Genomic DNA, 113,381 nt, shown 5'->3' on the forward strand with positions numbered 1-113,381 from the left:
GACCCCAAACTTTTGAACGGTAGTGTATATGTACCGCAATTGTACATTTCTCTAAAATAGACTTAGGTATAGGATAGGTACCAACAAAAGACGAAAGGGGATATAAAATGACAAGTCAGTTGAAACTAAAATGTAGGACACGGTTACCCTGGCTTGAGGTGTTGGGTCTTTTCTGCATGGGATCTAGGCTACTACATTTAAATTATTTGTACCATTTCTAACCTGAGATGCAAAATGCTAGGATGTTGGCTTCCCACGCCTACAGAAAAAGCAGAATAGAGGCAAGACCACAATGCTCAAAGCAGAGAATATGTTTACTACTATTACTATAATGCAAATGGTTAGACAAGGAACACACATGGGTCTTATAGTGACACTTAAACAGTGTGTGTATTATGACTTGTCAGAAGCCCAATTCTCAACAGTAGTATAAGGCCACATTCAAGAGTAATGCTTTATTTGGTAAAAACGGGGCCTGCGGCCATTATCTCCAATCGAATTAAGGTAATGAAAAAGGGCACATGATTATCAGCAACTGGCAATGAAGCTGAAAGCCTCCAGAAACCTTCTGATGATAGAGCAATTCCAGGATAGCAATTCCAGGATAGCAATGGCATTGGACAAATTCCCCTCTCGTCAATAGCAACACAAAAATCGAATTTTGACATGTCTACATCAGTAATTAGCTACATTGTCAAAATAATATTTGTGAGGATGATTTACTTTTACTTATGTATCAATAGAATATGAGGTGGGTGATAGATTTTGTTAGGGGTAAATTGGATTAATGCAATGACAAATCATATGAATGAAGTAGTATAATCACTAGTCAACTCGATTTTTTCCCTAATGCATATGGATTGATTGTAGTATAACTACAACCAATGGTCTGTTGTGGCTCAACAGCGATATTACCACTTCATTGTGTGTTCTCCCAATGGGACGAAATAACTAATGACTACCTTCTATTCTGAGCAATATTAAAACTACAGGGAGTATAATAAAGTAGGGATGCACCAATACCTCCACTAGTCGTAGAACATAACGACATTGACATTTCCCACATTTTGACCAGGCCACTCTCAACATCTAAAATGCAATGACAGACACTCGCCTGATAAAGGAGTACTCACTCAAAATAACAAAGACTAGAACAAAAACTAAAAAATTAAAGTAAACATATCCCCTTTATAAATTGCACAAAATTACACTACCATAACAAGTCGTGTTACAAATAAACAACTATTTGCTTAAAATTAAAAAATAACACTGAACATGAACTTTGCACACAACCCCAATGAACTTATCAGTCCCCTCAAAATCGAACAACATGGACGAAACCCAAAAGCAATGTGCAATCTCGCATTCGATGGCAAGTTAGTCTCTCCTCTCATCCTTCTTGTTAAAAGTGTATCCATGCTAGGTTAGCCCATTCCCTGCTATGATACCAAACCATCATAACTAAAAGTGGAAAACCCAATGGTAAACCAAGATGGCTGACAAAGGCAATAGATGAGTGATGTTAACATCACAGTCCAAGTGGTAAACTCTCCATAGACATCCTTCATAGTTTAGGCCACTTCAAGTGACCGTCGATCCTTGAGCAAAATATCCATCACAACCTGTGCATTGGAGAGAAGGGTTGAGTTTTGTGAGGTATTTTTCAATTAGCAAACCTATATAAGAGGAAACCAATGTATGTCTGGATTCATGGAGGGATGGGCAATGTACATTTGAGTACGGATTGATTATAATATAAGTCAAAAGTATACTGCGCCGTACACCACACTATAAACGTGGTGCAGTCGTTAAGGTTCAAAATAACACCTTAAAGCTGTCAGCGAACAACGTCTTATTCTATAGAGTAAGGAGTGCAGTTCCTACCCTAACGTCTGTCTCAATGACAAGAGGAAAGTCAAGCAGAACATACATATTTGTGAAGGCCAGGAGTGTGAACTGAGATTCAAACTGACGTTCGCCTCGCAACATCTGTTGATGATGCGACCCCTCGTATACTTAACTTATAATCTTCATAATGTACACAAAACGGAGAGAGAGTGTTTCCCTCTATTTGGCTATTGTCATAATTAACAGGTTTGGTGTTAATGCTATTAAAACTCTGTCTCCCAATCAAATTCAATTCAACGATCAAAAAAAAATCCTCATAAAAAAATAATGGCCCATTTTCTATCCACTTCCAGAATTGACAAATTTTGAATGCGATTGACCCGAATCCTGGTGTTTAGAGAAGGAGTGCTAGTGAAAGCCTTTTGTCCTAAGCCTTTTCGTCCACCTATCTGTCACTCTGCTGTCTGTTTGTCCGTCAGCACCAGGGCTCTCTCTGGGCACGTCCCCGGGCAATGCTGTCGCTCCTCTGCCAGGCGCTCCTCATCAGAGCCAGGGCATCGCCACAACGCTTCTGCACCAACGACTCTGACACCCTCCTACGAGGCAGACACACCTGGATCATCACAAGAAAATGAAAGAGGGGTGGGAAAAAAAAGTGTGAGAAAGAGATTGAGACAGACACAGGAAATCATGTTATTGATATACTGCTTTTACTGTCACAACAAATCCTTTCCTCTTCCATTCTTCTCTACCTTACCTGGAAAATGTCTCTCCAGGCACTCTCTAGCGCCTCCAGCAGGCGGTCTCTCTCTTCACAGCCACTGAAGTACAGCACCCAGGGAGGCAGGAACTGAGCTCGGTCCAATGCAAACTCCTACACACAAAGAAAGAGATGGGGAGAGAATGTGAGGGAGAGGTCAAGACAAGAGACATACAGAGGGAGCGAGTAGAGAGTGAGAGAAACAGAAAAAGAGAAAGGGAGAATGTCAGAGAAAAACGATATGGGGCAAGATAAACAGTCAACGCCAATACCTGTCAATGCCTTTCTAATTTCCCCTCAGGGATTAATAGTAATATTTAATTGAGAAGAAAAATGGATGGGAAGCGCATCTTTCCAGTTTGAAGGTGCTCTTTGGTTAAGGGGTTAGTTGATAATGAAAACACGAGGACCCAAGGCATTCTTCATATAATTCGATAAACAGGAAAAAGTATCTGCACATTTCCAGTCAGATGCAATGGATTTTAATAGCAGCTGAGCTTTCAGTCAGTCGACCTTCATGATAGCTCATCTACTTTTAAAATACATTTCCATCAGACTGGAAGTATGCAGACTTTCTCCTGTTTCTCCAGTTTAGCATTTTGCCTCCAGCACCTTTACTAATCGTTTTTGGATGTGCGGTAGATTCAGCCTATTATCTACAATATTCTTCATATAAATAAAATGCCTTTATAGTGTTCATGTTCAATAGAACAAATTCAATCTGTTCTGAGAATTTAATTGAGACAGAAAGAAAAGACTAGAGAGCACAGGAAAGTGAGGACAACCTCCATTTGGTCAGAGGTTAGGCAGGCGTGAAGTCACTCACAACAACACAGTACTCCTTGTCGTCCTCCAGGCTGACAGAACTAATGTCAGAGAGCTCAGCTCTGCCCAGCGAGCGGAAGAAGCTGGTCTGGCAGTCCTGGTGGCATGTCAGCAGTTCCCTGTCCGTCACCACCAGGCAACAGGGGATACACGGCGTGGGCGCCACTCCCTGGGGGATCACCTGCAATCACAGATGAGGGTTAAATAATGAAAACATTTATATTGGGTGGGGGGGGGGGGCTCTAGGGAAACCAGTCTAATTGAATTATAAAATACAGACATACAGTTGAAGTCGGAAGTTTACATACACTTAGGTTGGAGTCATTAAAACTCGTTTCTCAACAACTCCACAAATTTCTTGTTAACAACTATAGTTATGGCAAGTCACTTAGGACATCGACTTTTTGCATGACAATTTTTCCAACAATTGTTTACAGACAGATTATTTCACTTATAATTCACTGTATCACAATTCCAGTGGGTCAGAAGTTTACATACACTAAGTTGACTGTGCCTTTAAAACAGCTTTGAAAATTCCAGAAAATGGCTTTAGAAGCTTCTGATAGGCTAATTGACATCATTTGAGTCAATTGGAGGTGTACCTGTGGATGTATTTCAATGCCTACCTTCAAATTCAGTGTCTCTTTGCTTGATATCATGGGAAAATCAAAAGAAATCAGCCAAGACCTCAGAAAATAAATTGTAGACCTCCACAAGTATGGTTCATCCTTGGGAGCAATTTCTAAACGCCTGAAGGTACCACGTACATCTGTACAAACAATAGTACACAAGTATACACACAATGGGACCACGCAGCCGTCATACCACTCAGGAAGGAGACGCGTTCTGTTTCCTAGAGATTAACATACTTTGGTGCGAAAAGTGCAAATCAATCCCAGAACAACAGCAAAGGACCTTGTGAAGATGCTGGAGGAAACAGGTACAAAAGTATCTATATCCACAGTAAAACGAGTCCTATATCGACATAACCTGAAAGGCCGCTCGGCAAGGAAGACTGCTCCAAAACCGCCATAAAAAGAGCCAGACTACGGTTTGCAACTGCACATGGGGACAAAGATCGTACTTTTTGGAGAAATGTCCTCTGGTCTGATGAAACAAAAATAGAACTGTTTGGCCACAATGACCATCGTTATGTTTGGAGGAAAAAGGGGGATGCTTGGAAGCCGAAGAACACCATCCCAACCGTGAAGCACGGACAGCATCATGTTGTGGGGGTGCTTTGCTGCAGGAGGGACTGGTGCACTTCACAAAATAGATGAAATCATGAGGCAGGAACATTATGTGGATATATTGAAGCAACATCTTAAGACATCAGTCAGCAAGTTAAAGCTTGGTCGCAAATGGGTCTTACAAATGGACAATGACCCCAAGCATACTTCAAAAGTTGTGGCAAAATGGCTTAAGGACAACAAAGTCAAGGTATTGGAGTGGCCATCACAAAGCCCTGACCTCAATCCCATAGAAGCTTTGTGGGCAGAACTGAAAAAGCGTGTGCGAGCAAGGAGGCCTACAAACCTGACTCAGTTACACCAGCACTGTCAGGAGGAATGGGCCACAATTCACCCAATTTATTGCGGGAAGCTTGTGGAAAGCTACCCTAAACATTTGACCCAAGTTCAACAATTTAAAGGCAATGCTACCAAATACTAATTGAGTGTATGTAAACTTCTGACCCACTGGGAATGTGATGAAAGAAATAAAAGCTGAAATTAATCACTCTCTACTATTATTCTGACATTTCACATTCTTAAAATAAAGTGGTGATCCTAACTGACCTAAAAGAGGGAATTTTTACTAGGATTAAATGTCAGGAATTGGGAAAAACTGAGTTTAAAAGTATTTGGCTAAGGTGTATGTAAACATCTGACTTTAACTGTATTTAGCCTATGTACTTAAGAGCTACTGATAAACAAAATTGAAATAATCTGAAAATCATGGAAAGATCCCTTTTCTGCAGGGAATCTTCGATTTAATCTGGAGAAACTGTACTCAAAAAGGTGGGAGAGAAGGAACGACATGTTCATGCATACAAAGGTTTTGAATACTACTAGGGTACTCTGCTCCTCATGCCAATAACATGGCAAAATCTGCTTGTACAGCCATGCATGGTCACAAATTCTTGCCCAGGGCTGTGAGCAAAGCCAAGCAGCCATGAGGTGAGTTTTAAACATGTGCTGGGAAGTATGTAGGTGATATGTGAGTGTGTGTGTACACAGTGTGTGTGAGTCAAAGTGCATCTGTGTCAGAGTGCAGCGTGTGCATCTCCTCACCCCTTTGGAGACTGACTGGCAGAGCACCAGCATCCAGTCGGACATGTCTCCCTCACTGTCAGCGCTCAGCACCAGAGGAGGCCGCTCTGTGAGGATCACCTGGAAGGCATGAGGCAACTCTGTGCTGTTGAAGCGCCGGCAACCTCCGCAGTGCTCACCCCTGGATTAAGAAAAAGATAGTACACAGATGGTCAAACAACAATTAAAAGATGAAAAGTCAACCATAGTCTACTATTTCCAATTAAATAAGAGAGGGTGAAATATTTGTTTTTCATAGCAATAGATATAGTACCTATGGGTATTTCTCAAATAATGACTTCTGATGATTCAGCAAAATAAGTGTGATCAACTATACTGCTCAAAAAAATAAAGGGAACACTAAAATAACACATCCTAGATCTGAATGAATGAAATAATCTTATTCAATACTTTTTTCTTTACATAGTTGAATGTGCTGACAACAAAATCACACAACAATAAATCAATGGAAATCCAATTTATCAACCCATGGAGGTCTGGATTTGGAGTCACACTCAAAATTAAAGTGGAAAAACCACACTACAGCTGATCCAACTTTGATGTAATGTCCTTAAAACAAGTCAAAATGAGGCTCAGTAGTGTGTGTGGCCTCCACGTGCCTGTATGACCTCCCTACAACTCCTGGGCATGCTCCTGATGAGGTGGCGGATGGTCTCCTGAGGGATCTCCTCCCAGACCTGGACTAAAGCATCCGCCAACTCCTGGACAGTCTGTGGTGTTGGTGGATGGAGCGAGACATGATGTCCCAGATGTGCTCAATTGGATTCAGATCTGGGGAACGGGCGGGCCAGTCCATAGCATCAATGCCTTCCTCTTGCAGGAACTGCTGACACACTCCAGCCACATGAGGTCTAGCATTGTCTTGCATTTGGAGGAACCCAGGGCCAACCGCACCAGTATATGGTCTCACAAGGGGTCTGAGGATCTCATCTCGGTACCTAATGGCAGTCAGGCTACCTCTGGCGAGCACATAGAGGGCTGTGCGGCCCCCCAAAGAAATGCCACCCCACACCATGACTGACCCACCGCCAAACCGGTCATGCTGGAGGATGTTGCAGGCAGCAGAACGTTCTCCACGGCGTCTCCAGACTCTGTCACGTCTGTCACATGTGCTCAGTGTGAACCTGCTTTCATCTGTGAGGAGCACAGGGCGCCAGTGGCGAATTTGCCAATCTTGGTGTTCTCTGGCAAATCCCAAACGTCCTGCACGGTGTTGGGCTATAAGCACAACCCCCACCTGTGGACGTCGGGCCCTCATACCACCCTCATGGAGTCTGTTTCTGACCGTTTGAGCAGACACATGCACATTTGTGGCCTGCTGGAGGTCATTTTGCAGGGCTCTGGCAGTGCTCCTCCTGCTCCTCCTTGCACAAAGGCGGAGGTAGTGGTCCTGCTGCTGGGTTGTTGCCCTCCTACGGCCTCCTCCACATCTCCTGATGTACTGGCCTGTCTCCTGGTAGCGCCTCCATGCTCTGGACACTACGCTGACAGACACAGCAAACCTTCTTGCCACAGCTCGCATTGATGTGCCATCCTGGATGAGCTGCACTACCTGAGCCACTTGTGTGGGTTGTAGACTCCGTCTCATGCTACCACTAGAGTGAAAGCACCGCCAGCATTCAAAAGTGACCAAAACATCAGCCAGGAAGCATAGGAACTGAGAAGTGGTCTGTGGTCACCACCTGCAGAACCACTCCTTTATTGGGGGTGTCTTGCTAATTGCCTATAATTTCCACCTGTTGTCTATTCCATTTGCACAACAGCATGTGAAATTTATTGTCAATCAGTGTTGCTTCCTAAGTGGACAGTTTGATTTCACAGAAGTGTGATTGACTTGGAGTTACATTGTGTTGTTTAAGTGTTCCCTTTATTTTTTTGAGCAGTGTATGTTCGAACCCAGTCCACTTGTTCTAACCACTTGATCCATAAAAGCTCTAGCCACAAATCCAATCTCTTGTGAAAATTACCCCACCATAAACAAACACAGCACACATGAGTATGAGCAGTATCACAGAATGACTTACCCCATAGTGATGGACATCAGTGGTGTCGCATCACTCTTTTCTGTATACTGGTACAGATTCCCATTGCTGGACAAGAGGATCACATTATTGAAATGTATTATTATATGAAATGTATGAAAGAGCTTTTCATTTGAAATGTATGATTAGCATTATATTATTACATTTAATATTGCAGTTGCATTAAAATAAGAACATGTTAAATGGTTATTGCAGCCATACTTCAACCTGTTGAAGTAAAGTTACACAACATTCTATTACAAATGTAAGAGGCAGATATGTAAAATCGGTAACACTTAAAGCATTCAAGTATAATGGTTTATTACTTGCTATAAGCATGCATGAGCCTTTATAATTTCTAATAACAAGGTGTTGTCTCCATACTGCTGTACTGCTTGTTGATATTTGGCTTTTTACTCTTAATAACTATTTAATCAAACTGTATTTAACAAATTTACCAACACCTTAGCTTTGTCCTCACACATCATTTTCACCCTGGACACTTTATCTGGACTGAGATCTGCAGGACCTCCTCCAGCCGAAAAAAGCTAAGTAACATTATGCCTTCTCATTGCATTCGCTGTACTCATAATATACAGGAGAACTATCACATTATGGTGAGGATAGCAGAGTTGCAAGCTCCGCATCAGACGCAAATCGTTAGGCAAGAGCAATTTAAGTGTAGGAAAGGATGATACAGCGTCTGTGGTACCAATAAATACAGGTAGTTGTGTTAATCCCCTGCACAGTCCCAGCAGCTAGATGATTTTCTCATGGCTTCTGGAAAGCAATGCTGTCAGCATGCTCCACCGGTGCCGCTCACTCAGGCGATATTAACTTTCAACCGGTTTTCCCCACTGAGTCAGAGCCCGAGCCTTCTCAGGTCTCTCCTCTACCCGAGTCTGAGCTGCCAAAGCCTCCCTCCCACAAATTGAAAACCCTAGTCCTTGGAGACTCCATTACCCGCAATATTCGACTCAAAAATAATCATCCAGCGATCATACATTGTTTACCAGGGGGCAGGGCTACCGACGTAAAGGCTAATCTGAAGACGGTGCTGGCTAAGGCTGAAACTGGCACGTGTAGATGGCATAGGGGTATGTTGTCCATGTCGGCACTAACAATGTTAGGATGAAACAGTCAGGTCACCAAGCTCAACATAACTTCAGCTTGCAACTTAGCTAGAAAGATGTGTTGGCATCGAGTAATTGTCTCTGGCCCCCTCCCAGTTAAGGGGAATGATGTGCTCTACAGCAGCTCTCGTCTTCTCTATCAACATAGACAGGGCACTAACTCCACAATGTTAGCCAGCCTGACAGTCTGCCACTAGCACAGTCAGTGTAGTCAGCACAGCTTTACCCATTGAGACACCCGTGTCTGTGCCTTGATCTAGAAAAAAAATGAATGCATTTGTCTTTTGAGCTTCAAGTCATGAAATCTATGAAATCTATGGTGAAATCTATGGAGTTCCCTGAATTTCTAAATCGGACTTCGTAGTCATGGCAGATAACATTTTTGGTGACATCAATATTCACATGGAAAAGTCCACAGACCCACTAAAAGGCTTTCAGAGCCATCATTGACTCAGTGGGTTTTGTCCAACATGCGTTAAGTTTACATTGGAACGGAAATGTCGCTCCACCAAACTGGAAGACTTCCAACAAGCTTGGAAAGACAATACCGTACAATATCGAAGAGCCCTCACTGCTGCTCGATCTGCCTACTTTTCCAAACGGATTGAGGAGAATAAAAACTAAAAATCCCCCCCCAAAAATGTTATACTGTCGCAAAGCCAAAGTGATGGCCTTCACTTCAGCAGTAATGAATTCATTAACCAAGACTGTCGTGAAGAGGGCATGACAAAACCTATTCCCCCTCAGGAGACTGAAAGGATTTGGCATGGGTCCTCAGATGCTCAAAAGGCTTTACAGCTGCACCATCGAGAGCATCCTGACAGGTTGCATCACTGCCTGGTAGGGCAACTGCTTGGCCTACGACCGCAAGGCACTACAGAGGGTAGTGCGTATGGCCCAGTACATCATCAGGGACAAGCTTCCGCCATCCAGGACCTTTATACCAGGCAGTGTCAGAAGAAGGCCCTAAAAATTGTCAGACTCCAGCCACCCGAGTTAGACTGTTCTCTCTGCTACCGCAACAAGCAGTACCTGAGCGCCAAGTCTAGGTCCAAGAGGCTTCTAAACAGCTTCTACCCCCAAGCCATAAAACTCCTGAACAGCTAATCAAATGGCAACCCGGACTATTTGCATTGCCCCCCCTTCTACGCTGTTGCTACTCTATGTTATTATCTATGCATAGTCACTTTAATAACTCTACCTACACATACATATTACCTCAATACCGGTGCCCCCGCACATTGACTCTGTACTGGTACCCCCTGTATATATCCCCGCTATTGTTATTTACTGCTGCTCTTTAATTATTTGTTATTCTTATCTCTTACTTCTTTTTTTAGGTATTTTCCTCAAACTGCATTGTTGGTTAAGGGCTTGTAAGTAAGCATTTCACTGCAAGGCCTACACCTGTTGTATTCGACGCATGTAACAAATATAATTTGATTTGATCATTAGAAAGCAAATTAAGGACTCCTCTTTGAACATGCATATTTCCCTATAACTCATTTGCCCTGAGCCTGCACAGAACTGCCAAGACCTAGGATCAATGGAGATGGAGTTTTAAAAAAATCCTGTATCTCTCGACGCATTTATGAAAAAAGTCATGGCCTCTAAACCTTCCAGCTCCCTACTGGACCCTATTCCAACTAAACTACTACAATAACTAATTCCTGTGTTAATCATAATAAACGTCTCCCTATCCTCCAGATGTGTATCAAACTCACTAAAAGTGGTAGAAATAAAGCCTCTCCTGGAAAATGTTAACTAAAAACCGGCCTATATCAAATCTACTTCCTGCCATCCTGAAGAAAAATTAATACGAAAGGATCCAGTCTCTTTTAGACTCCATCATAGTACTAAGACCACACTCGTGAAGGTGGTAAATTACCTTTCAATGGCGTCAGACCAAGGTTTTGCATCCATCCTTGTGCTCCTAGACCTTAATGCTGCTTGACACCATCGATCCCAACATTCTTTAGGCGAGATTGGAAACTCGAAATTGGTCAACACAGACAAGTTCTTGCCTGGTTTAGATCTTATCAGTTGGAAATATATGGATGGTTTGTCCTCTGACAAATCAATCGCAAGTTTCAGTCTTCCTCAAGGTTCTGTTTTAGGACCACTACTATTTTCACTATATATTCTACCTCTTGATGTCCTACGTAAACACAATGTCAATATTCACTAACATGCGGATGATTCACAGCTTTACAATTCAATGAAACATGGTGAGGCCCCAAAATTGCATACCCTGGAAGCCTATGCTTCAGACATGAACCGAGATGCTAGTTCTAGGTCCAAGAAACAAAGAGATCTGCAGTTTGATCTGACAATTAATCTTGATGGTTGTACAGCAGTCTCCAAAAAAACTGAAGAACCTTGGTGTTACTCTGGACCTTGATCTCTCATTTGATGAACATATCAAGAATATTTCAAGGGCAGCTTTTTTCCCCATCTTCGTAAAATTGCAAAAAATCCTAACGTTTTGCCAAAGAATTATGCAGAAAACCTAATCCATGCTTTTGTCACTTCTAAATTAGACTACTGTAACGCTGTACTCTACGACTACCCGGATAAAGCACTAAATAGACTTGACTAGAACCAAAAAATGTGATCATATTACTCCACAACTAGCCTCTCCACACTGGCGTCCTGTTAAGACTAGGGCTGATTTCAAGGTTTTACTGCTAACCTACATGGACTTGCTCCTACCCATCTCTCCGATTTAGTCCTGCCGTACATACCTACACGTATGCTACAGTCACAAGATGCAGGCCTACTTATTGTACCTAGAAATTCTAAGCAAACAGCCAGAGGCAGAGCTTTCTCCTATGGAGCTACATTTTTATGGAATGGTCTGCCTATCCATGTGAGAGATGCAGATTCTTGACCTTTGTATTTATTAGGGATCCCCATTAGCTGCTGCCAAGGGGTCCAAACACAATAAGGCACTTTTACATCACACATAAAACAAAAGATAACAGTACATAATAACATTATTGCACCACTACATATCTACATTACAAAACAACAATATTACAATGTACTTCTGTGTAGAGTTTGTGTGCTAGCATGTGTGTGCATATGTGAGTACCTGTGTCTGTGTCTTCACATTCCCCACGCTGTTCCATAAGGTGTATTTTTATCTGTTTCTTAAATCTGATTCTAATGCTTGCATCAGTTACCTGATGTGAAATATAGAGTTCCATGTAGTCATGGCTCTATGCAGTACTGTGCGCCTCCTATAGTATTTTCTGGACTTGGGAATTGTGAAGAGACCTCTGGTGGAATGTCTTGTGGGGTATGCATGGGTGTCTGAGCTGTGTGCTAGTCGTTTAAACAGACACCTCTGTGCATTCAGCTTGTCAACACTACTTACAAAAACAAGTAGTGATGAAGTCATCCTCTCCTCTACTTTGAGCCAGGAGAAATTGACAAATATAATATATTAAATGTTAGCTCCCTGTGTACATTTAAGGGCCAGCCATGCTGCCCTGTCCTGACGAATTGTAATATTCCTAAGTCCCTCTTTGCGGCACCTGACCACAAGACCAAACAGTCCAGGTGAGACAAAAGTAGGGCCTGTAAGACCTGCCTTGTTGATAGCGTTGATAAGAAGGCAGAGGAGCGCTTTATTATGGACAGACTTCTCCCCATCTTAGCTCCTGTTGTATCAACATGTTTTGACTATGACAGTTTACAATCCAGGGTTGCTCCAAGCAGTTTAGTCACCGCAACTTGCTCAATTTCCATATTATTAACTACAAGTTTTAGTTGAGATTTAGGTTTTAGTGAATGATATGTTCCAAATACAATGCTTTTAGTTGGTGAAATATAAGAAACTTTTTCCTTTCCACCCATTGTGAAACGAACTGCAGCTCTTTGTTAAGTGTTGCAGTCATTTCAGTTGCTGTAGTAGCTAACGTATATAGTGTTGAGTCATCTGCATACAGACACACTGACTTAACTAATGACATGGCTTTGAGTTAAGATTGAAAAAAAGGCACCTAGACAGCTGCCCTGGGGAATTCCTGATTCTACCTGGATTATGTCTTGCCCATTATGACCATCATTATGTTTGGAGCAAAAAGGGGGATGCTTGCAAGCCGAAGAACACCATCCCAACCGTGAAGCACAGGGGTGGCAGTATCATGTTGTGGGGGTGCTTTACTGCAGGAGGGACTGGTGCACTTCACAAAAGATGGCATCATGAGGTAGGAAAAGTACGTGGATATATTGAAGCAACATCTCAAGACATAAGTCAGGAAGTTAAAGCTTGGTCGCAAATGGGTCTTCCAAAAATGGACAATGAACCTAAGCATACTTCCAAAGTTGTGGCAAAATGGACAAAGTCAAGGTACTGGAGTGGCCATCACAAAGCCCTGACCTCAATCCTATAGAAATTTTGTGGGCAGAATGGAAAAAGTGTGTGTGAGCATGGAGGCCTGCAAACCTGACTCAGTTACACCAGCTCTGTCAGGAGGAATGGGCCAAAATTCACCCAAATAATTGTGGGATGCTTGTGGAAGGCTACCTGACAGGTTTAACCCAAGTTACACAATTTTAAGCCAATGCTACCAAATACTAATTGAGTGTAACGTAAACTTCTGACCCACTGGGAATGTGATGAAAGAAATAAAAGCTGAAATAAATCACTCTACATTATTATTCTGACATTTCACATTCTTAAAATAAAGTGGTGATCCTAACTGACCTCAGACAGGGAATTTTTACTAGGATTAAATGTCAGGAATTGTGAAAAACTGAGTTTAAATGTATTTGGCTAAGGTGTATATACACTTCCGAATTCAACTGTATGTTAATGTGGGCTATTTTTTGCACTTTCCTGGGATGCTTGATTGTTTTTATTGCTTTACTGGGAAACTTAGCAGAAGTAAACATGCTCATGTTAGTTATGTTTGAGCTGATATTGCAGGGTGAGCTACACTCAGTGGACTTCCTACTAGGGCACACCGCCTCAGTGCTGACAGTATAACTCAGGTTCATAGGCAGATGATTACTGCATACAATAGCTTTAGAATCAAGAGGCATTTAGTGTCTGCCAAAGCCCCTGGGATAATGTACATTTGTTGCAGCATTATGACAACTCAGCAACACAATGGTAGGGATTAACAGAGCTGGTCTTGAGTCATTGATAAGTCATTGTCTCAATGCAGCCTTAATGTGTGGAGTCCAGGAGACAAGATGATTTGGATGTACTCAGTCACTCATGAACAGCATTCTCGGTTTCCAGAAGGTGTCAAAGTTATCTATAAAAGTGATTCCAATAGAGCTACAATAATCTTTTAGCCAGGTGTGTAATGCCAGTAGCATGCTAAATCTTTCACATCGCAGCCCAACGATGGTACCGGACCTGAAATAATTGCCCGCTTCTTGGAATCTTTCAGTACTAGAATAAGTTCTTCATAATCCATTTTCAGAAGTTCCGAGCTAGCACTCCTAATGTCGTTTGACCCCACATGGACGACGACAGCATCAGCTCCCGGCATCTGTCATAGAACGGTCAGAAGCAGGCTTGTAATGCCCTGTACTTGTGCTCCAGGATAGCATAGGGTTTTTGCGCCGGGAACCAAGATGTTTCTTACAATAGAACAGCCGATGACAACATCTGGTGCAATGGCTGAGGAGGTCCAGCCGTTCTTTGACCGAGTGGTTTCGCTTTATAAACACATTTGATTGAAATTTGATAGGTTATATTAAAAGGCGTACTGTGTGGCTTTGTGGGCGACCCGACCAAATTCACATAGAAATGTGAGTTATAGATCCGTCATTCTGACTGAAATTCTGATAAGCGGTAGATCCGTTCTGTGTGCGCTATTTCTATGCTCCCCGGCTTCAAATAGCTAAAAATACTATATTTTTGGTCATTGAAAATATATTTCACAGCGGTTTAGATTGCACAATGAATCTACATTAGTTGTTTTGTCACAAACTGAAAAAATGGAAACAGTTTAGCAACCAGGCTATGGTGGAGGGATTTCTGCATATTGCACCACTAAAAGCCTATGGCTGCTCATACATACCTCAGTACGAGGTAACAGCTCTTCCACAGCTCCTTGCCCAGGTAGGTGGTGCCTGCTCTGTAGAGTAAGGGGCCCTCTTTAGTGCTGGAGGAGTCTCCAGCACCCACCAAGGCTGTCTGGGGGGCCAGAGTCACATCCATGGGGTCCTCCCAGTGGACCAAAGAATACAGGCGGATGACCACTTCAGAAACCTACAGAGAGACAGTGTCAATAAACAATTATATCATTTGTCTATTACTCATTGTTATACGTGTTGAGCATATACACTATCATTCAAAAGTTTGGGGTCACTTAGAAATGTCCTTGTTTTTGAAAGAAAAAAATCAGCTTGTCTATTAAAATAACATCAAATTGATCAGAAATACGGTGTAGACATTGTTCATGTTGTAAATGACTATTTTAGCTGTACACGGCAGATTTTTATATGGAATATCTACATAGGCCCATTATCAGCAACCATCACTCCTGTGTTCCAATGGCACATTGTGTTAGCTAATCCAAGTTTATCATTTTAAAAGGCTAATTGATCATTAGAAAACCCTTTTGCAATTATGTTAGCACAGCTGAAAACTGTTCTGATTAAAGAAGCAATAAAACTGGCCTTCTTTAGACTGGAGCATCAGCATTTGTGGGTTCGATTACAGGCTCAAAACTCGTCAGTCTATTCCATACGAGAAATTGCCAAGAAACTGAAGATCACGTACAACGCTGTGTACTACTCCCTTCATAGAACACCGCAAATTGGCTATAACCAGAATAGAAAGAGGAGTGGGAGGCCTCTTTGCACAACTGAGCAAGAGGACAAGTACATTAGTGTGTCTAGTTTGGGAAACAGACGCCTCACAAGTCCTCAACTGGCAGCTTCATTAAATAGCATCCGCAAAACACCAACAGTGAAGAGGCGACTCCGGGATGCTGGCCTTTTAGGCAGAGTTCCTCGGTGTTCTTTTGCCCATCTTAATCTTTTACTTTTATTGTACAGTCTGAGATATGGCTTTTTCTTTGGAACTCTGCTTTGAATGCCAGCATCCTGGCGATGCCTCTTCACTGTTCTGTGAAGGGAGTAGTACACAGCATTGTACAAGATTTTCAGTTTCTTGGCAATTTCTCGCATGGAACAGCCTTCATTTCTCAGAACAAGAATAGACTGGCAAGTTTCAGAAGAAAGTTCTTTGTTTCTGGCCCAATTGAGCCTGTAATCAAACCCTCAAATGCTGATTCTCCAGATAGTCAACTAGTCTAAAGAAGGCCAGTGTTATTGCTTCTTTAATCAGGACAACAGTTTTCAGCTGTGCTAACATAACTGCAAAAGGGTTTTCTAATGATCAATTAGCCTTTTAAAATTATAAACTTGGATTAGCTAACACAACGTGCCATTGGAACAGGAGTGATGTTTGCTGATAACGGGCCTCTGTACGCCTATGTAGATAATCCATTAAATATCTGCCGTTTCCAGCTACAATAGTCATTTACAACATTTACAAATGACTACACTGTATTTCTGATCAATTTGATGTTGTTTTAAATGGACAAAAAAAAGTGCTTTTCTTTCAAAAACAAGGACATTTCTAAGTGACCCCAAACTGTTGAATAGTAGTGTATACTGTAGAACACATATGGTTGAGCTGGTGATGTCTACTGATGCATATTAGCACTCTAATCCATAATTGATGACGGTTAAGTGCCTATTGTAATTTGATTCCAAACAAATTTATACTTCACTTCTTGAGCATAAATTAGTATCCAGGCATTTTTCAACATGACATTTGTCTTTCATTTACATGACAGAGCCTGAGAAATGATGTTAGTGTGCAGGCCTAGCTAGATATCCGTGTTCCTCACCTCACAGTGAGACTCCTGGGAGACAAACTTAGTGAGGGCTAGTTTCTCCATGGTGGCGTCGGTCAGCACCGAGGGGTAAGGAGGCTCCCTGCACCCCTTAATCATGGCCGACTTCAGGGCTGCCAGGAACCAGCTGAAGGATAGAGAGAGAAGGAAAAAGAGCATACTGGATTAGAAAAGAGAGGGAGGGATAAAGAGTGATTTCTTCTACTGGTCTCCTCTCCTTCATCCATACTGATATGAAAACATGATCTAAGTGAGGGCATGCCAACTAGGAACTTGATTTCTCAGTCCAGCCCTTTAGTGTCCATGCATTTGGAGGAAAGGAAATGGGAGAGGAAGCCACCTTAGACTATAAAGATGCCCCCAGGGAGAAGGGGAGAGCAGGGCAGAGGAGAGGAAGCACTCACATAGTCAACGAGGAGTCGGATGTGTCCAGGAGAAACTGGCGTCTTCGGTTTGTGCAGACCAGCGTGACCGTCTGCTGGTCCACGCCCACCTGAGAGACGGACAGGGACAATGTCACAGCACAACTTAGTGGAATGGACATTGACAACTCTTCCTTCTTGCCGTTTTCCCCTCCATCAGCTTTTTAGGTGATGGTCGTGAAGCAAATGTGCTATATAAAACCAACTTTTTAACAATTTTCATAAAAATTAAGGTTTCCTTCATTCACTTCCCTTAAACAGCCCAAAGTGCTTCATAGCCTAAAATGATATGGTGGCATCCACACAATCTGGAAAATCAATTCCATTACATAACTGTAGCCCATGAAATAAGAATTGGGCTTTCTTAAATTCCAGCCGCTGCACATTTGTCCATATAAGACTGACAATTTGCATTTGCACATGTTGAAGCTGAATGACAGACAGTCACAGGGACAATGGCTTTCAAAATGGCTGCGTGAATGTCGGCCATGTTGGAATTCACATACACAACAACTAGAACGACCTGAACCTAGTAAACTCATGAACCATCTGACCTCATGAACCTTGTAATTTAAGGATCCTGCGTGACCCTGAAGTTAAACATTGACCAAGACAACCTTCAAGCTAACCTTGAAGAAAACCTATTGTGCCCTTGCAGAAAAGACAACCATGTGACACTACAAGAAACCAGTCACAGACAATCTTGACAGTAGACAACATATCCCAGCAGTATAGACAACTCACAGAGACATAGTCCAACTCATTGTAAGAGATGGCGTCCTCCACTGTATAGGGCTTTTCTGCTGCACCTGAAAGAGCGAGAGAAAGGGAGCGCGAGAGAGACAGCATGACAAGCAAAGTCAAAAGCCACCACCAAATGTTAATCTAATACATTTAGGTCATTTAGCAGATGCTCTTATTCAGAACAACTTACAGTAAGTAGTGAGTGCATACATGTTTTTATTGTTCCCCCTGTGGGAATTGAACCCACAACCCATGCTCTACCAAGTGAGCCACGTGGGACCCAGCATTAGAAAGCGAGAGAGTGAGACAGAAATAAAGAGTATCTGAGTGTGGTGAGCAGTAAACCCTCACCTTTCCTCAGCAGGTAGATGTAACAGTCAGTCAGTAGCAGGTAGAGAGGCTGCAGGTCTCCCTCCATGTGACCCGTGCTCATCCTCGCCATCTGGGAACAGACAAAAATAACTAAAGTCTCAGGACTGCACCTTTTCATATACACTGCAAAGCATACTAATCCCACTGATTTACTTACCAATACCTTTGAAATCAATTTGTTCTAGATATAGTGTACAAATAAATAACACTTTCCTAATATTGCGTTGCACCCACCCTCTTTTGCCCTCAGAACAGCCTCAATTCATCGGGGCATGGTCTCTACAAGGTGTCGAAACATCTACATGGATGCTGGCTCATGTTGACTCCAATGCTTCAAGTTAGCTGGATGTCCTTTGGGTGGTGGGCCATTCTTGATTCACACGGGAAACTGTTGAGCATGAAAAACCCAGCAGCGTTGCAGTTCTTGACACAAACCGGTGTGTCTGGCACCTGCTATCATATCCCGTTGTCTTACTCATTCACCTTCTAAAATGGCACACATACACAATCCATGTCTCAATAGTCTCAAGCTTAAAAATCCTTCTTTAACCAGTCTCCTCCCCTTCATTAACTGAATTCGATTTAACAAGTGACATCAATAAGGGATCATCATTCACCTGGTCAGTCTATGTCATGGAAAGAGCAAGTGTTCTTAATGTTTTGAACACTCAATGTATGTGTATAAAGATGCATTCGGAGTAGAGATGGTTGGGAGGCCATGGCAGCATCCCGATTATCCATGCTTCTCCTAAAGTGTGTGCTTGCACACGCTCAGTCGTGGATTTAAATGCATTAGATTGAAGGAAAGCATTGGCTGGAGGGAATTTCCACCATTGTAAAATCCATAACGGGGAGTATTTAAATGCACACTACAGAAGAAGACTGTTAGAACTGATAAGGCCCCGGGAATTGATGAGGATTTGAAAAGCTGTATGGTTGGCAAAAGGAGTGGCGAATAAGTCTGTCCCCACATCCAAATGACAAACTTACTGTAAATTGAAAAATTGTGTGACTAACCTGAACAAAAAGAAGAATACATTGTATTAATGAAACAAAGATAAATGACAAAGTATGAGAGAAAAAAGCTTTGGTATAATGTAAATGAAATTTTGGGGCAGAAAGACTAATTCGACGCCATCTTTAATTGAAACAGATGGCTCATTTATCACAAAACCTTTTGATGTTGCCAATTACTTTATTGACTATTTCATTGGCAAAGTAGGAAAACTTAGGCATGAAATGCCAACAACTGTGAGCCATTATATTCATGCATAAAATACCAAACAATGAAGGGAAAGCATTGTAATTCAAAATTGTGTATTGTTAGTGTGGGTGAGGTGGAAAAGGTATTGTTGTCCATCAATAATGAGAAACCACTTGGTATTGACAACTTAGAATGGAAAGTTATTGAGGATGGTAGAGAACTATATCGCCACTCCTATGTCATTTTTTTATTTGAGTCTGGAGAAGAAAAAAAATTGGCTTCCCTCCAGGTTCGAGGAAACAAAGTCATTCCGTTACCAAAGAATGGTAAAGCACCCTTTACTGGTTCTAACAGCCAACCAATCAGCTTGCTGTTGACGCTTATTCAACTTTTGGATACATTTTTTTGTTGACCAGATACAATGCTATTTCTCTGTAAACAAATTAACAAACTTTTAGCATGCTTATAGAGATGGGCACTCAACATGTAATGCACTGACACAAATTACTTATAATTGGTTGAAAGAAATGTATAAGATGATTGTGGGAGCTGTACTGTTAGATTTCAGTGCAGCCTTTGATATTATTGACCATAAACTGATATGGCAGAGGCTTTTCAACCTCTGCCATATCGTAGATTCAGAGCCATCTGTCAAATAAAACAGAGACGGTTTTCTTTAATGGAAGCTTCTCTAATGTTAATAATGTAAAGTGTGGTGTACCGCAGGGCAACTCTTGGCCCCCTACTCTTTTTCTATTTTTATCACTGACCTGACACTGGCATTAAAACAAAGCCTGTGTGTCTATGTATGCTGATGACTCAACCCAATATGAGTCAGCAACCACAGCTAGCGAAATCCCTGCAACCCTAAACAGAGAGTTGCAGTCAGTTTTAGAATAGGTGGCTAGTAATAAACTAGTTCTGAACATCTATAAAACTAAGAGCATTGTATTTGGTAGAAATTATTCCCGAAATTCTAGACATCTGAATCTGATAATGAATAAAGTGACAGTTAAGCAAGTTGAGGAGACTAAATTACTTGGTGTTACCTTGGATTGTAAACTGTCAGTCAAAACATATTGATGTAATGGTTGTGAAGATGGGGAGAGGTCTGTTCATGATAAAGAAATGCTCTGTTTTGACACCACACGCCACAAAGCAAGTCCTGCAGGCTGTAGTTCTCTCTTATCTTGATTACTGCCCAGTCAGGTGCTGAAAAGAAGGACCTAGAAAAACTGCATCTGGCCCAGAACAGAGTGGCACATCTGGCTCTTCAATATAATGTGAGGGCTATTACCAATACTAGGGCTGTCCCAGACAACAACAAAAAATAAAATATTGGTTGACGTGAGTTAAATCGGTCAACATTTGCAATTGTGTACTTTTCCATATAGACACACCCTATGTGTTTGAATAAAATAAACTATATGCAAATGTTTGTCACACGTTCCATGCTGAAGCTGCAACATCATTATAGCCATTTCATTTCTTACTTGTTTCTCTGAGTGAAAAGTTGTTACAAAAATAGCACATTTTTTGTGGAAAAACATTCACTATTCCCTCCATCCTTGCTCTCTTTACGTGAAACATTCATGATCACAGATTCAGTAGGCTATTAATCACTCAAACTGGCAACAGAAGCAGGATCTGTCTTATTTCTGTAGATATTATGGATGATTTCTAAAGCCAGGCACGCTTAACAGTTAGACTATTACTTATAGACCTTCTTAAGCTGGGGTATACTCTCTCTTAAATGTTCTTAGACAATTAAGCCAAGGGTGGTTTCCTCGTTTCCTCACTCTGCTGCTGCCTCAGCCGCATTGTTCTCAACACCAATACGCTGGTTAAGTTCGCTATTATGCACATAGCAACATTTGGGAAAGGCACAAATTTGATGGCGTACTGAAGATTATGTTTCAGAACCGCGAACAGCAACCGATATCCATCACGGGAGAAAGCGTGTTATAAAATAATATTATATTTATTAGTGTTGCAACATTATTCTAACATAATAATAATTTACAATTTCAGTACCACGTCTTAGTGATGGACTGCGCCAACCCCGTGGCTGGAGCAATGGATTAGTCCACTGAGACAGGTGTGAATCAGACAGGTGTCTTGTGTACCACTTAAATCAATTTGTGACTAAAGAAATGTCGACCAACAGCCTATCGACCAAACAATCGACCGCCGACTAAATGGGTTCAGCCCTAATCAATTCAACAGTATGCATATCAGTCTCTTGGCTAAAAGTAGGAGAGACTGACTACATCACTTCTTATTTTTAATTAAAAAAACAGTGTGTTGGAAATTCCAAATTGTTTGCATAGGCAACTTACGCACAGCACTGACACACACACTTACCCACCAGACATGCCACTAGGGGTCATTTCACAGTCCCCAAAACCATAACAAAATCAAGAAAATGTACAGGATGATTGCATGGAACTCCCTTCCATCAAAGATTCCTCAAGTGAACAGCAAGCCTGGTATCAAAAAACAGATAAAGAAACACCTCAACGCCTCTTCCCTATTTGACATAGCTATTGTTTGTATATACTGATATGTAGGCTGTGTGAGACGTTTTAAATGTATGTAGTTCTGTGCTATTTTTTTAAACCAAATCTCTATTTTTTTTTTAAGTAAATGGGTCCAGACACCTTTGTGATTTCACATGTTTTTGAGAAACTATGGGGGCCCTGAAAAATCATGAACAAAGGCAAAAAAAAAAAATTCTAAACAAACAAATGCAGTGCATTCGGAAAGTATTCAGACCCCTTCCCTTTTTACATTACAGCCTTATTTTCTTTATCAATCTACACACAATACCCCATAATGACAAAGTGAAAACAGGTTTTTATAAATGTTTGCACATTTATTTAAAAACACCTTATTTACATAAGTATTCAGACCCTTTGCTATGAGACTCGAAACTGAGCTCAGGTGCATCCTGTTTCCATTGATCATCCCTGAGTTGTTTCTACAACTTGACTGGAGTTCACCTGTGGTAAATTCAATTAATTGGAAATGATTTAGAAACACACCCGTCTATAATAAGCTCCCACAGTTGACGGTGCAGGTCAGAGCAAAAACCAAGCCATGAGGTCGAAGGAATTGTCCGTAGATGTCCGAGACAGGATTGTGTCGAGGCACACACTTGGGGAAGGGTACCAAAAAAGATTCTGCAGCATTTAAGGTTCAAGAACACAGTGGCTTCCATTATTATTAAATGGAAGAAGTTTGGAACCACCAAGACTCTTCCTAGAGCTGGCCGCCCGGCCACATTGCGCAATCGGGAGAGAGGGGCCTTGGTCAGGGAAGTGACCAAGAACCCGATGGTCACTCTGACAGAGCTCAGAGTACCTCTGTGGAGATGGTTGTCCTTCTGGAAGGTTATCCCATCTCTGCAGCACTCCACCAATCAGGCCTTTATGGTAGAAAGGCCAGACGGAAGCCACACCTCAGTAAAAGGCACATGACAGCTCGCTTGCACCTAAAGGACTCTCAGACCATGAGAAACAAGATTCTCTGGTCTGATGAAACCAAGATTAAACTCTTTGGCCTGAATAAAAAGGGTAACGTCTGGAGGAAACCTGGCACCATCCCTACGGTGAAGCATGGTGGTGGCAGCATCATGCTGTGGGGATATTTTTCAGCGGCAGGGACTGGGAGACTAGTCAGGATCGAGGGAAAGAAGAACGGAGCAAAGTACAGAGAGATCCTTGATTAAAACCTGCTCCAGAGTGCTCAGAACAGGGCGAAGGTTGACCTTCCAACAGGACAACAACCCTAAGCACACAGCCTTATTACATCCCCTCCACCCGACATAATATACTAGGCTTACCTTGAAGAGCTGCTCCTCGGTCTCTCTGAAGACGTGGATCATGAGCAGTAGCAGGTGATTGTTGTCCACCCTGAAACAGCCACACAATCAGAATTGCCCCAAAAAAGGCTTAACAGTTAATTATGTAATTTTGTGCACGACCCGACAGATTTCCGATAGAAATGCTAGTAATAGATCTGTCATTCTGATTGCTTCCCTTCAATAAGTTTCATTTGTTTCTTTTTACTTTCAGTTTTGTACATCAGACTCATACAGCTACAAAAACAAGCTAATTCGGCCAAGATAGATTTTTTTGTTATTGAAAAAGATTGTACAATGGTTCTCTACACTATACATTGCTTGTTATGTCACAAACTGAAATCAGGTGGACATTTAAGAAAAAATATTTCCCAGATATTGTGCCTTTAAAAACCGCTAGTCGATGTCCGCCTTGCGGCAATCTAATTTGCATAATAACAAAAATCACCATCAAAATCAGTACATTTTTTTGTTGTTGCATGGGCTGCATCTCAATCCACCAACGGCGGCCTTCCGCATCTGCGGTGGAACGTGGCCGAGCTAGAGCTGTGTTTGTCAGACAGTGAGACATCCCGAAAATCGGTGTTCTCACTAAAGTGTCTGTAGCGTGTGAATGGTTTGGCCTACAAACTAATCATCAGACCCCTCTACGGGAAGATGAGACTCTCACGAACACGATGGTGTTCTCCGTTTCGTTATACGGCCAAAAGCGCCACGGAACTCGACTCAAGTTGGTACCGCTTATCTACCAACTTCTGTCTGTTGCGTCCGAACAGTTTGAGCTACACACTAATATGACCCCTCTATGAAAAGGTTAGACTCTCACTAGCACGTACATGTCGGAAATGAAGGTATAAACCGAGTGTACAAAATATTAGGAACACATTCCTAATATTGAGTTGAACCCCTTTTGCCCTTAGAACTTACTCAATTCGCCAGTGCATGGACTACTGTGGTGGCTAATTTCTGCATTTCCAAATGAGGAGAGTTAAACTTCACACACAAGTCAGAGTTATACTTAAAACTACATCTTTAATAATTAAGATGCTTTTGCAAAAGCACTTGACTTTCAATGAAGCGCTATCTCTAATGAACCATTGAAAAGTGATTACACAAAAGATACAAGGATCTTTTATACCCAAGATCCACCCCTCTCAACATACATGACGAACAACAGATCTTAGGAACAGTTCACAAAGGTTAAGTTTTGTATGAAAGATATCTATAAAACATAGCAGACAGCAACTGCTGTATCAACAGTGTTCATTGTATTGACCAGTATCTAGTCCTCCTACCCCAAACTGGAACCGTCTCTCCCTGGTACGATATAGAACAGAACCATTAGCTCATCCAATGGCATAAATCAATTGACAACTCTAGATACTCCCATCTCAAGTAAACCCCCTCTTGACTCCACTCCTGGACAAGCTCACTGAGGGGAGTGACTTGCGCACAGACATTGTGGAGACAAGTAATTGGTTTGCCATTAATCACGCCATCCCTTCACATGGTTTAACAATACATTCACACATGACAAGTATCTCACATAAGCATATTATGCAACTAAAACATCTTAATTATCTATGTTACCCAACTGATTCTGATTCATCCACCACACTCCACAAGGTGGCGAAAGCATACTACCATACCCTGTTCAAAGAAACAAACTTTTGGTCTTGTCCATTCACCCTCTGAATAGCACACATACTTCCAGTTCCTCTGTGTCCAAATCACTAAAGACTTAAAAATGGTCCAAGCACACACGTACAGAAGGCGCGTCAGCGCCTCCTTCCCGTCAGGAGGCTGAAAAAGTTTGGCATGGGCCCTTAAATCCTCAAAAACTTTTACAGCAGTACCATTGAGAGCATCTTGACTGGCTGCATCGCTGCCTGGTATGGTGCTAGAGGGTGGTGCGGACAGCCCAGTACATCACTGGGGCCGAGCTCCTGCCATCCAGGACATCTAAAATGCATTCGGAAAGTATTCAGACCCCTTCACTTTTTCCACTTTGTTACATTACAGGCTTATTCTAAAAATGATTAAAGAATAAATAATCCCCATCAATCGACACACAATACTCCATAATGATAAAACAAAAACAGGTCTAGACATTTTGCTAATTTATTAAAAATATTAAACTGAAATATCATAATTACATAAGTATTGAGACCCTTTATACAGTACTTTGTTGAAGCACCTTTGGCAGCGATTATAGATCCTCTCAAGCTCTGTCAGGTTGGATGGGAAGCGTCGCCCCACAGCTACTTTCAGGTCTCACCAGAGATGTTCAATCCGGTTCAAGTTTGGGCTATGGCTGGGCCACTCAAGGACATTCAGAGACTCCCAAAGACGCTCCTACATTGTCTTGGCTGTGTGCTTAGGGTCGTTGTCCTGTTGGAAGGTGAACTTTTGCCACAGTCTGAGGTCCTGAGTGCTCTGGAGCAGGTTTTCATGAAGGGTCTCTCTGTACTTTGCTCTGTTCATCTTTCCCTCAATCCTGAATAGTCTCCCAGTCCCTGCTGCTGAAAAACAATCCCCACAAGATGATGCTGCCACCACTAAGCTTCACCAAAGGGATGGTATTGGCCAGGTGATGAGCAGTGCCTGGTTTCCTCCAGACGTGACGCTTGGTATTCAGGCCAAAGAGTTCAATCTTGGTTGTATCAGACCGGAGAATCTTGTTTCTCATGGTCTGAGAGTCCATTAGGTGCCTTTTGGCAAACTCCAAGTGAGCTATCATGTGCCTTTTACGAAGGAGTGTCTTCCGTCTGGCCACTACCATAAAAGGACTGCTTGGTGGAGTGCTGCAGAAATGGTTGTCCTTCTGGAAGGTTCTCCCATCTCCACAGAGGAACTCCGGAGCTCTGTCAGTGACCATCAGGCTCTTGGTCACCTCCCTGACTATCGGGTTCTTGGTAAACTCCCTGACCAAGGCCCTTCTCACCCGATTGCGCCGTTTGGCCAGGCTGTCAGCTCTTGGAAGAGTCTTGGTGGTTCCAAACTTCTTCCATTTAAAAATGATGGAGGCCACTGTGTTCTTGGGGACCTTCAATGCTGCATAAAATGTGTTGGTACCCTTCCCCAGATCTATGTCTTGACACAATCCTGTCTCTGAGCTCTACAGACAATTTCTTTGACCTCAAGGGTTGTTTTTTGCGCTGACATGCACTGTCAACTGTGGGACCTTATATAGACAGGTGTGCCTTTCCAAATCATGTCCAATTAATTTAATTTACCACAGGTGGACTCCAATCAAGTTGTAGAAACATCTCAGGGATGATCAATTGAAAAAGGATGCGCCTGAGCTCAATTTCAAGTCTCATAGCAAAGGGGCTGAATACTTATGTTTTGCAAACATTTCTAAAAACCTGTTTTCACTGTCATTATGGGGTATTGTGTGTAGATTAAATAAATAAATCCTCATCGATAGATTTTAGAATAAGGCTGTAATGTAACAAAATGTGGACAAAGTGAAGGGGTCTGAATACTTTCTGAATGCACTGTATGTCAGACGGTGTAGAAGGAAGGCCTGGAAAATCGTTCAAGACTCCAACCACCCAAGCCATAGACTATTCTCTCTGCTTCCGCACGGCAAGCAGTACCGGCGCATCAAGTCTAACACCAACAGGCTCTTAAAAAGCTTTCTTCCCAAGCAATAAGACTGATAAATAGCTAACAAAACAGCTACACAGACTGAGTTAACCTTGTATCTTTATTGACCTTTTATTTTTTACACTGTCTATATGCACACTGACAGGCCCTACACTCACTCCATCATCTGCTCACTCACACATAATATGTACATACATTTATAATGACTCTACACACACACACACACACACACACACACACACACACACAGGCTGCAGCTACTCTGTATAGGGGTAGTCACCTTACCCCTATACATACTGTATCTACCCTCCATCACTCCAGTATCCGGTGTAGGCCATCATTGTAAATAATAAATTGTTCTTAACTGACTTGCCTAGTTAAAAAAAGGTTAAAGACAGACAGACAGACAGACAGACAGACAGACAGACAGACAGACAGACAGACAGACAGACAAGTCCCTGCACCTTGTAAATATGCTATTGGAACTTTAGCATGTATATAGTATGCTTACTTGGTTATTGTGTTCTTCATATTTCTTATTCATTGTGTGTTTTACTAGTATTACATTATTATTGATTATTGCACTGTTGGGTTTTGAGTTTGCAAGAAAGGCATTTCACTGTACTTGAAACATACACAGTCCATGTCTCAAGTCCTAAAAACGCTTCTTTAACCTGTCTCCTCCCCGTTCATCTACACTGATTGAAGTGGATCATAGCTTTCACATGGATTCCCCAGGTCAAGAGCAATGTTACTCAGTGTATTATGGAAGTAGTTTAGAGCCCAAAACAATTGGTTAAATATGGGTAAAAAATTTAATTATTTCTTTTTTTTTTTAATAATCGCTCAGATATAGGACAGACACTTAAAAGTGTATGGATCTATTATTCAATGCGTTTCTATGGGCTAATAGCATTAAGGCCAAATGCAATGTTTCAAATACATGATTTATATATTTTTTTGATACCCAAATGGGTTCTAAAATTCTAAATAAAATAGCTCAATGATCCTTGGTATGACCATCTTAAAACAATTCTATATGTTAGCAGTGTAGAACGTCCCCCCCAAGTTAGGCAATGATTAAAAAGGTTCCATTCATTGTTCACCCAAACATGTGTAATCAATCTCCCAACTCACTTGAATTCTGCAGAATGGGAGTTTTCTGTTGGACTGAGCCTGTCCTCTTCAGTTTCTCCAGCAGGCAATCCATTCTCAACCACCACTGCCTCCTCTAAGAAGGGGTCCTGTCCTGGTGGTGCCTCTGCCTCTCTCTCATCTTCATGGCCACCAGGAAGAGCCTGCGGCTGGCCATGCCCTGCAGTGTCATGGTGGCCACCACGCGTGGCAGCAGCATCTGGACTGTGGGGGATAAAGCAGTAAAAGTCTGCAGGGGCCGGAGGGGCCTGCAGGAAGCTGGGGCTCGGGGCCAGAACAGGGCGCAGCAAGAGGGGGGCCCCGGCTTCCGGGTCAGGTGGCTCAATAATCGGATCCCCTCGAAAGGGCTGCTGCCCCGGGGGCTGGGAGTTGGCTTCAGGGCTGCCAGAGGAGGACCTTCTGGGGAGGGAACTCTGATGGGACTTCTCCCCCTCCTCCCCCTTATCTTCTTCCTCTCTGTCTGGTCGCCACCAGGCCTGCCCCCCGTCCAGAGCTCCATTGAGTCGGTCCATAACATCACGTAGGGGCTGGCCCACACTGTCCATGGAGGTGTCAGTCATCTCCGGCAGCCGCAGGAGACCCTCTGATTCATCCTCCTCCTGGCCTTCCTCCTCCCCCATCCCTCTCCTGCTCCTTCTCCTCACCGTCTCGGCTCCTGAGCCCTGCGGCGGCCCCGCAGAGGGGCTACAGGAGTCTCCATCCAGCCCCTCTCCCCCTCTCGCCTGGGTTCTGTCCTCTACCTCCGCTTGCTCGGAGTCCGCTGTGTTCTGTTCACTGTTCACCATGGAGTCACTGGAGCCCTTCACGACATGGCGCTTCTTAGCTGGCTTCCTTCGTCTGGCCATCCTGGTGGAAAGGAAAGCAGTATGTCATAATAGTTAGTCCATGTGTACTCCTCCTAGGTCCATATGAATTCCTAACATTTCACTAGCCAAAAAGCTAGGGGACTTGCTGACCTGTATGAGTGTGCCAATAAATGAGGGCTTTGCTTGATCTGATAACCTCGATATCTGTGAGCTAAAATGAAGTTTGAATCCAAATGGCATGTTCCATAACTCCAAGCTCTGTGTGTTGAGGCTGAGAAAAAGTGTGGGCAACATAAACCTGATAACCAGTTAGTGGCTAAGCAGCTAACTAGCCTAAATCTCATGTAGTTTTACCCATAGAGGCTAATGTTAGGAGTGTGTGCTGTACCTGATAACCTCCAGCTCGTTGCTGGTGCTCTCTGTGTCGTCCACGGTGGTGGTGGTGGTGTCGTGGGGGTGGCGGAGGGCAGTGTGGACGGGGGTGATGTCGGCCGAGGTGTTGGTGTCCGAGTCCTCGTTGAAGGGGTTGTGTCTGGTGGGGCTGCGGGGCGGGGAAGTTCCCCTCACTGGGATGATGGCAGCCCGGAGAATCACAGAGTCTTTGAAGACCGTCTGAGGGTCTGAGGCGCTGGAGCGAGGACAGATAACCGGGTCGGTGAGGTCACCCTCTGTGGCAGGATGGGGAGAGGAACACACACAGTAAACAAAATAGCAGAACAATCACACATACAGTATGCTACAGATACTGTACACATTCTGGATCCAAATAATGAGAATGGATACCGGTGGTGCTTTGGCTGGGACAGGGAAGAGGGCACGCAACCACACATTTCCCACAGGATGCACAGGACAAAGACAGGCAGGCAGAAAAAAAAGACAAGCTTGTTGAGTGACACAGGCATTGGTGAAACTATGTCAATGCAGTGACAGTGCTATAGTACATGCTACAGTTGGTGACAAAAGCTTTGAAGGCAGAGTTGAACCTAGAACAAAGCCATGCAATCCAATGGTTCCAATGAGAAAGAGGATATTCCACATATATGCCGGCAGACACCAAACAGAGTGAGTACCAGCTACATCAGGCATTGCAGTTCTCTAGTATTATTCCACATCAATGCTGCGTAAGCTTCAAGATCACGTCTTGTAAAATAAACATGTTGCGTGGTTCATTAAAACATGATAGACAACATTAACAATTCACCAGTGCATAGAAATGTCTGCTTAGAAAATAATTTACCTGGCAATAAAAATCGTATGAAAATGTTGGCAATAGTGCCACATAATTCATTGCATAAAGGTGAGAAAGAAATGACCCTAAAATTATATTTTTACAACTAGGCATCATTATGGAATTCATCCCTTAATACTCTACACATATAATGATATTGAGGACAATTGACGTTTGATTCAGTAGTGTCTTAAGTGTAAAAGCACAGCAACAGTGGATTTTAATATCCTTACGAATCCATCTAGCCTACTTCCCAATAAACTAAAGTGCATAAAACAGAAGCCCCTTCATTGATTTCTCTACCATTTCCCTCTCAGCATTGATATTGCAATTAAGATACTCCAATTAAACCACTGACTACACAGAGGACCAGAATGCATTGAGCACACACTGTGGTATGGAGGACATGCATGATGCTGTGAGCGGGGAGGAAGGGAGGGGTAATCATGTCCCACCTTCCCAGTCTGCAGTTGGCTGCAACACGGGGAAGATGTCACCGAAATCATAATCTAAAAAGGAGGGATAAGACTCAACGTTAGAACGGGAAGGCCCGAGACAGAGGTAGAAAATGTGACATATGAGAGAAATATGATACACTTCATGAGAACAGTTACTGGTATGGATAGGCAGAGAAAACTACAAATAAATGGGGGCTCAATGGTTTACGGAAAGTGACAGGAGATAAAGCATTCACACCCTGGAGTTCATATACTGTGCTATGTGATCAATGAAGAGCACTTCAATGTGAGTGCTAAGATACTATTTCTACATTAAAACCCATGAGCCACAAGTGTCTTCCTGATCCAACTTCAGCATCAATACTTCATTACTTGACAAACCAGCCTATGAATTAGGCTAGTGACACCGCATAAGACAGAGAAGAAAGGGGATGGAGAGAAAAGACAAAGAGGTGGAGGAAAAAAGGAAAAAGATGGATAGGTGGAGCCCGACCTTCGCTGGACGGGGCGATGGCGCTGTCGTCCCACTCCAGGTTGGTAGAGGTGAGGGAGGTGAAGGAGAGCAGAGAAAGGCTGTCCGAGCTGGGAAGGCGCTCCTCAAAATCCAGCAGATTCTGGGGCTTGTAGTACTCCGGCATGTAGGGTGCCACATCCAAGTAAGGGACATCCTAACATCCAGAAAACAATTGGGGTTTGAGAGTATCCTTGATGCTACATTACACATCTCTTTTTGACTGAACTATTTATTAATTTTACACACAAATCATTATTATTTGGTTAAACCTGATGGTACTTTTCTTATTGTCTTACAATAAAGCCTGAACTGTTGGACTTTTGTAAATGAAGTGTACTAATATGAATTACAATGGTTTTAAAGCACTGTCTAATAACTGACCAACTCCAGATCAAAGCGAATGAACTCCAGTCCCGAAACCAACGTGAGGAAGAGTGTGAGGTGATCATGGCTGCACACCAATGCATTTCTGGGAAGAGATTCAAAGCAGATGGTTAATTTACAATAAGGGGACTAGTTATACGCATTAGCCATACAGACACACTTTCACACTCATCATATGCTGCTACTACTCTGTTCATCATTTTACTCTTATTAACTATCCTTATGCCTAGTCACTAAACCCTGTCTTTATGTAAAAAAATAAAAATAAATAAAAAGAATGTCCCTTTTTCAGGACCTTGTTTTTCAAAGATAATTCGTAAAAATCCAAAGAACTTCACAGATCTTCATAGTAAAGGGTTTAAACACTGTTTCCCATGCTTGTTCAATGAACCATAAACAATTAATGAACATGTACCTGTGGAACGGTCGTTAAGACACAAACAGCTTACAGACGGTAGGCAATTAAGGTCACACTTATGAAAACTTAGGACACTAAAGAGGCCTTTCTATTGATTCTGAAAAACACCAGAAGAAAGATGCACAGGGTCCCTGCTCATCTGTGTGAACATGCCTTAGGCATGCTGCAAGGAGGCATGAGGACTGCAGATGTTGTTGTCCTTACACCACACAGTAAAGGTATCTGACCTCACTATAGGCTGTCTCGTTGTTGATCAAGCCAACCACTGTTGTGTCATCGGCAAACTTAATGATGGTGTTGGAGTCGTGCCTGGCCGTGCAGTCATGAATGAACAGGGAGTACAGGAGGGGGCTGAGCACGCACGCCTGAAGGGCCCCCGTGTTGAGGATCAGCGTGGCAGATGTGTTGTTACCTACCCTTACCACCTGGAGGCAGCCTGTCAGAAAGTTCAGGATCCAGTTGCAGTCGGAGGTGTTTAGTCCCAGGGTCCATAGCTTAGTGATCAGCTTTGAGGGCACTATGGTGTTGAACGCTGAGCTGTAGTCAATGAATAGCATTCTCACATCGGTGTTCCTTTTGTCCAGGCGGGAAAGGGCAGTGTGGAGTGCAATAGAGATTGTATCATGTGTGGATCTGTTGGGGCAGTATGCAAACTGAGTGGGTCTAGGGTTTCTGGGATAATGGTGTTGATGTGACCCATGACCAACCTTTCAAAGTACTTCATGGCTACAGACGTGAGTGCTACGGGTCGTTGGTCATTTAGACAGGTTACCTTCGTGTTCTTGGGCACAGGGACTATGGTGGTCTGCTTGAAACATGTTGGTATTACAGACAGGGAAAGGTTGAAAACATCATTGAAGATACTTGCCAGTTGGTCAGCGCATGCTCGCAGTACACGTCCTGGTAATCCATCTGGCCCTGTGAATGTTGACCTGTTTAAAAAGGTCTTACATCGGCTGCGGAGAGCGTGATCACACAGTCATCCGGAAAAGCTGATGCTCTCATGCATGTTTCAGTGTTACTTGTCTTGAAGCGAGCAAAGAAGTAATTTAGCTCGTCTGGTTGGCTCGTGTCACTGGGCAGCTCTCGGCTGTGCTTCCCTCTGTAGTCTAATAGTTAGTTAGCAAGCCACGAAACAACCCGACGAGCGTCGGAGCCGGTGTAGCACGATTCGATCTTAGTCCTGTATTGATGCTTAGCCTGTTTGATGGTTCGTCAAAGGGCATAACAGGATTTCTTATAAGCTTCCGGGTTAGAGTCCCGCTCCTTGAAAGGGGCAGCTCTACCCTTTAGCTTAGTGCGGATGTTGCCTGTAATCCATGACTTCTGGTTGGGGTATGTACGTACAGTCACTGTGGGGACGACGTCAGCAATGCACTTATTGATGAAGCCAGTGACTGATGTGGTGTACTCCACAATGCCAACGGAAGAATCCCAGCACATATTCCAGTCTGTGCTAGCAAAACAGTCCTGTAACTTAGCATCTGAACACTTTTTTTTTTTTTATTGACCAAGTCACTGGTGCGTCTTGCTTGAATTGTTGCTTGTAAGCAGAAATCAGGAGGATAGAGTTATGGTCAGATTTGCCAAATGGGGGGCGAGGGAGAGCTTTGTATGCATCTCTGTGTGTGGAGTAAAGGTGGTCTAGAGTTCTTTTTCCCTCTGATTGCACATTTAACATGCTGGTAGAAATGAGGTAAAACAGATTTAAGTTACCCTGCATTAAAGTCCTCGGCCACTAGGAGTGCCGCCTCTGGATGAGCGTTTTCCTGTTTGCTTTTGGCTGTATACAGCTCATTGAGTGTGGTCTTAGTGCCAGCATCGGTTTGTGGTGGTAAATAGACAGCTACGAAGAATATAGATGAAACTCTTGGTAAATAGTGTGGTCTACAGCTTATCATAAGATACTCTACCTCAGGGGAGCAAAACCTCAGGACTTCCTTAGATATCATGCACCAGCTTTTGTTTACAAATATACATAGACCACCCCTTGTCTTACCAGAGGCTGCTGTTCTATCCTGCCGATACAGTGTATAACCCGCAAGCTGTATGTTACTCATGTCGTCGTTCAGCCACGACTCGGTGAAACATAAGATATTACAGTTTTTAATGTCCCGTTGGTAAGATATACGTGCTTATAGTTCATCCACTTTATTATCCAGCAATTGTATGTTGGCTAATAGTACCGACGACGAAGGAAGATTAGCCACTCTTTGCCGGATCCTCACAAGGCACCCCGATCTCCTGCCGCGAAACCTCCGTCTCTTTCTCCTGTGAATGACAGGGATGAGGGCCTGTTCGCGTGTCTGGAGTAAATCCCTCTCGTCCGACTCATTAAAGAAAAATTATTCATCCAGTTCAATGTGAGTAATCGCTGTTCTGATGTCCAAAAGCTATTTTCAGTCATAAGAGACAGTAGAAGCAACATTATGTACAAAATAAGTTACAAACAATGCGAAAAAAGAAAAAAATTGCACGGTTGGTTAAGAGCCCATAAAAACAGCAGCCATCCCCTCCGGCACCATCATCTTTTGATTCGCTTCCAGAACTTGGTAGGGTTGTTTAGGTTCTCTGTGACTGCATTTAGATAGAAATCGGATTTAGACTTCCTGATCAATCCTGTACATTTGTTTATTAGAGCTCTGAAGGAGGCCCAGTCACAGGAGCATTTGTATGTCTAGCTTGAGCCCAAGAGACATTTATCTTTCTAATGAATTTGCCCAAGTTACCTGAAAACCCTTCCACTGATTCTAAATGTAGTCAAAGGGACATGCTGATCACAGATGGACAGAAATTTCATATAAAAACAGTCCCAGGCAGTGTCGACATCGGGAATCAGACATGTCAATATTAAATGGTACAGATCATGTCAGAACGCTTGCTCATAAAACTGTCTAAAACGTATTTTAAAAATATAACAGGGTTTGGCTTTGGTCATCTATGTATTTCTAACACAAGCAATTGCACAATGATCATTGACATCATTACAGTCGATCCGGTACTGGTACTCCCTGTATATGCATGTACAGTGCATTCGGAAAGTATTCAGACCCCTTCCCTTTTTCCACATTGTTATGTTACAGCCATACTCTAAATGAATTTCAAAATCCTCATCAACCTACACACAATACCCCATAATTACTTATTTACATAAGTATTAAGAAACTGTGACGAAACATTTCATCTTGTGCTTCTCTAATAACTAATTTCTGTGTTCATGCAAGTGACCGATTGAACAAATCCTCACTATCAGTATCTGCAATTTGGCAGTATGCCCGGACCCTTGCTTTGAGAACGAAAGATCTCAATGTCAAGGTGTTAGCTTCGAGAGAAGAAGTGTTGTGAGATATTGGTCTGTCACATGCATGAACCAGTATTGGTCGGTCACATGAATGAAGCAAACGTTAATGATGAGTTAATTATGAATGAAGAACAAGCTAAAATCATGCACCTATAACTTGTTCACAGAATAAAAGAACTAACGGGACTGCCCCGGTAGAGCTCCTGACAGATGTTCACTATGGCGCATCAAGTTTGCTGGAACCTCTCCAGTTAACTGTTAATAAACAATGATTCATTTAACACTGACTTCGAGTGTCCCACGTGTAGAATTTCCACGACAACCCTTGCTCTGAGACTCGAAATTTAACTCTGGTGCATCCTGATCCAATTGATCATCCTTGAAATGTTTCTACAACTTCATTGGAGTTCACCTGTGATAAATTCAATCGATTGGACATGATTTGGGAAGGAACACACCCGTCTATATAAGGTCCCACAGTTGACAGTGCATACCAGAGCAAAAATCAAGCCATGAGGTCAAAGGAATTGTCCGTAGAGCTCCGAGACAGGATTGTGTTGAGGCACACACCTGGGGAAGGGTACCAAAACAATTCTGCAGCATTGAAGGTCCTCAAGAACACAGTGGACTCCATCATTCTTAAATGAAGGAAGTTTAGAACCACCAAGGCTCTTCCTAGAGCTGGCCGCCCAACCAAACTGAGCAATCGGGGGAGAAAGGCCTTGGTCAGGCCGGTGACCAAGAACCTGATGGTCACTCTGATAGAGCTCCAGAGTTCCTCTGTGGAGATGCGAGAACATTCCAGAAGGACAACCATCTCTGCAGCACTACACCAATCAGGCCTTTATGGTAGAGTGGCCAGACGGAAGCCACTCCTCAGTAGAAGGCACATGACAGCCCGCTTGGAGTTTGCCAAAAGGCACCTAAAGACTCTCAGACCATGAGAAACAAGATTCTCTGGTCTGATGAAACCAAGATTGAACTCTTTGGCCTGAATGTCAAGCATCACATCTGGAGGAAACCAGGCACCATCCCTACGGTGAAGCATGGTAGAGGAGGCATCATGCTGTGGGGATGTTTTTCAGCGGCAAGGACTGGGAGACTGGTCAGCATCGCGGCAAAGATGAACGGAGCAAAGTACAGAGAGATCCGTGATGAAAACCTGCTCCAGAGCGCTCAGAACCTCAAACTGGGGCAAAGGTTCACCTTCCAACAGGACAACAACCCTAAGCACACAGCCAAGACAACACAAGTTGCTTCAGGACCAGTCTCTGAATGTCCTTGAGTGACCCAGCCAGAGCCCGGACTTGAACCTGATCGAACATCTCTGGAGACCTGAAAATAACTGTGCTGTAACACTCCCATCCAAACTGACAGTGCTTGAGAGGATATGCAGAGAATGGGAGAAACTCCCCAAATATAGGCATGCCAAGCTTGTAGCGTACCTATACCCAAGAATAATTGAGGCTGTAATCGCAGCCAAAGGTGCTTCACCAAAGTACTGAGTAAAGGGTCTGAATAATTATGTAAATGTGAGGGGGGGGGGGTTGTGTAGATTGATGGGGAAAAAAACAAATTTAATCCATTTTAGAATAAGGTTGTAATGTGTAACAAAATGTAGAAAAGTCAAGGGGTCAGAATACTTTCCGAATGCACTGTATGTATGCATGTATGTATTAAATATTGTATTTTCTTATTCCTTGTGTTACTATTTTTTATTATCTTTTGATTCTGCATAGTTGGGACAGGCTCATAGGCAAGCATTTTATAGTAAAGTCTACACTCGTATTCGGTGCATGTGACAAAATTATATTTGATTTTAGTCAAAATTTATAATTTAGCGCTCTTTGGGTCAGAACACTCACTTGAAGTAATACTTCTGCAGCAATCCTTGGTTCTCTTGGAAGAGACGGAGGTAGCTTTCTAAGGAGCTCTCACTCAGTGCTAGGTATAGCCAGGCACGACCTGCACAGAAAATAAATAGAAACAAGGGACAAACATGGGCATACGCAGATCATATTTACTAGTACCACGTATTATTCATTTCCTGCCTGAACTTGCAAATAAGTAGGCCTGCAAAGAAACCTCTAAAAGGAGAACCATATGTGCAAACACCAATGGTAATTACTGTAATCCTGACCTCAAATAACAACATTATCGTATGCTACATTTCTGGCATGTGGCACAAGAGGAACTTACAATTGGCAAACCACTGGCTAATAAATGTCATTCATTTTATCACAGTAAATGTAGGTGTATGAATTGATTGACAGAAATGGCATGTATGCATACGTGTATTAGGGTTAACTGTTGTGAAACGTTTGTTTCTCAAGTTGCCCACAAGACTGACCATGAATGTGGATGTGTGCGTAAGAAAGCAGTAAAAATTGTGTTCTTACTTCGCCCAAGGTTGGTTGCTATGTGCTGGAGCTCGTCTACCTGCCGGATCGCTTCCCTGCGGGTGAAGTGTAGAACCAGTACCCAGTAACCTGAGGAGATATCCTGCAGCCTGCAATGCACAGACCATGAGAGTTGAACTGAGTTAGGATGTATTATTAAAGTACTGAGCAGATTTGGCTCTCAGTCTTCTTACCCATAGAGTAGAGCATGGTCAAGGTGCTCACACAGTCGCTGTAGGACCCGGTCGTGATTCCTGATGGCTGGAGTTTCATCCTCACAGGCAGCAAAGTAACTCTGCAACTGCAGCCAGAGCACAAAACATGTGAAGCTGACAAGAGTACTAGGCCCACAGCCAAACTAGAAATATAGGGATATCTTCTTCATGAGATGTTGAGAGGAGTCCCTCAGTGACAGATATCTGCAGGCATGGAGCCTGAAATTGGATAATTGCTACTGTACATCTGATCCACTAAATGGTATTACTATGACTGACTTAAAAGCATTAAATCAGACTTTTGTTCGTAACCTCTGAAAAGACTAGTTTAACAGGACTGACTGAATATAAAGGAATGTGGGATCTTAAATTCCAGTCACCTGATGACGATCATGTGACTGGGAACAGGAACAAACGGAATATAAACTGGAGAGGATTTGAAAATCATACCAGGCAAGGTCTATTAAGCACTGTGCGAATACTTTGGAAGGATGGGACTGAACGTTAACACTGTACAGGTGTATGCAAAGGATGAACGTCAACAAACATTCAACCAGGGTTTAGCATAATTGATTAAGTAACCCAGAAGTCAAATTGAATGTGGTCACAGTATGCGTAACTATGCCTATCTTAAGCAAGCGTATTGAAATGCGTTTGGAAAATAAGCAACAAAAGTTATTTTGTTAACCGAGGGTAGTTGAATTGGCCATGACTCAGAATTTTTGAGGCAAGAAATAGTGTTTGTTTACATGACAGTATTGGCAAGTGTCAGCTAACTAGAAAAAACACCCATGACATTACAAACGTAATCCATCTGTTTAACGTTAGTTATACAATCTTCAAAGACCTCACAGATAGTCAGCAACTGTTTTCTACTATGAGTCAGGCCCATTTATCATGGCAAGCAGGGTAATACTGATGTTTACCGTCTTTAAATAAGATAGCTCAAAGTCATGTTAGTAAGATCAGCTAGCTAACGGTATGTGTATAGACTTGATAGTCTTACCTTCTTGACAGACGAAGAAATGTTTTCCAATATTCGGTCCTTGACTTTGAGTTGATCCATCACTGACTGGTCTCCTTGGCTGCCTGCAGCTGTATGTAGGCTGATTTCCAGAGGTCTCAATGTGGTCTGCTGTCGATGTTCTCAAAGCTAGCCAGCCATATATTTTCAACACTGATAATTGGCTAGCGATGCGAACAACATATCAAACAAGCAGCTGGCTAGGTAATGTAACAACTAGCATAAGACAACATGGCCATGGCTACTAACGTTGACGAGCAACGTCGTCCTCCCTCATACTAGTCCTCCTACTATGCTTCGAATGGCTAACGTCGTTAGTCAACAGAACTGGCCAGCACTTTAGTTGGCGTCAGCGCTAGTAAATAAATCTCCTGCTGTCGTAGCCGGTAGCTTTTACTTTTTGTAGTTAGCAAGCACTCAACTTGTTCAACTTTATGATGTAAAATGTAGAAACCATGACCAAGTTATAACAAGCTCAGTGTTTAGTCCGGAGGAATATATTCAAGACAATGCTAACCCACAGTTTCTAAAGCCAGAGGTGCAACATCGCGAGGCTTCCGGGAACGCTTGCGAAACAGAGCAAGCAGAACAGACCGGGGTTTCGGATTTAACAATTGAATTATAGAAGTGAAAGGTATTCTATAGTGAATTTTCTAGAAATGTCAATACACAACCTAGATTCGAGCCCATGTCTTAAGTAATTGAACATGTTATTACTCCAACCTCGTGAAATTGACACGTTTTCCTCTTTGTCAAAAATTACTTTATCGAAGAAGTGCCTTTAAGTTGACGTCTTGCACATGCGCATACCGGCGCGAGACCATCATTAGAGCCGAAGTGTTTCTGCGCATGAGCTAAGCTAGCCAAAGTCGCCATGACATGGCCGAGAAGCGTGATCGGGTATCTCCATTTGGGAAGCAGTTTCTGCCCATCTTCATACTGTACTGTCTATGGTTAAGTTTAGCAGCTAGCCATTTCAAGTTATAGAAATGCCTGTCACGTCACCAAATGCCTGTCAACGAGCTCGTGACCAACTAACATCACCTCCAACAAATGAGGGTAGCTGATTTTTTTGCTGTAGTTTGTCTTTTTTTTTTACTAACGACATGTTCTCTACCCTATCCAGCTCAATGATTTATATATACACACACACACACACACACACACACACACACACAATAGATCCAGCTGCAGGTTACTAAGTTACATTAATGATACTAATAAGACTTCAACAGAGTGGAATGTCAACATTTTATTGTAGTTTAAGGATTTGTGTAACGTTTGTTGCAAACATGTTAGTGTTTCTATTGGCAAGACTATTTGATCAGACAAAACAAAAATATTCAGTGCATGTACCGCATCAAGATGTTTTTATCCTCATACAAGGGGGTGGGAAAAACATACATTCATGGGATTTTTCAAAACAAGTGATCCATCTGTTATTGACATCGTGAAGCAACCATATCCAATTGCTGACTGAATTCAGAGATGTGCACAGATCATTTCAGTGATTATTTTACACAAGTGTATTTTTTCAGAATTACAAAAAATCTCAGCCACAGCTGAATTAGTTTGCCTGCAAAGCCCTCATTAAATTCCCCCACAACCAATAGAGAAGCAACATGTTCAATTCTCACCAACTCTTCTTGCAGGCTCTGCCAGATGATTTAAGCAACCAAGAACCTTCACCCCAATAAGGCAAATTCTTAATCTACCACCCCTCCCTCCTAATTTAATAAGCTTTTCTCTAAATGTTTCATCTCCCTAGTCTGACTTTTCCTTTTCTTTCATGTGAAGGAAGACTATGCTGAAGACAAAGAGTCCTCCCATCATGGAGAAGACACTGGCGTAGTAAGGGAACGCGGAGGGGATGAAGCGCTCATACTGGGTGTGCTGCAGAGGACGCACCGACACCTATGGGAGAGGACATGTATACATTAGCAATTGAGTACTATACTTTGTTTGCTTATAGTGTGACACGTACAATGAATTAGCTGGTGTAGCCCTTGATATACTCAAGAGCCTTCCATTTCAAAACAAATGAAAACATGAAACGGTTCCCTCACCTGAGTAGAGGAGTACAGGTGTGTGTAGCCTAGCCTGTTGTAGTCCACCTTGAACTGGAACACTCCATACACGTCAGGCAACTTGAACTGGACGCTGTATTTATCTCCTATTCAGGTAAATATAATTATTTGATTGACATGGAAAACTGTTCAATCAATTTCCCCAATGTAAATAATCATGAAAAAAGAGTAATCTCTGAAATGTTCATACCATTTTTCTTGAGGTAGGTCCTGACGAAGGGGTCGATTCTCACAAACTCCAACTGGATGTCTTCCCCATCAAAGGGAATCCAGTTGCCCTTGGACAGCATCTCAATAACAACGCTGTACTCCTGTCGGAGGAAAAGGACAGAAACAACATAATGGCCACAGTTCATGGAGGTAAATAAATATATATTCATGCCTTTTTTTAATTCACATTAGTTCAATTGGCATATTTTCACATTTCAATGTTTCGTTAAATAAGAAGAAAAATAGCTAAATACTGTCATAATGGACAGCAAAAATATCTTACCACGAGATGTTGATGGATTAAATAGTGACTCACCACAAGGTCTGTGATGGTGTAAGCTGCAGGAGGGGTGCTCTCCCCCACAGGATGATGGGTAACAGCTCCCACCCGGAGTACACCGGCTTCCTTGAACACCCACCGGGACAGAGCCTCGGCCAATTCCATGTTCCCAGTCTGAGCGTACCTACAAGAGATCCAAGACTGGAATTAAAACACAGTTATTCCGTTTCTTAAAATATAAAGGTGATTATTGGACAATGAAAATCAGAATAAAAGTAGGGCAGGCAACTACAGAGCAGATAATGAAAAGCATTACGAGAGAGAGTTACCTAAGGGAGCCAGGTGTGGCCTTCTGAACAGCGGCGTTGAAGAAGGCGTCGCTGAAAAAGTGCAGTGAGCCACTGAATACCACTCGGGCGTTGTTCCTGGCCTGGAGCCCTGCGATCAAAAGAGTGTTCTTTCCAACAGCATGGGGGTACTGTCCAGAAAGGAGAGTGTAGTGTCAACCAAAATATAAAGTTTCAGTTATAAACACCTTACACACATAAGTTAGTCAAATTTCAAAGGAGAATGTTTGATAAGGAAGGAAACAGTGCTGGTATTACCTGAGAGATGGGTCGGTCAGGGAAGTAGGAGTAGGAGGTGGAGGAGCCAGTCAGAATGTCCAGGACCAGGGGGTTATCTGGGTCTGCCACCATGCTGGGAGAAGGGGAGAGGATGACAACAATCCTTTACCATAGAAAAATGTGTCCATAGGGGTATAACAACGTTATACCAGTGTAGTAACTCCCTTGTTTAGAACTGACAATACTTGTTCTCAACTGTAATGGTAGACTCACCCAACACCCTTGAAGAGGATGGGTTTGTCACTGGGGTTCCCGACAATAGTGGGAGCCTTCAGAAGATTGTCTGGATCAGCAACAATCAGGGTATGCTAGGGGAAGGAATAGGGGGGAAAAAAAGAGAAAGAAGTTTACCTCTTATGATTCACCTCATTCACCCACCTCAAGTGCGCTGCAATTTTAATGGTCACTCAATACCCATTTCACGCCTTTTCTTGAGACTTAACTTGGGAATTCTACATTATTATACAGAAGTGCATTGACACATGCCCCTGTAAGCAATTGCAAAAACGAATGCTAAAAGGTTTACATTAGAATGTTCTTCTGCTTACCTCACCAGGGTCTGACACATCGTAATGGTGATGATCAATGACAGCAGTCTTCTCCTCATCAAACTCAATCCCACATTCACTGCCTATCTCTCTCAGAGGGTCACCTAGGGCAAAGGAGATTACAGGACAATGGCATTAGTTACTGTGTAACATTATGACCAAATCGACTCAGTGCTCGCATGTTTTGTCTATCCCCACCAGACGTGCTCATGACACGCAGGTTTAAATACCAAACCAAATGTTAATGAACTATATTCATTTGGGGACAGGTCGAAACACACATGAAACATTCATGGATATTTAGCAAGCTTGCTGTTGCTAGCTAATTTGTCCTGGGAGATAAACAATGGATTCTTATTTTACTTGAAATGCACATGGTCCTTTTTTTCTTTGTAGAATTTTGACCCATTTTGAGTCACAAAATCATGTGTTCTCTACTGACAATTAATCCACAGATAAAAGGGGAAACCTAGTTAGTTTTTAAGTTAGTTTTATTTGATTAATCTTTCCTCCTTCAGTCTTATTCTTCTGTGGATTCTATATGGTGGTTGGCAACCAACTTTAAGGTGCATTACCACCACCAACTGGACTGGCGTGTGGATCTTGTTCATCTTTCAATCAACCATGTGGGTTAGTATGCTCCTAAAAACCAATGAGTAGATGGGAGAGGCAGGACTTGTAGCGGGTCAAGGGTCTAAAATGGAACCAAGTTTGTTGATGTGTGCAAGCAGTTTGGATGAAATTATTAAATAACCTGTGTACATTTATTTTGCAACATTTTGGTTAGTTTGGTCAGCATGTAAATGTTGTAGAACCATCATCTGTGGTTTTTACACAAGTAAGAATAATCTATTTTTCACTTACCAATATCAGAGCTTGCAGCAACCAGGACATTGCCTCCACCATCGATGAAGGAAGTGATTGTCTCAACATTGATGTTGCCACCAAAGTCTTAAAAGGATAAAAGTTGCATTAAATATTTAGTACTTTGTTGTAACAAAAATGATTGATGCAAGGTAAGAAATGTCAAAAATTAAAACTGCAATGTTGGGTAACTAACCTTCCACAGATGGGGAAAAGATGATGAGGTGGTCGTAGAGAAATTGGCCATATTTGATCAGGGAAAGAGAAGGATCATCTGCAGTCTTGAATGAAAGGTCAAAGCCACGATCTGCAAAGAGGGACATAGAACTACATCAGCCTGGTGGAAATTGATTTGAAAATAAGTCAGCTGAGTTACTTTGTTTTAAACCATTTTGATGCCCAGGATGGGTTAACACAGCATTTCTAGTGCATAAAAACAATAGACACCTATGCATCATTTTTGGATAAACATCATGTAACAGTACATGCGCAGTAGGGTCTGAAAGAATGTGTATGAAGTACAGTAGTACAATCACAGTGCAAAAGCTAACATTCTTAGGTGCCCCGGACAGATACCTTTCTTTGCCTTTAACGTCGACAATGATAGCTAGCTAGTTACTATTTTTTTTATACCAAAATCAATGCCACACGCCCCAGTAGTGACACCTATTCCTATCCTATGCAACGTTGCGTTGGCAACTTAGCTAGCTAAGATTAGCTAACTAGCGAACGTTAGTGGAGTTACGAGCGCTAATTAAGATAACGTTAGCTGAACTGAACAGAAAACAAATCTTCGTTATTGATTAAAAAAAATACGTATAATTGTAGCTAGCTAGCTAACCAATGACTGAGAAAAGAACACGTATTCCTTCCACCTGCCAGACTGCGGAAGAAGATTGCATGGGTATCTCTGATGTTGAGGTTGTCCAACAAAACGAGTGTCTTTCCGTCAGCCAATGCCATGTGCATCATGGACGATATCATCAAGAATAAAATAAAATTGTTTCCCAACAATCTGGATTTTGTCTGAGCCATGCTTACAGTTCGTTTTTTTAACAATAACGTAGAACTGCACCAATTCATTTGCATGTCTGAGGTCCACTTCGCCATTTTGGAGAAGAAGTCGACGTCATCGTTCTTCTTCTTTTTAAAATGTGTACTGGCTGATCGCAACCAACTGAAAGGCGCATACACCGCCATCTACTACACTAGAGTGTGTGATGCCCTATTAATCTATTTGTTGTATCTAGCCCTGTGTTTCCGCGTGATTTCATTACACTTTGTGACTCAAAAGGGAAGGGGAAAATGGCCCTACCATCAAACCCTACACCCATTAAAACCTTTCCTATCTGATCCGACACTATCGCTCAACACACCTTGTAACCCCTCTGCAGTAAAATCTCATACACCCAAGTACTTCTCTGCAGCTGCCACCACAACATCTATTTTCTGTGATTTCTGTTTACATTTCTGCAGTACAGTTGATATCCATGGCTATGAATGCTAAGGAGCCAACCTTACTGAAACACATTTTATTCCTATCACTCTCTATTGGCCTCAGCCTACTCACAGAGAGCTTCTTAGGATCCCTTACACTGGAGCCCTTTTCCTCTACTACTCTCTTCACTGCCTCAGCATATGACACCCTCTGAACTACTCTGATCCTGGCAACCTCAACCTGCCTTTCTCTCACCAGACACTTCTGATCTCCAGGACCATGGGCACCCTTACAGTTAACACACACAGCTTTTCCCACCAATACTACACATTCCTTTGTCTCATGCCCTCCTGCACACTTCTCACATCTAGGAATTTCCCTCCTACACACTGTTGCAACATTACAATAAGCTTGGCACCTAAAGAACCATAATAGCTTCAGGATAAAAACTCTCTCGGGATAAGTGACATCCCAACTTGACTTTGTCGGGTAAAGACTCTGCATCAAAACAGAGCAGGATAGTGTCTTCTCTGCTTCATCACACTCTCCACCAGGTCTGCGTCACACCAAACGGCAGGCGTTACAGACACCACGAATCTTCCAAATTCAGTTGGTCCTCCTCAACACTTAACATCACTCCAATTATCACTCCTTTCAATGGCGCCCGGATAGCAGAGCAAGTCACAGGTCTTGTCCTGGGACACCTGCTCCTTCAGGATGGAAGACACAAACAAAATATTCACGAGTCCACTTCAAGTTACTTTCACCGATTCAACTCTTCTTCACCCATCCCGACACCACATATGGATCAGCCAGAAGGCAAGGATCCATTCTCTCTAATGTTGTTTCAATCCTAAAAAACAATCTCCTACCAAAAGCTATGGTTACCTGCAGATTGACTTGGTCAATGCTTGACCGCCTCGTACTGTCCTTTGTCTTCCTGACTATGTTCCCGATGTCTCTATCTAGGAGGTAAAACCTCCTCTGAACATTTCAAGATACAAAGATGGAGATGTGTCTGACTTCACTCACGTTCCTAGCACCAGCCAATGCACATTTTTCAATATGCATCTCTATCTCTATTACTGGCTCACGGATCTAAGCTGCCTATAAAGCGAGCAATAATGCAATATCTCTTTGATTAGATAATTACATAACAGATCTCTGTAAACAGATCAGATCTCTCAGTCAGTCCTAAAAGTAAATTATGTTGAGCTGATTGCTCCTGATCTCTCCCACCACAAGATGCTTCTTGTGCTACTCGATCTCAGGGAAGTGTGCAACATATTGTTGGCCCCATGTTTCATGAGCTGAAATAAAAGATCCCAGAAATGTTCCATAAGCTCACATTTGTTTACATCCATGTTAGTGAGCATTTCTCCTTTGCCAAGATAATCCATCAAACTGACAGAATCTGATTAAACAGCATGATCATTACATAGGTGCACCTTGTGCTGGGGACAGTAAAGGCCTCTCTAAAATAAGCCATTTTGTCACACAACACAATGCCACAGATGTCTCAAGTTTTGAGGGAGCCTGCAATTGGCATACTGACTGCAACATTGCTTTAGAGAATTTCACAGTATATCCAACCAGCCTCACAACCACAGACCACGTGTAACCATGCCTGCCGAGGACCTCCACATCTGGCTTCTTCACCTGCAGGATTGTCTGAGACCAGCCACCTGGACAGCTGATAAAACTGTGGGTTTGCATAACCAAAGAATTATTACACAAACTGTCCGAAACCATCTCAGGGAAGCTCATCTGCGTGCTCGTCGTCCTCACCAGGGTCTTGACCTGACTGCAGTCTGTCGTCGTAACCAACTTCAGTGGGAAAATGCTCAACTTCGATGGCCACTGGCACGCTGGAAAAGCATGCTCTTCACGGATGAATCTCGGTTTCAACTGTACCGGGCAGATGGCAGACAGTGTATGGCGTCCTGTGAGCGAGCGTTTTGTTGATGTCAACATTGTGAACAGAGTGCCCCATGGTGGCAGTGGGGTTATGGTATGGGCAGGCATAAGCTACTAACAATGAACACAATTGCATTTTATCATAGCAATTTTGATGCACAGAGATACCGTGGCGAGATCCTGAGGCCCATTGTCGTGCCATTCATCCACCGCCATCACCTCATGTTTCAGCATGAAAATGTCCTAGTTCTTCCATGGCCTGCATACCAGACATGTCACCCACGGAGCATGTTTGGGATGCTCTGGATCAACGTGTATGAAAGCGTGCTCCAGTTCCCGCCAATGTCCATTAACTTCGCATAGCCATTGAAGAGGAGTGGGGCAAAATTCCACAGACCACAATCAACAGCCTGATCAACTGTATGCGAAGGAGATGTGGTCAAATGGTGGTCACACCAGATACTGACTGGTTTTCTGATCCACAACCCTACTTTAAAAAAAGGTATCTGTGACCAACAGATGCATATCTGTATTCCCAGTCATGTGAAATCCAAAGATTAGGGGCTCATTTATTACAATTGACTAATTCCCTTATATGAATTGTAACTCAGTAAAATATTTGAAATTGTTGCAAGTTCAGTTTATATTTTTGTTCAGTGTATATTTTGGAATGGCTGATGTTAATTTCGGGAGGCTGCCATCAGCGAAAAGGGAACAAAACACATTTTCACAACCCACCATACAATATCAAATTAGCGCAGCGGTCTAAGGCACTGCGTCTCAGTGCTAGAGGCATCACAACAGACCCTGGTTAGATCCTAGGCTGTATCACAACCGGCCGTGATCGGGAGTCCCATAGGGTGGTGCACAATTGGTTAGGGGAGGGTTTGGCCAGGGTAGGCCATCATTGTAAAATAAGAATGTGTTCTTAACTGACTTGCCTAGTAAATAAAGGTTAAAAAAAATAAAAACAGTGACAATCGTTGGCTGCTATTTAAGCGATAGTGTGACTGTCTTATTGGTGTGTGGCTAGTGACTTTTATAGAGACCACCCGAATTATCCGTGTTATTTGAGAAAGAAAATTATAGCTGCGTTCAGGGCTCTAAATTTAAAACGAAAATATTGGTAGCACTGGTACTTCCTTCTTAAAGAAAGTTAGGAGCCCCCAAATTAAATTTAGGAGCGCCAGAATTTTGGGGGGAGATACGGTCTATATTGGGACTATATGAATTCTAGCTACATTTGAAACACATGTTGTGCCATAGAAACGATTGTGTAACACTGTAAATACATCAGCTTATTATAAAAGCTAAAATGTTGATACCAATACCTGTCATTGAAATTACAAAATAAGTTGTTTCTACATTGTGTAAAGCACTATATTCTTATTGAAACGCATTACATTGTACACAGTCTCTTTAAAAATGTCAGGTTTGTGACGATAACGTGCAAGAAATCTCGCTCATTCACCGCTTTCTGGTGGCGCTTTGAATGCCTTGTTCAAAACAACTGAGAACTCGGAAATCTCCGACTTCCGAATTCAGTGCGTTCAAGACAACTGGGAACTTGGAAAACGACCTCCGCCTGAGAAAAAAATCATTTTGAACGGTCATCCAACTCAGAATTCCCACTCGGGCCTCTTTCTAGAGCTCCGACTTTCCGACCTGAAGATCACCGACTTCATGATTTGACCTCGTATTTTTTATTAGTTCTCCTAAACCCGCTACGAAAAGTATATTTTGACAAAACTCTATCCCTTCTTGACAAAACCACACACACGCTTCCCGTGACGCTAATGTTGAGCAATAGTTGTCCCGGGTTCTCCCAGGCTCTCCTAGGCTGCCGGTTTGGGATAGGATCAGATAGGTCCAAGTAGTGGAATAGTGGTGCGGTTTTTTGGGTGTAGGGTTAGTTGGTAGGGTAATTTTTCTTCCCTATTCCCCGTCCCTTTCCCTTACATTTTTGTCTCAAAGTGTAATGAATTCACATTCCAGAAGTAGGCAGAAACACAGGGCCTAGATAAGAGAAATTGATTAATAGCCTCGATTAATAGGGAAGGCCTCACACTCCAGTACAGAAGGTGGCGCTGTATGCACCTATCAGTTGGTTGTGATCTGCCACACTCATTTGAAGAAGATTTCTTGGGAGAACGCTTTCTCCCTTGAATAACAAAGATCAACTTCATGAAATGTGAGTACAACGTTTATTTATTCAACAAATTACTTTCATTTTAATCTTTAATTCGATCATTCGTTCATGCAACGCCGAGTGTGTTTTTGACATCCGCCCACTAGCCAAGCAAGCAAGCTATCTAGCTAACTACTGTTAGCTTACGTTGTTGGACACTACGGTCCGATTAGTAACGTAGGGACGAAAAACCCGTTTTGGTGATTCTTGGTAAATCATCAAAATAAATAAATCACTGCAAGTTTTTGGACTCAGTAGTACAATACCGTTAAATTAAGTGTTAAGTTCAATTTATATTCCTATAACTTTAGTTGAAAATGATGCAGCCGCTGCTTCCTGTTGACAAGACATTGATAAATAGCCCAATGTCCAACAGTTTTAAAGTGTCAAAATCAATAACCAATATGCAGAAACAGTTCGGGATATATTGAAAACGTAAACATACAATTTACTATCTACACTTACATGTGCAACAATAGTAATCATATTACTTGTATTTTTATAAACTCCACACGCACCAAAACCCAGTTTTGTCAAGTGGTAATAAATCATTAATCGATGGGGGGATATGCGCTGTTCAAACTACCACAACTCAAAAACCACATGGAATGAGGATATTTTTACTTCACTGGTTAGAGGACACCCTTCACAACAGTCAGTTGCATTTGGATATGGGGGTCACCAAAACAAAAAGAGAAACACAACACTGTTTTGTCAATCACTCCAATCTATTATCATGTTGAAATCTATTGCCCGAGAGTGGGGAAGATTAGGTTGTACGTGCTGTTAAATCTCACACACTCAAAAACCACACGGAATCAAGGAATAATGTGTACATCACTGGTTGGAGGACAATTTGTAGAAGACAGCTAGCTACAATTTGAAGTGTTGCATTTTGATTCAAGTAGGTCACCAACGAGGTAAGTGTAACAACACCTTTCTGTTAATCACTTACATCGATATCATACTGAAATCAATAAAACGGGGTAAACGTTTGGGGGTGTAGCGCTGTTTAAACTAACGCTATTCAAAGGCCACACGGAAACTTGGAATAACCTATACATGGTTGGTTAGATGAGAATTTGTATAAGGCTTCTATATTGTATAGGGCTTCTATATATATCTATATTTTGAAATGGCGGATGTTGATTTCGGGAGGCTGCCATCATGGAAAAGGGAATACAACACTTTTTCTGTTGAGTTAATTTACAACGAATCACGACCCGCCATAAGGTATCAACATTGACAACGGTTGGCTGCTATTTAAGTAATCGTTTGACTTTCAATTCGGTCTATTGTTGTGTAGTAATCGACTTTTATATAGACCGCCCGAATTATCTGCGCCATTTGAGAAAGAAAATGTTATTAGCGTTCTAAATCCTGCTACCCTCAGCGAGTATGACAAAATCAACAGTACAACACCAAAGATATTGATCTGTTTTAAGCAATTGATATTTTGTCATCGTGTTGACGATAAACTTTTATACTAACATCACCAATCTGAGGTAAAAAGCATGTGTAACCCTCCCCCCATTCGATGTGGTCAGTTTGTGTAATGTAGTAGTAACACACAGTTTATATACTGTCCACATCATGGAAAGTAGCGTAATATACATTAATTAGATATTAATCCTATATTTTATTTTGGTATGGCAAAAATAATGAAATATCTTAATTTAGGATGATAATAAATTAAGCAAACTCACAGATTTGTGCAATAGTCACATTTCTCACAAGTTTATCCATTTAGAGATGTAAAACATGCTCATAAAATACAATATAACCAGGGCTCTAGACTAGAGCGACCATAGATAGGGTCTCTGCAGCAGGCTGAACGTTTATGTCCCTACTGATCGCCAGCAGGCAGAGTTTAGATAAACAACCAAAGTTAAACTTAATTGTAAATTCAGGAATGTGTCAACTACAAAGAACCGCTTATTTTTAAAATCCTGAATTGGTGATTTGGCTAGCCAGGAAATGTTGCAAATCATCTTTTTCAATCCGTTTTCTTTCAGGGACTAAACAGGCCAATTGACGCTTTAGCAGGACAAAGCACTCTTTCCCGACTGGTGTGGAGGTAAGATATTGTAACATTATCTGATTAAAACCATTCGACATTCAGCCAGTTGTTTTCTGCTTCATGTAGGCTTGCTAGCCAATTAATTTATTGTGCATCCTTGGCTACATGTATTAATGTTGTTTCCTAGTGAATATATGCATTCAGTGTCTAATTACTGCCAGTTCCCTACCTCTCTCTGTATTGGGTTGAGGGGCTGGGCAATGTTGCCAGTTAATTTTATTTAATTTTATCATTATTTTAGCAGGGAGTCACCATTGAGATGAGGTTCTCTTTCACAGGGGAGCCCTCTATATATAATTTCATAAGACAAATCTAAAAATCAAATGCAATATGAAACAAGTAAAATACAGCACTACACAAATATTCAAGGAAAACTATTACATTCCTCAATAAGCAGGTCCCCAATCAATATTTAAAATTGCCAGAGGGGCACCAGAACATGCAATTGTAATGTATTTTATAGTTGGTTCCAGCAATGAGGTGCTTTAAAACTAAAAGCGGATTTACCTAGTTCGGTGGAGACCCGAGTAACCTTAAGATTCAACCAACCTTGTGGACGGGTTTGGTATCTCATGTTTTTATATTTGAACAGTGAAGTTAGATAAGTCAGAAGCTTGTGTAGTAGAACTTTGTAAACAAAAAGGTAATAATTAAGTGATCTACGGGATTTTAATGAGGACCAGCCAACCTTTTGATACAGCATTCAGTGGTGAGTATTGAAACTGTCACCTGTGAAGGGCGCTATGGGAGACATGGCCTCCAAAGGTTTAAGAGTAATGGCTGCTGCAGTCTGGTAAATGGTGTCACCGTAATCAAGAACTGGCATGAAAGTTGAATGTACAATCTGCTTCTTGCTATTTAGGGAGAGGCAAGATATATTTCTATAAAGAAGCCCACATTAAATCGTAGATTTTTAACTAGCTCGTTTATATCTTTTTTTAAACATTAAATCTTGTCAATCCAAATGCCCAGATATTTATTGCCGGGAACCAGATTGATGGGAGAACCATCAAATGAATAAATATGTAGTCAAATGCTTTTTGTTTGCGAGGATTAGAGAAAAACATATATTGAGTCTTGGCCGCATTAAGTACACGTTTTAAACCAAACAGGCTATTTTGTAAGGCAACAAAGTCAAATTGCAGCTATAATATAGCCTTGTCAACAGTTGGGACAATGGCATACATAAGTGTCATCTGAATACAGATTAATGTTACAAGTTTTAACAGAGACCAATATTATTTCTATGAATGGGAAAGAGAACAGGTCCCAATACTGATCCCTGCGGTTCACCTTTTGTAATATTCAGAAAACTAGACTTGACACAATCAGAAATCACGCATTGTGTCCTATTTGACAGATATTTGTCAATAAAAGTCAGAGGTATTCTTCTCAAACTGTAAAGACTTTTATCAGTAAAATTATTAACCTGACAATAATGTAAGGGTTTATTAATTGTTACAATGCACAGGCCATGTTATGATGATGGTTCAAGATAATCTGATAATTGTTATGAACATGTTTTGAAGTATGAAATGATCATGCTTATGAATATGTAAAACTGCATAATGGTGGAACATTAAAGTGCAGAAACATTAATGGTGCTTTCAAGACAACTGGGAACTTGGGGAAAAAACAGGGTCAAATCACAATGTCAGTAATCTTCAGGTTGGAAAGTCGGAGCTGTAGAAAAATGCCAGAGTTTCCGAGTTAGAATTCCAAGTTGGAGGCACTTTTTAAATTGTGAAAGAGCAAAAAATTTGGCACATATGAATTCAGAGCAACCCGCAGTGTTGAAGATGCACATTTGACAGAGAAGAACAGTGTTCGTTTTCATGTGAGAGAAGCTGGATTTATATGTTGTGTATGTTGATCCAAACACCGTTAAAAGAAAAAAACGCCAGTGCTGTCATGTTTGGGAATTACTCTGCAGTAATATGCTCAGTCCAAAACATTGCACAGCCCACAGACGTAGGTGCCTGCCTCAGATAAGATGTTTGCATGTCTACAGCTGGAGGAAACCCTCGTTGAGTGACGTCGGCACCTGTTTAGCTTTCGCATAGAAGTGCCCCCCCCCTTCAGTATCGAACATGTCCCTAACAAAATGCATCACCTCTGTGGGCAGATTAAACTCACCAAATCTCGTTGCAAAGTTGTTTGGGAAAATACAACATTTCGGTAACACTTTACTTGACACCCAGCGTCCTTACACGTTATGAAACAGTCATAACCATGTCATAATATGTAATAACAGATGACATAACCTGGCATATTTACACCTGTTGTGACATATTAGATTATTTTATGGCTGGTTATGACACCTACATAAGTGTCAAAACCCACAACCTACCACACAAAGCAAAACATTTAATTACACCATAGCCTACTTGTCCAGTAGTATGTTTATGTTACCAAACATTTTCTGAAATTGACCATATTAAATCATCATTGTAATTGTGCACACATTGATGACAGACATGCATCTACCCAAATGCTTTGTTTCTGATGACTGGGATGCATGCAGGAGCAGATTTAAGGAACAGGACAAGACACCCTCTTTTTGACTGATGACTGACAAGGGAAAGTACGTGATAGGCATATCTGGCTTATATGATTATGATGGTCATAATGCTTTATGACAGGGTCATAAAGTGTATTTTCTACAAGTTATTTAAAATATGATGGAGAAAAAAAATATGACTGTAAAGAATTCGTTACAACAACAAACGAAAGGAAAGTTATTGGCACGAAAAAAACACATTTGAACATAACCAGCCATAAAATGATGCAATTTGTCACAGCAGGTGTACATATATGGCTCATGAGTGTTATGACTATGTTATGAAAAGTTATGTTAGCTGTTATGACATATTTTGACATGGTTTTGACCGTTTTGACCAATGGGAAAACAGATTCTCTCGTTGGAGAATATTGAACGAGAGCTCATTTTGGCACTAAACATTGGATTTCTGCATGGATTTTTAGCTGCTGATTATTTTTTTTCATGTTTGATCAAATGGCCAATCTAAATTGGTAAACGGCCGCATCTTGCCCGCTGGCCGCCATTTGAATAGCCCTAACCTAGATGTTGTCTTCTAAGATTTCAGCTTGTCTGTGTCACTCTCGCTAGTAAGGAGCTTTGTTTCCTTTTTATTTTGGAAGACTGTCAATTCAACCTCTCATAAGATGCAAGTCACTGATATGAGTGTGGTCATTTCATTACCTGAAATGGTTCTTTTTAGATTTTCTTTTCAGTCAAGCTCAGAAATGGACAATACATCTTCTTCAACCAGAGAAGTGGAGAGTGTATTTGTAAGTATCATTGTATATCACAACACAAAATGGCTGATATTATTGAAGTCCTGCAAAGTTCTAACCACTTGTGTTTGGGGAGAAATGTTTGGGCATACTTGTACAATAGCCATTTTGGAGCTTGTTTCACTTCCATTGTGTGTCAGCAGCAACTATGTCATGTTTTAGGCTGACTGTGAACTGCAATTCTGCAGAGATTTCTGCCATCCTGATTTTCAAAAACCCTTGACATACAGTGCCTTCAGAAAGTATTCATACCTCTTGACTTATTCCACATTTTGTTACGCTGCTGCTACTCGCTGTTATTATCTATGCATAGTCATTTTACATATTACCTCGACTAACCTCTACCCCCACACATTGACTCTGTACCGGTACCTCCTGTACATAGCCTCGGTATTGTTATTTTGTCCCTTTTTTTATAGTTTATTTAGTAAATATTTGCTTAAGTCGTATTTTTCTTAACTACATTGTTGGTTTTAAGGGCTTGTAAGTAAGCATTTCACGGTAATACCTATTGTATTTGGCTCATGTGACAAATAAAATTTTATTTGTTACAGCCTGATTTTTAAAAAATTAATAAATTGGTGAGTATTTATTTTATTTTTTTAAATTTCCCCTAATCTACACACACACACCACCCCATAATGACAGTGAAACATGCTTTTAGAAATGTTAGTGAATGTATTGAACATTAAGTATAAATATCTCATTTGCATAAGTATTCACAACCCTGAGTCAATACTTTGTAGAAGGACCTTTGGCAGCGATTACAGCTTTGAGTCGTCTTGAGTATGTCTGTATCAGTTTTGCACATCTGGATTTGGGGATTTTCTCTTATTCCTTGCAGATTTTTGTAAATAAGATTTAATAAAAAAATGTATAACTCAACAAAAAAGAAACGTCCTCTCACTGTCAACTGCGTTTATTTTTTAGCAAACCTAACGTGTAAATATTTGTATGAACATAAGATTCAACAACTGAGACATAAACTGAACAAGTTTCACAGACATGTGACTAACAGAAATAGAATAATGTGTCCCTGAACAAAGGGGGGGTCAAAATCAAAAGTAACAGTCAGTATCTGGTGTGGCCACCAGGTGCATTAAGTACGGCAGTGCATCTCCTCCTCATGGACTGCACCAAATTTGCCAGTTCTTGCTGTGAGACGTTACCCCACTCTTCCACCAAGGCACCTGCAAGTTCCCAGACATTTCTGGGGGGAATGGCCCTCACCCTCCGATCCAACAGGTCCCAGACGTGCTCAATGGGGATTGAGATCCGGGCTATTCACTGGCCATGGCTGAACACTGACATTCCTGTCTTGCAGGAAATAACGCACAGAACGAGCAGTATGGCTGGTGGCATTGTCATGCTGGAGGGTCATTTCAGGATGAGCCTGCAGGAAGGGTACCACATGAGGGAGGAGGATGTCTTCCCTGTAATGCACAGCGTTGAGATCGCCTGCAATGACAACAAGCTCAGTCCGATGATGCTGTGACACACTGCCCCAGACCATGATGGACCCTCCAAATCGATCCCGCTCCCGAGTACAGGCCTCGGTGTAACGCTCATTCCTTCGATGATAAACGCGAATCCGACCGTCACCCCTGGTGAGACAAAACCACGACTCGTCAGTGAAGAGCCCTTTTTGCCAGTCCTGTCTGGTCCAGCGACGGTGGGTTTGTGCCTATAGGCGAAATTGTTGCCGGTGATGTCTGGTGAGGTCCTGCCTTACAACAGGCCTACAAGCCCTCCGTCCAGCCTCTTTCAGCCTATTGAGGACAGTCTGAGCACTGATGGAGGGATTGTGCATTCCTGGTGTTACTCGGGCAGTTGTTGTTGCCATCCTGTACCTGTCCCACAGATGTGATGTTCTGATGTACCGATCCTGTGCAGGTGTTGTTACACGTGGTCTGCCACTGCGAGGACCATCAGCTGTCCGTCCTGTCTTCCTGTAGCGCTGTCTTAGGCGTCTCACAGTACGGACATTGCAATTTCTTTCCCTGGCCACATTTGCAGTCATCATGCCTCCTTGCCTAAGGCACGTTCACGCAGATGAGCAGGGACCCTGGGCATCTTTCTTCTGGTGTTTTTCAGGGTCAGTAGAAAGGCCTCTTTAGTGTCCGAAGTTTTCATAACTGACCTTACTTGCCTATCGTCTGTAAGCTGTTAGTGTCTTAACGACCGTACCAGAGGTGCATGTTCATTAATTGTTTATGGTTCATTGAACAAGCATGGGAAACAGTGTTGAAACCCTTTACAATGAAGATCTGTGACGTTATTTGGATTTTCACAAATTATCTTTGAAAGACAGGGACCTGTAAAGGGGACTTTTCTTTTTTGGCTGAGCTTTATATATTTATATAGGATCACCACTTTATTTTAAGAATGTGAAATGTCAGAATAATAGTAGAGATTTATTTCAGCTTTTATTTCTTTCATCACATTCCCAGTGGGTCAGAAGTTTACATACACTCCATTAGTATTTGGTAGTATTGCCTTTAAATTGTTGAACTTGGGTCAAATGTTTAGGGTAGCTTTCCACAAGCTTCCCACAATAAGTTGGGTGAATTTTGGCCCATTCCTCCTGACAGAGCTGGTGTAACTGAGTCAGGTTTGTAGGCCTCCTTGCTCGCACACGCTTTTTCAGTTCTGCCCACACATTTTCTATAGGATTGAGGTCAGGGCTTTGTGATGGCCACTCCAATACCTTGACTTTGTTGTCCTTAAGCCATTTTGCAACAACTTTGGAAGTATGCTTGGGGTCATTGTCTGTTTGGAAGACCCATTTGTGACCAAGCTTTAACTTCCTGACTGATGTCTTGAGATGTTGCGTCAATATATCCACATCATTTTCCCCTCTCATGATGCCATCTATTTTGTGAAGTGCACCAGTCCCTCCTGTAGCAAAGCATCCCCACAACATGATGCTGCCACCTCTGTGCTTCACGGTTGGGATGGTGTTCTTCGGCTTGCAGGCCTCCCCCTTTTTCCTCCAAACGCAATGTTGGGCATTATGGCCAAACAGTTCTATTTTTGTTTCATCAGACCAGAGGACATTTCTCCAAAAAGTACGATCTTTGTCCCCATGTGCAGTTGCAAACCGTAGTCTGGCTTTTTTATGGCGGTTTTGGAGCAGTGGCTTCTTCCTTGCTGAGCGGCCTTTCAGGTTATGTCGATATAAGACTCGTTTTACTGTGGTTATAGATACTTTTGTGCCTGTTTCTTCCAGCATCTTCACAAGGTCCTTTGTTGTTCTGGGATTGATTTGCACCAAAGTACGTTAATCTCTAGGAGACCGAACACGTCTCCTTTCTGAGCGGCATGACGGCTGCGTGATCCCATGGTGTTTATACTTGCGTACTATTGTTTGTACAGATGAACGTGGTACCTTCAGGCGTTTGGAAATTGCTCCCAAGGATGAACCAGACTTGTGGAGGTCTACAATTGTTTTTCTGAGGTCTTGGCTGATTTCTTTTAATTTTCTAATGATGTCAAGCAAAGAGGCACTGAGTTTGAAGGTAGGCCTTGAAATACATCCACAGGTACACCTCCAATTGACTCAAATGATGTCAATTAGCCTATCAGAAGCTTCTAAAGCCATGACACAATTTTCTGGAATTTTCCAAGCTGTTTAAAGGCACAGTCAACTTAGTGTATGTAAACTTCTGACCCACTGAAGTTGTGATACAGTGAATTCTAAGTGAAATAATCTGCCTGTTAACAATTGTTGGAAAAATTACTTGTGTCATGCACAAAGTAGATGTCCTAACCGACTTGCCAAAACTATAGTTTGTTAACAAGAAATTTGTGGAGTGGTTAAAAAACGAGTTTTAATGACTCCAACCTAAGTGTATGTAAACTTCCAACTATATATCTACAGTTGAAGTTGGAAGTTTACATACACTTAGGTTGGAGTCATTAAAACTCGTTTTTCAACCACTCCACAAATGTGTTACACCAGCTCTGCCAGGAGGAATGGGCCAAAATTCACCCGACTTTTTGTGGGAAGGTTGTGAAAGGCTACCCTAAACATTTGACCCAAGTTAAACAATTTCAAGGCATTGCTACCAAATACTAATTCAGTTTGGTCGGACTGCCAGCTCTAGGCAGAGTCCTGGGTAGTTCCATATTTTTTTCAATTTTCCAATGATAGACACCACTGTGCTCTTGGAAATTTTCAACACAAATGCCTCATCACAATTCTATCTCGGAGACCTACGGATAGTTCCGTGGACATCATGGTAGAGTTTCTGCTCTGATATGCTCTGTGGACTCCAATTAATTTGCAGTGACCTCTCACGGATGATCAAAGGAAATTGGAAGCACCTGAGCTCTATTTGGAATGTCATAGCAAAGGGGTGTGAATACTTATGTAAATGAGATATTTCTGTATTTCATGTTCATACATTTGCATAAATATCTAAACGTGTTAGGTTCTTATTTTTGAGAGTAAATAACTCACGGACACTAGAGAATCTTTAACCAAGTTTAATTCTGTCCAAAGGTTCTGTACAGCTGTAATTCAGACAACCCAACATTTCTTACATCACAGATATCTATATCCCACTTAAGACACTCCTCCTTCTCTCCAATCCTTTCATCTTATGGTTCTACAGGAAAAGAGTAACCGGATATTAAACCCTTATTACTCCCTTCAGGGGATCTGACCTCACCTTCTGACCTCAACCTAATCCACAGATGTCCATGAGTTTCCCCAATATCAACACGGTGCTCTCCTCCCATCGGTCCAGCACATTCCAAAGCCACTCTGTCTTTCTACAGATCTCACTTCTTAATGTACTACGCATCTGATCTATCATGTCTTTAATATCTCAATGTTCAAAATGTTGAATCCAACACGTTTTCACTTTGTCATTATGGGGTATTGTGTGTAGATGGGTGAGAAAAAATAAATGTAATCCATCTTGAATTCAGGATGTGACACAACCAAATGTGGAATAAGCCAAGGGGTATGAATACTTTCTGAAGCCACTATGTTCAGCTAATCATTTGGTGTGTGTATATACAGTGCATTCCGAAGGTATTCAGACCCCTTGACTTATTTGATGAAATAAAACATTTTTCTCATCAATCTACACATAATACTCCATAAGGACAAAGCGAAATAGGTTTTTAGAAATGTTTGGAAATGTATTAAAAATAAAAAATGACTCCTTATTTACATATGTATTCAGACCCTTTGCTATGAGACTCGAAATTGAGCTTAGGTACGTCCTGTTTCCATTGATCAACCTTGAGATGTTTCTACAACTTGATTGAGTTGAGTCCACCTGGGGGGGGGGTGACCAAGAACCCGATGGTCATTCTGACAGAGCTCCAGAGTTCCTCTGCGGAGATGGGAGAACCTTCCAGAAGGACAACCATCTCTGCAGCACTTCACCAATCAGGCCTTTATGGTAGAGTGGCCAGACGGAAGACACTCCTCAGTAAATGCCACATGACAGCCTGCTTGGAGTTTGCCAAAGGGCACCTAAAGAACTCTGACCATCAGAAACAAGATTCTCTGGTCTGATGAAACCAAGATTGAACTCTGGCCTGAATGCCAAGCGTCATGTCTGGAGGAAACCTGGCAGCATCCCTACAGTGAAGAATGGTGGTGGCAGCATCATGCTGTGGGGATGTTTTACAGCGGCAAGGACTGGGAGACTAGTCAGGATCAAGGAAAAGATGAACGGCGCGAAGTACAGAGATCCTTGATGAAAACCTGCTCCAAAGCACTCGGGACCTCAGACTGGGGCAAAGGTTCACCTTCCAACAGGACAGCCAAGACAATGTAGGAGGGGCTTCGGGACACGTCTCTGAATGCCCTTGAGTGGCTCAGCCAGAGCTGCACTGTACATTGAACAAAAATATAAACACAACATGTAAAGTGTTTAATGAGTTGAAATAAAAGATCCCAGAAATGTTCCATATGCACAAAAAACATATTTCTCTCTGGCATTTCTCCTTTGCCAAGATAATCAATCCAGCTGACAAGTGTGGCATATCAAGAAGCTAATTGAACAGCATGATCATTACACGGGTGATAAAATGTTCAGTTTTGTCACAATGTCTCAAGTTGAGGGATGCTGACTGCAGGAATGTCCACCAGAGCTGTTGCCAGAGAATTTTATGTTAATTTCTCTACCGTAAGCCGTCTCCAATGTCGTTTTATAGATTTTGGCAGTACATCCAACCAGCCTCACAACCGCAGACCATGTGTATGGTGTCGTGTGGGCGAGCATTTTGCTGATGTCAACGTTGTGAACAGCGTGACCCATTGTAGCATTGGGGTTATGGTATGGCAGGCATAAGTTACAGACAACAAACACAATTGCATTTTATCGATGGCAATTTCAATGCACAGAGATACCGTGATGAGATCCTGAGGCTCATTCATCAGCTGCCATCACCTTATGTTTCAGCATGATAATACATTGCCCCATGTCGCAAGGATCTGTACACAATTCCTGGAAGCTGAATATTTCCCAGTTTCTGGCCTGCATACGCGCCAGGCATGTTTGGGATGCTCTGGATCGACGTGTAGGAACACGTGTTACAGTTCCCGCCAATATCAAGCAACAAGTGTAGTGGGACAACATTCCACATTCCAATCAACAGCCTGATCAACTCTATGCGAAGGAGATGTGTCACGATGCATGTCTGTATTCCCAGTCATGTGAAATCTATAGATTAGGTCCAAAGAACAAAGATCATACCCCCAAGACATGGCAACCTCCCCTGTTATTGCTAATGGTGAGAGGTTAGCATGTCTTAAGGGCATGATCTTTGAAACACAACCAAAACAAAGCGTGAATGCAACAAGTTTGTGTAGTCACTAGCATGATGTAGTCAATGTGCGCTAAGAATTGGGAACTAAATACTAAACTTTTGACCACTTTGATAGAGGGGTCAAAATTATCTTTACAAAATTCTTTACCCATCTTTTTAAGAGAGAATTTTTTTGTTGAAACAATCTATTTCTCTGAGCAATTATATCAGTATAAAATTATTTCAACTTTTTGGAGCATACAATATAGCTCAGTATTTGTCTTTTGGTTTATAGTCTTTTTTGCTCATCTTTATCAAGGGTGCCAATAATTTGAGGTGACTATGTATTACATGGGCCTAATGAGACATTTAGCTATCTAAAAATTATCTACCTGAGCAAGTCACCATTCTGGAAACTTTAAGGTCTGAAGATTATCCCTGAGTTGATATTTCTGGCTGTGACACAGAGTCCGAAGAGGTCGAGCAAGACTGAGCTCAGGCCAAGATACTGTGGATATCATATTTCTAGGGCCACTCTGATTTGTGGTCATCATACAGGGATGAAATCAGTCTCATTCCTTTCACAAGGACCAACTCTGTCTCAGTATCCCAGCATCCCTTTAGCTGTGGAGTTAATCAGGAACTTAGAGACCTGATACATGTGTTTTACTCCGTACACTAGCATACAGAATAGGTAATGGAATGATTACAAATAAGAATGGAGCATGGTTTTATTTTATTACTTGATTGCATGAAATAGGCCTTTCCAGAATAATAAGGACACAGTTATTGAACAGTTATTGGTTCAGTAAATCAGTTGATATGTTGGAGTAAAACAGTTCAGGTTTTCAGTGATCAGACAATGCATTTAGTAAAACAAATGTATCAATTCTGATTTGTTTTTATGATTTCAGCTCAACAAACACATGCTTGGATATGATTCTGAAGATTCAATCAGCAACATAGAAATAAAAGAATATGAATATGTGCCAGGAACAGAAAGTGACAGTGAGAGCAGCTTAGAGGACTTTACTGCATTGAAGAACAAATGCACCACTAAAGCAAGATCTGCACCTAAAGATGGCCAACTTGACAAAGACGTGCTTGGATATGATTCTGAAGACTCAATCAGCAGCATAGAAATAACAGAATATGAATATGTGCCAGAATATGAATATGTGCCAGGAACAGAAAGTGACAGTGAGAGCAGCTTAGAGGACTTTACTGAATTGAAGGAAAAATGCCCTACTAAAGCAAGATTGGAACCTAAAGATGGCCAACTTGACAAAGACAGGCTTGGATATAATTCTGAAGACTCAATCAGCAGCACAGAAATAACACGAGATGAATATGTGTCAAGAACAGAAAGTGACAGTGAGAGCAGCTTGGAACACTGCACTGTATTGAAGAACAAAGGCCCCACCAAAGCAAGATCTGCTCCTAAAGATGGTCCAAAAAAGACTTATAAGCGACGTAGAAATACAGAATCTGACACCTCTGTGCAAGAATCCACAAGTTCACTTGAAGTCATGCACGTTACAAAGACTAAAGATGGATCAAGAAGATACACCAAAAAACATTACTGTCTCTTTTGTGAGAAACCACAATCAAAAATTGCCCGGCATCTGGAAATGATTCATAAAAGTGAGGCTGAAGTTGCAAAGGCCCTTTCTTTCCCAAAGAACTCCAAGGACAGAAAGCTCCAACTGACTATACTGAGAAAACGAGGGGACAGAGCACACAACATGCAAGTCATAAGAGAAGGCAAAGGTGTTATAGTTCCTTGTAAACAAACCAGTTCCCCAAATGGAAATCCAAAAGACTTCTTGCACTGTGCAAACTGCCAAGGACTCTTTAAAAGAAAATTCCTATGGAAACACATGAAAAGATGCCCACTGAGTGGTGTACGTCTGAAACCTGGTAAAACACGAGTGCAGGCTATTTGTGCCCATGCACAACCTGTGCCAGATGGGATAAGCAAGGGACTGTGGAAACTCGTCAATGATATGACACAAGATGAGGTGGTAGATGTCATAAAGAGTGACAAATGTATCATCCAGTTCGGGGAGCAACATTACAACATCATGGGACACAGACGTGCCAATCATGAATTGATACGGCAGAAAATGCGCGAGCTAGGGAGACTGGTTTTGAAAGGGAAGCAGGTGTCACCTCTCACGAGATTGGAGGAATACATTGATCCAGCCAACTTCCTCCACACAATCAGTGCAGTGAAAGCTGTTTGTGGCTTTGACAGTGATAAGAATACACTAAAGACACCTTCACTAGCCTTAAAACTTGGCCATAACCTTCAGAAGGTTGCAGACATAGTTAGTTGTGAGGCTAGGGTCTCCGGTAACAAGAAAAAGGCTCAGAAGGTAGAGGACTTCAAACATATCTATAAGACATGCTGGAGAGAGCACATCTCGTGTCATGCTCACAAAATATTTGAAGAAAATAAGTTTAATGCTCCACTGATCTTGACATTTGCTGAAGATGTCAAGAAACTGCATATCCACCTTCAAGAAAAACAGAAAACCTGCTACAGCCAACTTTCCAAAGAACCTAACAGGAAGACGTGGGCACAGCTGGCTAAAGTCACTCTGTCACAAATGACGGTCTTTAACCGAAAAAGACTGGGGGAAGCCTCCCTGATGACAGTGGCCTCATTCGCGTCTCGAGACAAAGCTGCTTTACATGACGATTATGGGAACTCCCTCTCAGATGTTGAACGGGCGCTATGCCAACATTTTAGTCGCATAGAAATACGTGGAAAGCGATCAAGAAACGTTGCAGTGCTTCTATCCCCTACAATGATCAAATCAATGGAGCTGCTCACAGAGAAGCGTGAACATTGCGGCGTTCTGAAGGAGAACATCTATATGTTCGCCATTCCAGGCTGTCCAACATCATTCAGGGGATCAGACTGCCTGCGTCTCTTTGCCAAGAAGTGTGGGGCTAAATGTCCAGAATCCCTCTCGTCCACCAAATTGCGTAAACTCATCACCATGATGTCTACTGTACTCAACTTAAATGACACCGACATAGACCTGCTAGCCGATTTCCTGGGACATGATCTACAGATAGACAATAAATATTACAGGTTACCTGAGGGAACACTTCAGCTGACAAAAATCACCAAAGTCCTCATGGCGATGGAGCAGGGAAGGCTAAACGAATTCAAGGGGAAAGGTCTTGACCAGATCCACATCAGTCCAGTGGGTATGTAACAATCTGTCAAGTTGAACCTGGTACCTTAACCCTGTCATGGTGACTTTTTCTGAGCAACCTGTCTATTTCTGTCCTTGCTAAGAGATGTTCTTGCTTGCTTGTATTTCAGAGTGTGTTGAGCTGGATGAAGAGAGTGATACAGACTTGACTGAAGAAAATCCTGGAAGGTCATGTGAGCCACAAGGTAAAGATTTTGATGTGGAATGAAAGCATTTAAGGCCCAGCAGCTTTTAGAAACTTGTTCAATTTTAATTTCCAGCCATAACATATTCATTAACGACACACAAATACTGTACCTTTGGGCCGACAGTTTAATTGATACTGTATATGCAAACAGCATGTTGTAGGATTTCAATACTGACCCGTGGGATTTAGGAATTTGTATTCATGTGTTTCCATTGGCTTACCAGAGAGGACACGGGAGGCCATGGCAGGAAGATCAGGTAAGGAACCTGCCCAGATTAATCTTATTGATGTGTTTGTTCCTGTTTCCACTTGGCTCTTTAGTCTCTACTATTCTAAAATGTCTGCATGCATTTCCAGCACTTAGCCATGTCAAAATAGTTTCTCTGTTTACTACCACAAACATTTTTATTATAGACATATTAGTCCTTGCATGTAGACTGTGGTCGGTGAATTAGTGGTTTATATTTCCTGCCAAGCCAGATCTTTGAGCTCTGTTCTTTAGTAAGTGGTACTCAGCCACTTTGCTGACGGAGTCTCAAATTGTGGCTCTAAAAATGAACAAGTAATCCACACACTCGTGATTTCATTACTCATGCTCCAACAATTATATTCTTATAATGCAATGTTCCAGTTTTTTAAAGAGATTTTGGCAGCTGTTATAGTTTGTCACATTTGAATAATTTCATCTCTCGTTAGTTTTAGTTATCTACTTAAACTCTGGACAATTTTAGTGTAGTTTTAGTCACAGCCATTTATTCTAATTTTTTGTCTTTTAACAGACGCTCTTATCCAGGGCAACTTACAGTTAGTGCAGTCATCTTAAGATAGCTAGGTGGGACAACCACCTATCACAGTCATTTTTCTCCCCATCATAACTATCAAGGGGGTAAATAACAATGCTTTCCAGAAATGCCTGAAGTATTACTGTACTCCTAATACTCAACAAATAACCATCGGTAAATGGCAACTTCAACTTGCATTTGCGGATCGTGAGACACCCCATCCGAATCAATGTGGTCTAAGCAAAAATAGCCTACATGAAAGTAAGAGAGTGAATAAACATTATTGTTTCTACACTGAACAAAAATATAAAGGCAACATGTAAAGTGTTGGTCCCATGTTGGATGAGCTGAAATAAAAGATCCCAGACATTTTCCATATGCATAGAAAGCTTATTTCTCTCAAATTGTATGCACAAATTTGTTTACATCCCTGTTAGGGAGCAGTTTATCCTTTGTCAAGATAATCCATCCACCTGACTTGTGTGGCATATCAAGAAGCTGATTAACAGCATGATCATTACACAGGTGCATCTTGTGCTGGTGCGGGTGCTGAGGAGTATTTCTGTCTGTAATAAATCCCTTTTTGATTGGAAAAACAAATGTTGATTGGCTGGCCCTGGCTCCCTGGTGGGTGGGCATGTCATAGGATACGGGAGGCCATGGCCACCTCTATAGTCTCTCCTATTCTGAGATCTCTAAAACTCTCTAGAGGCTCAAACTTAATTCTGAAAGAAACTGAGAAGATTTGGCCATTTTAACAATTTATTGAATCAAATATAAATGGCAATATATTTAGTATGGACTCTGATCCTTTTGGGATACTCCCTACAACAAAATCACCATAAAAGTTCACAATTAAATGAAAAAAATAGGTAGAGAATGGAATAATCTACATTCCCCATAGGGATAGAGCAGACCCAAAGCAGGTGGAGACTGGGGTGGAAGTAGGAGACGCAGAACAATAAAGGGAGGTAGGTAGCCTAGTGGTTAGAGCGTTAAGCCAGTAATCAAAAGGTTGTTGGTTCGAATCTCCAAGGTGAAAAAATCTGTAGATGTGCCCTTGAGCACTTAACCCTAAATACTCCTGTAAGTCGCTTTGTATAAGAGTGACTGAAATTACTAAATGACTGACATGTTTTAAAAAAACGTAAAAAAATGTATCCAGTTTGTAAACAGCATGCAACATAACACATGACTTCAGTTAAGCAGCAAAGGCACATGCATAGAATTCAAACACAGCATGATGTATGGTGACTCAGCAAAAATGCCTCAAATATTTTTTAATTGTTGTTTACTTGTCCCAAGGATCTAAGAAGAGGAAGTGGAGTGAGGAGGAGAAAGGGACAGTGAAAGAAACATATATTCAATTCATGGACTCTGGAGCTACTTCAGGGAATGCAGACTCTTGCATGCATCAAGGCAGTGCCAAAAGCCCTCAGAGAGCGGGACTGGCGGGCAGTGAAGTATTATGTCAAGAACAGAATTACAGCACATGTGAGCGGGACTACCAATAAATGTTGTAGTCTGTCTGGCCCTCTGTCTGCTTGTCTTTCTGCCTCTGTCTGTTCCTCTACCTGCATATCTGTCTGCCTGCCTGCCTGTCTCTGTCCCTTTGCCTGCCTGCCTGTCTGTCCGTCTGCCTGCCTGTCTGTCAGTCTGTGCCTCTGCCTGTCTGAAATGCAGTGCCTCCAGATTCCCTAGTTGTAATCAAGACAATATTATGTACAATGTTTAATATTCACACAATTACCCCAATAATGTAAAAGTTAATTTGCAGTTTGTTTCTTTATCAGATGTTTTTTTTTTTTTTTTTAAAGGGTATTTAGTCCTAGGCAGTGTTGTGATTAGTTACAAGAACATGTAACAAAAGTAATGTTATGTTACAATATTACTTTGCATAGAAAGTAACGTTATATTACTTGTTATGTTACTTTCATGAACAGTCTCAAAACCTCACTGTTTGACGGAGTGAGGCAAGCCATGCGTGCTCTACCAAAGATACTACTAATAATGTCTAATTCATAAAAAAAATCAAACATCTTGGTCACTACTTTTTCTTCCTAAATGGTGTAGACTGATGTATTTGTCTGAATTTTGCAGTAAAGATTATACGAGAGTATAGACTACACCCATAGCCTGGCACCTCTGCGACATAAAACATTTTATGCACTCGTGAAATGTAGGCCAAGAACCGTTGTACAAATAAACATGATGGCTTTCTTTTAACCTTACCATGTGTTATTCACTACTGCAGTTATTGACTGTCTCCTGCCCTCTCTTCAATAATTGAAGTTAAAATACCTTTTGCATTATTTAGATGGGGTAACTTCCTTCTTGGGACATTACTTTTGGGACATTTTGCATAAAAAATAAATATGGGGGGCCAAAAACTATTGCTGTTGCTAACCCCTGCATTCAATGGTCCCCAGTTTGAATGTTGTACAGCAGGGGGGGTGGGCAATAATATTCCCCGGGCTGCCACATTGAGAATTTCAGTGTGCATCGTGGGCCACATGCCTCATAAAAATAAAATAAAAACACACCAAATAACGAACTTATTTAACTCTAAATGCATATTTATTTTCAAGGTAACGGTAAAACACACGGATATGCCTATAGCAATACGTTTAGCTTTTTTTTTAATATATATATATAATTTAACTTTATACAATGTCCAAAAAACAAGCCAAACAGTTTCTTCCCAAACTTTGGACACAGATGTTCATGTCAATGATGCAGAGACTCGGGCGGCAGCCTAGCCTAGTGGTTAGAGCGTTGGACTAGTAACTGAAAGGTTGCAAGATCAAATCCCCGAACTGACAAGGTACAAATCTGTTGTTCTGCCCCTGAACAAGGCAGTTAACCCACTGTTCCTAGGCCGTCATTGAAAATAAGAATTTGTTCTAAACTGACTTGCCTAGTAAAATAAAGATAAAATAAACTCTAGTCCCAGAGACTGACAGGCAGCTTCGTATGAGGTATTGTCAGACCCCAGTAAGATCTTGACTGCTTTGCATTTTATTCTTCAGTGCCACATCACTGTATATTCCACACTCCATCTCTTCTCCTTGTCCTTCTGTCACAGCCTCATCTTCCCCCTCTGGCAGGGGGTCAACTTGGGCCACCACCTCTCCTCCCTCCTCCTGAGTCACCTCATCCCCCTTCGCCTCAGCCTCTCGGGTGTGGAAGACGAGCTCCCCTCCCTGGATGACCTGCTCGGAAATGGGTTGCCAGGTTGTGGTAACATCTTCCCCCACGGTGGTGGCAGCTGCAGTGTACTGATGGTAGAAGTCAGAGTCAGCTTGGAACATGACCAGGGCCTGGGCTGTGTGGATTCGCACATGTTGGGCCAGTGAGCTGGCGTCCAGGAACTTGTCACCGCAAGAGTCGCATGCATACAGGATCTGAGTGTCGGGGTCTGGGAGGGAGAGGAGATGGACAGTGAGGATGTATGAGGAAGTTATGAATAGTAAAAGCTATTCAAAGCTGTGTGTGGCCAGTCTCACCTGCTTCCTGCACCTTCTCCACAGCCTTCGCAATCTCAGCTTTCAGAGCCTCCGTCTCATCTGCTGACACTGATGCAGCCACAGGCACCACTGGAAACAGACAGAATCCCATATAAACACATGGCAGGAGAATTTTCTTTATTATTCCCTTTGTTCTGAGTCCATTTCCTTCTTACTCTTACACAGCCACCTTCCTTTCATCCTATTCCTTTTACAGTCACATCCATTGCATAGTCCCCTTCTCCCAGCCATCTGAACTACATTACCCAGCATGCGCTCCATCTGACCTGTCAGCTGGGACACAGTGCTGCCAGCTAGGGTGACGATGTCCTCGGTGGTGACGGTGACTATGTTGATCTCACTTTCGTCCATCTCCGAGGCCGACCCGCCATGGAACCCATCACCCCCATCGTCACTGTCACCCCCGGCAACCACCAGGCGCTTCATCCCAGCCTTACCCTGGTGGACAGTCTTGACGTGGGAGCGTAGATTGTCGACACGATTGAACCCGCGGCCGCACTTGTCACACAGGAAGGGCTTCTCTCCTAGGGGATGGTAAAAAAAAGAACAAGGCAACAGTAAACATGTCATCCCCCAAGAATGACACGGCATCCCCCTTAGGCCAAAATCACTGTAATTTTGTAAGTTTAGTCAAAATCGGGCCAGTGGTGTCTGATATTGCGTGACTTACGTATGTACAGATCCATAGTCCGTCCATTCCCCTCCCCCCTGATTTCATCATGGGGGACAATAAATATGATTAATGCTCTTTATTTTATTTTTTAATAGGGGGTGCTTATATTTGTGTTATTTGCATATCCCGCTCCCTCTGAGACCGGGTCATGGCCAGGGATCAGCTATTATTGACAGCAACCCTGGAGCAATTAGGGTTAAGTGATGACTCAGGGATTCGAACTAGCAACCTTTCGGTTACAGGCCCAACGCTCTAACCGCTAGGCTACCTGCCGCGGTTAGAGCGCGGGTAATTGTCAACTGTATCGAATTAGTGCCCAGGTTACACACTTGTGTTATTTGACCACGTTAGTCACAGGTGATATCTCAGACACCACCCATGGGGGAAACTACTTGAAGGGGGAATGTAGACTAATGCAGTTAATGTTATACCTTAGGGGAAGGAGGTTGGAGGCACACTAAAGCTGAAGGGGAAAGAATGTGCCCAGATACCCAACAGCTTTGTTTTCTTAACTGGATAAATATACACAAGATACCTATATTCCACAAAATGGTGAAATATTATAGACTACTTTTTTGACTATCCATTAATATCCACTTCTCCCAGCGAACCTTACTTTCTCACTCACAGTTAGTTGTAAATTCCATGTCTTCCTACCTGTGTGAATGATGATATGCTTGGAGAGGTCCCCGACGTTGACAAATGCCTTTTTGCAGTTGTGACACTTGTGTGGCCGGATGTTATCATGGTGACGGATATGATTGGCCAGCTGACTGGACTGGACAAACCTGGAGTTGGGGATAGGGCATCAAGACAAAAAGGGCTCTATGTTATATCAATAGGATTATAGTGTGTGTGTGTGTGTGTGTTTACCTTTTGCCACAGCGGTCGCAGACATAGGGCTTCTCTCCGGTGTGCTGGCGGACATGAGCAATGAGTGAACTGGCCTGGGTGAACCCCTTCCCACAGATCAGGCACAGACACGGCTTCTCCCCTACAGGACCCACACACAAGCATGCACACAGACACTACAATTACATGACAGTCTCCAACCTATCATGCAATGCACAGGCATTCCCTGTTCTTTTTGCACATGTTTAGGCTACACATGTTTGGCTACACGTGTTTGGCTACACGTGTTTGGGCTCCCTAGTGGCGCAACGGAATAAGGCACTGCATCTCAGTGCTAGAGGCGTCACTAAAGACCCTGGTTCGATTCCAGGCTGTATCACAACCGGCCGTGATTGGGAGTCCCATAGAGCGCCGCACAATTGGCCCAGCGTTGTCCGGATTAGGGGTTGGCCGTCATTGTAAATAAGAATTTTCTTAACTGACTTGCCTAGTTAAATAAAGGATAAATAAAAAATACAAAGAAAGAGGTCAATGTGAACATATTCCTTTAAATCCAGGACTGCTACCTGTGTGTATGCGCTCGTGTCTCTGCAGTGCCCCTGGGTCAGCGAAAGCTCTCTGGCAGTGCATACAGATATAGGGCTTCTCCCCACTGTGCACGCGCAGGTGTCTCTTCAAGTTCCCTGGGAATCAAAGACTACAGTTATATACCAATGCGAAGACCAGAGACTAGTTATATATCAACACATCGAGAGACCAGGGCCTGTGTTCATAAAGCGTGTAAGAGTACTGATCTAGGTTCAGGTCCCCTCCCTGTCCATGTAATCTTATTAGGACCCGTGTTGCCTTTTAGATCATAATGAATACGATTACATGGACAGTGAGTACCTGATCCTAGATCAGCACTCCTAATCTCTGAGATGCTTTATGAATACAGGCTCGGAAGTCCATGTCTGGTCTGGTTTTACCGGAAGTGGTGAACTGTTTGCCACACTCTTTGCACTTCAGAGGGCCGTCTGTGATGTGGATCTTCAGGTGAGCCTTTAGATTCCCAGTCTGTCCAGACAGAGGAATAGCCAGGTTAGATACAGTTCGCCATTTCAATGCAAGGATAGAGAGCGACTATAGGGCTACTTAAATCAAACACAGCAGTGTAAAGTAACTAAGTTTAATACTTGAAAGTACTACTTAAGTACTTTTTGGGGGTATTTATATTTTTGAAAATGTTGACTTTTTCTCCACTACATTCCTAAAGACAATATGCATTTTTTACTCCCATGCATTTTCCCTGACACCCAAAAGTACTTGTTACATTTTGACAGCAATATTGTCCAATTCACACACCTATCAATATAACGCATTGTCATCCCTACTGCCTCTGATCTGGTGGACTCACTAAACACAAATTCCGCGTTTGTAAATGATGTCTGAGTGTACCCCTGTCTGTCTGTAAATAAAAAATGTAATAACATTTTCGCTGTCTAGTTTGCTTAATATAAGGAATTTAATGTATTGCATTTACTTTTACTCAAGTATGTCAATTGAGTACTTTTTCCAGCACTGTACTTAAGTACATTTAAAACGGGATACTTTGACTTTAAAAAAAATACAAAAAATGCTCAGAGTATTTTACTGGGTGACTTTCACTTTTACTTGAGTCATTTTCTATTCAGGTATCTATTTTTACTCAAGTATGACAATTGAGTACTTTTTCCACCACTGCTCAAACACAATGCCACACTATCTCCAAACTATTTACATGCAGGTCAAATTCTCCCTACTATCCCCAATACTGGTCAATGTAGTGGTCAAGAAGTGGTCCTAACCTGGTTGAACCGCTTATCGCAGTGCGGACAGCTGTGGCCCTTGTCTGCGTCGTGGGTCTCCAGGTGGCGCATCTTAGCGGTGGGGTCGGAGAAGGCCCGGTCGCAGTAGTTGCAGTGATACGGCTTCTCGCCGCTGTGCACCAGAATGTGGCGCTTCAGGTTGCCAGATGTGGTGAAGAGCTTGCCACAGTCCTTGCAGCTGTATCTGGCCTTGCCTGTGTGCCTTTTCCGGTGCAGGTTGAGCAGGCTGATCTGCCGGTAGCTCTTCCCACACGAGGAGCAGCAGTAGGGTTTCAGGGGGCTACACAGAGAGAGAAAAACATAAGATATTTAAGTAAGATATAGCTACTTACTTTGGTGCTGAGGTTCGAGGGGATGTTGATGCTATGAAACTGTGTTTACTATGACTGTCTTGATTTTAATTCACTATCAATTTGATCGTTATTATCAATTAATAACTATTTTACAAGAGGACGTGTTGCTTTGTTTGAAATTGGGCCAAAGAGACACAAAGACCGGTGATGAGGTTGATACTAACCTGTGTGTTTTCTCGTGAGCCTTGCAGGCAGCCGGGTCTGAGAAGGCCTTGTGGCAGTCACGGCAGCTGAAAGGTTTCTCTCCTGTGTGAATGCGGATGTGTCTTTTGAAGTTACCCGTGTGGGTGAACTTCTTTCCACAGTCCTAGAAAATACATGGCAATTTAGTGAGTTAGATATGCTCAACCCCAAAGTACATGAATGTGAATGCAATATTCTCTAGTAGACAATTTTGAATGTATACTGAACAAAAACATAAAATGCAACATGCAACAATTTCAAAGATTTTACTGGGTCACAGTTCATATAAGGAAATATGTCAATTGAAATACATTAATTAAGCCCTAATCTATGCTTATGTTAGAGAAATGAACATTCCATTTTCTGGTAACAGCTCTGGTGGACATTCCTGCAGTCAACATGCCAATTCCACGCTCCCTCAAAACTTGAGACATCTGTGGCATTGTGTTGTGTGACAAAACTACACATTTTAGAGTGGCTGTTTATTGTCCACAGCACAAGGTGCACACAAGGTGTAATGATCATGCTGTTTAATCAGCTTCTTGATATGCCACACCTGTCAAGTGGATGGATTATCTTGGCAAAGGAGAAATGCTCACTAACAGGGATGTAAACAAATTTGAGCACAACATTTGAGAGAAATAAAGATTGTGTGCTTATGGAAAATGTCTGGGATCTTTTATTCCAGCACATGAAACATGGGACCAACACTTTCATGTTGCGTTTATATTTTTGTTCAGTGTATATTATTTTTTACTAGGTGTTTTCCAATGACTGACTATTCCCTCTAATCAGGGTTGATTGTAAAATGCTTGGTTCAAAAGAAGACATTGTACCCCCTGTCAAAGGCCATGCAACCGAAACAAGTCAGTTAAAAATAAATCTTGGTTCCATTTCAAAATTAATCTTAATTAATTATATGAAGAGTGCCTTGGTCCTCCTTTCTTTTTGAAGACAATTTTGTCTATATGATGGTTTATTTGAAAGGAAAATATACATACACAGTTCAAAACAATAAGTCCTCCTCTAATAGGGAATGGGTCATCCAAAAACATTCAATCGTTTAAATTTCTAATCGCAGTGTGCAAAGTAACCACACACTCAAACTAGCACACGCAAACACACACGGTACTCACCTCACACTTGTGCGTCACAGAGCCGTAGGACCGTGACTCGGTGCGGTCGGTGACGGCACCCGACTGTAGCTGCTTCCTCTCCTCTCCGCTCTCCGTCCCCTGGCCATCTTCTCCCTCATCCTCCTCCTCTTCTTCATCCTCCTCCTCACCACCTCCCTCTTCTTCATCCTCCTCCATCTCACTTTCTTCAACCTCTTTTTCTTCATTTACTATCTTTGATGCGCTGTTCCCCTCATCGGAGTCATTATCTATGAAAAGGAATTGTATAACCATCAGACCATATTTAGAAAATGGAGCCGTCCATCTTTCCTTCCTCGAAGTAGTCACTGATCCAACATGATTGGATAGGAGAAAGCATGGCAGATTAGTGATTGCTCCTCGGAAGGAAGGTCAGTCAAGCTGTTTGTTTACCCTGAGAGTGGTTGCGACGAGGAGCTCTCCTTGTCCTTCTTCTCCTGGTACTCATGTAAGATATACCGGCTGCAGACTTGAATGGAAACTCTGTAAGAACAAAATACATCTTTATCCGCACAGCAATATTAAACATACAGATCACCAATGAAAAGTATGAAGACTAATTCACTGACTGGGAGTGTAGTCCACATCCGAGTGGTCATCTTGAAACTCAAGCACATCTTTAGTAGGGCTCTCAACCTCCATCTCCTCTCTCTCTGCTGCGGCTTTTCTTGGTGCGGCGTAGTTGGAGGTTTTGGAGGGTCTTCCTCTTCCCGGGGTCTGTGGGGTGGGTTTGTCGGGGGTCTTACTGTTGATCTGTCCATCGTCTGGGGTGGTCTCGTTCGGGTCCTCCTGAATGCCCTTTGACCCTCCGTCATCTGCTGTTTTTAGCATCTCCTCATCATGTGACCTTGTGTCTGATGGCTCCTCTATGTTCTGCTCTTCTTCCTCAATCTTGTCTTTATGGTTTGGAAGAGATTAGGGGAGAGAGCAATATAAACCACAAAATGTACATTTCCAGAAGAAAATCAGTGTGCTTGCTTCAGCTGTGACGAATAACATTAGTGGGCTTGTTAAAGAAAGCATACTAATTATTGATGGATATTTCTGTGTACTAATAACCAATGTTTGTGTACTGATCTGTACTGTACTCACTGTCATTTAAGTCTTGTATTGACTGGGATGTTGTGGAGACTGCCAGAGACTGGTAAGCAGAGCAGGCATTGACTATCTCCTGCATCTGAAGGAACGTGGCCACTGCCACCACATCTTCCAAATTCTGAGAACTCAGACTCAGCTTGGCCGTGTACATGAACTCAAGGACTTGGCCCAGTCCTGCAGAATACACACAGGGATGGATCCATGAGTTCTGCTGTGACTGTGAGACAGATTTTATTTATTTAACTAGGCAAGTCAGTTAAGAACAAATTTACAATGACGACCTACACCGGCCACACCCGGACGATGCTGGGCCAATTGTGCGCCGCCCTATGGGACTCCTAATCACAGCCGGTTGTGATACAGCCTGGATTCGAACCAGGGTGTCTGTAGCGACGCCTCAAGCACTGAGATGCAGTGCCTTAGACCGCTGTGCCACTCGGGAGCTTAAGCATGATGTTCAACATGGTCTTGGATATTAAGGTAAAGCAAATAGAGTTCAGATGAATTTGATATCACTTTGCTTCATCTAATAGCAGAACCAAATGACCTGGAGTGCAGTTAGATTACATTAAAAGTACATGGTGCAAATTATCAATGCAGTTTAAGATCCTGCACAGATTATAACAGCAATTGTGAAGATCTCCACAGATCTGCGATGACCTATGCATGCTATCTTGAACACTATAAATCAAATCAAACTTTAAATGCACTTTAAATAAAGTTTGATTTAATTTAGCCCTATTTTTTTACTTTGATTTTTGGTTGAGATGGAGACATGAAATCCAACATATAAATTATTATTTTGTAGATAAACTGGAACTAAGCAAGACCAGGTTACTTTCTAAATGTAATCTGTTACAGTTACTAGTTACCTGTCCAAAACTGTAATCAGTAATGTAACTTTTGGATTACCCAACCTCTAATGTAATCTGATTACATTCAGTTACTTTTAGATTACTTTCCCCTTAAGAGGCATTAGGAGAAGACAAGAATGAATGTTACCAATTGAACGACATCTATTGCAGGATAAATCAATGTTAAAGTTTACATAGCTGGTCATATATGGATGTACATTTTTACTTTATGGGTTGGTTATGGAGGCTTCTTCTAAGCCAACGCATTCTACTACATATAATAATACCAGTATATTATATCTTTACATTAAAAACCAAAGTCTATCAGAATTCCAGTCATTCCAATAAATGTTATACCCTTTGATCTTCAAGAATAGGACTTGGAAATATGGAAGTATAAATTAGCCATATTGTTTCACCTGAGCATGACCCAAAACTAAGGACGTATTAGCCAGCCCTACTCTGTTGTTTATGATTTTGTTGTCATGGAGGACTGATTGGGCTCATTGATTCGAGTTCAAAATAAAATGCTGCGCTCATGGAATGGCATGCTTTTAGCACTACTGAAAAGTGCTAATTACATGTGAAAAATGAATGCCATATGCTGCATTTGCTATAGGTCTATTGTTTACCTTTTAGTTGGTGACACTTTGATATCTTGATAATATGCAGCTGTTTAAAGGGCAAATCCATAGATGAAACAATAAAACAGTTGCCCCGCCTCTGTTTTGGTAAAAAGCTGAGGGATGGGCCTGGAGAAATTTAATCACTCTCAGATTAATAGACAGTGCTATGGATGCAAGGACTGACCATCCATGATATCAAAATGATTGTTTTAACCATGTTATGAGGCTATACAGTGTTTGTTTACATTTACAATGTTTATAAACATTGGCGAAAAACAAGCTTATATTTTGGGGTATCATGGAGTGTGACAGTTGAACTAAGCTCATGAGGCATTTAGAATTTATATTCTTCAAGAATATATATATATATATATATATATACATATATATATATAATTTATAAGTTCAAAAATAAATGTATCAACTACAGATTGTCCCTTTAATCTATAAAAAGTGTGCGAGTTTGAACATGTGTCCATTAGGGCAATGGATTCAAATGTTTTATCAGCATGAATTAGATTGAGTAATAAAAGCCCCACTTTTATTCCATAGGCTGGGATCCGCACTGTGCAGCTGTTGCAAGAGCACATTTTTCACTGGCTGTCCCCTGATTTCAAAAACAATGATTTATAGGCAGCTTAAACTTCTTGAATTTCAACCATTATTGAGTTCAAATTAGGGTTGCAAAGGCTCGGAAAACTTTCCAGAAAATTTCTGAACGGGAATGTGGGGAATTTTGCTTAAATTCATCAAAAAAAGTTAGCTTATAACAGTGAACCGTTTTTGTGGGATACACATAAGCCAATTGAAGGTCTTGTGGCATATTTTGGATAAACTATCCCCAATTCGATGGAATTGCATGCACAGTGCATTCTTCATCACATGTGCAGTGCACTCTTCCATCACATGTACAGCTGATTCTCAAGATCTTACACACTAATGAGATGCTATTGAGCCCACACTACTACACTGTCTGAGCCAAAGACTACATGCTTTCTGGTAAGTTTTGATTACAATACTGGGTGGGGTGAATATATTTTATGACATACATTATTTTTTGTTAACTAGTAAATAGTAGCCTACAGCAAAGTGTGTTTAAATCATTTCTAACTTGTTAACAATTTCTGCAAGTTAGTTTTTGCTACCATGTGGGTTTTAGCTTGCATGAGCCTGCTAACTGAGGAGTGTTAATTCAGCTGTTTCCATACATGTTTCATTTGAAAACATTCATCCTACAAAGGAGTTGTTTAATCTAACTGCTTAACTATCTATCTGTACATGGAATTGTATTTGGGGGGTTTTTTACAATTTTTTCCCTAATCTTTACAGGAAAATGCCATGGGCACTATCTGATGTGTGGAAACATTTCACTGCAGCTAATGTAGAAGGAAAGGCTGTGTGCATTTGCAAATAGTGTGCCAAATCATATGTGAAGAATGCAACAAAGATGCAGAATCATCTGGCCAAGTGCATAAAGTTCCCTTAGCGCTCACAATAAGCAACCTCTGACAAAAGTCCCTCTACTTCTATTCGAGGTGAAAATGATGAATCAGACACCTTATCGATAGCAACAGCTCATGGTTCTCCTGGAATCAGAAGTTTTTTTGACTCAATGGAGGAACGTAGTCAGAGAAATGCTGATGAATGTCTTGCTCGAGCTGTATATGCAACTGGCTCATCTCTGATGCTCACAGGCAATGTGTATTGGAAGATATTTCTGAATGTTCTTTGCCCAGCATACACCCCTCCAACCAGACATGCTTTATCTACTCATTTGCTGGACGCAGAGTTCAAAAGAGTGCAAGTGAAGGTCAAGCAAATCATAGAGAAAGCAGACTGTATTGCAATCATCTCTGATGGGTGGTTGAATGTTCGTGGGCAAGGAATAATTAACTACATCATCTCCACCCCTCAACCAGTATTCTACAAGAGCACAGACACAAGGGACAACAGACACACCGGTCTCTACATTGCAGATGAGCTGAAGGCAGTCATCAATGACCTTGGACCACAGCAGGTATTTGCACTGGTGACAGACAATGCTGCGAACATGAAGGCTGCTTGGTCTAAAGTGGAGGAGTCCTACCCTCACATCACACCCATTGGCTGTGCTGCTCATGCATTGAATCTGCTCCTTAAGGACATCATGGCAGTGAAAATAATGGATACACTCTACAAGAGAGCCAAGGAAATGGTCAGGTATGTGAAGGGTCATCAAGTTATAGCAGCAATCTACCTCACCAAGCAAAGTGAGAAGAATAAGAGCACCACATTGACGCTGCCCAGAAACACCCGTTGGGGTGATGTTGGCATCATATTTGACAGTCTCCTGGAGGGGAAGGAGTGTCTCCAAGAAATGGCCATATCACAGTCTGCCAATATGGACAGCCCCATCAAGAGGATCCTCCTGGATGATGTATTTTGGGAGAGAGTGGTAAGCAGCCTGAAACTCCTGAAACCTATAGCAGTTGCCATTGCACGGATTGAGAGAGACAATGCCATCCTGTCTAATGTTCAGACTCTGCTTGCAGATGTAAGAGAAGAAATCCGTACTGCCCTGCCCATTTCACTGAGGAAACTGCAGTTCTGAAATACATCAAAAAGTGTGAAGGCTTCTGCCTGAAGCCCATACACGCCGCAGCGTGCATGTTGGACCCCAAGTATGCTGGCAAGAGCATCTTGTCTGGTGCAGAGATCAACAAGGCCTATGGTATCATCACTACCATGTCTCGCCACCTTGGCCTGGATGAGGGCAAGGTTCTTGGCAGTCTTGCGAAGTACACTTCCAAGCAAGTGCTTTGGGATGGAGATGCAATTATGGCAGTCGTGCCAACATATCTCATCAGCCACCTGGTGGAAGGGACTTTGTGGATCTGAGGCTCTTTCCCCTGTTGCCTCCATCATCCTCCAAATCCCACCAACATCAGTCGCCTCAGAGCGCAACTGGTCCTTGTTTGGGAACACACACCAAAGCACGCAACAGGCTGACCAATAGAAGGGCTGGTGGCCATCCGGGAAAATTTGAGGCTTTTTGAGCCTGAAAATGAGCCATCCTCAACAAGGTTGGAAAGTGACAGTGAAGATGAGGTCTCAGAGTCTGATGTTCAAGAGGTGGACATTGAGAAGGTCCAGGGAGAAGACATGGAAGCCTGAGAGGAAGACAACCAATGCTTTAGTTTCTAGACTATCATTTTACAGATGTATGTTGAAAATGTTTTTGGGATATACGATGGATCATTGGGGATCATTCAATATTCCATTTCTTTTGTTGTTCAGTGAAATCATCCCATGTGAAGAGTCAACTAATTTAATTAAATTCGTAACTAATTATTTTTATTTTTTTTCTATTGGAAGGATTTAATCATTTGCAATTATGTCTACTTATGATAAGGTAAAAGGTTTATGTTTCTGTCTCCATATGATATGGTAAATATATCCAATGTAAAAAACATTTACATTAAAATTAAATTAGCATATATTTCCGTTAATTCCCATATATTCCCACGGAAAGTTTCCACCTCTGAATATTACCCAAAATGTGCAACCCTAGTTTAAATACACATTTAGATTTGTGAACAGCCATCCACACAACAACCACAATCCGTAAGGCGCAAGTACCTAAATGAGAGAGCAGCAGTGTAATTCACATCAATGCGCTATGTTGATATCAATAATAAGTGATATCTGTATCGCCGTAGACTACACTGCTGTCATCCTTACCTCCAAGCGTTTATTCAAGTTGGATAATATTTGGATGCTGATAGCAGTCGTACAATTGGAAGACATTGCTTGGACTGTAGCCTACAAAAGCCTATTCCTGCTCTATTCCCGCGATCCATCAAACCCATTTGGTGTGTCATCATAGTGGTCTCTGACTTGTGGTCAGACTCGCTCAGGTGTAACTAACGTACATTTGCGCCTTTTTTTCTATGCTGATTTAAACGTCATTGAGAAAACACAGAAGTGACAAAGATTTTTTTCTCGCAAACATACTTTCTGCATTTAAAAGTAATCCTCAAAGTAATCATCTAGTTTTTCAAAAGTATCTGTAATCGGATTACAATATTTTAGCTGGTAACGTAAAGGATTCCAGTTACCGTTTTTTTGTAATCCCTTATATGCGAGGGATTCAATTAAAATGTAACATGTTTTAAATTAAACTGTAGTTTGTTTGTATCCTGTTTAGTGAATGATTACTGTGAGTATTAATGGAGTTTAGGCCATGAAACTGTGTATATGCTAATTTTGAAATGTTGTTGACCTAATCAGATAAGAGGAAATTGCCTAGGATCAGAGACCAGGGTCAGGCCCAGAACAGAAGATGGACAGGGTGTGATTCTGAGGGTGTGATCTGGCTACACAAAGAGAGGACCATGGACATTCCACAGGGGAACTAGATTGAATCCCTGAGCTGACAAGGTATAAATCTGTCATTCTGCCCCTGAACAAGGCAGCTAACCCACTGCTCCTAGGCTGTCCTGTAAATAAGAATATGCTCTTATCTGACTTGCCTAGTTAAATAAAAAAATATAATGTTGATAATATGACATCGTTTTAAAAGTACAAATATAAAATTTGATACAAGATTTGTCTGTGTTGAAATTAAGTCACCATGATGACATAATCCTGTGGTTGAAATTTCAACCTCAAATGTTTACGATGATGACAAATTAAGTTGAAACAACATTGATTCAACTAGTTTGTACCCAGTCGGATATACCTGCTGCATTGCTGATGTCCAGGTGCACCACATCCTTCTGGTCCTGGAAGAGGGTGTGGAAGTAGGAGCTGCAGGCAGCGAGCACGGCCTTGTGGGCCTTGAAGTCCAGCCCGTCCACCACGAAGGTGCAGTCACACAGCAGGCCCAGCTGGCGCTGGTGGTTGAGCTGTTCCAAAACCTTGCCACTGTGCCAGGGAAAGTCCATCCTGGTAAGAGTGGGCAGTGGTGGAAAAAGTACCCAATTGTCATACTTGAGTAAAAGTAAAGATGCCTTAATCGAAAATGACTCAAGTAAAAGTGAAAGTCACCCAGTAAAATACTTCTTGAGTAAAAGTATTTGGTTTTATATATGCTATCAAATATAGTATCAGAAGTTAATAATGTCACATTTGTTATATAAAGCAAACCAGACAGCATCATTTTCTTGCTTTTTTTGCATATACGGATAGACAGGGGCATGCTCCAACCTTCAGACATCATCAACAAACAAAGCATGTGTTTAGTGAGTCCACCAGATCAGAGGCAGTAGGGATGACCATGGATGCTAAGCATTCAAAAAGTAACAAGTACTTTTGGCTGACAGAGAAAATGTATGGAGTAAAAAGTACATATTTTTGTTTAGGAATGTATTGAAGTAAAAGTGGTCAAAAATATGAATAGTAAAGTACAGATACCCCAAAAAGCGACTTAAGTAGTATCTTCAAGTATTTTTACTGAAGTACTTTACACCACTGAGTAAATATGGGTTGTGTTGGATTTAGTCAATCAGATGAGGTAACACATTACCACTGTCAAACTTATCTAAATGTTTGGAAATGTAAAAAGCCATGACTGGAGGGGATTCTCACTTAAAATGTGACTAATATGATGATACAGTATAATCACCGACAGCTAGTTGTATTCCTGGGGGATTTATGACATGCAATTTAATCATTTAAAATGGCCTGACAACCAAATCATCGGGGGATCACAAGATATGGGGTTGTTTTATAGATAAAGATTTAGAAATATTCAATTTATAGCAATGCAAAATTCAATTTATCAAAAGAGTTGGCCAATACCACCTATATGGCCTCCCGATTATTAATATCAGAGTCCTAGTTTAATAATCGACGAGACATTATGTTTGTCGTTTTCAAGGAACATCTTGCATTTTTGTTGGGTTGACGATGCAGCGGATTGATTACGAATCCTATATCCTTCTACATTCGCTATCCGGGATTAATTGAGCCTGGCTAGACATACATGTTTTGGGGCCTTTCGTTCTGCCCGTCCTTAGATCCTCTTTGTGTGCTTTAAGCATACGCCATCTTTCAAAAGAAGTACATTCAAAATACCTCTTGATGATCGCTGAATTCCCCGCTCCAAACGCTTGTTATGGTGTTGTTTTGTACTATTTAAACACAATCCGTTGAAATCCTTCAATCGAGTTTTTCGGTGATCGATCTAGCCCCACAGACTCGATTCACCACCATCTTCCACTCTCTGATCGATTGATAGTGGCCGGGTGGATAGATTACATATTGCGCACGCGCAGTTTTATTCCTGCGTATGGAGTGGTGTTAAAAATGACCACGCGATGGCGCGCTATGCCTGATCGTACTCAGGATGCTTCTCCGATGTGGTTCAAATCAAATTTTATTTGTCACATGCACCGAATACAACAGGTGTAGACCTTAAAGTGAAATGTTTACTTACAAGCCCTTAACCAACAATGCAGTTTTAAGAAAATCCCCAAAAAAGTCAGAGATAAGAATAACAAATAATTAAAGAGCAGCAGTGAATAACAATAGTGGGGATATATACAGGGGGTACCGGTACAGAGTCAATGTGCCAATGTGCAGGGGGCACTGGTGTCAAGGTAATTGAGGTAATTATGTACATGTAGGTAGAGTTATTAAAGTGGCTATGCATAGATAATAACAGAGAGTAGCAGCAGCGTGGGGGGGGGGGGGGGCAATGCAAATAGTCTGGGTAGCCATTTGATTAGCTGTTCAGGAGTCTTATGGCTTGGGGGTAGAAGCTGTTTAGAAGCCTCTTGGACCTAGACTTGGCGCTCCGGTACTGCTTGCCGTGCAGTAGCAGAGAGAACAGTCTATGACTAGGGTGGCCGGATTTTTAGGGCCTTCCTCTGACACCCCCTGGTATAGAGGTCCTGGATGGCAGGAAGCTTGGTCCCAGTGATGTACTGGGCCGTACGCACTACCCTCTGTAGTGCCTTGCGGTCGGAGGCTGAGCAGTTGCCGTACCAGGCAGTGATGCAACCCGTCAGGATGCTGTCGATGGTGCAGCTGTAGAACCTTTTGAGGATCTGAGGACCATGCCAAATCTTTTCAGTCTCTTGAGGGGCAATAGGTTTTGTCGTGCCCTCTTCACGACTGTCTTGGTGTGCTTGGACCATGATAGTTTGTTGGTGATGTGGACACCAAGGAACTTGAAGCTCTCAGCCTGCTCCACTACAGCCCCGTTGATGAGATTGGGGGCGAGGTCTCTGACCTCCTCCCTATAGGCTGTCTCATTCTCAACACAGTGATAAACTTCTCTTACTACTCTCACAACTACTTTGTGTTGCCCTAAACTTTTATAGTATGTGCTTCTAATGGTCATAATGACACGCTAAAATAATGGACAGCTCTGGTGTAAATGTTTGAAAGGGGTAAGTGAGAAATGTAGCGAAGGGCATTTCTTTGCACTTTTTAATTTGTTTTTTTCTATCTGTCACTGGTCTAGATCTTCTGAGCCATGAATAGACACCATACACCATACATTGATGTACACAACAGTTTATATTCTCAAAATAGGAAATCATTTATCAATCAACTACTCACAAAACTATTACAATGTACAATACTGGTATGGTAGCAGTACTGTAGAGTTCAGTAGAAGAAGCAATACTTTATTGATGGATGGGATAGGGTGTGCACACACATGGAGGTGATGTGTGATTACGGTAGCAAAATTCCTGGAATTTTCCATTAATTCCCTGGTTTTCCCGAAATCAACGGTTGGACGATTCCCAGAACAGGAGGGAGTGAGCAGGAAATCCGGAATCGTCCAACCAGGTTTTCTGGAAAACCAGAGAGTTTATTGAAAGTTCCAGGAATTTTTCAACCCTATGTGTGATAACTGTGGGAAAACATAAGAACAAAGTAGGCTAACTATTGTCAATTCAAGGCAGCTATATGGGAGGAGGTGGTATGGCAGAAGAGGAAGACATACGTTAAAAAAAATCCAGAACGGACAGGTATAATAGTAAAGACAGTATATACTGTAGCATTACAAATTGCAGGCAGCGAGGGAGCAGAGGTCATGAGAGAGTGCAGTCTGTCTTCTTAGATCTTGATCTCAGTGCGGAAGGTCTGTGTGAGCTCATGCTTGGATGGGTGTCTGCGGGCCTTAACTGTAAGCGTTCCCTCTGCGCCCAATGATGATGTCACAGAGGTGGGGTCCACATCCTCAGGCAGCTGGCACTTGTGGGTAAAAGTGTTCATCACTGTACCGTCCGCCGCCAACTGTTGAAGAGATGATAAAGATTAGAAAAGGACCAAGATATTTTTTAATCTCAAATATTTCTCAGACATTTTAGATAGAGTTCTCAAAAGTATAGAGAATTCAGTTGTCACTAAAAAGGGTTTTGCCCACCTTTTCTGCATGGACTTCGATCTGGTTGTTGGAGGTGGTGACGATGACGTCCTCTGGAGAGAAGTCTTGGACGTCCACTGTGAACTGGTAGCTGTCTCCCGTTGGTTTGATCTTCCCTGCTGTCCACGTCCGACCTGGAAACACAAGCAAGATATTTGGAAGTTTAAGCAGGTGCTTACTGAAAGCTAGCCTTTCTTTACCTATACACTATTTGTCTTTCTATAGATGGGGAGTGCAGCCCAATCAGTCTTATCCTTACTTAATAACTAAGATGATAACTCTTACTTAACCTTAGATGCACCTTAAATACATGTATATGCATAATACATTCATACACATTCCAAAGGTGTGTCTAGTCTATGAACCCTGCTGGGCCTGTTTACTCTCTGTGTTGATTAGAAAAAAGCAATGTTGGAAGCGTGTCCCCAAATTGGAAATGACCATTCCACTGTGTGAGATGCCTTGGTGATTCTTACTTAACATACAGGTATATGTCTGTTTGGCTACATGACGCCCAGTGTCGCAGTGTGTGTATGCTGGTTGCTATGCAACAGTCTAGCCCGCCACCTCCCGGGCATCATCCCAGCCATTCTCTTTGTGTGAGATCACAGCGTTGGCTGTGTCCAATACCCCCGACGGGTGGACGCCCCCCTAGCCCCTCCCATCCTACCCTGTCCTGCCTCCATCACCAGCAACCTCCTCCTTTTCACGGAGACATGGGCATACTAGTCACAGCACCGAAATACCCTGCTCTGCCCTACTGCTACTACCCAACAACCAAACCTCCCTCCCCTTTGCCCTGTGTTGTCCTGTTGCGAAGCCGCCGGATCAAGCACAAGCTCAGAGGCTTATAGAGTTCAGCAGGCAATCTACACACGAATACACGTGTGTGGCAAAGACACAGAGACACACACACACACACCTCTGTCTTTTAGAATGATTGGTTTTAATGTACATGTATGTTCAAACCAACATACATGAACATCTCATACAGTATGAATCCACAGACAAATTCACTCAGAAATAGTATTTGATACTGTATGTATGGAATAAGTAGATTATAATAATGCTGGTCCACAATTGGGAATTCATGTCAAATCAACGCACTGGGAAATCCCAAGACATCCGTTTCAGGATGCATGAAAGAGCCAAAGTCTTCTGCAAAGAGCCCCCTGCTCTTCTCCATGTATGGGTTGTTGGATGAAGAGGTCTGCTGGAAACTGCGCTCTGATCGGTATGCAGAGGAGTTGGTCACACTCATTGATGGCTAAGTCTGCCGGAGAGGTAAGAAAAATATCCAATTTTAAAGGGAGAGAGAACAAAACGGAGGAGATCCTTTTAGTGGTGCAGTCCTGGCCCAGTCCACTCAGTTTACATCAGAAGGAAAGTGAAGGATGGGCAGATCCAGTTGCACAATATTCCCTCCTGTCAGGTGGTTTGTAAGATGCTATGTTTTCTTTCCCACTGTTAGAAGATGTGTGTGTGTCTGCGTCCGTCTTTTGGATAAGTGTGTCAGTTAAGTGTGTCCACGAGCATATCCAGTCAGTCACATGCATAGGACCTTATATATGTGGAGACAACATGTTTTTTTTCTTCCTGTGTGTGTGTGAGAGAGAGAGATAAAGAGAGAGAGGGGGGTGTGTGGTCGGAAAAGTTTGGGGTTAAGAGAGGGAGAGCCGGGGAGAGGAAGGCAAGAGGAGGGGTTCAGTCAACAGTTGGCATTCCAGACACTCGATACCTGAAATAGCTATACTCCTCTACTTATTTCCTATCTGTTTTTTTATCTCTGTAAGCATCAGTTTCCCTTTTTTGTCATGACATTTGATCATCTTGTGGATCAGTGGTTACTTAACATATATTCTTTAATTTCTTAGGGAACATAGCCATAAAACATCTGTTGCCTGGTGTTTACTTACATATTACATGCTAAAAATTGTTACATTTGGTATTAGGATACTTATTTAAACTAATTACAAAACTGGAGGTAACTCATTTTAACCGATTACTGCTTAGAGGCTCATATCTAAATTATGTAACTAGTAACTTAGTATGTAGGCTACACTTTTCATCTACCCATTTCAATATCATATCTTACAATAATGACTTGCTGTTGTCACATTGGATCAATAATCAACAAGGACAATGGGGAACAGAGGGCACATATATACACATACTAATCAGGGGGAATGGGAACCAGGTGTGCGTAATGAGACAAGACAGTCCGGGGTTGATGGTAAGGATCCAGTTCAGCGATGCCTAGAAGGCCAGTGACATAGACCTCCGGAGCTGGTGAATGGAATGAGCAGCAGTACCGGGGGAATCCGTGACAGCTGTTGTTGTTTTCTTTACTTCCGATATGCTGAGAAGAGGGAAGGTGGAAAGAATGCGTCTGAAAACAAAGCCGTCGGTGGAGGGCTGACCTTTGCACTGGAGATTAGTTGACATTGGTTGGGAGTAGCTATTAATATCTAAATGGGATACAGGACATCAATGGAGAATGTTCTTGATTTGAGTCTCTTTGAGCCGCTCTTCAATGTTAAGGATGCTTTGCCTGATAAATCACATTGTCCTCTGACAGTGTTGCAAACAGTCTGCAATTAATTAACCAATTGACTTGCTGTTCTCAGCTTCAAGGCTCCTTAATTCACAAGGAGAATCCAAAAATAAATGATGAATCAAGAGCAATAAAAGTGAAGGTCTGTATGGCCTCTTGCTCTGTCCTTTAAGGTCACGTAAAAGTGATTCCAATTATCCGATTTACGGCTCACAGTCACACATCATATTCCATCCTATCTGTGTAAATCCTAAAGTCCACTGATAATTGTCTAAATCCGGCCCAAGAATTCACCACCTCCCCACAGAGAGTGACCTTGGCACCAGTCAAGAGCCATGTCTGAGTGGGCTTCTATTCTAGAGAGATGAGAGAGAGGGAGATAAGGAAAGGAGAGAGAGAGAGAGAGAGATGATGCAGTGAAAGAGAGTTAGAGAGAGGGGGAGAGAGAAAGATATGAGAGAGAGAGACAGGGATGGGGAGAGAGAGAGCAACAGAGAGGGAAAGGGAAGTGGGGGGCAACAGAGAAAGATTGGTGCTAGAAAGGGAGAAAGATACAATGAGGGGGAGATTTAGGAGGAGAAACTAACAGAGAGCAGGTTGCCAGAAAAAGAGGGATTGAGAAAAGAGTGCGAGAGAGAGAGAGAGAGACTGGTAGGGAAAGAGAGATTGTCATTGTTCCCAGCATGTGCTGTTCTAAGGCATAGAGAGAGAGAGAGAGAGAGAGAGACTGGTAGGGAAAGAGAGATTGTCATTGTTCCCAGCATGTGCTGTTCTAAGGCATAGAGAGAGAGAGAGAGAGAGAGAGAGAACACATTAAATGTGAACCTGATACACACAGCCCAGTAATCCCAATGTCTCATCAGTGACATTGACTCACCTCTGGAGAGGTCATTGACACCATAAGCTATGACCAGCACAAGGTTGTGTGTTTTAGATAGTAGGCAGTGTGCACAGCAAACACACACAGAGAGAGACAGACTCGTGTGCACATTTATATACTGTACCAGTCAAAAGTTTGGACACACCTACTCATTCAAGGGTTTTTCTTTATTTTTACTATTTTCAACATTGTAGAATAATTGTGAAAACATCAAAACTATGAAATAACACATATGGAATCATGTTGTAACCAAAAGATAGTGTTGAACAAATCAAAATATATTTTCTATTTGAGATTCTTCAAAGTAGTCACCCTTTCCCTTGATGACAGCTTTGCACACTCTTGGCATTCTCTCAACCAGCTTCACGAGGTAGTCACCTGGAATGCATTTCAATTAACAGGTGTACTTTGTTAAAAGTTGATTTGTGGAATTTCTTTCCTTCTTATTGCATTTGAGCCAGTCAGTTGTGTTGTGACAAGGTAGGGTTGGTATACAGAAGATATCCCTATTTGATAAAAGACCAAGTCCATATTATGGCAAAAACAACTCAAATAAGCAAAGAGAAACGACAGTCCATCGTTACTTTAAAACATGAAGGTCAGTCAATGAGGAAAATTTCAAGAACTGAACGTTTCTTCAAGTGCAGTCGCAAAAACCATTAAGCGCTATGATGAAACTGGCTCTCATGAGGATCGCCACAGGAAAGGAAGACCCAGAGTTACCTCTGCTGCAGAGGATGATTTAATTAGAGTTAACTGCACCTCAGATTGCAGCCCAAATAAATGCTTCACAGAGTTCAAGTAACAGACACATCTCAACATCAACTGTTCAGAGGAGACCATTTTTACTATTTTCAACATTGTAGAATAATAGTGAAGACATCAAAACAATGAAATAACACATATGGAATCATGTAGTAACCAAAAAAGTGTTAAACAAATCAAAATATATTTTATATTTGAGATTCTTCAAATAGCCACCCTTTGCCTTGATGACAGCTTTGCACACTCTTGGCATTCTCTCAACCAGCTTCACCTGGAATGCTTTTCCAACAGTCTTGAAGGAGTTCCCACATATGCTCTGTACTCCAGCATTTTGGATTTGAGATAAAATGTTTCCTATGAGGCTATAGTTTAGAATGTCACCTTTTGATATATATATTGCATCTCTGTTTTACCATTTAGAACAGAAAGCCCTTTATGTATCTAGTCCCCCCCATGTGAAGAAGTCATATATGTAAGGGCTGTCAAATGGAGTAGACCAAGGCGCAGCGTGTTTAGTGCTCATCTTGAAGTTTAATGAAGAAGTAGAACACTTTACAAAAGAAACAAAATGACAGCCAACAGTTACGCCAGGATTCCAAACTACTAAACGGAAAACAACCACCCACAAAACCCAAAGGAAAACAGGCTGCCTAAGTATGGCTCCCAATCAGAGACAACGATCTACAGCTGTCCCTGATTGAGAATCATACCCGGCCAAAACAAAGAAATACAAAACATAGAAAAAAGGACATAGAATGCCCACCCTAGAAAAATAATTGTAGACCTCCACAAGTCTGGTTCATCCTTGGATGCAATTTCCAAATGCCTGAAGGTACCACGTTCACCTGTACAAACAATAGTACGCAAGTATAAACACCAGGGGACCGGACCACGCAGCCATCATACCGCTCAGGAAGGAGATGCATTCTGTCTCCTAGAGATGAACGTACTTTAGTGCAAAAAGTGCAAATCAATCCCAGAACAACAGCAAAGGACCTTGTGAAGATGCTGGAGGAAACAGGTACAAAAGTATCTATATCCACAGTAAAACGAGTCCTATATCGACAAAACCTGATAGGCCGCTCAGCAAGGAAGAAGCCACTGCTCCAAAACCGCCAGACTACGGTTTGCAACTGCACATGGGGACAAAGATCGTACATTTTGGAGAAATGTCCTCTGGTCTGATGAAACACAAATGGAACTGTTTGGCCGTAACGACCATCATTATGTTTGGAGGAAAAGGGGGAGGGCTTTCAAGCCGAAGAGCACCATCCCAACTGTGAAGCACATGGGTGACTGCATCATGTTGTGGGGGTGCTTGCTGTAGGAGGGACTGGTGCACTTCACAACATAGATGGCATCATGAGGGAGGAACATTTTGTGGATATATCGAAGCAACATCTCAAGACATCAGTCAGGAAGTTAAAGCTTGGTCGCAAATGGGTCTTCCAAATGGACAAAGCCTGATCTCAATCCTATAGAATTTGTGGGCAGAACTGGAAAAGCGTGTGCGAGCAAGGAGGCCTAAAAATCCAACTCAGTTACACCAGCTCTGTCATGAGGAATGGGCCAAAATTCACCCAACTTATTGTGGGAAGCTTGTGGAAGGCTACCCAAAACATTTGACCCAAGTTAAACAATTTAAAGGCAATGCTACCAAATACTAATTGAGTGTATGTAAACTTCTGACCCACTGGGAATGTGATGAAAAAAATAAAAGCTTAAATAAATAATTCTCTCTGCTATTATTTTGACATTGTAACGAGTGTCGTGTGTGGAGGACCAAGACGCAACAGGGAAGTGTATACTCATCTTCTCTTTTTAATATATAAGAAGGAGAAACAAAATAAACACGTATACAATTAACAGAAACGACACTAACAGTTCTGTCATGTGACAAGCACAAAACAGAATACAACTACCCACAAACCACAATACAAACACACCCCTAATTATAGGACCTTCAATCAGAGGCAACGATAGACAGCTGCCTCCAACTGAAGGCCCCAACACCAATTAACTAAACATAGAAATACAAATGACTAGACAGAACATAGAAATAAACTAACATAGAACAATAACCAAAACCCTGGACTAATAAATCAAATACCCCTCTCTACATGGACACATACACACAACCACCCTGAACCACATAAAACAAATACCCCCTGCCACGTCCTGACCAAACTAAACACTAACAAATCACACCTTTACAGGTCAGAACGTGACAGACATTTTACATTCTTAAAATAAAGGAGTGATCCTAACTGACCTAAGGCAGGGAATTTTTACTAGGATTAAATGTCAGGAATTGTGAAACTGAGTTTAAATGTATTTGGCTAAGGTGTATATGAACTTCTGACTTCAACTGTATATATTTTGTTCATAGGTTCAATCCAGCTGAACTCGCCTTCCTCAGAGTATGCTGCCACCATGAGCCCAGTCGCAAAGGCCATCAACATCCTGCAGGCTGAAACCAATATCCAGATGGGGTGGCTACTTCCAACTATCACCCTGCTGATCACTAAACTTGACAGAATCAAGTTGTCCCTGAAGTACTGTAAGCCTCTGGTGGATGCGCTACAACGGGGACTGAAGTAGCGCTTCAGCCACATGTTTCACGACCCTGAGCTGATAGCAGCTGCAATCCTACTCCCCAAATTCAAAACAACGTGGACAAAGGATGACACCACCATCAGAATGGGTAAGACAACATGGGGTTAATTAACAGTATATTCTTCATAATCAACTGTCTATAGTGTACATCTTAACACCTCATAGATTTGAGAACCACACATTTAAGTTACATTCCTGACTTTGTGGTTCAGTCAAATGGGTAGCTTACTTAGCCCTGTTGCTTGGTTTATATAGATGGGGGATGGATTACTGTAGGCTCACAACTGCATGATTTCTATTGTCATCTTCCTTGTATTTCAGGAATGAACTACATCAAGGACCACCTGGAAGAACTCTTGCTGCAGCTAGGTGATGGCACCAGTTCATCAGATGAGGAGGACTTCTTTTCTGCCATGGATACATCTCAAACACAAGAAAGCACCAAACAGCTGGACGGATACCTAGCCTGTTCAGCTGATCATATGGCGTTGCTCAAGTCCTTCCCGGCAATCTGTAAGCTGTCTCTGAGGTAAACACAACTTTACCTGCATTAGCTGCCTGTGACAGGCTGTTCATCGTTGCAGGATTTGTTTTCAGCCCCAGGAGAGCAAGGCTGGACTACAGAAACTTTGAAAACAAACTTTTACTGAAGATGAACCGTAAATCCCTCAACTTCAAGTAATGACAGCTTAATGCTAGCAAGCCCAAGGACACGGATGCCTTATGCGTTTTGTTAATTTATGTTTAAAATTCACAAGTTATAGGTGTCGTTGTTACAATGGCATGAACTGACACACTGATTTCTAATAGAGTTCCATTAGTGGTGATGTCCTCATATTCCTACAGTGAGGTGTGTACTTTTGATGAGCTCAAATTATATATTTTTTATGTATAGGGTTCTATTATAGAATGTTTTTTCTAAAGCAAAGTGATTAAGTGCTTACGTTTACGGGCTATATTCCTTCATAATTAAGGCATAATTCTATTTTGTCTGTAAGAGATGTATTTCGAAATGTTGCCTATTCGAGAATCCACTTTTTTTAATCTGTTCTTCTTGCATCCGTAAGACTGTTACCTTTCAGAAAAGCTCAAACCAAATAAAAGGTCTGGCTGTTTTGCTTTTTGGATTTACGGCTCTTACGTTTCTTACTTTTGACACTGAAGTACATCCACCGCTGCCTAATATAAGGAATTTAATGTATAACTTTTACTCAAGTATGATTGAGTACTTTACACCACTGTACCTAAGTACATTTAAAACCAGATACTTTTACTCAAGTAGTATTTTACTTGGTGACTTTCACTTTAGTAATTTTCTATTAAGGTATCTTTACTTTTACTCAAGTATGACAATTTAATACTTTTTCCACCGCTGGCTATCATGCACATCCAACCATGACGATAGCCTTGACTGCCAGATGAGTCTTGAGTTATATGGTGTCTCTAAACAAGGCTAATCTCGTAGATCCTGACAAGTCTGCCTCTAAATATTGCATAGCTGTAAAATGTAGTGAGCAAAAATAACACATGACGCACATGCCATACAGTATGTATACATTACTTTCTGGGGAAAAGATGGCTGGCAACAGTTAACTATGTTAAACACTCTCCTGTGAACATGACATAGGGCCTTTTGTAAATACATTCCTTTTGACACAATGTAAGCTGCTGAATGGAAATGTAGTGTCATTGGGTTTGCCGACTCGGACTGTCACAACTCAGGTGTGCGCACACACACAGCAAGCATTTGTGTGTATCGGTCGACATTACTTTTGTCTCAACACATCAAAATGACCCCAACACTAGTAATGTCTTAACTAGAGCTACATGCGGGAGCTCTCTCTCCTGAAACGGTCGAATCCTCATCACTGGGAAAATCCTGTTCCCATGACAATCCCTTACTCTATGCGTTGCTGTATGCTAATCTAGTAAGCAGGGAAGGAGGTGAATGTGTGATGACATGTATTTGAAGATGGAGGATTAGATTATTTGTGATGAATTGAGTAATTACTCAAAATCTCCTGCAATCCTAGGATCAGCAAACTGAAAAGAGCCTGAAAATATATCCTTTAAAGTGTCAGGATTAAAGCAGTGAAGCTTTGAAGGAGATTTGGAACACACTAAACAAATGAAACAAAGAGCTGTCTATCCAAAATGGAGATGTATGGATAAACCACTTCTCCAATATTTTTGGCCCTATAACAAATAAACATCAAAAACATATGCATGATCAGCTACAAATCTTGGAATCAGCTATTAAAGACTCAGAACCCACTGGATTCTCCAATTACATTGAATGAACTACAGGACAAAATACAAATCCTCCAATCTAAAAAGACCTGTGGTGTTGATGGTATCCTACATTAAATGATAAAATATACAGACCACAAATTCCAATTGGCTATACTTTAACATCATCCTCAGCTCTGGCATCTTCCCCAATATGTGGAACCAAGGATTGATCACCCCAATCCACAAAAGTGGAGACAAATTTGACCCCAATAACTATCGTGGGATCTGTGTCAACAGCAACCTCTGTAAAATCCTCTGTATTATCATAAACAGCACACTTCTACATTTCCTCAGTGAAAACAACATCCTGGGAAAATGTCAAATTGGCTTTTTACCAAATTTCCGTACGACAGACCACATATTCACTCTGCACACCCTAATTGACAAACAAAATAAAAGCAAAGTCTTCTCTTGCTTTGTTCATTTCAAAAAATCTTTTGACTCAATTTGGGGTCTGCTATATAAATTGATGGAAAGCGGTGTTGGGGGAAAAAACATACAACATAATATTCATGTACACTGATTTCCTTCCTCAGGGCTATGGGGTGAGACATGGCAGCAGCTTAAGCCCCACCCTCTTCAACATATACAGTATATCAACGAATTGGCGAGGGCACTAGAACAGTTTGCAGCACCGGGCCTCACCCTACTAGAATTCTAAGTCAAATGTCAAACCTTCCATAACAAAGCCATCACCTACAGAGAAATGATCCTGGAGAAGAATCCCTTCAGCAAGTTGGTCCTGGAGCTCTTTTCACAAACACAAACAGACCCCACAGAGTCCCAGGACAGCAACACAATTAGACCCTACCAAATCATGAGAAAACAAAAATGAAATTACTTGACACATTGGAAAGAACTAACCAAAAAACTAAGCAAACTGAAATGGTATTTGGCCCTAAACAGAGAGCAGACAGTGGCAGAATACCTGACCACTGTGACTGACCTAAAAGTAAGGAATGCTTAGCCTTGCAATTGAGAGTCCACCGTAGGCAGACCTGGCTCTCGAGAGAAGACTGCCCACTGACCACAAAATGAGGTGTAAACTGAGCTGCACTTCCAAACAGAGACATATTTCAGTCAGATTAGACAGACCCACAAAGAATTTGAAACCAAATCAAATTAAGATAAACTCCCATATCTATGCCATCACAGCAGCAAGATTTGTGACCTGTTACCACAAGAAAAGGGCAACCAGTTAAGCACAAACACCATTGTAAATACAAACTATATTTATCAGTCTATTCATTTTCCCTTTTGTACTTCAACTAAACTCAGCAAAAAAAGAAACGTTCCTTTTTCCGGACCCTGTCTTTCAAAGATAATTCGTAAAAATCTAAATAACTTCACAGATCTTCATTGTAAAGGGTTTAAACACTGTTTCCCATGCTTGTTCAATGAAACTTAAACAATTAATGAACATGCACCTGTGGAACGGTCGTTAAGACACTAACAGCTTACAGACGGTAGGCAATTAGGGTCACACTTATGAAAACTTAGGACACTAAAGAGATATTTCTACTGACTCTGAAAAACACCAAAAGAAAGATGCCCAGGGTCCCTGCTCATCTGCGTGAACGTGCCTTAGGCATTCTGCAAGGAGGCATGAGGACTGCAGATGTGGCCAGGGAAAGAAATTGCAATGTCTGTACTGTGAGACGCCTAAGACAGCGCTACAGGGAGACAGGACGGACAGCTGATCTTCCTCACAGTGGCAGACCGTGTGTAACAACACCTGCACAGGATTTGTACATCAGAACATCACACCTGCGGGACAGGTACAGGATGGCAACAACAACTGCCCGAATTACACCAGGAACGCACAATCCCTCCATCAGTGCTCAGACTGTCCTCAATAGGCTGAGAGAGGCTGGACTGAGGGCTTGTAGGCCTGTTGTAAGGCAGGTCCTCACCAGACATCACCGGCAACAACTTCGCCTATGGGCACAAACCCACCGTCGCTGGACCAGACAGGACTGGCAAAAAGTGCTCTTCACTGACGAGTCGCGGTTTTGTCTCACCAGGGGTGATGGTCGGATTTGCTTTTATCGTTGAAGGAATGAGCGTTACACCGAGGCCTGTACTCGGGAGCAGGATCGATTTGGAGGTGGAGGGTCCGTCATGGTCTGGGGCGGTGTGTCACAGCATCATCGAACTGAGCTTGTTGTCATTGCAGGCAATCTCAACGCTGTGCATTACAGGGAAGACATCCTCCTCCCTCATGTTCCCTTCCTGCATGTTCATCCTGACATGACCCTCCAGCATGACAATGCCACCAGTCATACTGCTCATTCTGTGCGTGATTTCCTGCAAGACAGGAATGCCAGTGTTCTGCCATGGCCAGCGAAGAGCCCGGATCTCAATCCCATTGAGCACGTCTGGGACCTGTTGGATCAGAGGGTGAGGGCTAGGGCCATTCCCCCCAGAGATGTCCGCGAACTTGCAGGTGCCTTGGTGGAAGAGTAGAGTAACATCTCACAGCAAGAACTGGCAAATCTGGTGCAGTCCATGAGGAGGAGATGCACTGCAGTACTTAATGCACCTGGTGGCCACACCAGATACTGACTGTTACTTTTGACCCCCCCCCTTTGTTCAGGGACACATTATTCCATTTCTGTTAGTCACATGCCTGTGGAACTTGTTCAGTTTATGTCTCAGCTGTTGAATCTTATGTTAATACAAATATTTACACGTTAAGTTTGCTGGAAATAAACGCAGTTGACAGTGAGAGGACGTTTCTTTTTTGCTGAGTTTATTTGCACATTGTTACAAGACAGTGCATAGCCAATAATAACATTTGAAATGTCTGTTTTGAAACTTGTTGGTGTAATGTTTACAGTTCATTTCTGATTGTTTATTATCTATGTTTCCCATGCCAATAAAGCCCTTTGAATTGAATTGATATGGCTAAGTTGAAATCAGAGGATGGGAGCATGTATTATCTGAATGTAAGAGAAAGAAGAGCATGTAGGAGGAGGCTGACCTCTACTGGTGTTCAGATACAAGTGCAGCATTTCCATGACTAAAATGAAATAACCACACACAATCACATGTACACACGCCACCAAACTTTATGTCAAGGTTTCTGCATGAAACATACGCTGGGAAAATGTGTCTTCTGGAGTATTCCCAGAAGTGTCAATCATTGCCTTCCCTGGAGTGAACTAGCTTGGCCCTAAACTCGCCTCATGTCCCCTCCCCTCTCTCCCATAACCTGTCTTGACCCCCCTCCTTCTGTAAACCTCTTTCTAGGGAGTGTGGATAAACAGCTATTCTCAAATCCAGGGTCTAAATCAACAACTTTCTATTGTCAGTGTTATTACTGAGGCTTGTATTGACTCTCCACTTTCCTCTCCTCTGTCTCCAGCGTGTTGACATGTTTGACGGCAAGAACACAAATGAAATCAGTAATCTAATTAAAGGAGACTGTCGTTTTAACAGTCAGATAAACAGACATCTGCAGAGTAGCACCATGTGAAAGATTCAATAGGATGTCTTTGTGGAATACTGATGTTTCTAGCAGGCTTTTTGTTTCATTTGGTGTCTGATGTGGAGCTTGTTCCAACACTTCACAATACTATAAAAACTACCACAAAGAGGTGATTCTACGCCTTGTGATTATACTGTAAACAAGGGACTCATGTTATGAGACCATTATGAGACAGTGTACTGTTTTTAGAGACTTTGTTGGCAATAATAACTTCATTATAGCATAGATTCTGAATGTTTCACAGGTTTGTAATTGTTTGTGTAAGGGCATTGTTCCTTTCCTTGGAGAAAAGTAGATCACGAAAGATAATAAATGAAACCTATGAACCTGATTACAAGAGCAATCAGCGGAGAATGACATTGGAATTTGCTTGATCAGACTGCGGAATACTTTGCAGAGTAATAACGACCAACAATTGTATTGATGGATTTGACCCGCTTTCAGATTTGGAAGTGAAAGCTCTGGAGAAAATGCGATTTCTTGTAAATAAGCAATTTATTTCAATTGAGTCAATGTTTGAGTCAAAGATGAACTATTTAGTTGTAATAAAAAGTGCCATAATTTGTTTCTAAATGATGAAAATCCATCATTCAAAACTGCCCATTAAGACCTGAGTTTCTAACATTTGCTAAAATCACAACTGCACTCTTTTCAGAGTTCACCAACATAGGCCAAGCACAACAATATGACCACTGGGAAACATTTGTCTGAAAGAACGAAGTGTACAAATACGTGTCCACCACAGTAACCATATGATACTTCACAGGGAGGTGTCTGTAGCTTTCCCAACATGGATTGCTACGGGAGAGTTTCTGACTCGATGATGGCTTAGAACCATGCTGCCTAAACATGCACAATGCCTTGTGTCTCGCACTTCTAGGACTCCTACTGTTCCCAGCACAATGAAACCAAAACATTGACTCAAGGATTGCAGGATGGACAGAAAATGTTGAAAACCAATGTCTGCAGAATTCACTACTCTTTTTTCCCTGCCACTCCTAATCCCTTTCTCCCCCCTTTCTCTCCGAAACCACAGGTAGCACTTTAAGCTCCACACGTCACGATGACAAACCTAAAATGGCCACCTTGTTCTCAAAAACGTGGCTTTTGGACTATGGTGCCTTGCCTGCAGCTAAGTTGGCAAGGTCTTTCCAAGGCCACACTGACAGGAAATTGTATTAATCCACAACTGGGATGAAGTAATGTCACTTGGTTCTTAAAACTATGCCAGAGCTGGGGGAGACCACCTCGGCCAAGGCCTAGTCCTGAGCTGGATAATAGGGCTAGGCCTCAGGGCAAGATGAAGCCTCATCCATCTGCCTTCTAATTGGTTTAAGGACTAATTATCTGCTGGGGTTCACGTTGTGCACCAACGATTACTGGCCCACAAAACATGTAGACACAAGGAAACATAGCAGTGGATGAATAGCAGATTGGCTAAAAGGACAATAAAGTTGGGAAAGACATGTCGTGCTGTGTGGGCCAAGAGCAATTGAATGATGAGCTTCTCGTTTTTGTTTTCTGTGAAATGTGTTTAACCCTGAGGGTTCGTATATCCAGAGGAGGGAGCAGCACTAGAGTGAATATTATTGTGGCTTAACGCATCATCCAAATTTAGAATTATTTAGACCAAACCTGGGGCCCACATGTACAACTATACCACCCAGGCTGTGTGTAGTTAAACTCAAAGCTTTTGCAGAGCAAACTCTTCCTGTTAAGAAGCACCAATGAGACTCCACACAGACAAAATATTCATACTTCTTGACTTACTACACTTTGTGTTACAGCCCAAATTTAAAATTGATTAAACAAATACACATTCTCACCCATTGTTTGACTTTTTTGATAATTTATTGAAAATAGTACAGAAATATCTAATTTACTTAAGTATTCTCTCCTGAGTCAATACTTTGTAGAAGCACTTTTGGCGGGAATTACAGCTTTGAGTCATCTTGGGTATGTCTTTATCAGCTTTGCACATCTGGATTTGGGCATTTTCTCCCTTTCGTCCTTGCAGATTTTCTCAGACTCTGTTAAGTTAAATGGGAGCGGCGGTGAACAGCAATCTTCAAGTCTTTCCACAAATTTATGGGATTTCAAATATGGGCTTTGGCTGGGCCACTCAATGACTTTCACATTCTTGTTCTGAAGCCATTCCAGCATTGCTTGGGGTAATTGTCCTGTTGGAACGTAAATATTTGCCCCCAGTTTAAGGTCGGTTGCACTCTGAAGCAGGTTCTCATCAAGGATTTGCCTGTATTTGACTCCATTCATTGTTCCATCTCTCCTTACCAGTCTCCCAGTCCCTGCAGCTGAAAAGCATCCCGGTAGCATGATGCTGCCATCCCAATTCTATTTCGGAGATCTACGGACAGTTCCTTCATTTCTGCTGTAACATGCACTGTCAAATGTGGGACCTTATATAGACAGGTGTGTTTCTTTCCAAATCAAGCCCAAACAATTTAATTGACCACAGGTGGACTCCAATGAAGTTGTAGCGATAATCAAGGATAATCAAAGAAAATTGGATGCACCCGAGTTCAATTTGGAGTGTCATAGCAAAGGGGTGTGAATACTTAATGTATGTATAGTTGAAGTCGGAAGTTTACATACACTTAGGTTGGAGTCATTAAGCTCGTTTTTCAACTACTCCACAAATTTCTTGTTAACAAACTATAGTTTTGGCAAGTCGGTTAGGACATCTACTTTGTGCATGACACTATTAATTTGTCCAACATTTGTTTGCAGACAGATTATTTCACTTAATCACAATTCCAGTGGGTCAGAAGTTTACATACACTAAGTTGACTGTGCCTTTAAACAGCTTGGAAAATTCCAGAAATGATGTCATGGCTCTAGAAGCTTCTGATAGGCTAATTGACATCATTTGAGTCAATTGGAGGTGTACCTGTGGATGTATTTCAAGGCCTACCTTCAAACTCAGTGCCTCTTTGCTTGACATCATGGGAAAATCAAAAGAAATCATCCCAAAAAATTGTAGACCTCCACAAGTCTGGTTCATCCTTGGGAGCAATTTCCAAACGCCTGAAGGTACCACGTTCATCTGTACAAACAATAGTACACAAGTATAAACACCATGGGACCACGCAGCCGTCATACCGCTCAGGAAGGAGCGGTAGAGATGAACGTACTTTGGTGCAAAAAGTGCAAATCAATCCCAGAATAAAGGACCTTGTGAAGGACCTTGTGAAGATGCTAGAGGAAACCGGTACAAAAGTATCTATATCCACAGTAAAACGAGTCCTATATCGACATAACCTGAAAGGCCGCTCGGCAAGGAAGATTGCTCCAATAGCGCCATAAAAAAGCCAGACTACGGTTTGCAACTACACATGGGGACAAAGATCATACTTTTTGGAGAAATGTCCTCTGGTCTGATGAAACAAAAATAGAACTGTTTGGCCATAATGACCATCGTTAATACCGAGACTTTGTGCAATATCCTTCACAGGTTCAACCAACAAAGAGCTTTGGAAATGCTTTCACTGCAATGTGTGTGAGAGTATTTAGTGATTATGCCAAATAAGATAAACCTTTCTATACCAAGCCTGGTACCAGAAAACAAATAGAAAGTTGCCGTTACCTTCAGTATTCAAGCATCAATTCATATTTATATGCATTGTTTTTGGCAAGCAATTTCTCTCACAAGAATCTAAAACCTTGTCAACATCATTACACTGCAATATTTTTATATCTGAGAGGACTTTATAGATGACAACGCAATGAAAGCAGGAAATGGGGGAACGACTTAGGAAGAGAATAATTTTTAAAAGCCTAAGAGTAAGGGGGGAAAAAAGAGAACTGAAAGACGAAGGAAGACCAACATAGACCAAATTGGAGGATGTGTTTTTTGGTCAGGAACCCATCTCTAAAATTAGCATGGGTGTAAATTCCACAGTGTTGCCGGTTTTAAATCCACACATAAAAATGAGAGCTATCCAGAACTAGGTTTGCAAAACTACCAAGAATTCTGTAATTTTGGTAATTAACAGGTAATCTATGTTAACTTTTGTCATTTTTACTTGAAAACATGAAAAAAAATGTATTCATATATAGTATTAATTGTTTGTATGTGTCAATATTGTCCATGAGTTTCTAGTGGATAGACCATATGATTCAAGAGAATGAAATGAAAAAAAGCATATAATCAACAATGGCATTATTTTCAATTAACTATTTCCAACTATTGACTTTTTTCACAAGCGCCACCAGTTTGGCGCAACAACATTGACATCAGACATATTGATGTAGTAAAATAAATAAAAGTGTGTAAAAAATATAAAGGATATTTCATGCTGAAACCCTCATATTAAACACCAATGGTATTCACTAAGTTGGTGGTTTAAATTTAGGATAATGTTTTACTGCTTTGTTATTCAATTTGTTTTTGTAAAATCATCTTATTTGATTATTTAATACATTGTACATATGATAAGGCCACACAGAGGGCCATAGATAACTACAGACACAGTACCAAAAAGGCCACTAGATGTCATGTGATAAAATTCCCTAAAAGACTTGAAAGTTATACAGATTCTGGTATTTTACTGGTAAACTTCAAAAGTTAATATACCCTCCCTTTGCAAGCCTACCTAGAACAAAAAGGAATGGACGAGAGAAGTCATATGTGAACAGTGGCATGATTGTTTCCTTTCCCCCTCTCTTTTATAGAAGAACAGAGACATCTTCAAAGCCACAAAAAGGAGGAGTAAAAGCCACAGCGGGCCCACAAACAGAAGAATCCACAGGGCAGACTTTACTTTTACCATGTGTCCCAGACACAGGCATTGACTCACAGCCTTCAACAAAATCACTGCATGTGCTATTTTGGACTGCAGCTAAGCCCCGTATGACGTGTGAGCGCACAACTGCATGCATGTGTAGCACATGGGAATGTGTGAAACTTACTCCTCAGCCTGAAGTGTCTCCACTTGCGCTGCCAAATTGCTAACTATTCAGTGGCACCGACTGGTAAGATGCTTTGCGAGGGTGGTCATGTGTGCTAGTAAAGCAGAGGTCCTGAGCTTGAGTCTTGGTGTGAGACGAATTAGGAGGAAGTGGTACTCAGTAAGCAAGCAGTGTTACAAATGGTGCTAGGGACCTTGGATCTGCATATGCGCTCAACGCTAAGGTTGCTGTGGAGTAAGTTTGGGGGGGTAAATGAAGCACATGGGCGCAACTTTGGTTTTAGAAGTGGGGGGACATATATATTTTTATCCAGTCGGATAAACACTCTAAACAGCCTACCCGACCGCTCAGAGGCGCCGCATGGTCCTAAAGCACACTGTTGCCATGTTTTGTATCACATTCCAATGATAAAACAGGGAGGGGGACAAAAATGCAATTTCAGTCCCCAGTGAAAGTTGCACCCTGTGCGAATGTGTGAAACTCACTCCTCAGCCTGAAGTTTTACCACTTGCGCTGCTGAATTGTTAACTTTTCGGTGGCGCTGGAAGCGGTGCTCACTAAGCAAGCAGACCTGCCCTTTTCTTTAAATTGCACTTGGTGTTGACCAAGCCTCTCCTAATCTCATTCAGGCTGACCTTGTTTTGAAAGTCACTTGGGTCTGGCACCATCTATTTTAAATGTATCAGCTGGGGTTGATTGATGCAGGTAACAAAGCACGTAATGCATTCCATAGATAAGACGAACATACAAGAAAAGGAATGTAAATATTTAGATAGACTTTAGTTTAGCTGGGAAAATGGGAAAACAAAGAACTAACTAAATAGTACTAAGGAAATAGTACAGGTAGACAGAGCGTGGGCGCAGTGATAGTCATGTAAGCATGACTTTGTCATGGTCTTTGTCCTTGACTTAGTCTAGGCCTGCAGTGTGTAATCTACGACACTTTGAGGTGAATGTGACACCTAGAAATAGTCACGGCTTTGTGTGAACAGAAACGAAAGAAAGTCTTCCACCCTTCCAGTGTGTCTCATATGTGGAACCTTTTGTCTATGTTCCCAGAGGGAAAAACAAGAGCAGAACGACAACAAGCTATTTCTTTGCTAAATGTTTGTATTTATGTTTGTGTGGTAATCCATGTTAGAATGTATGTAAGCCAACAGTTGTTGTATGTCTTGTCAGTTTCTTTGTATGTACAGTAATTTTATTTTGCACACCTTTGGTGTGTGTTCGAGCTGGTGTGTGCCTATGTAACAGATGCATCAATCAACCCCAGCTGATACATTTAAAATAGATGGTGCCAGACCCAAGTGACTTTCAATACAAGGTCAGCCTGAATGAGATTAGGAGAGGCTTGGTCAACACCAAGTGCAATTTAAAGAAAAGGGCAGGTCTGGGCTTGCTAGAATAAATTGTACAGCGGTTTTCATTGTCATCTGCATGTTGACCATGACTCATTACAGATTTTAAATCTCGAAAAGCCAGTGTTACCAGTTGAGTAAATGGATGATGTGAAGTTTAACATAAGCTTAAAGTTCATGGGAGAAGTTCTAATACTACACGTTGGTGATTTCCCAAAGTGAAAAGTAATTTAATTGCAGATCAAGATATCATCTCTTTTGAAACAAACAAAATCATCAAGTCTAACTTTTTATATCTTTGTTTTTATTTATATATATATATTTTTTATTTATTTATCTAGGCAAGTCAGTTAAGAAGAAATTCTTATTTACAATGACGGCCTACCCCAGCCAAACCTGGATGACACTGGCCCAATTGTGAGCCACCCTATGGGACTCCCAATCACAGCCAGATGTGATACAGCCTGGATTCGAACCAGGGACTGTAGTGATGCCGCTTGCATTGAGATGCAGTGCCATAGACCGCTGTGCCACACGGGAACACGGGAGCACAATTGCAGGGGCTGTTAGTTTTTTTGCTATGAGAATCTAATGCCCTTTCCATCTAAAATTATTTAATTTACTGTTTGTTGACACAGGAACTGCATTCATATCTATCCAAAACTGGAATTAAGTTTATGTAATACACAACTCTTTAATATAAGCAAACATGTTTGTGACTCAAAATGTGTGTAAATATAGTATGAACAGCCATATTAAAATTACATCCAGGTTTAATTTAAAAATACCTTTAATTTAAAAATAAACTTTGATACAGAAAACAAAATCCTCAGTACTGTGTGTAAACTACATCACCAAGTGGACAATGCAAAATGAAATCAAATTTCAGGCTTAAGTTAAGGTAAGTGGTGTTTTGGAGTGTCAATCAGTCAACAGAAATTAATTAAATAAATAAAACTGTATAGTTGAGAGGGATGAGGGAAAGGAAATAATAGCAAATAAGTCTGACAACACAGCAGACTGGCAAACATACAGTAAATTGAGAAATCACAGAACTAAACAAAAAGAAGAAGAAACTATACTATGGAACAAAGATACAGTAAATTATATAAAGAATGATAGTAAAAAGCTCTGGAGTACTTAAATTAAATTCTAGGCAATAAAGCAAACTCGGCTCCATCTTCCATTGAGGCAGATGGCTTGTTCATAACAAAACCCTTTGATATTGCCAAACACTTTAATAATTTTTTTGTTGACAAGATTAGGAAACTTAGGTACTGTATGACATGCAAACAACAAAAGCTGAGCCTTCATATTCATGCATAATGGACTAAATAATGAAAGACAAGCACTGAAGTTTTGAGTTCCACAAAGTGGAAGAGTTCCACAAAGAAGGAGATTTCTTTTGCTATCTATAAATGAGGACAAACCACCTGGTACCAACAACCTGGGTGGTAAATTGCCGAGGTTGGTGGCAGAATACATTGTGACTCCTGTTTGTCGCATCTTTAATTTAAGCCTAGAAGACCGTGTGTACCATCAGACTTGGAGAGAGGCGAAGGTCATTCTACTACCCAAGAATACAGAACACCCTTTAACGGTTCAAACAGCCGACCAATCAGCCTGTTACAAGTGCTTAGCAAACTTTTGGAAAAAATTGTGTTTGATGAAATACAAAGTTATTTTACAGAAGAAACATACAGTTGGTGTTATGGATTTGCATCCTTTGCCTTATCATGGATTGAGAGTTACCCATCTAATAGATTTTCATTAATGGAAGCCTCTTTCATGCAAATTCAGTTGGTGTGCCGCAGGGCAGCCGGCTAGGGCTATTATTGGTTTCTGTTTTTACAAATGACCTTCTACTGACTTTGAATAAAGCCTCTGTGTCTATGTACGTACGCTGATGACTCAACAGTATACATGTCGGCTGCAACAGTAAAATAAATAACAGACACTTGACATAGAGCTCCAGTCAGTTTTAGAATGGTAACTAGCAATAGGCTGGTGCTAAATATCTAAAAAAATAAAAGCATCATTCTTTCATGGTCAAAACATATAGACTCAATGGTTGCTAAAATGGGAAGAGGTCTGTCCATGATAGGGCGTTGCTCTGCCTTCTTGACATCTCAGTCGACCAGACAGGTCCTGCAGGCCCTAGTTTTGTTGCACCTGGAGTACTGCCCAGCTCTGTGATCATGTGCGGCAAAGAAGGACATAGGTAAATTGCAGTTGGTCCAGAACAAAGCAGCACGTATCACACTTAGATGTACATAGAGGAAAAGTGTCAGTAACATGCATGTCAGTCTCTCCTGGCTCAAAGATGAGGAGAGATTGACTACATCACTATTGGTCTTTGTGCGAGGTATTGATGTTTTGAAGGTACCGAACTGTCTATTCAATCAGTTAGCACACAGTTCGGAAACTCATCGGTACAACACAAGACATGCAACCAGAGGTCTCTTCATAGTCCCCAGGTCCAGAACAGAGGCTGGGAAACGCACAGTATTAAATAGAGCCATGACTACATGGAACTCTCTGCTACCCCAGGTAACTCAAGCTAGCAATAAAACCAGTTTCAAAAAACAGATAAAGAACACCTTACTGCACAAAGGGTACTGTGAAGAGACACAGCCATTTTATATATCTTGTATTGTAATTGTAACTTGTAATTGTAACTTGTATTGCACTGTACTATGTATTAGAATCTGATAGTGTGTACAATGCATTCAGGAGGTATTCAGACCCCTTGACTTTTTCCACATTTTGTTACGTTACCACCTTATTTTAAAATGGATTAAATAAAAAAAAAAATCCTCATCAACCTACACACAATAACCCTTAACAACAAAGAGAAAACAGGTTTTTAGAAAATGTTGCATAATGTATTACAAATGAAAAACATAAATACCTTATTTACATAAAAGTATTCAGAACCTTTTGCTATGAGACACGAAATTAAGCTCAGGTGCATCCTGTTTCCATTGATCATCCTTGAGATGTTTCTACAACTTGGAGTCCACCTGTGGTAAATTCAATTGATTGGATATTATTTGTAAAGGCACACACCTGTCTATATAAGGTCCCACAGTTGACAATGCATGTCAGAGCTAAAACCAAGCCATGAGGTGGAAGAAATTGTCCATAGAGCTCTGAGACAGGATTGTGCCGAGGCACAGATCTGGGGAAGGGTATACAAAAAAAGTCTGCAGCATTGAAGATCCCCAAGAACACAGTGGCCTCCATCATTCTTAAATGGAAGAAGTTTGGAACCACCTAGACTCTTGCTAGAACTGGCCGCCACGCCAAACTGAGCAATTGGGGGAGAAGGGCCTTGGTCAGGGAGGTGACCAAGAACCCGATGGTCACTCTGACAGAACTCCAGTGTTCCTCTGTGGAGATGGAAGAACCTTACAGAAGGATGACCATCTCTGCAGCACTCCACCAATCAGGCCTTTATGGTAGAGTGGCCAGACGGAAGCCACTCCTCAGTAAAAAAGCACATGATAACCCGCTTGGAGTTTTCCAAAAGGCAACTAAAGGACTCTCAGAACTATGATAAATAAAATTCTCTGGTCTGATGAAACCAATATTGAACACTTTGGCTGAAACCCAAGTGTCATGTCTGGAGGAAACCAGGCACCGCTCATTACCTGGCCAATACCATCCCTTTGGTAAAGCATGGTGGCAGCATCATGCTGGGATGATGTTTTCCAGCGGCAGGGACTGAGACACTAGACAGGATCGAGGGAAAGATGAACGAGGCAAAGTACAGAGGGAGAGATCCTTGATGAAAACCTGCTCTAGAGCGCTCAGGACCTCTAACTGGGGCGAAAGTTTACCTTCCAACATGACGACCCTAAGCACACAGCCAAGACAACGTGGGAATGGCTTAGGTCTCTGAATGTCCTTGAGTGGCCCAGCCACAGCCCAGACTTGAACCCGATCAAACATCTCTGGAGAGACCTGAAAATAGCTTTGCAGTGACGCTCCCCATTCAACCTGACAGAGCTTGAAAGGATCTGCAGAAAAAACTCCCCAAATACATGAGTACCACTATTGTTTTCACTATATATTTTACCTCTTGGGGATGTCATTCCAAAACATAATGTTAACTTTCACTGCTATGCGGATGACACACAGCTGTACATTTCAATGAAACATGGTGAAGCCCGTGTTTCAGACATAAGGAAGTGGAAGGCTGCAAACTTTCTATTTTTAAACTCGGACAAAACAGAGATGCTTGTTCTAGGTCCCAAGAAACAAAGAGATCTTCTGTTGAATCTGACAATTAATCTTGATGGTTGTACAGTCGTCTCAAATAAAACTGTGAAGGACCTCGGCGTTACTCTGGACCCTGATCTCTCTTTTGACGAACATATCAAGATTGTTTCAAGGACAGCTTTTTTCCATCTGCGTAACATTGCAAAGATCAGACATTTTCTGTCCAAAATTGATGCAGAAAAATGTATCCATGCTTTTATTACTTCTAGGTTAGACTTCTGCAATGCTCTACTTTCCGGCTACCCGGATAAATCACTAAATAAACTTCAGTTAGTGCTAAATACGGCTGCTAGATTCCTGACTAGAACCCCAAAAAAGTATCATATTACTCCAGTGCTAGCCTCCCTACACTGGCTTTCTGTTAAGGCTAGGGCTGATTTCAAGGTTTTACTGCTAACCTACAAAGCACTACACGGGCTTGCTCCTACCTATCTTTCCGATTTGGTCCTGCCGTGCATACTTACACGTACGCTACGGTCACAAGACGCAGGCCTCCTAATTGTCCCTAGAATTTCTAAGCAAACAGCTGGAGGCAGGGCTTTCTCCTATAGAGCTCCATTTTTATGGAATGGTCTGCCTACCCATGTGAGAGACGCAGACTCAGTCTCAACCTTTAAGTCTTTATTGAAGACTCATCTCTTCAGTAGGTCCTATGACTGAGTGTAGTCTGGCCCAGGAGTGTGAAGGTGAACGAAAAGGCACTGGAGCAACGAACCACCCTTGCTGTCTCTGCCTAGCCGGTTCCCCTCTCTCCACTGGGATTCTCTGCCTCTAACCCTATTACACTATTACAGGGGCCGAGTCACTGGCTTACTGGTGCTCTTCCATGCCGTCCCTAGGAGGGGTGTGTCACTTGAGTGGGTTGAGTCACTGACGTGGTCTTCCTGTCTGGGTTGGCGCCCCCCCTTGGGTTGTGCCGTGGCGGAGATCTTTGTGGGCTATACTCGGCCTTGTCTCAGGATGGTAAGTTGGTGGTTGAAGATATCCCTCTAGTGGTGTGGGGACTGTGCTTTGGCAAAGTGGGTGGGGTTATATCCTGCCTGTTTGGCCCTGTCTGGGGGTATCGTCAGACGGGGCCACAGTATCTCCTAACCCCTCCTGTCTCAGCCTCCAGTATTTATGCTGCAATAGTTTATGTGTCGGGGGGCTAGGGTCAGTCTGTTATATCTGGAGTATTACTCCAGTGTCCTGTGTGAATTTAAGTATGCTCTCTCTAATTCTCTCTCTCTTTCTTTCCTTCTCTCTCTCGGGGGACCTGAGCCCTAGGACCATGCCTCAGGACTACCTGGCATGATGACTCCTTGCTGTCCCCAGTCCACCTGGCCGTGCTGCTGCTCCAGTTTCAACTGTTCTGCCTGCGGCTATGGAACCCTGACCTGTTCACCGGACGTGCTACCTGTCCCAGACCTGCGGTTTTGAACTCTCTAGAGACAGCAGGAGCGGTAGAGATACTCTCAATGATCGGCTATGAAAAGCCAACTGACATTTACTCATGAGGTGCTGACCTGTTGCACCCTCGACAACTACTGTGATTATTATTATTTGACCATGCTGGTCATTTCTGAACATTCGAACATCTTGGCCATGTTCTGTTATAATCTCCACCCGGCACAGCCAGAAGAGGACTGGCTCCCCTCATAGCCTGGTTCCTCTCTAGGTTTCTTCCTAGGTTTTGGCCTTTCTAGGGAGTTTTTCCTAGCCACCGTGCTTCTACACCTGCATTGCTTGCTGTTTGGGGTTTTAGGCTGGGTTTCTGTACAGCACTTTGAGATATCAGCTGATGTAAGAAGGGCTATATAAATACATTTGATTTGTAGCGTCATACCCAAGAAGACTCGAGGCTGCCAAAGGTGCTTCAACATTCAACAAAATAAGTAAAGGGTCTAAATACTTAAGTAAATGTGATATCAGTTTATTTTTAATGCATTTGCAAAGATTTCTAAAAACCTGTTTTTGCTTTGTTATTATGGGATATTGTGTGTAGATATATGAGGGAGAAAAAAAAAATTCATCCATTTTACAATAAGGCTGTAATGTAACAAAATGTGGAAAAAGTGAAGGGGTCTGAATACTTTCCGAATGCCCTGTATGTACTGATACGTAGGCTGTGTGTGACATTTTAAATGTATGTATTTCAGTCCTTGACTAGTAATGTTCTGTACTATGTATTATGTCATGCTTCATGTGGACCAAAGGCAGAGTAGCTGATGCTTTTGCAGCAGCTAATGGGGATCCTAATAAATACCAAATATGAAAGGCAATAGTTTATTGAGACTGAAAAACAACCTTCAATTACAAATAAATCCCAGCTCAGTGTAAAAATGACAATAAATAAAAGTAAAAAAATAGACTTAAATAAAGTATAAAATGGAGTTTACTTTTTAATCAAGAAACTGCTAATTTGTCTGCTTAAAGAACCAGTAGTCAAAAATGTAATTTTCCTGTTTTTTATATACACTGAGAAAACATTAAGAACACCTGCTCTTTCCATGACATAGACTGACCAGGTGAACAATGATCCCTTATTGATGTCACTTGTTAAATCTAGATAAAGGGGACGAGACAGGTTAAGAAGGATTTTTAAGCCTTGAGACATGGATTGTGTATGTGTGCCATTCAGATGGTGCATGAGCAAGACAATATACTTAAGTGGCTTTGAACGGGGTATGGTAGTAGGTGCCAGGCTCACCGGTTTGTCAAGAATGGCAACAACACCGGGTTTTTCACACTCAGTTTCCTGTGTATCAAGAATGGTCCACCACCCAAAGGACATCCAGCCAACTTGACACAACTGTGGGAAGCATTGGAGTCAACATGGGCCATCAAACCTGTGGAACGCTTTCAACACCTTGTAGGATCCATGCCCCGACGAATTGAGGCTGTTCTGAAGGAAAAAGGGGGGTTCAACTCAATATTAGGAAGGTGTTCCTAATGTTTGGTATCCTCAGTGTATATTTCCACACTATGTGGTTGGAATAATACTATGACATTGTGAAAATGATAATGCCCATTTAGTGTAAGAGCTGTTTGAAAAGACCGCCTGAAATTTTTTGCCTGTTTTGGTGGGATGGAGTTATGGCCTGTCTGGTGACATCACAAGGCTAGTAAATAGACCAATATGAATTCCAAACCTCTCTGCCATTAACAGCTAGTTTTCCCCTCACCACTCCCAGACATTCTTATCAAAATTCTTGGTTGAGATATTGCTCTTTGTTAAGAAGCATTTTTTTTCTTCTTTAAAAAAAACAAACATTTTAATTGAAAACCACAGTTAATGATTTGATATTGAGATAAAACTCTGTATTGGGGGCTTTAAAAAGGCAAATTATACAAAAGACAAAAATGTCAGTCAATAGACCAGGAAAAAAATCCCTTTTACAAATGGACATTTAGTAATCTAATAATGTTCACAAGACATATGAAACAAGGACCATCATGTTTTCGTTAAATTAGACAGTCCAAAATGTTACATAAAAGAAAATCAAGTAGTGAAGAGAGAGTAAACTGATTTGCAGTTTTCTTTTAAGAGCATTGGGGTACATTACGAACACTGTCTTTTGGATATAGACTTGTCCCAGACCTGTTTGTGCTCTTGCCAACTCCATTGATGTCATTGTTTGATGTGAGTTGACAAGAGCACAAGCAGATCTGGGGGAAAAAATGTGGATATGGATGAGCTGGTCAATAAAGACGGAAGGAAATGTATACTTTCTTGGCATTACCAGAAACAGCCTCTTTATCAATGGAATGCAATCAGAGAAAAATAATACACCAAGCTTACTAGTATATCTGCATTGTCAAAGCAAATAGCTTCATCCCACAAAAATGTGTTACTGAACACCATATAAGAAATCTGCATAATGCAATCGGAATAAGAATAGTTATCGAAGTTCTGATAAAAGAAAAAGAACAAAATACTACTTTACTGTCACATTGAAATTGCATATCAAACTACACATTACACTGTCTGAAATCATCTCAAAAAGCATTTCTAACCCTCCAAAATTTTACTTTTTTAGGCATTTGTATTTTCAACTAACTTTAAAAAAAACTTTTAAAAAAGGCACACACTCAATGTATTCCTGACTTGAAGCTCGACAATACCTTTCCAAATTAAATTTGTCATTATTAATGTAATTCTTTACGCATCATTTTATTTAAAATGTGATCTTCCTATGGCATAATGACAATAAAAATGGCAAGTTAGATCTTTTAGATGAGACAACTTAACCCAATTGTTACTTAATTAAGTGCTACAATATACAGTGCATTCAGACAGTATTCAGACCCCTTGACTTTTTCCACATTTTGTTACGTACAACTTTTTTCTAAAATTGATTAAATCGTTTTTTTTCATCATTACTCTAAGCATAATACCCCAGCAAAAATAATTTCTTTCAAATGTATAAAAAAATAATTAAATACTATATTTACACAAGTATTCAGACACCTTTGGCAGCGAATACAGCCTCGAGTCTTCTTAGGTATGACGCTACAAGCTTGGCACACCTGTATTTGGAGAGTTTCTCTCATTCCTCTCTGCTGATCCTCTCAAGATCTGTCAGGTTGGATGGGGAGCGATGCTGCACAGCTATTTTCAGGTCTCTCCAGAGATGTTTCGATCAGTTTCAAGTTCTAGCTCTGGCTGGGCCACTCAAGGACATTCAGAGACTTGCCCCGAAGCCACTCCTGCATTGTCTTGGCTGTGTGCTTAGGGTTGTTGTCCTGTTGGAAGGTGAACCTTCACCCCAGTCTGAGGTCCTGAGCAGGTTTTCATCAAGAATCTCTGTACTTTGCTCCGTTCATCTTTCCCTCGATCCTGATTTGTCTCCCAGTCCCTGCCGCTGAAAAACATTCCCACGGCATGATGCTGTCACCATGCTTCACCCTAGGAATGGTGCCTGGTTTTCTCCAGATGTGACGCTTGGCATTCAGTCCAAAGAATTCAATCTTGGTTTCATCAGACCAGAGAATCTTGTTTCTCATGGTCAGAGTCTTTATGTGCCTTTTGGCAAACTAAGCAGGCTGTCATGTGCCTTTTACTGAGGAGTGGCTTCCGTCTGGCCACTCTACCATAAAGGCCTGATTGGTGGAGTGCTGCAGAGATGGTTGTCCTTCTGGAAGGTTCTCCCATCTCCACAGAGGAACGCTAGAGCTCTGTCAGAGTGACCATCGGGTTCTAGGTCACCTCCCTGACCGAGGCCCTTATCCACCGATTGCTCAGTTTGGCC

General features: G+C 41.8%; 5 protein-coding genes across 6 annotated transcripts; 1 reads left to right on the forward strand and 4 right to left on the reverse strand.

Annotated features, from left to right (window-relative positions):
* Positions 1-838: 838 nt before the first annotated feature.
* On the reverse strand, positions 839-39,596 carry LOC115165868 (pleckstrin homology domain-containing family M member 2). Of its 2 annotated transcripts, XM_029719312.1 has the most exons (20): positions 38,910-39,595; positions 37,883-37,989; positions 37,689-37,798; positions 37,155-37,254; positions 31,568-31,655; positions 31,166-31,340; positions 30,670-30,723; positions 29,375-29,654; positions 28,163-29,026; positions 23,396-23,465; positions 18,327-18,417; positions 17,976-18,040; positions 17,214-17,302; positions 16,804-16,936; positions 14,962-15,152; positions 7,788-7,853; positions 5,725-5,884; positions 3,435-3,614; positions 2,606-2,722; positions 839-2,461 (listed from the first exon to the last, which is right to left on the reverse strand). In XM_029719312.1, the coding sequence occupies exons 1-20, from the start codon at positions 38,967-38,969 to the stop codon at positions 2,324-2,326; spliced, it is 3,138 nt and encodes a 1,045-aa protein (XP_029575172.1). In that variant the 5' UTR covers positions 38,970-39,595; the 3' UTR covers positions 839-2,323. The 2 variants fall into 2 exon arrangements, with proteins under 2 accessions (XP_029575172.1, XP_029575173.1); XM_029719313.1 differs by lacking the exon at positions 30,670-30,723 and having other exon boundaries at positions 38,910-39,596.
* Positions 39,597-40,164: 568 nt separating this feature from the next.
* On the reverse strand, positions 40,165-44,689 carry LOC115165869 (dolichyl-diphosphooligosaccharide--protein glycosyltransferase 48 kDa subunit). The gene is made up of 11 exons (XM_029719315.1): positions 44,418-44,689; positions 43,739-43,849; positions 43,543-43,629; positions 42,679-42,782; positions 42,344-42,438; positions 42,110-42,203; positions 41,834-41,982; positions 41,541-41,688; positions 41,205-41,325; positions 40,994-41,100; positions 40,165-40,841 (listed from the first exon to the last, which is right to left on the reverse strand). The coding sequence occupies exons 1-11, from the start codon at positions 44,650-44,652 to the stop codon at positions 40,692-40,694; spliced, it is 1,401 nt and encodes a 466-aa protein (XP_029575175.1). The 5' UTR covers positions 44,653-44,689; the 3' UTR covers positions 40,165-40,691.
* Positions 44,690-48,976: 4,287 nt separating this feature from the next.
* LOC115165871 (uncharacterized) lies at positions 48,977-67,679 on the forward strand. Its single transcript, XM_029719317.1, has 7 exons — positions 48,977-49,088; positions 51,101-51,162; positions 54,408-54,477; positions 62,169-64,476; positions 64,595-64,669; positions 64,896-64,928; positions 66,759-67,679. The coding sequence occupies exons 3-7, from the start codon at positions 54,433-54,435 to the stop codon at positions 66,965-66,967; spliced, it is 2,670 nt and encodes an 889-aa protein (XP_029575177.1). The 5' UTR covers positions 48,977-49,088; positions 51,101-51,162; positions 54,408-54,432; the 3' UTR covers positions 66,968-67,679.
* A 329-nt stretch (positions 67,680-68,008) lies between these two features.
* On the reverse strand, positions 68,009-82,844 carry LOC115165870 (zinc finger and BTB domain-containing protein 17). The gene is made up of 15 exons (XM_029719316.1): positions 82,678-82,844; positions 81,341-81,546; positions 75,135-75,314; positions 74,612-74,938; positions 74,436-74,525; positions 74,025-74,272; positions 72,870-73,012; positions 72,332-72,632; positions 71,474-71,561; positions 71,072-71,188; positions 70,527-70,647; positions 70,311-70,441; positions 69,247-69,504; positions 68,960-69,049; positions 68,009-68,871 (listed from the first exon to the last, which is right to left on the reverse strand). Exons 2-15 carry the CDS (start codon positions 81,543-81,545, stop codon positions 68,438-68,440), a joined length of 2,733 nt encoding a protein of 910 aa, XP_029575176.1. The 5' UTR covers position 81,546; positions 82,678-82,844; the 3' UTR covers positions 68,009-68,437.
* A 1,262-nt stretch (positions 82,845-84,106) lies between these two features.
* On the reverse strand, positions 84,107-86,541 carry LOC115165872 (heat shock protein beta-7). The gene is made up of 3 exons (XM_029719318.1): positions 86,090-86,541; positions 84,983-85,116; positions 84,107-84,852 (listed from the first exon to the last, which is right to left on the reverse strand). Exons 1-3 carry the CDS (start codon positions 86,241-86,243, stop codon positions 84,673-84,675), a joined length of 468 nt encoding a protein of 155 aa, XP_029575178.1. The 5' UTR covers positions 86,244-86,541; the 3' UTR covers positions 84,107-84,672.
* Positions 86,542-113,381: the final 26,840 nt, after the last annotated feature.

This window comes from Salmo trutta, chromosome 28 (assembly GCF_901001165.1).
Source record: "Salmo trutta chromosome 28, fSalTru1.1, whole genome shotgun sequence".
Lineage (NCBI taxonomy): Eukaryota > Metazoa > Chordata > Actinopteri > Salmoniformes > Salmonidae > Salmo > Salmo trutta.

Bases quoted from the DNA above. Each gene is read 5' to 3' on its own strand.
- LOC115165868 (XM_029719312.1), bottom strand. From the start codon at position 38,969: ATGGATCAACTCAAAGTCAAGGACCGAATATTGGAAAACATTTCTTCG. The intron at 31,656-37,154 runs GTGAGTGTTCTG...ATCTCTTCCCAG, and splicing joins CTGCAGAAGTATTACTTCAA to AAATGCATTGGTGTGCAGCC. The intron at 3,615-5,724 runs GTGAGGAGATGC...CTGTGATTGCAG, and splicing joins GCCAGTCAGTCTCCAAAGGG to GTGATCCCCCAGGGAGTGGC.
- LOC115165869 (XM_029719315.1), bottom strand. From the start codon at position 44,652: ATGGCGAAGTGGACCTCAGACATGCAAATGAATTGGTGCAGTTCTACG. The intron at 41,983-42,109 runs GTAATACCAGCA...CTTTCTGGACAG, and splicing joins CTGACCGACCCATCTCTCAG to TACCCCCATGCTGTTGGAAA. The intron at 41,689-41,833 runs GTAACTCTCTCT...GATCTCTTGTAG, and splicing joins GCCACACCTGGCTCCCTTAG to GTACGCTCAGACTGGGAACA.
- LOC115165871 (XM_029719317.1), top strand. From the start codon at position 54,433: ATGGACAATACATCTTCTTCAACCAGAGAAGTGGAGAGTGTATTT. The intron at 54,478-62,168 runs GTAAGTATCATT...TTATGATTTCAG, and splicing joins GAGAAGTGGAGAGTGTATTT to CTCAACAAACACATGCTTGG. The intron at 64,670-64,895 runs GTAAAGATTTTG...TTGGCTTACCAG, and splicing joins AAGGTCATGTGAGCCACAAG to AGAGGACACGGGAGGCCATG.
- LOC115165870 (XM_029719316.1), bottom strand. From the start codon at position 81,545: ATGGACTTTCCCTGGCACAGTGGCAAGGTTTTGGAACAGCTCAACCAC. The intron at 75,315-81,340 runs GTATATCCGACT...TGTATTCTGCAG, and splicing joins GGACATCAGCAATGCAGCAG to GACTGGGCCAAGTCCTTGAG. The intron at 71,562-72,331 runs GTTAGGACCACT...CTGTCTGGACAG, and splicing joins GCGATAAGCGGTTCAACCAG to ACTGGGAATCTAAAGGCTCA.
- LOC115165872 (XM_029719318.1), bottom strand. From the start codon at position 86,243: ATGAGTGTGACCAACTCCTCTGCATACCGATCAGAGCGCAGTTTCCAG. The intron at 85,117-86,089 runs GTGCGTTGATTT...TTGTGTTTCCAG, and splicing joins GGATGTCTTGGGATTTCCCA to GTCGGACGTGGACAGCAGGG. The intron at 84,853-84,982 runs GTGGGCAAAACC...TCTCTTCAACAG, and splicing joins TCGAAGTCCATGCAGAAAAG to TTGGCGGCGGACGGTACAGT.